Source organism: Symphodus melops, assembly GCF_947650265.1.
Source record: "Symphodus melops genome assembly, chromosome: 4".
NCBI classification, from domain to species: domain Eukaryota; kingdom Metazoa; phylum Chordata; class Actinopteri; order Labriformes; family Labridae; genus Symphodus; species Symphodus melops.
Window position 1 is genome coordinate 13,813,473 of NC_136694.1, and position 144,179 is coordinate 13,957,651.

The 144,179-nt window shown below is 40.2% G+C and overlaps 6 protein-coding genes across 7 annotated transcripts; 2 read left to right on the forward strand and 4 right to left on the reverse strand.

Moving 5' to 3' along the window:
• Positions 1-2,038: 2,038 nt before the first annotated feature.
• On the forward strand, positions 2,039-31,310 carry quob (quattro b). Of its 2 annotated transcripts, none has more exons than XM_079341227.1 (24): positions 2,039-2,325; positions 12,218-12,415; positions 13,889-15,419; positions 16,294-16,497; positions 16,838-16,961; positions 18,017-18,110; positions 18,452-18,538; positions 18,620-18,736; positions 19,818-19,916; positions 19,999-20,147; positions 23,952-24,090; positions 24,230-24,352; positions 24,467-24,664; positions 24,823-25,805; positions 26,031-26,280; positions 26,594-26,683; positions 26,925-27,149; positions 27,736-27,906; positions 28,569-28,746; positions 29,119-29,235; positions 29,368-29,622; positions 30,005-30,255; positions 30,465-30,523; positions 30,696-31,310. In XM_079341227.1, exons 1-23 carry the CDS (start codon positions 2,323-2,325, stop codon positions 30,501-30,503), a joined length of 5,625 nt encoding a protein of 1,874 aa, XP_079197353.1. In that variant the 5' UTR covers positions 2,039-2,322; the 3' UTR covers positions 30,504-30,523; positions 30,696-31,310. The 2 variants fall into 2 exon arrangements, with proteins under 2 accessions (XP_079197353.1, XP_079197354.1); XM_079341228.1 differs by having other exon boundaries at positions 30,005-30,243.
• Positions 31,311-33,239: 1,929 nt separating this feature from the next.
• On the forward strand, positions 33,240-49,212 carry tgm2b (transglutaminase 2b). The gene is made up of 13 exons (XM_079340647.1): positions 33,240-33,382; positions 36,409-36,588; positions 37,722-37,940; positions 39,029-39,147; positions 39,589-39,717; positions 39,836-40,013; positions 40,184-40,316; positions 40,974-41,077; positions 45,168-45,407; positions 47,395-47,673; positions 47,768-47,928; positions 48,117-48,253; positions 48,775-49,212. The coding sequence occupies exons 1-13, from the start codon at positions 33,373-33,375 to the stop codon at positions 48,923-48,925; spliced, it is 2,040 nt and encodes a 679-aa protein (XP_079196773.1). The 5' UTR covers positions 33,240-33,372; the 3' UTR covers positions 48,926-49,212.
• Positions 49,213-49,322: 110 nt separating this feature from the next.
• vstm2lb (V-set and transmembrane domain containing 2 like b) lies at positions 49,323-71,833 on the reverse strand. The gene is made up of 4 exons (XM_079340648.1): positions 71,571-71,833; positions 54,695-54,864; positions 51,602-51,646; positions 49,323-51,169 (listed from the first exon to the last, which is right to left on the reverse strand). Exons 1-4 carry the CDS (start codon positions 71,785-71,787, stop codon positions 50,915-50,917), a joined length of 687 nt encoding a protein of 228 aa, XP_079196774.1. The 5' UTR covers positions 71,788-71,833; the 3' UTR covers positions 49,323-50,914.
• A 32,830-nt stretch (positions 71,834-104,663) lies between these two features.
• On the reverse strand, positions 104,664-107,616 carry LOC306822349 (keratin, type II cytoskeletal 8-like). Its single transcript, XM_079341313.1, has 9 exons — positions 107,041-107,616; positions 106,453-106,661; positions 106,288-106,348; positions 106,017-106,112; positions 105,764-105,928; positions 105,526-105,651; positions 105,204-105,424; positions 105,056-105,108; positions 104,664-104,962 (listed from the first exon to the last, which is right to left on the reverse strand). Exons 1-9 carry the CDS (start codon positions 107,377-107,379, stop codon positions 104,859-104,861), a joined length of 1,374 nt encoding a protein of 457 aa, XP_079197439.1. The 5' UTR covers positions 107,380-107,616; the 3' UTR covers positions 104,664-104,858.
• Positions 107,617-113,319: 5,703 nt separating this feature from the next.
• On the reverse strand, positions 113,320-116,146 carry LOC306823133 (keratin, type II cytoskeletal 8-like). The gene is made up of 9 exons (XM_079342505.1): positions 115,571-116,146; positions 114,980-115,188; positions 114,815-114,875; positions 114,544-114,639; positions 114,291-114,455; positions 114,053-114,178; positions 113,731-113,951; positions 113,583-113,635; positions 113,320-113,489 (listed from the first exon to the last, which is right to left on the reverse strand). Exons 1-9 carry the CDS (start codon positions 115,907-115,909, stop codon positions 113,386-113,388), a joined length of 1,374 nt encoding a protein of 457 aa, XP_079198631.1. The 5' UTR covers positions 115,910-116,146; the 3' UTR covers positions 113,320-113,385.
• Positions 116,147-123,098: 6,952 nt separating this feature from the next.
• On the reverse strand, positions 123,099-127,319 carry LOC306822348 (keratin, type II cytoskeletal 8-like). The gene is made up of 9 exons (XM_079341312.1): positions 126,879-127,319; positions 125,257-125,465; positions 125,099-125,159; positions 124,905-125,000; positions 124,641-124,805; positions 124,408-124,533; positions 124,091-124,311; positions 123,932-123,996; positions 123,099-123,817 (listed from the first exon to the last, which is right to left on the reverse strand). The coding sequence occupies exons 1-9, from the start codon at positions 127,263-127,265 to the stop codon at positions 123,708-123,710; spliced, it is 1,440 nt and encodes a 479-aa protein (XP_079197438.1). The 5' UTR covers positions 127,266-127,319; the 3' UTR covers positions 123,099-123,707.
• Between the last annotated feature and the right edge of the window lie 16,860 nt (positions 127,320-144,179).

Sequence of the window (144,179 nt, forward strand, 5' to 3'; positions counted from 1 at the left end):
TCTCAGATCCAGCTTTTAATTCCCCCCAGAATTACACCAAATAAAAGTGTTTTGTGGCCTCCAGTTTAGTAACAAGCACCTTAATTTCACAGTCAGTAAAATCCCTCTTTTTTGATTCTGTTTACATCGTTACTTAGAAAACAGATTGCAGCATATAGCTTATTTATAGTTATTAATGGACATGGCGAGCCAAATGGCACGTGCAGCTGCATTTAGTTCCCCGTTGATATGAATGTATAAAGCAAAAGTGCGCTGAAACATGTGTGTGCACTGTTTTATACATGTGGAAATATAAGTCTGTATCTGTATCAATGTTGTGAGTATGCCATCTTTCAGTATAGAAGCTGAACAATCTTTATACATAAGGCCCCCAGTTATTAGGGTGGGCCAATTACACAAATGGATGGGCCCTTAACGCTGTGCCTACTCACAGGTGCTCAGCAAAACAGTAACTGAAGAGTCATACTTTGTTGTAAAAAGGGTTTGCAGGGAACAAAAACAGAGCATAAAAAATCATTGAATAATGCACGACTTGTCAGTGATCAGAAACTTCAGTATATAGTGATAATGTTCTGGGTGTTGATATTGTTCTAACTCTTAAGCTAACAAATATGTCAAGGGTCTATGAAATCCCACATACTGGGTACTATGTCAAGATTTTCTGGGGCAAAACAGAAGACACATGTTGCTTCATCAAACCTGAGTAAGAGTTAGTCAAAGACAGGATGATTGAGAAGGTGAGAATTGAACAGGGTGAGATAACTGGGAGTGCAATAGTTTTGCATTACAAGAATGTCACCCTCATGTTTTTGTGGTTTAGAGTGAAAGAGTGTAAATTAGCATGGCTTGCTTTCTGTGAAAGGAAAACATGCGAGGAATGCTCGAGAGACGGCCGTTTCTTCAGAGTAGGAAACCACAGAGTTAGAGAAAGAGACAGATTGAGGCTTATGTTTCATGTTTCCATCTGAAACTTCACCTGCCGACTGAAGACAAACATTAATTAAAGCAAATATACTCTGCCTTTTATTCTCATGATGAAAGTATCTACGTTCTCTCTTGTAATTTCTGCAATTTGATCAAATAAACAGAGTTTGAGGCCAGCTGTGAGTGGAATTTTAAACCTCTTCACTCAAGCTTCTTCTCCCGCCTTCAGCAGCCAGAAATAAACGATCGCCTGCCAATCATTTTGCTCAAAGAATGTCTCAGTTATGAACCTTACTTCTTTCAGCGGTAGGTTTTGGGTTTCCTAGTCTATATGTCTCCAAATTCCAGATGTAGCATTCAGTCCAGGGGTTGTAACCCTTCATTCCTTTAGACCTAATGTGGAGGTATAGCTGCACGTCTCACAAGCCTGCTATTTAGTTTGGACCTCTTGCAGGGAAGCCCCTCTACTGCCTCTCCCTTTGATATCAGTCAAAGACTGGGCAGTGTGCCGGAAGACAATTGCTGAAGAGAGGAAATGAGAAAGCCCAGAGCAGACAGTGGAGGTCTACGTAGGGACAGAAGAGAAGAGAAAAACAGACTTAGCCTTTAAAAGCCTCCAGTGATTAAAAATAGAAGAAAGGGGGCCACGAACGAGGGGCTGGATTTCTGCATTTCTCTGATGCTGGGCCAAAGGAGTGTGCATGCATCAGTGTGCATGTTTGAGTTTATGTGCATGAAAAAGTGGGATGTGGGATAGTTGGAAGTCTTACATTACCCTACAGTATCAAGTCCAGTTATTGTTTCTCTGCAGGCTGGCATGCTTTGTGCATCAGTATTGTGTCTGCAGGAGGCTATGTGATGAAGCTTGTGTGTGTTTGAGAGAGAGCAAAGAAAAGGCTGAAAAGCCTTGGGGGGATTTCCCCCAAAAAGGGAAAGCTTTTCTCCTCCCCCTCTCTCTCTCTCTCTCCTCCCTCCCTCTCTCTCTCTCTCTCTCCCCCTAACTCCCTCCCTCTCTCTCTCTCTCTCTCTCTCTCTCTCTCTCTCTCTCTCTCTCTCTCTCCTCCCCCCCCCCTCTCTCTAAGCACTCCAAGTAGCCAGAGACACAAAAAGAGAAGTGAAAGAGGAGCTTGTGGATCAACAGGCATTCTGACAATTTGTTGCTGTCTGCGCCTCACACTCAGAGTTGTGGAAGCTCTATGAAGAATGGAAGTGACTCCAGTTACTTTCCAATCAGGAAAACTCAATGTCATGTGGATGTACTTCCGTTGCCTTTTGTTGTTGATGCTCTAAACATGGCAAGTCTCTCAGCACTGAGCCCGGGGAAGCTGTCTGGGGAGGATTATCAGGACCAAAAAATGAAAAACCTTTACGTGTAAAAGAGGAGAAACTCCAGCAAAGATGGTAAAGTAAAAGTAAAGTGTTACTCTTGTGTTTCACTCTTTTCTGTTGGTTCTTTTTTGTGTCGAAGTTAAAGTGCTCTACTGACCCAGTAACTGAGAGTGTGAGCCTCCGGTTTGGACAAGTGACTTTGTTTTGTCCCTGTGGCTTTGCCAGCCATGTGTGACTGACGTTTTACAAGCTTTATAAGTTAAAAAGAGATCATTATTTTTGTTCTCTAGCAACATTATTTTCGTTGTGTGATACTTTGACGGACATTGTTTGTCCTCTTTTTTTATAAAACTTTGTCTCTCTGAAATAAAAAGTCAATGTTACTACACTCTCCAAACCTTTTTTATCCTTAGCACAGTTGGGGGGACTCTTTCACACCAACAGCACACAGCATCTCTGGCTTTGTAAGTGTCTGCACTGACAAAGGGGAGGGGGGGGGGGGGGGTTTGCACCGTTGTAAGTGCTTTCGTTCGGGCTTAATTGATGCAGATGGCACGAATACTTCAGTGAGTGGAGAGTATTTTCATGTATAAAGTATTTTAATAGTTTGCTTGTACACATAATGAAAATCTCAATTTCAAAGTTTGGCACTTTAAAATGTTCAAAACAGAAGTTGTTTTTTCAACTGGAGAGGACCAGACTAACCCTGGTGATGATTGAAATTAGTTAATAATGTCAGTGAGTGAGCCATATAACGGGAACAAGTTAGACTTTGACAATGGTTTTGTGCAAGGATGTGGCTTCTTTGATCTCTAACACTGGTCATAGCTCTTAGGGAAATAATCAAATCAAATCAAATGCAGATTAAGAGCAAAATACTGCAAACATGCTGCAAACATATCTTATTCTCTAAACCTTGCCAAAAGCACAGATTTCTTATTAACTCATATGCCTCCTCCATTTTCCGGTGTATCCAGCTTTCTGTTTATTCAGTGCATCTCTTTTCTTTATATGGACAGCAGTAAGACATTAAACATCTTCCCAGGCATGCCAGAATCATTTAGAGACAGCAGGGTAGATGTTTAAATACGTCCAGACATGGCCAACACTGTACTTTGTCCTCCCTCACAGCACTTGTTTGACCAGCTTTTACAGCCCCAGATGTTTGTTTAACTTATAAAAAGACTGATGTTGTTTTCCCTGACCACCCTCCGACTTCCAGTCAGGAGCCTGCAGAGTCTAAATTATTAGATTACTGCGCCGTGTGTGACCATGTGTGTATCTCTTGAGTAAACACTCAGCATTAAACAAAACCCAGAGTACTTGCTTGCTTGTGTGAATTGTGTTTGCCTTTAGTTACTGTGTGACAAGTACAACCAGGAGTTATTCATTCACCAGCAAGGTCAAGAGCTGATTCCTTAAGGCCTACTGCAGCTTGTATTTCTTTCTTTACAGTAAACATGACAATCTGGTGCAGAACATTTTTGTTTTCAATGTGTCTGTTGCAGTATTCAAAGTTTATTCAAAGTGAATGCAAAGCAAAGCTTGTATGAAAGTTGCTGCTGGTGTGTACTCTTGTCTTTTACTCCTCTTTGATTCAACCAAATAGAGAATTAGCCAAACAATATCAGCAAACATGTTGGGAAAAAACAAGTAAACCATTTTAGACAGTACAATTTTGTTACTTTTAATTTAGAGGTTTTTTGTTTTTTTTTCGTTCTCCACAAAGAAAACCCATCTTTTATAAAACTTAAATATTGGATTAGGAACTATAGGATGGTAGCACCACAAGGATTGATAAGAAACAAAGATTGTACGCTTCTGCTCACAGATCAATCACCCATAGAATTCGTATGATTTATTTATTTTAGTTTTGTGTCCAGCTGTTCAATGTAAGTCCCATATTAAACTGTTTTGCTCTCCTGCCTCCTCACCGCAAGCAGATATCTGCTAAAGGCTCCTCTACAATTCACCACTGAGTTGTTAACTCAGTCTGTCTATTGTTTCCTGCAAAGTAGATAGCCTTCCTCCCTAGCTGCATTAAGTAAAATGATACCAATGATAGGGCTGAGCCTGAACAGATGCATCAGATTTGCATGACGTAAAATCAAAACAAAAAGCAAGAAAGAATGTAGAATGCTAAAACAGTTTAAGAAAGATGCAGAGTCGGTTAGATTTTCTCTTTAGATACATCAAACAATCCAACACCTCCAAATATCAGTTCTAATATCTTTAAGGCTCTATAGTTGACTGTCTGACACAGCTTCAGACTCTTACAGAATAAGGACCTGCTCCATAGCAGCAGTCAGTTTGCAGTCACAGGGCATTTTTCAGTGCATGATTTTGGTTTGCGTGCATATACCTAAATCAATTAACTGTTGGGAAGTGTGTGGACATGCTATGTGAGAGCATCCACATTTCAATTGGCTGACAGTTTAGGTCCTGACCCAGCTGTAAAGGGTCACATCTGTGTGTCTCTCTCCCTCTCTCTCTCTTTAACAGCCATGGCACAGTCATCAGCAGCTCTTTCCTTTGCCTACAGCAAGTCAACATTTTTTACAATACCAGTGTCTGTGCTCCCTTGGCAAACAAATACTACTTCCCCTCACAGCTCCACTTGCTGTGACTTTGCCAAATGTGTAACCAGACCTAAAGAGAAAAACTACATAACAAGCCAGCATGATTAATAGAGAAGCATTATTACAGCCTTTTCGTCTTGTGGAGGTGTATTAACTAAATTACATCAATCTTTCTCCAGTCCAGCAAGTCCACGTTCTTAAAGCTGTCATTGAGCCTTGTGAGACATATATTTTCAGCATGTTTATTATCTCTGCTTCACAAAAGTGGGTCAAACTCAACAGACGCTCTGCAGTGTATTTTCAAATCAGAACCTTTGCCAAGCGTTCGAGGGGAAATGTCTGTGCAGTAGAGAGAGTGTCTGGGAGTCAGTTATCAGCAAGCATTGTTACTAGAAACATAGCTACTGAAACATGCTCATTTCCATCCCAGACTGTGTTTAAATCATACTGATCTCCAGACATGAGATAAGTTTGAGATTGTTTGTAGTGAAAACTAGCAATCCAACCTGTTTGACAGATCTTGATGACATCTATGATACACTCACTTCTTCAGTTTTCAATCTTTCAAATTTTTTTTCCAGTTTTCAGTTTGCAAAACAATGGGTTTAAATCTGGGAATAATTTTCCATCTTTCTGATGTCACACATTTCCAGAAGTGGAGGGTCATACTTATAGAAAACTCAAGAAAGAAGAACAGCACATGTTAGTGTTCAGTACACGCCCTATGAAAATATTCACTTCCGGATTAGCTTGAATTTGTAACTTGGTTTTAAAAAAAAATCTATGTACCAATAGGACCCTGACTTTTCTGAAATGTGTATATATTTCATTCTAACATTTTTTATCATTAAAATTTCAAAACACAAATGAGATATAAGTAAAACTACCTCGAACTACCATTAGCAGTCAAATTGACTGCATGCTTTTTACAGGGGGTGTAATTTGCTACATTTTCCTGCCCTTTTTCCTGCTCTGTTGTTGTGTTTGTTCTTTATGCTCTGTGAAGCTAAAACCTAGTTATAGTTTTACTCTAACCCCAAGAGAGACACAAATTACACGTAGAAAGAGAATGACAGCTATGGAGGCTTTAGCCTTGCTTCAGAGCCTTGATGAGGAAGATTCCGACGGAGGAGCAGGTTCAGAGAGTGATGTCTCTTGGTGTAAATAAATAAAATAAATAAATTTCATTTAATGTCCTGATGTATATATACCTATTCCACCAATTAATTCTTAGATCTTTTTATTGATAATCTAAATTATATACACATTTTGTTTGAGCAGTCAAAATGACTGCTATGGTAGTTCTAGTAGTTGCAGAATACTGGTAGACCGAGTGTTAATGAAGCCTCCCCCCAATGTAGGGATTTTCAGGAAAATCTAATGTACTGTATGTGTTAACTTTTCAATGGTGATATATGTTTCAAAGCCCTGAAATAATACTGCTACTCTTCCTGCTTTCCTACACTAGCAAGGGTTTGGCCACTTTAAAAAAAATTTTTTAAAAAAATGCTGACGTGCTAGGAAGAGAGACAACTTGTGTTTTTATTGAATGCAACAGTCCAGAGCCAATCCTGAGAACTGTATTGAAATGTAACATTTCACAACATGTTGTCTGTGCAGCTGTGAGTCACAGTTTTTGTTTTCAAAAGATGACAGTCGAGATATGTGTCTTTTTCAGACACATAGGTCGATTGTTCTTCAAGATAGTACAAGATATTGCATTTCAAGCTTTACTTTGATGATCAGGTCTTGATCATCAAAGTGCGCTTGTTTCAGGAACACAAGCACACAGACACACACACAGACACACACACATAAACACACACAAACACACACACATACACACAAACACACACACACACACACACACACACACACACACACACACACACACACACACAGAGATTATTGAGTCACTTTGGAATTCAAATCTCAGCACACAATGTTTCAGAATAGTTTGAAAGTTCAAATTGGTGGGTCCAGTCGGATATGATCACAATAGGCCGAGTCAGAAACTTAAAACATGTGCACTCTTTACCATTGACACCTTTGAGGTCTTACAAACTACAATAAAAGAATGAATAAAAGGATAAATGAATGCAAGAAACCATGCCAGATTAAAGTTCTGTTAAGGAACACAAGCACACACACACACACACACACACACACACACACACACACACCTACACACACACACACACACACACACACACACACACACACACACAGTGTTTACTGTTGAATGATGTAGCAGTTTGGTCTTGTTGAGGCCTTTTATTGGTTGAAAGGGTTTTAGATGGCTTAACTGAATGGAGAGCCCCTCTGCTGAGTTTAACAAGAGTGGATCAAACACAAAGGAAGCACTGTCACTCTGCCAAACAGGACATACTGAATGATAAAGGAAGAAAGCATGCAGAGGGATGAGCAGTAACTGTTGTCTTTTCAGAAATAATGATATTATACTCTAAGGGTGAACATCTTTTTAGGTGTGTCCCCATTAAACATGTATATGCTGCAAATACTTTGTGAGAATTTTCAAATCCCATAAAAAGTCAAAAACATTAAATGGGAAATCACTCACTTAACAAATACACTCTTCTGGGTATAACATTTTGTCATTAGTTGTCAAATTACCCTGATCCTGCCTTGACAGTGTTTAGACCGGCAAATAATGCTGAGTTGTAGGTGTGTCACATGAGACTCTTGCACATTTTTGCAGGTCCATACATGCAGAATTCAGGCTTCTACTACAGGATTTACTGGCAGCTCTTGACTAAAATGTCACTTCTGCTTATGTGTTGGTTTTGACCTGAAGGTGCGGAGACAGACTACTTTTTGTGAGACATCAACAAATCCATCCAGCATGTCCCATCAGGAGCTCTGTCCATTAAGTCAGAGTGGATCTCCTTTGTGATGACATCCTAGGTAGCTCTTATCTTTTGAGGCTTTTGTGGCGGATGACACAAACACACATTGTGCTTTACACACCTTGACAGCTTGCTTATACTGTGGCTAAAATCCGAATCCTGCTTTCTTTGGCCAGAGCCCAAGGCAATATGGAAAAAAACTGTAATTATCTGCTTAAAACCCAACACTCCAAAAACTCCCATGGGGCGAGACATGACACAGAGGGAGTCAACCTTTACAACAAATGCCTGTTGTCCAGCCTGGCATGCCAGTTCAGGTCAGCACAATGATCTTTGTTTGAGACTGAAGCTATTTCTAGGGTTAAACCACAGGCTGAGTAGGAAGGCAGAGGGAATCCCCTTGTGTTGAATGCGTAGAGGAGGCGGTGATGGAATGTGGTCTTTAACTGGACATTGACCAAAATGGACTGTCTCTGCAAGCGAAGATAACGAGTCAAGATTTCAGTTTTTTATTAAATGCTCCTTACTGGCTGGTTTTGGATGTGGAATACCTTAAAAGAGGCAGCAGCTCTTTCTGTCGAAAATAGGGAAATAGGAGTAAGATACAGTAGGCTACTCTACACTGATAAACTGTTAAAAGTATTATAATGATACATACAGTTAGACATCTAGGTTGTCTGGGTGGTGGTGAGTGTATTTCCACCAGCTGCAATAAATTGCATAGAAACTGACAACACAAGCAGCAACCCTCCACGCTCATCAAAGTCATTGTAGGCTAAATGATCTCAGTCCAGCCAAGCTATGTTTTGTTAGGTCTCAAGAGGTTCTAATATTATTGGGCAAACCACTTTGGGTGTGGAGTTTAAGTCAGGGCAGGGAAGAACATCTCATGCTGTTAACCCTTATATGAAAACTTTATCTCAGAATCATTTCAAAGAGTTTGTCATGTTAGCCCAAGTGCTAACGTAAAGAGGTTTACATTTCAAATGATTCTGATGCTGAAGTCAGTGAAGTCTTGGTTTAAAGCCTTGGTTTGAGCACAGACACTTAAATTACATACGTAAAAATGACACAATGGCAGGGAAATTAAATGTCTAAGGCCTGTACAGTAACAACATACAGAGCTGTGTTGTACATAACATGACTTCAGGTTTATCGTTAGCTTGGAGAGATACTGTTGAAGCCAGAGTTGAATGGCTGCAGTCAGTCTAAAACAGCTGTGATGCATTACCACACAAGAACCAATCTCCAAGGTATTCTGTTCCCCATTTCCTAATCTGTTGTGACAGATGTGCACAATCAGGGAAAGAAGGAATTCTTTTCCAGTGAAGACATTCAATGGCTACATGAGATATAAAGACTCTGAAAAAGTGTCCAAATATTGATGTTGTTTAACATCCAACATTCCACTGTAACTTTAACACGTTAGCTTATTGCTAAGACATTTCAAATCCATTTTTTGGACAAAACAATAAAATAGACAAAACCTGTTTTCATGTAATTCTGACAGCTAAAGAAAGAAAATTCCAATGAACTTTTCAATGATTCATAAATAAACTTTATAACCTTTGCTCCCAATCTTTCATGACTGTCCAAGATGCTAATGCAAGCATCTGTTAGCTAAACAGTCAGAGCAGTCCCAGCGCTAACCAGTGAGAGGTCTTTGAAGCTTCTGGACATGTGTTTATCCAAAGTCAGTCTCTGGTCTTGGTTAGGCCATCAAGCTAAATGAGGCCGTGGCTAAAAACAGACTCTTTTGTGGGGAGGGCAGCTCCACACAGCAGGCCACTGTGAACTGATTTCATGAAGAGCACACCTGCTGTGGTTAGCAGCTAAGACCTGTTCAGATCCAAATTAAGCTTTAAGTCCTTTTTTCTTTTAACTTTTTGGTATTTTTCCTTTTATTTCAAGAACAAAGATACATTTATTAGACAAAAGACCTACTTTGTGTGACTATAAGAACAGAAATGCTATAGATTTGCAATAGATTACCGCTGACTAAATCTAATTATAAACAAAAAAAGCTGTCCACCACCATCAACTGATACATTTATTCAAAACATTCAGAGAGCTTGATGTATTTACTATGAAGTATGTTGAGGCTTTTTTTATAAGCTACATTGGAAAAGTAGTATAGACTTTACCATACCAATGGCAGCATGGCTAACATTACAGTTTTTCTAAAAGGTATCTCAACAGCAGCTGCACAGTGGTGTGGTCTACTAACTGTAGAGGTGAGTGCTGTCTCCTCTCACCGGTTGTCAGGAGACTAACTATGTATGAACTATGTTCTCGCTGTGTATGTAGAGCTCCCCAGGTATATGCCTTTAGTCCATAGACAAGATTTTGAGGGTAATTGGTGAAACTAATTTGCCCATTTGTTTGAATGGTTGTTTGTCTTTATTTGCCTACCCTGGGATTAACTGGTGAATTGTCCAGAATGTAACCTTTCTCTCACCCTGTTCTGCACAACAAATAACATAAAGATAGATACAGTAGATGTTGTTGTTTAAACGGTAGGAATAATGGATGTATGGATGTCTCAACAACTACGTTTCCATTACATTTGAGCTGCCTCACAGAATACTATGCTTTGTTAATAAAGGACTGGAACCCTTTTAACTACTTACTTGTCCTTTTATGTTCATACATTAACGTATATTAATTGTTATTTTTTTTTTGTTTTCCTTTTGCTGTATTTACATTTATTTTGATTGATCAGTATTAAATAGTGATGATATTTATTTAACACTCAAATAAAAGGCAATGACAGAAAGTTGACTTACTTGCATTGTTGTAGTTAAAATCTACTGTATGGGCTTTTTTTTATAAGAAAAAGATCTGAGTTCAGGTAGACTGAAGCTTATCCAGAGCAGATATCTGTGCATGCACTAGTTCGAACTAAGTTTGTCTTTTGACAGAACGTTGTGTTTTTACACGGATACATCTTAATGGATGTCTGTGATGGGACTGTAAATATCTTTTTTGTGTTTTCTTTTTTCTTTTTTTTCATGTCACTTTGTGTAAGATCAGACTCAGAGACACTACAAATGCAAGACTATTAAAAAAAAACATTCCCTGGCCAGACATGAAACATATTTTGCACAATCATTCAGGACAGACTTAATCATCTCCAGATAAAGTTCAAAAACTTGAGAAGAACCACAACCACAATCCCCATCTTGATCCCCTAAACAGCAACATTTTGGATTTACCTCAAAGCCTTAGATTAAGTGTGCAGATTTGTTCACCATGTTACTGTTTTCTGCAATATTACTTTTTTTTCTGCAGGAGTTTTTTAGAGCTGATACTGCCTTTGATGACACATATAATGGATAACTTGGCTTGTAGTTTCTGAGTTTCAAACCTCTTTCATGAATTCCATGGAACTAAAGTCAAGAAAAATGGTTTATCATTCTGTATTTGCAGAGAATGTGTTACTCTGTTCAAGTAAACAACTGTGGGAACAAGTCAAGGCCCCCAACTGTGACCCCAAAAAGCCGTGTTTGATGAAACACATTGCATACTGTCTAAAATTGCTTGAATTAATGTGAGTATTGATCATCTACCAACAATTCTGATTACTATTATTAGTTCAGTACTAGAAATTATCATGAGGAAAAACAACATGCTAAGAGACCCAACCTGGTAGAGCAACTAAAGGTTCACATAACTTTATAAAATAACATTATGTTCATGCAGACACATAATTGCAAAAACACAGAAATACACAGTGGAGACATGCAATTTCTTTGAGGTTGGTGTGTATCTCTTTAAGGGTTATTGCTCATACATACGCTGCACTTTTGTACTGTACTTATTCAATGCTCGAACTGTGGCCATCTTTTTCCAGTCACATGAGATTGCTTGCAGGTTTTTTAACCTTGTCAAAGTATATTCATGTACTCGATAAAATGAAAATGAATGTTGCTGGAATTTACATAGGCCATTAAATAGCTATCCAATAAAGATTTGGACCGTATTCACAGCTATTAAACAACAGTATAAGCAGGGTTTCAGTTTGAGGGCAGCAGTATTGATAATATGAGACAGGATAGTTGGTAATGAAAGATTTGTTCTAACTAATGTAAGTGTTTCATTGTTCATGCACCTTTGATTAAGGGACATGGCAATGGTCTTTCAAAAGAACATGCAGATCACATCACTTCTTATGCAAATTAAATCATCATAACAACAGCTGAATTTTTTATGATTATAACTTGTTGAGTGTTTTTTCATTGGATCATTGCAGTTGTCATTTTATGGTTTGATTGAGCTCCTGTTGCTCTGATGTGTGAGCATTTGAAAAAGCTTTGCTCTAGTATCTACTGGATGAAAATATCACAAAAACTGTCAACAGTATAGCCTACCAATAAAGGTTCCTTCTTGTGATCTGATGTATTTTATGGTTTAGTTGTTGCTGGTTTACTTGTCAACTCTCTTCAGTATAAATTTCTAAAGATGTACTGTACAAACACAACCTCCTTCCGCTTACCACCATTTCCTTTCGCCCTTTAGAATCCAGAATCTCTGGACTCGTCCATCCAAAGTGCCCTCTCGGCCCTCTTCCCGCCTTTTGATGCCACTGCGCCCATTGTCCTTAGCCAGCTGTTTCGCACTATTGAGGAACGTTACCACGGTGATGCCTTACAGTGCCTGCTGGACTTCCTCATCCCCTCCAAACACCTGCTGGAGAGTGTGCAACAGGCAGCATGTGTGAGTACCAGTATATTTAAATGCACTCATGCACCTTGAAAGTGTTGCATATGCACACATTTTTCTGAGTATCAAGCATTTTAGTTTACACACTTTATGTTTGTCAAGTGTTGTTGTTTTATCAAAGGTACTTGTAAAGTGGTGACATGTACATGTATATATAAGACAATAAATACAATTCATGTTTAGCTCTCAAACAGTGTGGCACAACTTCCTCACTGCATCAGACTGGAGTCAGAAATCATACTTTCTGAGGATGAGATATCACAATCGATCAAGTCCCTGGTGATTTAATGTTCATCAGTACTGATGAGAAAATATCCACACCCTCTTATCATCTGCATTGGAGCTCTGGTCTGCAGTCTTCAAGTTCACAACCCAAATGTAAACCCCACCCAAATCCCCCCAGAGAGCTCTTCCTCACTAGAAAAACCCACTAGCACAGTCGATGCATATGCTCACTTACCCCTCTCAACTCAATCATACTGCAGAAAAAATTAAAGCTAAGATGGAAATTATCTGCGTTTTTTGCGAACCATCTTAAAGGAATACTTCACCCATTTGCAAAAGGCTTTGTATCATTAGAAACCTGGTAGTATTTTTGAGTGGTCTTGCATCCCACCCTCATTTTCCCCTGAGACAGGAAAGCTTCTTATTTTCTTTTCTAAAAAGGAGCCTCTGATGGGGCAAAAGTTGTCATTTAAATCATCGGAGGCTGTTTTGGTTTGCAGGGATGAAACTACATTGCTCATATTTTTGACCACTGAAGCTACACAACTATTACATAGACCTCACTCCCAGAATCCAAACTTAACACACGCCATCTTGCACGGAAGTTATGCTAACACGCTATATGGAGAAAGCTGAAAACCGAGAATGGCAAAAAAAGAGCATGTTTCAACTTTATACTGATGTGGATGAAGCAGATTTTGAAGGTCTTGTGCTCAAATCAGATGTTCGTGGCTATTTTTACAAGCCACAATATAGTGGTGAGGGGGCAGCAGTGAGGACTGGTGGTGTCAGTGTTCTCACTGTTTGCCTCTGGACACAGACTTAGAGTCCATTTTCTGCCACGAATTTCCAAGATGCCAATTACGAATCCCTTTAAGTTGCCTTCAGTGTAAACGTTTTCCAGTTGTCTATACTTAATTATTCTCAAATACTTTTGCAACTGTGCTTATACTTATTTATCTAAATTTAATGACATAAATGTATCACAATTTATATCAAATGTTGGGTAAAATCTTGAGTAGTAATACTCACAGTGTTTCTCTCTGACTTGATGGAAACATGCAACTTTGTATTACATTCTCAACAACTACACATACTTTTAAATTGAAGTAGATATCTGAAAATAATAGTATTACACATTTTTGTTCTTATGTTTTTATTTTGTGTGTACTGACACTCTCCTCTGTACTTTTAAATACAGTACAGAATGACACTGAAACTGTTCTCGTTTTATTTTCGTAGGCTGGATACTCTGATGTGGTTTTCCGCTGTGAAGGCTGGCCCCTTTGTCTTCATGACAAAACGGTCATCCAGTTGGCACCTGTGAACCCTTTGTTGTTGCGTCCTGGAGACTTTTATCTGCAGGTGGAACCTTTTGGGGAACAAGCAGCTCGCATCGTCCTCAAAAGTCTTTTTGAGGAGAGCGGTCGAGAAGTGGAGGAGACTCCCGTCCCTGAGACTTCCTATCCATGCATTTTCACTGAAGAATGGCTGCAGGACCTCAATGAAGGACGGCATGGGACTCCTCTGTCGCGCTGCTTACTTTGCACTGATCAAGGAGTGATTAAGTTACCCTGGGCTGAAATCGCCATCCCAGAGTTCTTAGACAAGCCTAAAATGATACATGCGTACCGGGAAGCTCCTCCTAAACCAAAACAGACTTCAGTTCCCTCGCATTTCAACTCCTCCACCCTCCCAGTGGAAGCCATTTTTCCTCCTTCGAAAGACAGAATGTCTGATTCTTTGAGGCCTGCAGGTTCTTCTTCCAAACTCATTAAGATGGACCAGGCAAGACGACTTCCAAAATCCTGCTCCAAACCTATAATCAAACCAGTGGGCTGGGTTTCTCCTAACACCTGGGACAGACCCAGCTATCGAGAGATTGAGGGGGATTATGTAGACCTGGTAGATGTCGCCAAAGAGAAGGACCAACCAATTCCACTAAATGCTGTTTCATTCAAACCAGTCAGACCTGCTCCACCTGTGCCACTTGGGAATCCCTCTGGACTCACGCTACAGTTTGCAGAGGGGCCATGTATACCGTGCAGCCAGAAACAGCTGGGGCATGAGCACACTGAGGAAGACTTGAAGTGTCGGTATAGGGACTCATATGTAGCAGCACTAAGAAACCCGGTGCCTTTTGAAAGAGGGAGTGTAGACCTCCTGGCTGCCCTGGAGGAGGTTGGCCTTGGTGAAGAGGTAGAATTAATAACTAAGGGTGAATTTGATCCACAAAAACATGAACTTGGAAACCTTTGTAATCCCTGTAACAAACCCATCATGAGTGAGGAAATCTGCCAAAACAGACACGAGTGTGAAATTAAACCTGAAATCACCGCACCCTATCTCAAAGACCCACTTCTTACAAGTTGTGAACCACAAAACCTAATGAAGGAACCACCCATGGCCTTAAAATCCACTCCTGGCTTGAGCTACAGTCAGAAACTTCATATGAAACTTATTTCCCACAAATCGGGACATAATCCTACTTCGCATCCAGTATCAGAAGAATGTTTGGTGAACTGTCATGACGACATTAAGCCAAATCAAAATGTAGAGGTTAAGAAGCCACCAGGGAAACACAAAGTAAAGGTCAGGTCTCTGTCCACAGTGTCAGAAACCTCTAAAGGGAGTCCACCTCTCTATAAGCTTAACAACAGGAGCAACAGTGATATCTGCCCTGAAACAATCAGCAGCATAATTCAATATAAGAGAGGGGAAATGTTGGATCAGGTGACTCAGAAGCTGGACAGAAGGAAGTCTCCCAAAAAAGGTGAGCAAAGCAGACAAGTTAAGGCGGATCTACTTGTTTGATATAATCTTTTTAACTCCCAGCCACACACAAAGTATTGTTTTTGCAGCACACACAGCCATTTATTATGATCTGATGTTCAATGCTTTGAAGGCCACTGAACATTTAAGTCAGACAGACTGCTTGGAACTGGACCGTGACCTTGGGTGCTTCAGGGAAGGCAGATCATAAAGGCTCTTTGGAAAGAGGGTTCAGAGTTCACAGAGCATGCTTGAGTATGATCTTCCTCAAGGGATACTCCCACTGCCGTCTTGGGTTCTCCAGCAACTTATCCCCTTTACTGAGGGAGTGACCGGAAATAGCATGCTGCAGCCCAAAGAAAAGAAGGGCCTGAACTCAAAGGGTGAAAAGTGAGAACAACATTCCTCTAATGAAGAGAGACAGGATAACATGCACGAAAGAAGTTCCCGCGTCTTCTGCACTCACTGGCATGTACTCTCATGCCCTCAGAGGGGCATGTGGAGATCTTGACTGGAGACATGCTTGTCATGGCCTATTAGGGAAGGGAAGAGGGAGAGTACAGGCGAGGCTTTGTTAGCTCTAAGAAGAGGCCAATTAGGATAGTAGTTGGGCCACTGCAGTGTTTTTTGTCTAGTGGAAGCCGTCATGTCCATGTTTAGCTGCAACCATGTTGATAGAGGAGTGAATAAATAATTACCAATAATGAACCAAAGAAGGTGGTTTAAGAAATCCATAACTTAGAGTGAGGAAAAGAAACAGTCTGATGGATTAAGATCACTAGAAAAAGAATAGATGCTAACATTGTCTTGCAATGCTTCACTTATACATGTTTTTTTTTTTTTTTAAACAACTGTTTGTGTTTACTGATTTTCAGACTCTCAATCATATAGGAGTGATACTCCCTCCACTACAGATGTACCGGACTCACAACTCCATAATTCAAAGAAAGAAGAGCCATCTTCTCCAGCAGTCCCAAATCCATCTGCAAGTTCTGACACGACACACTCCCTACAAACAGAGCAATCGAGTTTCAACCACATCAGTGGTCTGCTTGAACTGGGCATTGTCTGTTTACCAGGTACTTGATGAATGCTAAGCCCAGCACTGAACCCAATCATCTCTGCTACAGTAGTAGTCACACGACTTTCATGGTATTTTTCTTAAAAAATTATTTGATTTTGAGTCCATCAGGTGACATTAAAAACTCACCTTTGACCTCAGAAAAACTCAACACAAAATGATAACTCAGCAAGACCTTGACAAATACTTAGATTCCCCGTTATTGAGTGCCTTTGATTTGAGACAGAGCTCAGCAGAACTTTCATTTTGTCATTTGTCAAAGTGGGGATTTCAATTGAGTGTTCTGTTTGGAAAAAAAAAAATGTGATGAACTTTTGTTCTGTTCTGTAACTCATCAGGAAGCAGGGACAGGACAGGCAGAGCAGTGGTGGAGGTCCATTTGGGAAGAAAGGAGTGGAATTCCCCTCTTGTGACTGCCCAGAGTCTTTGTGAATTACTGCTCTACTTACACTCCATACCAAGGTACTGAAAACAATAGCAACAAGGTATCTCTATATCAAAACCTGTAATTGAGATATCTTTTTTTTTGGAGAAATCTAAGTCATGATAAGGTGTGAGTCATATTCATGTTGAGTATAGGGTGGATATTTCTTGAGTTTCTAAGCAGAAGAAGCTTTTGTTGTTAGCTTACTGGGAAGCTCCCATGCGTTTATATATAATGTAAGATCTGACCACAAGAGGGCAGCAGAGCACTATCTGAAACGTTTTCATGATCCAGATTCAAGAGTAAAGGGTTGGTGTTCAAGATAGGGTCCAAGGGCAATCTAGGATAGGGGGACCAGGGTCATCTCGGGGGCTGAAAGACGCTTTGCTCTGAGATTGTCAAAACTAGATTTGCAAATGTTAAGTTAAATCATGACATCACACTCACTTGGTCATTATAAATAAGTCTTTTGCTAAAAACAATTGTGTGTAGGCCTTTCGTATTTCAATGGAATGTTAATAGAAAAAGTGTCAAGCTCTTACGTGGAAAGAATACATTTATCAAAACACAATAATAACAAAATTCATGTTTGGAAGCTTGCAAAATATCCAATTTTAAGATCAGCTGGCAGCAGGGCTGACGAGTGCTGACCCTCTGACAGATTGTTGTCAACACTTGGCCCTGAGAGGTCAACTTACAAACACGCAGAAAGCACTGTTTGTTTATACTGGGAGTAATAGAGTCTTTGAAGTTCAAATAAAGTCATTTCACCAGATAGTTTGGCCTTGGCCTGTCCTCACTGAAGAGCCATACCAAAACACAGCGTAGCCAAGCAGGCTCCCAGCTGTCTGCTATGCAGAGTCTCGCTGGAATTAGCAGCCGTGTCTGATGAGGGCTCCTCCAAGAGTGAAGATAAAGGCCCTTAAGAGGAGGGCGTGAAAATGTGGAACAGGATGTGTGAAAGAAGAGAGTGTGGGTTTCAGAGAGAGAGAATAAAAGGGAAAAACAAGATTAGGGTTGGAAGAAGTTAGTAATTCTAGAAGTAATAAAGTGAACATGTTTAAATGCACAATAACAGTGATTGCTTTTGTAGGAAAGAAGTTCAAGAATTGGGAATGACGTTGGTCATCAATGCCAGGAAAAAGCCTCCCTCACTTCATTTCTACAAAGCTCTGCTGATGGCCCAGGTTACAAAAACAAACCTGCATGCACACGTCAGAATCAACATACTCACACACTCACCCACACCATGTCATCAGACTCACACAGGAAGAGAACAATAACAGGATTAGTCATGTGTTTCTGAAAATATAAAACATTGAACGGCGAGCTCAATTGAAGTTTGTGAAATATTTTGGTGTCAGACACATACTAAGGGCATTATTATTGTAGATCTTTTATTAATACAGGTGAAGATAAAGAGAGAGTTTGATTAAAGGGGACCAGCAATAGTGCAACATAAGTTAAATAATGAATATTTAAGTCGGTTCTGATTTTTTGTCTTTAATTTAATAAATCCCCTCTTCAGGAGCAAGCTCTCCATGCTGTCCACAGTATGGTGATGCTGGTAGATAAAGACACTTGTCCTCGACCTGAAAAACAGCCAGGAATACAGGTCAGAAATTATATTTCTTTACTGGAATTTTTTTTTACACATTTTCCCTGTTCTTAATTCGCCGTTGTGTCTCTCTGTAAGATGGACACAGTGTCATCCATGAAAGCCCTCAATAAGACAGTGGAAGCCTCACAGCTGACCTCTGACCTGGGAGGGACCTTCACTTACAGTCACACAGATTGGCTGCAGTTCCATCAGGTAAATGCACTGTCAGTCTGTGTTTAGAAACTTGCTGCAGCTGAGTTATCACAGCCCACCCTCGCTTTGCTTTACTGTGGAGTTTCCCCAGAACTGAAGTTTAACACACCCGTCTCAAACATTCATCTGTGAGTGAGTCAGGGGAGGATGTGGTCATAGTGAGAGAGTGCAAAATCCTACAAGAGCGATTTGTTAGTTTATTCACTGAATGCAAATATTACTGATCTTATAAAGGGGGTTTGTATTTAATCATTTTCATACCACCACCCTGATCTCTAACATTATAGGCTTAGATGCACTAAGGAGCAGGTCATGTACTGAGTAGATGATGTAAACAAATACAGGGTTAAAGAGTAATTTAACAGGAGCATCTTTATATCAGCCAGTTTACCACTTTGTATCCAGCATGTTGATTTAACCACACTGAACATAATAATAGTAATAACAACAACCGGCAACAGTAATAGTGTCATGAAAAATCCTTGGTATGTACAATAATGGCACAGTGTTCTTGTCCTCTGCACATTAGAGCACTGCCCTCCAGGTCAGCGTGAGACAGCAGAAGTGTGTTATGCAAAACCGGGGTTCTAATGCTGAGGTCAGCATCATAACTGGATGTAGAATAAATCTGAGGGCGGGGGGAGTACAAGAATGCAGACAAATGCAAAATGCTGTTGATTGACAGTTTTTAAAAATATGTGATGTGGGACAATTTTACTCTTTACGACCCCCCCCCCCCCCCCGAATGTAGAATACATTCAGAGATAAAGTAGGACAGAACATGCATCAAAGGAGAAACACTGGTGTATACAGTGGGCAGTCCTGTGGCCTGACTTCATGGTATCATGATATAGTTGTTAAGATGAGACGCTCCCTGCCATAGCTGGTAGCATACTGAGGTCTTGTCTTCTGTGCTTGTTGTCATCCCGAGGATAATAATCATAGTGACCTCTATATATGTGTAATAAGCATATCTCAATAGGTTTGCTCTTGGATATGTAGTGTTTCTTCACTTTAGAGTGCCAGGGTTTGTAACAAATATCACATTTGTTGTTAACTTCCACTTAATCATACATTTTAGAGGCTGCTGTCTTTCATGAATGACCTGCGGGGGGCAGACTGCTTGTTGCAGAAGGCCATCAAGAAGGTGGATGGCAGCAAAACAATGGACTCTGCACAGGTAAAATGAAATGAATGAGTGTTATGTTTATTCATTAGTGTGGGACGGGTCAGTCATGCTGATTTTTCTGTTTCTGCTACAGGAGGTGCAGCAATGCATCCATGAACAGAGGGCTTCAATGAAAGAGGTGCTGGAAGACACTCGACTGGTCACTCTGCAGAGGGAGGGAGGGGCTTCACTGGCCAGAATGAGAAAAGAGGAGTTCAGATTCCCACAGTCTGAGGACTACAGGTAACACATTATAAATAAGTCTAATTATCTTCCGAGTCTCTCCTTAGTCAGTGCGTTATGCAATATGAGGTTCAATAAGCAACCAGGAACATAATCATCAGTGTTGGTAAGTGGGCAGTAGTAGGTGGGCTTGAAGATTGTTCTTACATAGGAAATGATCACTTTATAATTGCTGATTGAACTACAGAAAAAGTCAGATAAAGGGAAGTTTTCATCCACCCTAACCTGCAATATTAACAAATCAGTTACATATTACAACACTGCCATGGATCCTTTATGAACATTGACATTGAGCTGAAGGCAGGAGCTGTCACACCACCCCACAAACTCCTGAAGAGCTGAGGTTTAGTTAAAAATGGTTTAGTTAAAAAAAATAGTAATGCCTCTCTCCATAGTAATAATAATAATAATACATTTTATTTAATGGCGCCTTTCAAGCCACCCAAGGTCGCCTTGGGTGGCTTACAGTGGATAAAAACAATACATTAGGTTAAAACCAAACATAAAAACAAACAAAAGACAGGTGTAGTGTGGAGTGAACAGTTACAGTGAGTATGCCAGTTTAAACAGGTGGGTTTTGAGTTGGGATTTAAAGGTGGAGATGGACTCTGACTGTCGTATGTGGGGGGGGAGGGAGTTCCAAAGTCTGGGTGCCGAGCAGCTGAAGGCTCGGGCACCCATGGTACTGAGGCGTGGTGTGGGGGTGACCAGCAGTCCAGCAGAGGTTGAGCGGAGGGTGCGTGAGGGGCTGTAGTGATGGAGGAGGTCGCAGAGGTAAGTGGGGGCTAGCTGGTGAAGAACTTTGTAAGTGAGGAGGAGGTTTTTGTAGTTGATGCGAAATTGTACAGGGAGCCAGTGAAGTTGAATGAGAATGGGGGTGATGTGATCAGATGATGTGGTGCGAGTAATGATCCGGGCGGCAGAGTTCTGGATGAGTTGCAGTCTGTTGATGAGTTTGGCGGGGAGTCCAGTGAGGAGGGCATTGCAATAGTCGATGCGGGAAGTGACAAATGAGTGAACTAGGATTTCGGTGCTGGACTGGGACAGTGATGGGCGGAGTCTAGAAATGTTACGGAGGTGGAAGAGGGCAGTCCGGGTGATGTTTCTAATGTGGGGAACAAATGAGAGGGTGCTGTCCAGAATGACGCCGAGGCTTTTGACTTGGGGGGAGAAGGGTACAGGGAAACCGTCGATGATGATGGGTGGTACTGGGGTGTGTTGTGAGTTGGTGAGGGTGGGTTTGGAACCGATGAGCAGGGCCTCGGTTTTGTTGCCGTTGAGTTTTAGGAAGTTCCTGCTCATCCAGTTCCGAATGTCTTCCATGCAGGTGATGAGGGAGGTGGGAGGGGTGGTGGCAGTGGGTTTGGAGGAGATGTAGACCTGTGTGTCGTCGGCGTAACAGTGAAAGTGGATCCCATGATGGCGGAGGATTGTGCCCAGAGGGAGGAGGTAGATGATGAAGAGTAATGGACCCAAGACTGACCCCTGGGGAACACCCAGTGAAACACCCGAACACCCAGACTTGTGGTCCCTTATTTGCACAAATTGTTGGCGGTCAGTGAGGTATGATGTGAACCAGCGGAGTGCAGCACCAGTGATCCCAATGCCAGCCAGGCGGTCCAGGAGTAATGTGTGGGAAATAGTGTCGAATGCTGCGCTGAGGTCGAGGAGGATGAGTATGGTCAGAAGTCCGGAGTCAGCTGCACAGAGGAGGTCATTGGTGATTTTGACTAGGGCTGTTTCAGTGCTGTGTTTTGGACGGAAACCGGATTGGAAGGGTTCATGGAGGTTGTTTGTGTTGAGGTGGGACTGTAGTTGAGCGGCAACCACCCTTTCAAGTGTTTTGGAGATGAAGGGGAGGTTGGAGATGGGCCGGTAGAGGTTGAGGTCAGTTGAGTCAGCGCCGGGTTTTTTCAGGATGGGAGTGATAGCAGCTAGTTTGAGAGTGGGGGGTACAATGCCAGTGGTGAGGGAGGAGTTAATTATATTGGTGATCATCGGAGAGATGGATGGCAGACAGGCTTTGACGAGGGAAGTGGGAAGAGGATCAAGCTGGCAGGTGGTGGTTTTAGCTTTGCGGATGAGTTCAGAGATGGTGTGATCCGATACTGGGGTGAAGTCAGAGAGGCAGCTGATGAGAGGTTGGCCAGCAGTGATCATCCAAGTTGGATCATTTGAGGAGGTGCAGGATGATGCCAGTTGTTGGTGAATGGTAGTGATTTTTGAGTTGAAGAAGTCCAGGAAAGCAGTGCACTGATCGGTGGATGTGTCTGGTGGGAGGATTTTAGGAGGCTGAATTAGGTGGCTGACCGTTGCAAAGAGGGTTCTGTTGCTGCCAGTACCAGTGTTGATGAGGTTGGAATAATATGAAGATTTGGCAGTAGTAAGCGCATTCTTATAGTGATGCAGGTGGTCCGAGTACATTTGGCTGTGAACGGTGAGTCCGGTTTTTTTGTACAGTCGCTCCAGTTGACGACCTGTGGCTTTGAGCTGGCGTAGGGCAGGGGTGAACCAGGGAGCAGTGTGATTGAAGGAGACTGAGCGTGTTTTCAGAGGAGCCATGGTCTGAAGGGCAGTGGAGAGACAGTTGTTATAGTGGGTCACCAAGTCAGAAGGGGAAGATGCTAGGGGAGGGCTGGGGTAGGAGATTTGTCGTGTTGATATGATTGATGTTTCTGAAGGAGATGGTCCGTTGTTCTTTGACTTTGTGAAGTTGGGTGTGAATGTCAAAAAGTACAGCTTTGTGGTCAGTAATGGGGAAGTCCATGATGTCAAGGTTGGTGGGGGTGATGTCAGTGCAGCAGATTAAGTCCAGTATGTGGCCTTTGTTATGAGTTGGGAGCTTTACATGTTGTGTGATTCCGAGACAGTCCAGGAGTGATGTGAAGTCGTTAGCTAAGGTGTTGGACGGATTGTCAATGTGTATGTTGAAATCGCCACATGGCACAAACAGATGTTAGTAGTGATGCAAATTCATTGAGGAACACGGTGGAGGGTTTTGGTGGCCTGTAGATGGTGACAATGATGGTGGGTTTTGGGCCTGTGATTTTTGCAGCTAAACATTCAAAGGAGGAATGGTGGGGGATAGTGACAGCAGTGACTTTGATGTTGTCGCGGTGAAGGAGAGCGAGACCTCCCCCCCTCCCTGTGGCACGGGGTTTACTGATAAAGGAGAAGCCCGGTGGAACAGCCTCATTTAGCTGGGAAAAGTCGTTTGGCTGTTGCCAAGTCTCAGTGAGGCATAAAATGTCCAGTTTACGGTCAGCAATAAAGTCAGCGATCAGCAGAGCCTTGTTACTAAGGAATCTAATGTTCAGCAGACAGAGTTTCAGACAGGTGAGTGGTGTGTATGTGGTTGCTTTGAGCAGAGAAGACAGTAGGTTGTGATTGACAGGACGGGTAGTGCGGCGGGGGGGGGGCGGGGCTCAGTAGACCAAAAGGAGCGGATGTTTGTGTTGCTGTTGTGTTGACTGTACTGAAAGTTCCGTTGAGAGCCTTTGTGGATGTGTCGTTTGAGAATGTAGTGGTGTTGTGCAGTCTGTGGCGGAGCGGCCCTGGAGAAGGTCCGTAGATGTAACATCTCTGTTACTGTCGATAGGGCAATGGAGGGTGGGTGGTGAACTGATTTGACCCTTTTTTCGGTTCTGACTGGGATGATATGTGGAATAAAGTCAGGAGCATGAAGTGAGACAGGGGCGTGGCTGTTCCGGCATACAGACAGATAGTGTACTTGACATTAAATGAAAATGAGTTATATTCATGTCTGGTGTTATATGTGTCAGACTTTACTGTTATTGGTTGCAGAGATGCTCTGGAGTCAGTGACCAGTCTGTATAACCAGGTGGAGGAGAAGCTCCACACGCTGGTGATGAGATCGAACGAGTCTCTGCAGCAGCTGGAGTTCCTCTTCAGACTCAGAGATATGGAGGCCAAAATAAGCACGGTACAACTACATTCAGCTACAGTACAGCACTGTATATGAAAATATGTGTTGAACAGCTGAGATCCATTGGCTTGGTTGATCTAAAAAAGCTCGCCAAGATATAATCCAACATTGCATAATTCTATTTTCTATCTTTCAGGCGGGGATGTGGTTTAATACAGAGGGTGAACAGAGACTTAAGGACTCTTATGAAACAGATGATACTCTGGTATTCACTGAAAAGGCCTTGCAGCAGTTTGATCTGTTTCTTAAAGAGTCTAAGGTACTAGAGCAATATTACAAAAAACATAAAAAAGAGAACATTTGCACCAATTTGGAAATATGTATTTCTAAACTTAACAATAAAATCTCTTGGATTTGTTTTCCTTGGTCACAGGAGAAGCAGCAGCAAGCCTTGACCCTAGTGACGGATGCAGAGGGAACAGTTGCCATGAGTGAATCCAGTCCTGCAGTCGATATTTTTCGGACCCTTATCAGCACTTTCAAATCCAACATGGATGATTTTATGTTGCGGGCAGAACAGAGATTCAAAGATCTGAACACACTGGTGCATGTACACCACTTCTGTGCACAGGTTTGTGCTCTGTATTTGCTTCACATGTTCTCAATAATCATACATTCCATGTTTACAACTGTTATTTCATTCTTATGCCCTTTGTCTACATATTTCTGACTGATTTTTGCAAACTTTTAATTCCAATTTGGTAAAAATCTTTCTTTCTCTCTCTTAAGGCTTCTGCTCTGGCCAAAGAATGCAGTGCTTTTCTGGAGAAGGTCGAGCCGGGGTGTTACCCCGCTCAGACACTGAGCACACTCCAGATGTATGAGGAGAGATTAGGTGATGAATTCTCCACCCCACACTTCCAGGCAGTGAAAGCTAAGGCCGCTGCCGTGGGATCGGGGGCCTCAGGGGGGATAAGAGTGTGGAATGCAGCCTGGGTCTTTTGCCAAGAAGTCAGACAGCGTCTTGAGGAGATGCAGAAGAATAAGAAAGGCATGGATAAGAACCAGATCCAACAGACCACAGCTGTAAATCCTCAAGGGAAAGATGAGGGGGCTGAGAAGATGGAGAAAAGGAGAGAGGTGGTGGAGGACGTATGCTCTGTGACCGAGCAGCTAACTTCTCAGACAGAGGCCGATATCTCAGATAGAGAAAGAATGACCACCACTGCTGAATCAATCGACCACTGTTCAAAACCTGACTTGAGAGGGAGTGGAGACGAAGAATCCCAAAAACAGAAATCACCCAAATCACCAGTCGAAAAGGATCAAATGTCTCCTATTTCTCCACAAACAAACTACTGGAGTGCAGACATCAAACAGAAGCCAAGGGAGCACCTCAGTGAGGCAGATCTGACGAGTGCAGACTCAGCTGAAGGGGGCAATGATTTTCCAGCACACCAACCTTTGGGTCGTTCCCGGAGCGAAGGCTCATGTGTGATCTCTCACTTGTCGATTCTTTCTGGCTTTTTACCGTTGAATGTAAGACACAAACACTGTCAGATCAGGACACCACCACTGGAACCAAATCTGCAGCTCATCCAAAATCTGCCCGCTTCCCAGAACGAGAGTTTACCGTCAGGGAACCTGAGCTGGGAGTCAAAAAGAGACAGCAGTGAGGAGGCGGGTGATGGATGTAAAGACCTGGGCTCGAAAGACTTAAAGTCCCAAGAGACATTACTCACGCCAACAGAGAATAATGGCGACAATGTTTTGTAAGTAATACACTCCCCTTTTTGTTGTAATCCAAAGTTCAGTTAGATGCTGTTCAGAACTACACATTACAAAGGTTTCACTCGTGAATGGCACAGTTGTTTCGTGGTTACACAATAACATTCCCACCCAACAAAGATATCATGTAAAACAGTATAAAATGGAGCTCATCTTCAACCAAATAACTTATTTTACATTTGTGCGTTTCCTACTTTCCTTTCCTTCAGGAAACTGCGGAGGATCATGGAGGAGCTTCTGTCCACAGAGAGGGAGTACGTGAAGGCTCTGGGTTACGTTCGAGAGCACTACTTTCCCGAGCTGGAGAGGGTGGACGTTCCTCAGGACCTCAGGGGCCAGAGGGGGAGCATCTTTGGTAACTTAGAAAAACTCCACGACTTCCACCGGCATCATTTTCTGAATGAGTTGGAGAGCAGTGTGATTGAGCCCTTCAGAGTGGGACGCTGCTTTCTGAGACATGTGGGTACAACGCTTGATATGGCCTTGGGTCTGCGAGTATGTGTTTTTCATAACCTGTGCAGCTGTTGTTTCCATGACAAAAGGTTTTGTCTGATGTCAGCATCTGTACTTTAGACTAACACAGATATGTTGTGGCCAACTCATGTTGTTAACAAAAGCTCTTCCAGATGTTTAATGACTGTGATTTCATCAGCATCCCAGGAATCCTTGAACAGATTCTGTTATCACACTGCCGTGTTGTCTGCACTTCATTATGACAATGCATGTTTGTGTTGTTGCGATAAACATGTTTTCTTCATCCCTTTCATTTCAGAGGGAGAGTTTTGCTTTGTATGCCCTTTACAGCAAGAACAAACCACAGTCTGACAGTCTTCTCATCAATCATGGACAGGCTTTCTTCAAGGTGAGAACCATTTCCAGCCTCCCTTTGCTCTCCTTTTAGTCCTCCTCTTAAAACCACATCACAAACTTTTTAAATCACTTTCTTTTTAACTTGTTTTTTTTTCTCCCAATAATGCATTTCTGCTCACCACTTATACTCTTAATGGATTACTGCACTGCACACCCTCGTAAAAGCAGTTTGTTTTCCAACTCAGCCTGGTGCAGGCTAAAACTGTGACCTGTCTCTTCTCCTCATCCATCAGCAAAAGCAGCAGAAGCTGGGGGACAAGATGGATCTGTGGTCATATCTGCTGAAGCCTGTGCAGCGGATCAGTAAGTACAGCCTGCTGCTGCATGACATGATGAGGGAGTGTGGACCCGGACAAACCAGAGAGCTAGCTGAGGTCAAGGCCGCTCTGGAGGTCATCAATTTCCAGCTTCGCCATGGCAACAACCTGCTAGCAATGGACGCCATCCAACAGTGTGATGTAAGTTTGTTTTGTTTAACCAAACCTTGAAATATAGGAGGATTGCTTGTTTTATATACAGCTCATATATACTGTGTACATTGCATGTAATGTAGAATGGTTAGAATGAATGATAAGTCTCACATCCAGCTGAGCAACACATCTAGAAACTCTCCGGTGATAAGAAAAGCTGAGTTGAGGAATGGGTACAAACAAGACATCCTTCATAAAAGGATGATGAGTCAAGTGAGGAGTAAAACTTCTATATGAATATTTGACATTGAATTTGTTTATTCATCATTATCCATCTGGGATAGGATTGAAGAGTAGAGCCAAAGAGTGTTTTATTTTATTTCAAATTTTTTTCATGATGTGGAGTGTTAGTGGGATGATTGTGGGCTAGAGTTCTTAGACTTACGATGATGATTATGGGAATAAAGCTGAAGTTGTGATGGCTGTTCAATAAACTTTAAGATGTTCCTTTCACTTGAAGAAGCCCATTTTGAAGATAAATTTTCCTTGTAAATTTTCTTCTTTTTTTTTTGATAACCATTCAGACTCAACATACTGTACCAGTTTCAGTGAAGTATTGTTTTGTGACCTGCAGGTGAACTTGAAGGAGCAGGGTCAAGTCATACGTCAGGACGAGTTCTTGGTAACGTTCAGGAAGAAGAAATGTTTCCGCCACATTTTCCTCTTTCAAGAACTCATCCTCTTTAGCAAGACCAGGAGGACGAATGTAGGAAATGACACATATATCTACAAACAGTCATTCAAGGTACACATATTACTACATACTTAGTCATATTTGGAGTTCTAAGTAACAAATGTGCATCAATGAATGTGAATGTGAATGCAGCAGAAAAGAAGCCCCAGTACTACAGCTACCACAGCCTATTACAACAAGTCAGTACACGATGACTTCCTACATACGTATGCATAATGATGCAACTGTCAATTACTCTGGTCTGCTGTCTTTACTCATCATGTACAAAAAAAAATTACTTTTCCATTCTTTGTCACAATTTGAAGTTTAAATCATTTAAAAAAACATGAGCCGAGAACTGGCTTCTTTGACCTTTGACCTCATTACAAACATTAGATTAACTTTTACAAAACTGAAATCAAAGGAAACCAAACATAGTACTTCTTTGACTACTGACTTCTCCACAAGAGACTGAGGGTATGGATGAGACAAACACATATAGGACATTTATAAAACAATAACACCATCAGCTTCATAAAGCACTTCCAGTCACAGAAAGCTAATAGCAACGTGGCCTTGGCTCCATTTGTAATATTTCACTGTACTCATGATGGCTGTTCTATCAATGATTATTTTTTTTTGTAATATTTATGGGCCTCCTGATTTATGGGCCTCCACTTGAGGGTCTCAATAACAAAAGTGACAATAGTGTGTTTGTCTTTGTTTATATTTAGACATCAGATGTAGGCATGACCCAAAACAGCGGGGACAGTGGCCTGTGCTTTGAGATCTGGTTCAGGAAGAGGAAAACACAGGACACATACACACTGCAGGCCTTGAGCCGAGAGGTGAAGGAGGCCTGGACCAAAGACCTGGAGCGGATCCTGTGGGAGCAGGCAGTACACAACAGAGGTACTGACAAATACACACTTAACACTTAAAAACGTACAGACTCTATGACTCCTGAATAAATATAATAAATAAATATAAATATAAATATCCACTAAATATAAATATAAATATGTACAATGTCTCTATCTGCAGACATGACTATGTTTAGCAACTCCTGCGAACAGATAATGGTAGAAGAAAGAAGTTTCGATTCATAAGTTTTGACTGGACCTGTTTGATAAATCTGGATAGAGACTACTTTGAAAGAAATACACATGTTTTTGTCTTTAAAAAGACAGCTACAGTTCCTCATTCATTTTTTCTTTAAATTCATGTCACATCTGAAATGTGATATATTTTCAAGCTCATGATTTTGTGCGTATTTATTTTTAGAGGTCCGTATGCAGGAGAGGGTCTTCATGGGGATTGGGAACAAGCCTTTCATGGATATCAAGCCCAGTGATGCAGCGATCCATGACAGAGCCGTCAACTATGTACAGATGGGAAGAGGTCAAACTTCTCTATTTAATTATTCTTTACTTGCATTGTACTGGCCTGTAGAGGTGATTGTATATCCCACGTTAGCTTTTTCCGTGTGTCTTACTTCCTCTCCTCAAACATATTCTCACCTGGTTTACGCAGAAAACAAGGTGCAGTCCCCTGCAGGATCATGTGCTTCACAGGAAAAGCTTCTTGGAGGACGCCCGATGTCTGTTGGTTCTGTGAGCACTTCATCTTCCTCTTCTTCCTCTGGGAGGGGTTCCATGTCCCCTGTGGGGTACCTGTGTGAGTCAAAAAGGAGGGCTGTTTCAGGGGGCCTGGGAGGATACGGATCACCTCCTGGAGTTTTAGAGGAGGACGACCTGGACCATGAGAGTGGGAGTCACAACCTACTGTGTAAGTTTAGTTATAATTAAATATTTTCTACTGTTGTATACGGCCAAAAGGTTATTACATTTTTTTTTTTCAAATAAACCAGAAGATAAGGTGCAATGCTAGAATCAATACACCAAACTTTCCATGATACTGTTCTGTGATATTAACAGCTCCATTACAACTTCATTGAAGTCACTGCATGTCATGTTCTAAGCCAAAACACACTTCCTCAGATTTGGTTCTCTGTGACAGGGTCCAAGATGATTGTTCAGAAGTCTGGGTCATGGATTATTCAATGGCGTCCAAAAACATTTAAAGAGTATTTTGGTCTCAATAGGGCCTGTTGATCATCCATCCCTCCTATCATTGTTCTTTGTTTAATTAAGCCTTATCTTTTTTTCAGTGGACAGCTCTGAGTCGTCAGGAGAGAGTGTAAGCAACTTCAGCAGCTCCAGTCACCACTCTGCTGTGGGAGGAGAAGTTGAGGACGCCTCCACAATCACTGTGAAGGAGGCAGCAGCTGCTGAAGCAGCTGAAGTCATCCACAAACCAAGAGCTCTGGCAGGATCCCAAGGAAAAAAACCACCACCAGTTGCACTCAAACCCAAACCACAGCACCAGACGGATGTGCCCTATGGCAAGGTGCAGCAAAAAGTCAGTTACCATTAAGTGAATGATTGTTTATATGGTAAAACAATAGAAAAGCAAAGTATTGCATCCTTAAAATAAATTACTCACAGATTCCATCATTACTGCCACATTAAACAGTGTCTGACATTTTTTGGATGAGTTTGTTCTTGGATGATGATTTTCTTCTGCTGCGCTTCAATATTAAATAAAACAAAATGCATGAATTTTCATAGGCTCAGAACACCAGTGTTGGAAAATCCACTGAAGTTTGACCTGTGAGATACGGTACAATGTAAGTAGCCTACAGTGCAATTATTGATTATACATCTTTTACACCTTTTTTATTTTATGTGTGTGTGTGTATGTATATATATATATATATATAGTATGTGGTTTTAAGTGTATATTAATAGCCACTATAAAAGTTAGCTGATAAATTGTTGTTGTTTTTTTTTTTCTTACAGATTTTTAGGGTCTTGAGTGCTATTTTCGTGTCACCATTGAAGATCTAACCAGCTGTTACTGTAATCCATTTCCACTATGTAAATATATGTTCTGTTTAATCTCACCACTTAAACAATAGGTCGGAAACATTTCTAAAAAAATGTACTGTACTTTGAACTTATACTTGTGTTGAGCTTTTCTGTGCCTACCTGACATGGCTTATTTTAGAGAATACTGAGTGCTCATGCAAAGGACTCTAGAGACATTAAAGACTGTAAGTCATAACTAATGCTAAATGCTGAAGTTGTTATAACATGGTGCTAAAGAAAACAAACAGACTGTAATGACTTTACCTGATCCCAAAGGAGTTTCATCAAGTCTGTGAAGCGTTAAGTCATAAACGATAAACATCATAATGCCATCTTTTATGTCTTACATATGTTTCCTTTTCTTCAGATTTGTAAAACATAATAACAATATATGTCTTACTTATGACCTCTACAATGAAATACATTCACTCTGTTTTTTCTTTTGATTAACCGCTGTGTACGGATGAATATGTTACTGGTATGCAGATACTGATCTATGTAACAGTTCTTTGGATTTGGATTTCAAATACAGAATATTTGAAGTGATGATGAATATGTTGTCTTTTATTTGCAACTTCACGTTTTTGTATCAGCAGTAAACTAAACCCACATATTAAAAATCACATCAGAACGATAAAAACTTTGATATTTTTGGCAGATTTCATTTGTATTTGAATCAACTATAGGTGCACTAAAAGTAATCTGAGCTTTACTGTCTAATAATAGCATCTAGTATGTAATCGTTTAGAAACTATTGTAAACAGACAGACAGATAGTATGAGCATGTTTCACTGACCTGCTCTGAACAGGTTCCTCCCTTCATGGCAAAGACTGTGATTTATGCAATAGAGAGAAAAAACAATTATACTTCCTTTAACTAGCTTAAAAAAACTTTTTCTGGAAAATACTTTGGCCAACTATATACTTGTGAATCATGGTGTTATTCAGTGAAAGAATGAATTCCTATTGTTCATCACATTAAGGATCTATTTCGTACATATTGTGTTGTAATTGTTTCCTGTATTTATCTTTATTAACCTTCATTAAGGTTCATTAAGAGTCACGACTGTTTATCACCCTTTTTCAGTCACTGTGATTCTAAAGCTGACATTTTGTCTCCAGGATCCACACATTCATTATTTACTCTGTCAGTGATGGATGTACCGCAGCTCAAGCCTGGCAAAGGCACTTGGTCATTTCCACTGTGTGGGTTTGGAGAGAGTTCTGTTAATCACTGAAATCACATTCCTGATGTAATGCCCTGTGCAAGAGCCAAGACTTATGATTGTGGTTAATACTAGCTGCCTGGAGTGATTTAAATCATATGACTGGCATTGTCGTCTACTTTGAATGACATTGTTGTAATTACAAATTCATTATTGACTTCAGCGTATTCTGGAGTTTAATTGGAACTTGATGTCATCGTTGAAACATGATATTGAGCTCAGGACAAATCTGTAGCAAACCTTTTAACAAGGAAAGGGAAAAAAAGTTTAGCTTTGACTCAAAGATTTTGAACAATTTGTCCTTCTTTGTGAGTTGAACTGAGCATGTCTTTACCTCACAATGCATCATTGCAGATTCTTTGTGATGCAGCAGGTTTGAAGCTGTCTAAAACAGTCCTTTAAGAATAATTTACACAATCACACTAGGATACATACGTCAGCAGATAGACCTTAAAGGTTGATGTTCTATATTTATACTGTTCTGTTGTCAAAAAATGCCCCCATAAAACCCCCAACAACCATCGTGTATATATACTTACACCTCACCACAGTTTTGTTCTTCCCTGAGCTTTCTGTGACCCTCATTTCTGAGCTCATTCCAGTTGCAAATGTTAATTTCTGTAAAATGAGTTGAGCAAATTGTTTTCTACAACATCTGGGTACTGACGTTGATTCAAAAGTAACTTAGCAATACCAACTACAACTCTGGTGTTAACCTTATTGAAGGAACATGTCAACCAGTGACAACAAAATAATGATCAAAAATTAAGTATCCTATATGACTTAAGTCAATAAAACCTTAGTTTAATCTATTTCTGCCCAACCCAGTTTTCTTAATTAATTATATCAAAGAAAAACGACTTGTTGCCCTATCTAATACACCGATGCTCATGTATTAACTACATGTTGTTGTTTTTTTGTTTAAACGTTTTCATTAATCATTAGAAGCCGCAATTTATAGTTAAATAAACTCTACAACACATTACACATACATAGACTATAGTCTGGCTCACTGTTAAAACACAGAGTCAACAGTTCAGATGAGGTAACTTTTTCTTTGGAAAACAACGCCATCGTAAACGCGTCACATCTCTGACGTACAGTGTGTAATAATGCTCACTTGAAGACGTCCAGTCAGTTACAGTAAGATAGGCGCGCTCACACACACACACACATACACACACACACACACACACACACACACACACACACACACACACGCACACACGGTTAGGGGGAGGGTCGCGTCACGCCCAGCATCAGACCGACTGGCACGAGGCAGACTACAAATAAGACCGAGATAATTCCGACGAGGGATACATCAATCCACTCTGGCCACGAGATCTGAAAACACAGTTTAGACGAAGAACAAAGCAGCAGTCATGGCTCAAGGTAAGCTTTATTGTCACTCTATTCTTAAATGTAACCCCTGTGAAGCTGCTTAAAGTAATTCATCAACAAGTGGAAACAATTTAAGAGCACATCTGGATAAAGATGCCGGCAGAGTGTTTTGAGTTGATGTTTTCTTCCAAACATTTTATTTATATGGGCTTTGTATTGATGTCACTTTAAATGTAGTTCACTTGATGTGCTTTTTGGCTTTTACTTTTTGCAGTTAAAGATGACCAAAGGCAAACTTTTACATAGTCACGGAGTAGAATGAACCAAACTTTGTGATTTATCGCAGCATGCACGGCCTGTGTTTTCTGGTTTCAGTGCTGCAGGAGTTTGTAAGGCTTTCATCAGAGACCTGAAGGCTGATTTATCTCAAAAAATGTTTCACCCTGGTGTCTGAGAACATGATTGTTGCTCTGGCCCCCTGTGACACCTATAATAGAAGCTGAGAGCAGCTGGAGGCTCCACTTATAAACTACTGCTGCATTTATAGGCACAGGAGGCACCTTTCAAACAGTCCTTGTAAAGTCATTCCAGTCGGCCCAAAGCAGTCAAAAAGTCGAAGATTGCATTGTATCACCACTGAAGGATTGAAATTGTTGTTAACCTGTGTGCACAAGAAAAATGTGCAGCTTAAAAAAAACGGAGACAGGTTGTTGAAAATGAGATTCTTTGGTATGAAAGGCCCACAGCTTCAACTTGTAGAGTGTATTTAATGAATGATGGATTATTCTGAAGTTATTAAAGAAATACATTTGCCTGTTTAGTAACTAATAAATGTTAGTAAGATTTGCGTTGCAGCTGCTACACACTAAACGCACAGAATTGTTTTAAAAAAAAAAAAAAATACATATGATGTGTTTGCTGTACACAGAGCATTCAGTTGAAAAAGTGAGCATCGTATGTGAAGTCAGCATGGGCGTTACCTACATGACTGAACTCTTTTCATGTCTGAATAGAGTTTGTGTATTTATTTTTTTCCAAAGGATTAAAATTTGTGTTTACTGTACTGGCTACTCACCACATAAAAAAACAGCGCGATGTTATTTAGATTTCCTTAAAAGGCTATTTCTTGCCTGGTGCTGTTTACTGAGACAATCCTCTGCAGTGTGGGTCATGGTAAAAAGGCGTGCACAGTATGCAAGGGTTAGAGAAGAAGTCAGGGTTAAGGCCAAGGAATCTCTGCCCATTAATTTTCTTTGAGGGAGTTGGGCTACTACAAATAATGTGACTGTGCCTAATAAACCGCCCACTGAAGGTGCAATGCATTATGTCTGGCTATAGAGCACACATGTTCAACATCTGCCAGAACGTTAAAAAAAAACAAACCCTACATGGTGTTGCACCAGGGTTTGGGAAAGAAATCAAAATACTTAATTTTTTGACACTTTTGATTCCACAAAAAGGTCCCAAATTGCAGCTGACATGATTATGTTAGTTTCCCACAGCACCATTACTGGGTTTTTTGCTGGGTTTTTTTTGGGGGGGGCACAGGGACACACATTGTTCTTCCCTATAATTGGTTTCATATTCTATAGGTTCAGGATGAGGATACACTTTATTGGACTTTTTCACCTTGCATCGATAGTTCTCTAAAATATTTTTCTTTTAAACAGGAAAAGTTAAAGAACATTTTTCTTCTCGGACCCTAGCCTTACATTACATCATAATATTCTTGCCAATACTTTAAAGGCAGCTGTGTTTGAAAGAATGGCTGATATTTTATTAGGTCTTTTTACTTCTAACAACCAACCCACCACACAGCAAACCCCTTGTAATCCTCTGACTACTATCTGCAGCTGTCCTAGAATAGGGAGCAGGATCTTTTTTAAGGCATTTGACCCAATTGGTAACACTCACTTGTGTTAAATTGGAAACAGGACGGGGGTCAAGATCAGTAAAAAAAGATCAGAGGAGTGGTCTCTCATGGACTTCATGTAAAACAGCAGGAAGTATTTATTTGCTCAAGTCAAGTTAAGCCGTCAGATCAGCACCTCAAGCTCTTGTCTCCAGCTTTTTCTTAACACTGAGGACTAATCATTTGGGAGAGGTCAACATGTCATAGAGCGGCAGAATGAGGACCATGTATGCATTGTGTAAGAGGGACCCTCATTTTCCCTACTAACAGGAAATCCAAGGGTGGGATTCATTAGTCACAACTCGCCCCGGAGAGAAGGTGTGGTTTTGTGTTTGCACACTTCACAGGGAGTGACTTTCTGTATGTGTTTACATCCTGTTCAATCCACACAAAGTGTCAAGAAACAACATTATCTTACAACTCATGGGTGTGCAAACTGGCAGTTTTCTACCACAGAATTTGTAATAGCTTCCGAGACCTAATACAATGTATGTAAACAGACCTTAAAATAATCCTGGAACATCAAGTCAATATAAAAGTGTGCTTTTTCCAACAAGGTAGGAAAGTGGTTCACTTCTGCAAATATAATAAACACATTTAAAGACACAACATAAAGAAAACAAGACTCTTGTTAGCTGTTTAAATGACAACCAGGCTGCTATAAAAAACAGCTAATTGTAATTGTGGGACCATGTACATTCTTTTATATATCCTGTGTGTTATACAGAGCTTTATGTTTACAATGCACACAGCAACAAGACAATATAGTGGCATTTGAAGTTCCCCACAAACATATACTTTATCAAACGGTTAAATTTAATCCAGAACCAAGAATACTTTTGGAGAGTTTAAAAATAAATGTATGTTTCCAAGGTTTTAATGAGGGTAGGCCTCATGTTTTGTTGTATGGCTAATTTGCAATGGTATGTAGCATTTTATGCATCTGTTGTTTAAAACCTCAGATATAGAAAACTCCTCTGTTAAAAAAGCTGGACTATAATGACTTGTAATCCACAAAAATGTGGTCATGTTAAGACAGAAGTAAATTATTTGTCTCTGTCCATGACATTATTACTATTACTTTTTTTTTCTAAAGTCAGGTGCCATTGGCTCCTCTTTTATGAAGTGATGTTTAAAGTTGATTCTTTTTTTCCTCTCTGTGAAGCTCTGGACATCGATCGCTGGAACCTGGAGTGTGAGTTCAACAACATGGACCACCGCACTGATCTCAACGGAATAGATCGTCTCATTGTGAGGAGAGGCCAACCGTTCACCATCAGCCTGTACCTTCGCTCTGGAGACTACCAACCAGAAGTCAGCTCTCTTGACTTTGTTGCAGAAACAGGTATTTTATCTTCTTTACATTTCCCCCCCGAAACAACATTTATATTGACTTTGAAGAACTACATAGCTTAATTTATAAACTCTATTTTCTAAACGGGAAAGTCTTACATTTGACTGATATAATAACAGACATCCAAACTGCAAGCAGTCGGGGAAAGTGAATGAACTCAACATTCCTGATGTGATAAACGTATATGATCCCATAAAGAACAAGAGTCACTAAGAAAAATATTGTGGTTGTTTCCTCTCAATCAGGATGTTGGGGTCATCCTGCTGGAGCGACTTTGTTTTTGTGATGACTTAATTTTTCTTTGCTACCTATTATTATTTCAAAGATGAGAAAGGAGCGGAAATGGTGCTGGAAAGAAAACAAAATTGCCCTTTCCATTGTGGTCTGTGATGCCGCTGCTGGATTTTACAATGAGCACACTTACAGAAGCTGTGTACAAAGGTTGAGTGGGCTCAGTTGTTGTAGTTGTTTTTTATGCTGGTGTTAATGGAAGTTTGGCTCCACGGGTTCTTTTTGAACACATTTGCCTTCAGAAAACTCTTGAAAACACTTGTATCTTTTTTCAGTTACTATTTGTATAAACTTCTTCAGTTGATTACAATACAACAGCTGTTATTCACACTAATATCCAAATATTTAAACAGGAAATACTGCTTGCCAACAGGAAAGCCTGTGTATGATCGGATCATAGATGACATTAAAAACCCTTAGAGTCAAGTGTTTTTTAATGGATTAAAGGAGGAACTTCGGTCCCACTCAGTAAGATTGAAGTGATATAACCCACTGCTCTTGGTTTAGTTTGGCTGTGCACAGTGGAAGATTCAAAGGAAGTTAGTTTGTGCACTGAGGTGAATAGTTTAGGAGGCTTACCAGAAAAAAGAGAAGATCTGTACTTTGTTACTCAGAGGAGCTTGACTCCAAATCAGTTTGATCATAATTAGGCACCATTAAACAGTCGATGCATGAGAAGAGATTCCTGAGATGCCTGAACTAAATTTAGGCTCAATCTGGAACAGAATTAAAATGTACCCTGTGACTTTCCATTCCCCAGATGCAAATGTCTCACAAAAGTCTTTTCCCACACAAAGTGCTGAGACTCTAACTGTACTGACTGTTTCATTCAGGTCCTCAACCTTCTGAGAAGTACGGCACCAGGGCCTCCTTCGGTCTCTCTTTCCACATTGACACTTCCTGCTGGAGCGCTGCGATCACAAGCCCCCCCGGCGACATGGTGGCGCTGTCTGTCTGCTCAGCCCCAGATGCACCCATAGGCCGCTACACCCTGACCCTGGGCCGATCTGGGCGTATTGAGTTTATCCTGCTCTTTAACCCCTGGTGCCAAGGTGTGTAAACAGAGCATACATCAAGCTGTCATGTCATGGACTCTTTGGGATTCTGAGTAGCTATCTTAAGCGTTGATGATCATGTTTCCTTCAGGAGTGTGTTCATCACAGGAGCTATTCAGTCTGAAATCTTTATCGAAAACAAAGGCAGTATTTAAGTTGTAAAATCCTCTTCTAGCCCCTCAAAAGGTTGATGACAGTATGCTTTTTGATTAATCACTCCAAAAGGATAAACATGACATATTGAGCTGGTAGTTGTGATTATTTGACTTTATTTTTGACAAAGAGTAACTACTTCCAAAAGTCTTGTTGCCTGTTTAACATTACATATCATACCTTAAAAGTGTCAGATAAATCAAAATACAAAGAATGAACTCCAGATTTACTAAAGGTTTGTGTATCTTAAAACATGTGCAAACTTGATACCACCAGCAAAAAATGTGCTTTTTGATCTACTAACAGCGTGCAGTGACGATTGCGTCTTTCATATGAGCAAAATAACACGTATTGTCCAAATAGTACGTTTGCCTTAATGAATATGCAAAGTGAGGTGTTTCTGCCCCAGCGTGCAAAATACTGAGAGGAGAAAATGCGATTTACCAAGCCAGGCAAAAATTGCAGCAATTTCGATGGAGCCTGAATTTAACAAATTTGAAAGGAACGTGCTAATCCAGGAGCCCAGAGTTATGCTCAACAGGCTGCAGTTAGGAGGAGACATAGGCTCAATAAAAGAAGGCTTAAAGATCATGTTTGTTCCCCCCACACATGTTAACATGGTTTAATGACAGAAAAATAAATGATATACATTTATCTTTGATTTTGCTTCAATAATAGTGAACCAAGAGAAACACCATGATAAATTAATGTAAATGAACGTTCACAGCCATGTCATCCTAATGAATTGCCACATTGACACTTGTGCCTAAATTGCGAGTGAATGTGCAATTTACTACTCTTTGGGATCTCAGTAAATCAGGCCTTAAGTGTTTTTTTTAGTTTCTGAGAAATAAGAACACAGACAATATTTATCCATCTTATTCCCGTAAGAGGAGATTTATCATATTGTTTGTGATGTCTCTTGGCAACAGGAGATGCAGTGTACATGGACGATGAGCAGAGTTTGGCAGAATATGTGTTATCTCAGGATGGAATCATCTTTCGAGGCAACTACAAACATCCCATACCAACTCCATGGAACTTTGGCCAGGTACCAACACCAACACTATCAGCACGGCCTTATCTATTACACATAATGTAATCTACCAGAGGAGCCAACATTGTCCAGGGTGAAAGAGTTTGATTCACACTTATTCTGATAAGACAAACATGATTTATGGTGTTTTAACCCAGACACACTGTAAATTCTGAACATTAGACACTGAAATTAACTGGGATATTTATATCTGACAGCGGACAGATAAAGTGAATGGAGCCCTTCCTGTGAAATGTGATACGGTTTGATTAGCCTGGCTTTAGCGGTGCATAACTCATGCAGCTGTTGAGCATTACAGTGTGGTCTTTGCACCTGTTTCTTCTGGAATATCTTCACTAGACAATTAACATTGGCGTTAACATACAATTTATTTTCTACCTCTATCACGATAACTGACAACCAATCACCAACAATACCGGTCTTTTTTGCATCCAGTTTGAAAGTGGAATCCTGGATGTGTGTCTGAGGGTTCTCGATATGAATCCTAAATGTCTGAAGAATCCTGGAAAAGACTGCTCAGGGAGGAGAAATCCCATTTATGTCTCCAGAGTGCTCAGTGCCATGGTAAGTCAGGCTAATTTTAGGCCACTCCATCCCCTTTTTTGTAAGAAAGAGAAGTTTAAAAAGAGTGTTGTTTTTTTTTGACTCTCCTACCCTGCACTCCTCCCCTTTGCCTGTGTAGGTGAACTGTAATGATGACAAAGGTGTCGTGCTGGGAAAATGGTCAGATGGCTACGAAGGTGGTGTCAGTCCCATGTTTTGGAAGGGCAGTGTGGAGATTCTACGCAACTGGGACACACAAGCGTGTCAGCCGGTTCGCTACGGACAATGCTGGGTGTTTGCTGCAGTCGCCTGTACAAGTGAGATAGCAGGCAGTGGAGCTTTGTGGCCTATCACTGGAAAACACACTTGATGTGCCTCAAACAGACAAAACATAACATCCTATATGTAAACAACAAATGTGATACACATTCTGCCCTGCCTCTGAGTGTCACAGTGCTCCTGTCACTTATTTGTATACTCTTTTTAGTTTCCAGGGCACTCGGCATCCCCTGCAGAGTCATCACCAACTACCTGTCAGCCCACGACACCAACAACAACCTGGTGATTGAACGCTACATCAATGAAAATGGAGACCTTGTTCAATCCAGAGAGATGATCTGGTATACTCTTTTTATGAAACGCTACTGTAGCAGTCAGGTTTGTGTAGGATAGAAATATCAGTTATCATCAATTATCATAAAGAAAAACTAGCTTTAATAATTTAAAAAGGTTGATATTTGTGTGGCATTACTAGCGTCTCAGGGCTACTTTGAATGTTTTAAAAGTTAGAATAAGACTCACATTCCCATGTTTCCTCAATGTAGACGTTTTACCTCTGACTCAAATGTCTCAGTGTTCTGAGGAGTGTACGAATACATATTAACATACAGAAATAGTCTCAATGACACCTCCCATTGGTTTCTGAAGTGCAGTTTTACAGCCCAATCTGCAGTCACCATATTGAAAAAGCTCAACTATTCAAACAAGCTTTCAGTCAACCTAGAAGAAGTGGAGCTGAGTGGGGTGGGTGGGTCTTTCATATAGTTTAAAGCAGTTCAGTTAAAAAAAAAACCCATCTGTCCAGTGTGCGCTGAGAAAACATGAACTATTCATCTAAAATGTTTTTTTGTACCAGGCTGTCAAAACAGAAATTTTGTGTGTTTGACTTCAGACACTAGAAACAGCAGCTTTTTTCACTCCTGCATTAGCTTCATTTTTCAACACCAGAGTTTGCCACTTGGTAGAAATAGGGCTGATGATGTGTTTTGTGTCTGTAGGAATTATCACTGCTGGGTGGAGAGCTGGATGACCAGGCCTGACCTCAAATCTGATTTTAACGGCTGGCAGGCCAGTGACCCGACACCTCAGGAGAAAAGTCAAGGTAAAGAATATGCTGAGCCTACGGCTATACTAAACTATACTATTCCTCTTATATAGGCAAACATAAAAGAGGGGTGGCCATATTAATATCGAGTAAACTGACCTTTGAGCAGACTTATGAACACAAAGATAAAGAAGGCCGTTTTATATTGGTCAAAGGCACTGTTAATGGAAATATGTACACGTTTTTCAATGTATATGCCCCACCAGGAAGCGATGCTTCCTTCTTTACTAGTATCATGGACTTGATTGTTAATCGCTCTGGGGGAACCCTAATCTGTGGCGGAGACTTTAACCTCCACCTAAATCCTAACCTAGATACCTCAAATCAGAAAAGTAGTAACAAAACAACTAATACTAAATTCTGCAAATTAATAAAAAATATAGGGCTAATAGACGTCTTTAGGGAAAAGTATCCAAGTGCAAGGCAATATACCCACTTTTCAAATCCTCACTTGGTGTACACCAGGATCGACTATTTTTTCACCTTCAGTAGGGATAGATCCAAAATTGTCGAAGTTGATATAGGCACAATAGATATAAGTGACCATGCACCTATATATATGACCATAGATCTAGGTGAAAGGCAAAGAAATACGCCCTGGAGATTTAATGCTAGCCTCCTTAATGATCCTCAACTTAAAAAAAAAATGTCAGAAGATGTTTTGAGATATATCGAAGAAAATGACAATGGGGAAGTTTCCCCGCCTATCCTCTGGGATGCAGCCAAGGCAGTCCTAAGGGGTAAAATAATTGCTGTAGCATCAGCTAAAAAGAGGCAAAGGCAGAAAAAGCTTCAGGAACTACAGAACCGTCTAAAACAATTAGAAAAAAGACATGCTCACAATAAAAATTTACAAATACTACAAGAAATTAGGAGAATAAGAAAAGAAATTAATGAACTGACTTCACAAGAAATAATGAAAAAAATGCTCTTTACAAAACAAAGATATTACGAGAGTGGTGCCAAATTTTCCAAATTATTAGCCTGGAAACTCAGAAAGCAACAAGCAGATAGAGCAATTTTCAAAATTCGAGACAGTCAAAATAATAGAACAGTAACTAAGCAAGATAGAATACAATCAACATTTGAATCTTTTTACAAGAAATTATTCTCTAAAATGGCAGAAGATAAAGAAAATGAAATCAACTCTTTCCTAGACACACTGGACCTTCCTGTAATGACTGAAGAGCAAAATAACCAACTAGGAGCTGAAATTACCATGGTCGAAATCCAAAATGCAATTAAGAGGCTAAAAAACAACAAGTCCCCGGGCAGCGACGGATTCACCTCAGAGTGGTATAAAGCTCTCAGGGAGGTGCTCGCCCCCCTACTTCGAACAACCTTTAACTGGGCACTCAAAAAAGCCGAGACCCCCCCAAGTTGGAAGGCAGCAATTATATCATTAATACCTAAAGAAAATAAGGATAGACTTGAATGCGGATCATACAGACCTATCTCAATCCTTAATGTTGACTATCGTATCTACACCTCAATAATGTCCAAAAGAATGGAAAATATTCTTCCAAATATTATAAATAACGACCAAACAGGATTTATTAACAGACGACAAACTCAAGACAACATTAAACGTACCCTGCATATAATGAGTCATATACAAAAATATAAAGAGAAGGCAATGATTATTAGTTTAGACGCCGAAAAGGCATTTGATTCAGTTAGCTGGTTCTATCTGTTCAAAGTACTGAAAAAATTTCAATTCAGTGATTTAATAATAAATAGCATCAAGGCCCTTTATAGCAACCCAACATCAAGAATAAGAATAAACGGCTATCTGACAGACCCTTTGACACTAGAGAGAGGAGTACGGCAGGGCTGTGCTTGGTCCCCGCTCCTCTTTGCCCTGTATTTGGAGCCATTAACCCAACATATCAGACAAGCAAAAATGATTAGTGGTATCACAATTAACAAAGTGGAACATAAAATTGCTTGCTACGCGGATGATATAATTTTATTTTTAACCAGACCTGAAAAATCTATACCAGAACTTATGCATTTTTTAGATAAAATTGGCCCATTGTCTGGTTATAAATTAAATATTGAAAAAACTGAAATTCTCTCCTATTGGCACCCACCTGAAAATTTCAAAAAGAAGTATCCATTCAAATGGCAAACAGAATCCCTTAAATATTTAGGTGTAACCCTGCACAAGGACCTATCGAAGATTTTAGAGAAAAATTATAACCCCCTTTACTCAAATGTGAAGAAGGATCTTGAAAAGTGGAATCTCATCCCATATCTTAGCCTAACAGCAAGGATTGAGACCATAAAAATGAACGTTCTACCCAGGTATTTATACCTATTCCAAACTCTCCCAGTTTCTATCCCAAACCGTTTATTTGCTGAATGGGACAAAGCAATTTCAAGATTTATATGGCAAGGACAGAAACCTCGTATTCGTTTCAAAACATTACAATTATCAAAAGAGAGGGGAGGCTGGGGCCTTCCCTGCCTCAAAAACTACTTCATTTCTGCTCAAGTTCGCACATTACTCTATTGGTGTGACCCGGAATATGTAGCCAAATGGAAGGATATAGAATGCAGTGTGGTTACAGAAGTCCCCCTACAAGCGATACTGGCAGATGACAAACGACTTGAATCAATAGATAACTTGGAAAACACATGGATAAAATCCGTATTTACAATTTGGAAAGGACTGATAAAAACATATAAATTGAATAAAGAAATTAAAGTACTGAGCTGGTTAGCATACGACCGAAATTTCATACCTAACAGTATTGATTCCAGATTTAGGATTTGGATTACAAAAGGTATAAGGGCCTTTTTCCAGATTGTAAAGGATAACCAACTTGAAAGTTTTGACACACTACAGAATAAATTTAATTTGGAGAAGGAAGATTTTTATAGGTATTTACAAACAAGGAATTATTATAATCAGGCTATTAGGCAAAACACAGATCAATACAATCCACTAATTGAACTTTTTGTAAAAGCATACAAATCAGAACTTACAAGAGGAATAATATCAAAGCTATACAAGAGTATTACTAACCTTAACAGGTATTCATCAAAATATATTAAAGACACATGGGAAAAGGAAGCAGGACTTGTTATAACGGATGAGGAATGGGAACAAATATGTACATCTCAGTGGAGAAGCACAAAATCACATGTTTGGAAAGAATTTTGTTGGAAAAGTGTCTCACGTTACTTTATAACACCATGTCAAAGTGCACATTTCTCACAGGGAAACAGTCAATGTTGGAGAAATTGTGGTTGCCAGAGAGCACATCATTACCATGTATTTTGGGAATGTCAGATTCTTCAAAAATATTGGTGTGATATTAACAATGCCTTAAAGCATATTTTCCAAGTTTATATACCAATGGATTTTAAAACTATGTTTTTTGGTAACAAAACTCAAGCAATGCAAACAATAGATGGATATCTCTGGAATATACTTTTGGCAGCAGGCAAAAAAGCTATCACAAAGAAGTGGAAGGTGCAAAGAGAACCAACTCTCCAGGACTGGGCCCAAATAATGGCGGACATTTACACAATGGAAAAGATTACCTTCACAGTGAATCTAAAGATGGACCTTTTCGATAAACATTGGAACAAGTGGGAAAAATATGTTAAACGGTATATGCCTGACATTGTATAGAACATATTTTTCAGGTTTCAACTGACAGAGCTACCTAACCTTGATATAAATGTTTAGTTTTGGTATTTTCTATCCATCCTCTTTCTTTATATAGATATTTCAAATATTCACCTGAACTACTCCCAATTTTTTATGACATACAATGCTACACTTGTTCTGTTCAATCTCTGGATGTTTGTTTATAGTTTTTATTTCTTTATACAAAAAATGGGAAAGAGACACAAAAGGAAATGGAACATTTTCACATTTGTCATCCTCTGAGAATTATTATTATTAACTCAGTATTCACTGTAAATGGCAACTAAGATTTGTTAATGTCTCTTATCTTTCAATAAAAACATAATTAAAAAAAAAAAAGAATATGCTGAGCCCATTAACCCATGAGCTAAATTCACAACACAGTGGATTGATAATATCTGATTTTAAAATGTTCCTTTCCTTTAGGAGTGTACTGCTGCGGCCCCATCCCCGTCAGAGCCATAAAGGAGGGCGAGCTCATGTTCAAGTATGACGCCCCGTTTGTTTTTGCTGAGGTCAACGCTGACGTCATCACCACGATGAAGAAAAAAGACGGCAGCACATCCAAAGTCACAACTTCCACAGTGGTGGGCCAGAAGATCAGCACAAAGAGTGTGAACAACGATGCCAGAGAGGACATCACTCATCTGTACAAGCACCCTGAAGGTAGAAAACAAAGCAGGCGAGACATCACCAGAGCAGATACTTAACTGTTCACAGTGCATGTTATAACAACACACCATCAAGAAAGGCTTTGACTACAATACAATATATACCAACATCGACAAACTGCTCACGCTAACATTATTTCATTGTTGGATTCTCACATTTTCTGTTTTAATTGAACTCTTAGGGCCTGATTTACTTTGATATATCAAACTTGATATCATCAGCAAAAAAAGTGCTATCTGATCTACTAACAGCGTGCAGTGACGACTGCGTCTTTCATGTGAGCAAAACAACATGCGCTGTCCATTTAGTACGTTTGCCTTAATGAATATGCAAAGTGAGGAGTTTCTGCCCCAGCGTGCAAAATACTGGGAGGAGAAAATGTAAAGAAGTTAAATCAGTACACGCATTGTGATTTACCAAGCCAGGCAATAAATTGCAGTGATTGTGACGGCGTCTGAATTTAACACCTTTGAAAGGAACGTGCTAATCCACGCACAACAGGCTGCACATGTGTTTCAAATGACGGAAATCGTATTGTGGATATACAGAGGACACAGCTCGCACCTCCTGCACAATGAATGACAACTCCTATAAAAGATTAAAGGAAGAAAAGAGAGGCCATGTTTAATTCAGAGGGTTTTTTTTATAAGCCAGATTTTCTTTTTGTTATATTCTAATTATTTTCAGACTTGCCTCTCCCACTAATACCTGTTTTGCGTTTGCAATCGTCCTGCTTTCCGTGCAAACTGTCTGTGACGTAAACCAGTAGAACATGCAAAAGCCTAAATTAATAGTGGAATTTTCTTTCTGATCAGTGGAAAGTTTCTGTGTCACATCTCTTATAAATACTGCAGCACACTCACCATTAACAGCAGAAAAACATTTTATTTAAGCCCACAGTGTGTGGCTGTTAGCACCAATGTTCGCTGTTTTGCATATAATGATGACATTTTTCTCTTAACGACTGCACAACGGCTTATCCTCTCTGCGCGCCGCTACATGCACACAGATGTCCAAAGAGGCTTGTTACTCTGTGGTGCACAAGGAGCTGTGTTAAACCATTCGTGTATGTTTGGTGAATCAAACACCGTCTCTTTGATTCATTAGCGGTCACAAACGTCACGCTGTCCTTATGTGAAACAGGCTTGTCAGATTTTACAAAGCATCGCACTACATCTGTAGCGGAGCCGACAGACTCACCACATTTAAACACTTTCATGCAGTACATGTGGCTATATAGAAAGAATATTTAAACCTGATGCTTTTGTGATTGTCCCTACAGAGGAGTTTTATCTGTGGTGTGTTGTTTAATATGTGCAGGAGCTTTATTAAAGGAGAGATATTTTTTGATCTTTGACAAAGCAGTATGGGTTTCGTCTCATCACATACACTCCAGCTTTCCTCTCACCTCATTTGTTAATTCCATCATTGTAAACACTAGTTATCTGTGATCCCCCCTTTTTGACCCTTCCCTAATGCTTCCATTGCAACCCTCAAGCGTGCGCCACTCTCGATTTCTAGAGAACATGAATAGTCCAGATAATCAAGACTGATGATGAGAAACTGATGATTACATTCAGACCTAAAATGTAACAGATAACAAGGTGTTCACTTATAATGTAGTGGAGTTAAAGAATCATTTTGCAAGATGCAAATAGCGAAGTGAAGTAGAAGATGCAACAGCAGCAACAAATTCAAGTAAAGTACAGATTTCCTGGAAATGTATTGTTACTTCATGACACTGCATGTCATCCGCGTCACTTTCCAAATGAGAAACTGTCTTTTATGTGACTTCTGAGTGTTGTTCAAAGAACAATAGCACACTAAGTCAGTTCTGACTGCATTCGTTCAAGAAGGTGAGGTGTCTGCTCCTTCACTTCCACAGGTATTTGTTGTTGTATATTGAGAAGTTGTGGTTAAGCCCTCCAGATGTATCCACATGTGGACAGCGTGCATGACGTTATCTCTTTGACTTTGTCAGGCTCAGATGAAGAGCGAGAGGCGTTTAAGAAGGCCAACCACCAAAACAAGCTGCTCCAGCAGCAGCAGCAGCATGAAGGTCTCCATGTCACTATCAAGGTCACACCAGACATGAGGAAGGGCTGCGACTTTGACGTGTTTGCTGTTGTTACCAACAACACACAAAGTGAAAAGAAGTGTCGCATGGTGTTCGGCTCTTGTGCCGTGTCTTACAATGGCCTCCTGGGAGAGAACTGTGGTTTTAAAGATCTGCTCAATGTTGAACTCTCACCTGGAGCAGGTAAGCTTCCCTTTGTTGTTTTTAGATGGTAATCCTTTTTTTTTTTTTTTGTACTTCACTGTAAGTATCACGTTGATTCTATGTGTTCTTCTAGAGAGGCGGGTTCCACTAAGGCTGAACTACTCCAAGTACGGCAGTCTGCTCACTGAAGACAACCTAATCCGACTGGCAGCTCTTCTGTTGGATTACAGCACCAGCGAGCATGTACTGGCAGTGAGAAACATAGTGCTGGAGAACCCTGAAATCAAAGTCAGAGTGAGTACAAAGACCTGCAACAAATGCAGGACTTGGATATGTGTAAGGAGAAGTTGTGAAATGTGAATGTTTAGTCTCTTAAGCTTTGAGAAGGGTCTATAGTATGTGTAAACATAGCTCAGCTCAAGTTTAAGTCTTCAAAACTTTCGTCAACACCCGTAACACCCAGATGTTTCTGTGCTCTGCAGATTCTGGGTGAACCAAAGGAGAATCGAAAGCTGGCTGCAGAAATCACCCTTCAAAACCCTCTACCAGAGCCGCTGGAAGACTGCTGCTTCAGCATCGAGGGGTCCAACCTCACCGGGGGGCGCGTCATCACTGAGAGGTTGTATAAATCCCTCCCTTATCAGTTATAAATAATATCACTCTTTACATACACAGAGCACCAACACAGCAGGGATGAATTGGAAACCATAACACAACATAAACTGCCTCCTTTTTTCAAAACTTGTTCAAAATGTGAAAAAATAAACTTTTCTACCAGTACACTATCTGAGCTTTTCTGTGGCCATTTATAAAGACACTGATTTTGTGTCATAGTTACTATTATTCCAAGTTTCACTTCCAAACTCTTACATATGTGTTATGCTGGTTTATGATGCTGCTCTGGTTGTTATTCAGCCTCCACATGTCGGGTTGGATGTGCTGTTGTTTAGTTAGGACAGAAGCCAGCTGCTCAGTGGTATTGGCAACACAACTGTTGTGGAAGCATGGTTTGTCTGTCAAATATTAAAGCTTCGTGTTCATCATGTCCTTAAAAAGACAAACTGTCATGGTTCTTGTAAACAGTTAAAAAGTCCTCATAGTGTGTGTCAAAAACAACATCTTTAAATATTTACTTTGCAGGATGGGCTCGTCAGTGGGACCAGGACAGGATGCCAAGGTGAAAATCTACTTCACTCCCACCCACTCTGGTCTGAGGAAGCTGGTGGTCGACTTCGACAGCAACAAGCTGTGTCACGTCAAGGGCTACAGAAACGTCATCATTGGAAAATAAAAAAAAAGGGAAGATTCATGTTGGATTTTGAAGTAGCTCAATGTATATTCCTTATGGCTACATGTATATCAGTTATTTTAATCAGGATCACATATATGTGACCTTAAAGCACTTTGTATTCATTATGCCTAATCCTTTCAGAGCATGCAAAACTTCTTAATAGAGAAAGCACCGTGTCCTTTCACAAATATAAACTAGGATGTGTATTTTTAGTACTGTGTACTATTTTTATACTTTTTTAGTGCTGCAATTAAAGAGTTGTGTCTTCACACAATCTTTAACCTTCACTGAGAATGCAATAGATGCTATGTTTAGATTTTTTTTATTTGCAAGCGATGCAGAAATCTTTCTTGGGCAGACTCAACCTCACAAATCTCCCAGATGTCCTTTGGTGTTGATAGTTCAGTTATATAAGGAATTCGTCATTGGCTGATCAGGACATACTCCTGCTAGTTTATGCGCTAAACCAATCAGCCACATTCCTACATGAATATCGATGTCGTATTGACATAAAGTGTTCATTTCAGTCAGCATACCACCTTAAAGTCACCATCTTATTACAACTGGGACACATAATATTTGAAAAGCCTGTTCTTGTGGTCAGATAATAATGTAAAATGCTTGTTTTGCATTGCCTTTAAAGCTTTTACTGACAAATTATTTGACTATTTTTTGGTAAAAACATGTTTTCCCTAAAACCAACATTTATCTGGGAGAAAACCATTGTGATTCTTTTTCTTCCAATAGAGTAAATGCTGCTCTCTTCAGGCCACAAACAGTAATTGCGGTTATTAAAAAGAAGGCTAGACACCTTTGAGTCGCACAGTACCTGGCAACAACACACACTGGTTCTAATGTGCTTGTGACATGAGGACAAAACACATAAACTATTAAAGGGATTTACAGAGGAACTCTAAACTTAATCATCTTTCCTTCCTGCCTTAGTGATGATGATAAATCATCTCTTGTCCGACCCTGCACATCTATAAGGTTTAGCAGCTTTAAATTAAATGTCTCTGCACAGTTCAAATTAAGGACAAAGGGATTAAACAATAATCACTTTCAGTTTGTGCTGCCAATCCACAACATTTCTTTACAAGGAACATGGCTTACCCACAGTCTGTCTAGCAGATCTTTCTTTGGTTCCAGTACATGACAGGTAATTTTATAGGAAATAGATTTTTGTCCAAAATGAGTCAAAACATGTTAAATTCAGCTTTCTTCACTCTTCTTAAGTACAAATGAAAAAAAGAAAAGAAAAAGGGTTTGTACTGTGGTTGAATCAATCCCTGCTCCAAGTGTTGCTCCAAGTGTTTACCATAGTGAGTAAAAACAAAACTAAAACACACTTGTGTTTTCAAATGAATGTATTTAACAAAGCAGATATCAAACAGCAGTACTTAAACAGTTCAAGGATTCAAATGGCAAATGACATGAAAGTTAAGGGAAAAAAAAGTTAGACTGGTGAAGAAAATGGCAACGAAAGTTTGAAGAGATTAACATTGCTATGTCTCTGGAGTAATTTGGTTACGTAGCATAGAGTTAAATTTACTTAAATGATAAAAGTCGATGTAAGAATATACAGACTATTTAAACTTGATGTGACGAAGGTAAACATTTTTATTTCACAAACATTCCAGTTTGTTTTATAGAAAGTTAAATACATCGTTTCAACATAGATTACACAGATGAAATCAATGTGCTTTGAAAAGTTTAGGTGTATGAAAAAAAGCTGAATTCATTCTTTATTCCTTTAAAAAGCATTTACACGGAGACACTGCAGCTTTTGGCTTCTGTTTGTGTAAGAACTGGCACATTGCAAAGGAAACTGTCTTTTCTCTGTTCAAACAATTTCAACTTCGCTCTGATATCAAACAAAAAGTTTCCAGTTTTGTCTGACGCTTCGTCTCTGTGGTGAAGTGTGTGTTGATGACAGTCCCTCATTAGAGAGGAGTCTTGAACATGCAGACAGTAGGCAGGCCCTCCTCTTTAAATCAAGCAGCTGTCGTTACAGTCAGTGGTGCTGCCGGCTGATCTCCTCTTCAAGCCCCTGCCCTCTGTTTGGTGCTGGTGGTTCCCATGTCTCCTCTCAGGCTCCACCTGGAGGTAAGCGTGAACACGGTGTTCTTGTCCTTTAGTGCTACTGAAGTCAATGACTCGACACTCGTATGTGCCCTCATCTGATGGCTTGACACCGGAGAGGCGGAGCTTGTGGGAGATGTTGCTGCCAGCAACTTTTACAACCTTACAATCATCAAAGATAAAAGTATTATTAGTCAAAGCCAGAGTCAAGAGTACTGGGATGTCAGAAATCTTTCACTACCTCCCTTTATAGGGACTATATTCAAATAAAGGACTATATAGTGATCTCATCAGTAAAATGAAAGCAAACTTTAGGCCACTACATTTTTTTGTGCTGCTAAGATCATTGCTCTGTTTTAGTTATAGAAAAATGCAGGATGAACTATTGCCATAAAGGGAATAATTGTCATTAACGGTCGATTTCTAACAAGCAAAACAAATGGCAAAACAAACTAAATAAAGGACTATATAGTGAGCAGTTGTGACTTCCAACACAGTCTCTCATTTTCAAATTGCAAAAGAACATTCTCATAGTTCTGCTTGATATTGTCTTTGCGTTGTGCTCGTTGACATTTGTTGCAGGATCAGACTCACGCTAATTTTGGTGGCATCTTTTGATGTTTCCTCCAGGGGTACAACCTGCACAGAAACGATGAATAAGCAACAGAAGGCTTACCAAGACTACACTTTTCTTAAAACATCTTTTGGTGAAAAATAACTCAGTTAACTGTGTGACTAAAGCAAAACATTACAGTAAGAAACATGTTTGATATCTTAACAAAACAAAGCTTCTAAAGACTAAAGAACCCGTCATTGTAGCTTCTTTAGTGTCAGGTGCTTGAACTGAAATGTATGTTGCTGTGAGTGTGTGTGTGTGTGTGTGTGTGTGTGTGTGTGTGTGTGTGTTTCATCAATGTGCATGTTTGATTGTGTGTGTAGAGCACCGAAATCTAAAGAACCAAGCACATAAGCCTCTGAAAAGCCTGGTGTGTGTGCAGAAGTGTATGCAGAGGCACCGAGGTATTCCATTGGGCATAGGTCTGAATTATGCATGCAGTAGACCGAGATTTTGAAAATCTTTTTCTTTCTCAGTGCCAATTATAGAGTCTAGAGTCACAGCAGGGGAGCAGAGTTCCCTCGTGATGGGAGAGAATCAACCTGTTCCTCCAGTGCAAATCAGCAATTATCCCTTCGCTGCTGTGCCAGGGGGTTTCTGCCATGGCTAATATTGCCTTTTCCCCTGCCTGATATAAAGCGATCTAAAGGTTGAGCTCAAGCATTGTGGTCCTGCATAAATGAAAGCGAAGCTAAAAATGAGCTTTGAGGGATGATAAAAGGTTTAACCTGGATGACATTGACACTGTTTGCAGAGTAAGATAAAAACAGACATCATGTATGAGAAAATAACTGAAGTTTAAAGTTCAGAAAGAAATATCTATTATATCTACTATTATGTACTGCTGTCCTTTGACCTCAATAGAGATTTCTAAAAATGCTGTTTAGTTAGATATAGACAGAATGAAATCAAATGCTCTTAAAAGACGATATATGATATTGGATATAACATTTTATCAGCTATTCAGAGAAAGTTTTAGTTTCTTCTAATATTGTCCTGTTCTACAGAATCAAATACATCTTTATTGTTCTCCAGAGGTGGGATTTTGCCTCGCTAAGGTTCTCCAGATAAAACAGTTAAAAAAAAAACATCCAGTCGGTCAGGAACAGACAAACAGAGCAGCTACATTTACACATTAAAAACAGTTCATAACATGGGTCACATCTCCTCAGTCATTTTGTAAGATTATTGATTAATTAACCTGCAATTTACAGGATTTAATTATATAATAATGATGTACTTAAATAGTTTAAAATATGTCTTATATAATAATAATACTAGTTAAACTACTACTATTAAACTACTTTGAGATATTATGTATTTCATTTGGTTAATCTTAACATCAATGATTGTCACTTGTATTTAAACAAGTGACATTGATTATTGATTACTTCAAGCTTTTTCAACTCTTCATTTGTAGCAACAGGCTAACTGTTCAACGTTTTTTTCATTACCTCTTTCACCTCGTACTTCAACTTATTCAGTTTATTGTCTCAATTACAAATAGCAAGTTTAATTATTTTTCCTAATTACTGTTCACTGTACAGTATATAGTTGCTTTTAAAAATAACTATCAGATCATCCAGCACAAATGTACCTATAACGTATGGTTGACTAAAGGATTGATTGATTGGTTGACAACTTATTTGTTTTGCTACTTTTGTAGTTTATGAAATAGTTCAACTTGACTATTTCAACAATGAGGCCACTTCGTGTCTACTAAGTGTTTACAATCAGAAACAGTTGTTAAGTTACATTTAGCTCACTAAATTGGCAGTTTCTTTATCAGAGGTAATTATTCGTTTCAACACTTTACACACTACTTGTAGCTAACGTCTTCGAAAGGTTTCCATCTCAACTGTTGCCTTTTACGAAAAGCCTCGTCTTTCAGCTGTTACTATCTGCTTTACCTGACAGTTACCACTGTTTTTGTATCATGTTTACCTTTCTTATTCAGTATTTGTTGTCACATGGGGTTAACTATTTCAACTAATACCAATTTTAGCCTACTTTTAAACAGTATACACACTTAAATTACTTTTGTCTCATCTGCTTGCTTGCTATAGCTTTCATGCAATGTTGATTCGACATATGGTTTACATTTAGGTCCAGACCAGACCCCGTGAGGACCCCTGGCACATGTTTTTTGTGTCTGAATCTACAGCCATAAGTTAAAAATGAGCTGAGTCATATTTTGTTCAGGTTGTTTTCCAGCTCATTTTGTGGTTGAAGAGAAAACATCTGCTATCACTGGCAATTTGTCAAATCACAAAAAACATTTGGAAACGTTATCAGTGGATTAAATGACTGAAATGTCTGAGAAAGTTTAGCCCTTCTCACCCTCAGAGTCTGATATAAAAGACTTGAACTGGAAACAATTGACTGACTGTGTCCACCTCATATAAACTCCAAAGACATTGGTCCCATGCTTAATATTGCCACGTGTAAGACGTGCCTCTTCATTATAAATGACAACCTGAAACATTTCTATTTGTAACTTCTTCTTCTCCCAATTGTCAAACCTGGCTCCATGCTATATCCTTTGTGTCTCCTCGACTTAAGCTAATACTTGTAGGACTGTCACACTGGTGACATTTAAGGCCACCCTTCTAAAAGCTTCAAATTGGTCTTGTTGTCTTGTCACAATAAAGAGGAGAAAAGTTGGGTTGCTGGTTTCTCGTTACGCTAGTTGCCTGCTGTTAGCGGGGAACCAGTCAAGTATGTTACCACCTACAAGGAGTTCAACTTGGCACAAAGTCTGGCTTCCTTTTTCGCTGACTGCCACTTGGATGTGACTTTTTTTTCCTTACAGTGACCTGGTTGACTGAGCATTTTACAATTACTGGAAAGGAACTTCCTCAGATTTGTGTCAGGAAAAGTGTATGAATTGACTGCAACATGCTGGAAAAATCGATTTAAATCTGGCTTTTTAGTTGATGACACCATATTTTCAAGTGTAAAAGTAATTTTAAGTCACTAAAAAAAGATCTACATCACGTCAACTTCAAGTCCTTTTTGTTGTTAAACTAAGCTTTCCATGAACCTGCTGGTAACTTAACATCACATCTTACATTATTGGTGATCTGGGACGTCTTCTCTTGTCGTCCGTTGTGGTCCTTGATGTACCACCACTGGATCTCCAGAGAGTAGGAGGGCGAGCCTGCCCCACGGAAGGAACAAGCCATTTCTACATCCTCACCGCTCTGTGTCGTGATGTCATGCGGTACTTCTGTAAAGAGCGCTGAAAGAAAGAAAAATAAAGACAATTAAAAACAGTACTCTACCAACCTGCTGTTACTGCTGTAAAACAGTTGCGAATGTTACCTGGTTTCTATTGTTGGTAATAACCAGCTTCTATAATTATTAAACTATATAATAAATTTACAGATTTGCTACTTAGGCCGAGAACTTCACATTATCTAGATTGGATGCCAGTGAGGGTTGATAAATTCACCACAGATCATTTTCTGATTTTCTGACAATATCCTGCAGATTGTTTATAAGGGAGGCTTCAAGCAAAGCATGCTAAAGCAAAAATGGATACATCAACTGACCCTAAAGTCATGAATCACAATGTTTATAGATAAACTATTATAAAATTAACAAACAATTGGGACTTATTTTTTTTGGAAACCTCAGAATTAAGTAAGTTGATAAGTTGTCCACTTTGAGATGCTACTACATTTATCTTGAAAACTACAGAGAAGGATTTGAAGAGCTTATATTGGTTTGTATTTACTATAATTTACTTTTAATATGAAAAAGGGATGATATATTCACTTTAATTATGCTGTTAGAAGTGGGGTTGGGGTTAACATGGCAGTAAAACATTACATCAAATTAAACCTACAGCAAGGATGGGTTATTTCGTACTGCTCATTTCTGTATGACTGCACATTAAAGGAACGTAAGACTTTCTCATTGTCATCATCTCATTATTGCAGTTTATTCAATTATACTAATTCTAATAAAGATAATACACTGTGTAGAAAACTGTGATCATTTGCATTGATTAAATGTAAGTTTACAGGTTTAAGGATTATTTTTAGTTCCTCCTCCTATCTCTTGTTCTTCTACAGCTTCCCTCTCAGGCTAAACAAAACCATTGATCATGTTTGAGCAGATTTCAGAAATATGACAGGAATATTTGTTTCATCTAATTGACTTGGCCCTCAAGAGTTATGCCCTCAATGCACTGCTGCTCGCAAGTGACTCATTCGTTAGGAGAAAACATACTGCAGGGATAGAGCTGTACAAGAGGCCAGGAAGGAAGAGAAAGGAAGACGAAAGGAGAGAAAGGGTACAACTTTGGTGTCGAGCATGTCGAGAAAGGAAGAGTTGAGAAGGTCAAGTGATAGGAAATACATAATCAAGCTGTAAATCAGTGATCCGCAAATACACACACTTAAAGAAGGAAATAGATGTGTAAATAGCTATGTCACGTTATAATTTACACAGACCTCCAATAACAGGGATTACTGTCCATCCCTGACAAACTAGTCATGTACTGAAAGTCACAACTGCAGTCAGTGATAAATAGACAAACTAACATATGACCCTGAACAAATACAAAGGAAAGTCAGCATATTGAGCATTTGAGACCTTGAAAATGTCTCCTCACTTCAAAGATATGTTATATTGATGTGTTGTATTGCTGAACATGAGTATTCATGGAAACATGGAGCTACTTCATAAGCAGTCCAAACAGTCTTTCACTTCACTCTTCAGTTCAGCTCTTATGTATTCTAGAACATTCTCCTGAGATTGAAGGCAAAAAGTGAAATAAGGCTGTAACAATGTCATGCTATGGTTGTGTTAGTAGCCTAGTGGTTAGTGCACACAATGCACGTACAGAGGCAGTCGTCCACTGTCCTATCTCACCCCCCCCCAAAAAAAAACCAAAAACAAAAAAACTCCAAGTAGTCTTTGAGAAATCTATTAAAGACGTATTTTGTGTGACTGTTCAATCTTCACTGGCAAAACAGCAAATAAAAATAAATCATGAGACAACTAACTATATATATATATATATATATATATATATATATATATATATATATATATATATATATATATATACACTAATGTAGCATTCAGGATCTATTTACAACACAGGTGTCAAACTCCAGTCCTCGAGGGCCAGCTTCCTCAGACTTCTAGATGTCTCCCTGCTCTAACACACCTGCTTTAAACCAATGTGTTGTCATCAAGCTCTGCAGAAGCCTGATAACGAGTCACTCATTGGATTCAGCTGCGTCCAAGCAGGGAGACATCTAACAGTCTGAGGAAGCCGGCCTTCCAGGACTGGAGTTTGACACCCCTGATTTACAAGCTTCGTATAGAGCTGTAATCTCATCAGTGAGGTCTTTGTGAAGTGCACTAGCATATCCTAAAATGATAAGGCGGAACATTGGCGGATCATGGCTTCTTTAATAACTTGAACGGTCACAACTTCTGCAGCCTAGTCCTGTCTGAACATGCGCACTGCCTTGCAGGTGGCATTCAGGAACATCACGTTACATCTCCCCCTTTAAGTTTGGGGCAACACAAACATACAATCTCTTTACATGTTCTAGCCTGCTGTCATAAACAAAATCACCTTTTATCCCAAAATAAATTTCTCTCTCTTTTCTCAAAGATATTGTAATCTATTAACATACATGCAATTATTGAACTCAAGTCTACAGGGTAGTGGGTAGACTGCCACACCCTGAGGGAATGGGAAGGGGTTTATTGTGCCCCGTGGATGATCCACATTCCTCCTATATGTCAAGCCTATCTACTGGTTTCACTACACGCCCACTGCGTGTGATGTTGGCTCTCTTAGGTGATGTCTCAGCAGTAGTCGTATCGGAGACAGGCCAAGCTGGACTAGATGGACTCAGAGTCTGGTCACCACCGTTCTCAGCTGAAGCGGCGGTCTCTGGTGGACGTGATGGAGTCCATTCCCGGTTCACGATCTGCAGATGTCGTCGGTTCCTCCTGGTGACATCTCCTTGTGGTGTCCTTACGACGTATGACCGTGGAGTAGAGCATGACGCCTCGATGACCCCTGTTCCTGTCCATGTCTTTTCAGCGTCGGTTTTCAGCCTTACTCTATCACCAACCTCCAAAACCGGGAGAGGCTTTGCTGAGTACCTCCTGTTGTAGGCGTGCTCATATGCATGCTTGGCCTTAGCATCTTTCTGTCTGACAACGACAAGGTCAGGCCACGCTGGTCTTAGTTGGTTGTTGAGCTTTGGAACTGTTGTGCGTAACCTTCTTCCTTGTAGGAGCCTGGCTGGGCTTTCATTGGTTGGTTCTGTTGCGGTGTCCCGATAACATAAAAGAGCCAATCCGGGGTCAGGCTGTCCCATGATGCTCTTGGCTGTGCGAACAGCCCGTTCAGCCATCCCGTTCGCTTGGGGATAGTACGGACTTGACGTGCAGTGTTTGATGTCGTGCTTTTCTGTAAAAGACTTGAACTGTTCTGAGCTAAATTGGGGGCCATTATCCGTAACCAACTCTTCTGGAATGCCAAAACGTGTGAATATGCTCATCAGTTTAGTTATCACGGCCTGACTGGTAGTCGTGTTGAGACTCAGTATCTCAAGCCATCGTGAGTAATAGTCTATGACAACAAGAAAGTTCTTTCCATTATACTCACATAAATCCGCTGCAAGCTTTTGCCACGGAAGCTCAGGCATCGGCGTTGTGATCAGAGGTTCGCGATGCTGTCCTGGCTTATGCTCATTGCAGTGTGGACATGAGGTGACTTTTTCCTTGATTGACTTACTCATCTTTGGCCACCAGATGGCATCCTTGCATCTTTCTCTACTTTTGTTCAAACCCTGGTGTCCATGGTGAATTCGCTCTAACATCTCAGCTCTCATTGTCTGAGGAATCACGATGCAGTTTCCCTTCTTCACCAGTCCGTGTTTCTCGCTCAGACTGCCTCTCTCTCTGAAAAAGTCCTGAGCTGATCTGGCAACATCTCTCTCATGTCGAGGCCAGCCGGTTCTCACGTACTGTCTGACTAACCTTAAGGACGTGTCATCTGCAGTCTCAGCCCGTATGCGTTCCAGCACTGTTTGAGGCTTCTCGTGTTCCTCCTCGAGGGCATCGACATATGCTTGGACTTCCTCACTCAATCCTGAGTTGTCAGTAGCCGACTCCGGGTGCCTTGACAGTACGTCGGGAACTATCAAATTTTTGCCAGGGATGTACTCAGCTACTGGGTTAAATTTCATTAAGCGAATTAGAAGTCGCTGGCATCTCAAGGGGGTTTTGTCTAGGTCCCTGTGGTTAATTAGAGTCACTAGCGGTTTATGGTCGGTCAGCAGCTTGTAGCTCTCCAGACCGCACAGATAGAGATAGAACTTCTCTGAGGCCCATACGCTAGCGAGACATTCTTTTTCGATTTGCGCATACTTCTTTTCGGCTTCGTTTAGTGTACGCGAGCAGTATGCTACAGGTTTGAGTGTGCCCCCATGGTCTTGAAGCAACACCCCACCCAATCCATAACTGGACGCATCGGCTCCCACTACAGTCGGTAGTTTAGGGTCAAAATACTGTAGCACTGGGGCTGTTGAAATCAGCGCTTTAACTTTGCTGAAGGCATCGTCTTGCTGTGGACCCCACACCCATGCTACATCACTTCTCAGCAGTTGGTTAAGTGGATAGAGGGTTTGCGACAGGCTAGGGATGTATCGACCTACATAGTTAAACATGCCTAACACCCTCCTCAACTCACTCACGTTTGTGGGTTTCTCCAAAGACGTGATAGCGGACACCCTTTCAGGGCTTGGAGATGTTCCATTTTGACTGACGACCTGGCCAAGAAAGTGAATGGATGTCTGCCTGAACTTACATTTCTCGCGGTTTAGTTTTAGGCCTGCCGCACGGATCGTGTCCATGACCCTTTTCAGGTTGCTGTCGTGTTCTTGCATATTTGACCCGTACACCAGAATATCATCCATGTATACAAGAGCTCCTTCATGGTCGCGCAGTAACTCCTGCATTTTTCTCTGGAATATTTCTGGTGCTGAACTGATGCCAAAAGGCAACCTTTTGAAGCAATATCTTCCACTCGGCGTTATGAAAGTGGTTAGCTTTGAGCTCTGCTCGTCTAAAGCGATTTGCCAGAACCCACTGGCTGCGTCGAGGGTTGTATACACTTTGCTACCAGCCAATTTGTGCAGTATGCTATCTGTGGTTGGCAGGATAAACTTTTCCCTTTTCACATTTTCATTTAACTTTGTTAGACCTACACATATTCTAACTTTTCCGTTGGGCTTGACCACAGGCACCATGGGTGCTACCCATTCTGTAGGCTCTGTTACGCGCTCTATTATGCCCATAATCTCCATCCGTTTCAACTCCTCCTCTACCTTGGGTATAAGAGGAATGGGAATGCGGCGAGGTGCTGGTATGCTGTAAGGTTGCGCGCCATCTTTAAGGATTATTTTGACGGGTTCTCCTTTAAGTAGTCCTAACTCCCCAAAAACGCTCACATCCTCAATGTGTTGTATTAGGCCTAGGCGAGCACCAACTGTCCTGCTTAGTAGGTTTTCACATGTAGACTTCACTACTATTACCCTAAAGCAACAGTCTGTGGGTTTGCTCCCCAGCTGGACTCGTGTTTTTGCGAGAAACTGTCCCATCTGCCCTACGTTCCCACCTGGACTCGCCAATTTAGTTTTAACTGGGCTGAGTTTTGGCCTAACACGAAGGCGATTAAATGTAGCTTCGTTCATTACAGTAGTGTCAGCACCTGAATCTATCTTAAAGCTGACAGCTGTATTACCTATCACGAGCGTGGTGCGCCATGGTGGCTCAGTGTCTGAAATGACTTCATCTAAGCCTTCTTCCGCTGCCATATTATCACGCGTTTTCTCTTCTAGTGACCCAAAGAATAGTGTGTTTACTTCCTCAGTCAGTTCTTGAACCATTTTGGTTTTGCACTTAGCTGCGAAATGACCTATTTTCCGACATTTATTGCATGCTCTGTCTTTGGCTGGACATTTGTCTCTCTCGTGCCTGCGCCCGCATCTACCACAGTTTTGTCTCTCCTCTTCGCGACCGCCATTTGCCTCGGCCTGTTTCATCTTCCACGTGCCCTGCGGGTACCTGTTTACTTCGTCCACGTGTCCTGTAGCTGCGTCCTCGCTATTCTGTAGCTTTACTAGCTCGGAGTGTCTTGCCATTTCGGCCGCTGATCTTAGAGTGAGGTCTTTTGTCATCTGGAGCTTGAGTGAGATTTCTTTATCTTTAACTCCTATCACAAGTCTATCCCTTATTTCCTCCTCTTTGTCTCTGAAGTCACAGTGGGCGGCTAGCTCATACAAGTGACGAATGTACTGTTCGACAGACTCACCCGCCTCCTGAGTGCGTGAGTGAAAACGAGCTCTCTCGAATATCACGTTTCTTTTTGGGACAAAATGGTCGTCAAATTTGCCCAACACGGTCTCAAAGTCTTCATCATCCTCACCAATTTCGAAGTGGAACGAGTTGAACACTTGTTCAGCATCTGGACCCATTGAATATATCAATGCGGAGACTTGGACTGCTTGCTCCTCGATGTTCAGCTTCGTTGCAACTCGGTACCTGGAGAAACGTTTCTTCCAGTCGGGCCAGTTCTCCGGTTTCGCGAAGTTAAACTGCTCCGGCGCCGAAAACTTTGCCATATTGTTCTAGTTAACTTTAACTTCTGACACCATGTGAAGTGCACTAGCATATCCTAAAATGATAAGGCGGAACATTGGCGGATCATGGCTTCTTTAATAACTTGAACGGTCACAACTTCTGCAGCCTAGTCCTGTCTGAACATGCGCACTGCCTTGCAGGTGGCATTCAGGAACATCACGTTACAGTCTTCAATAACCAAGTTGGTCAGCTTTAGAAAATACTAAAGAAGGAGTTGAATGTTTATTGTCCTCTTGTGATACATGTGTTTTCTTGCAAATTATTAGCTTTTTCTTCTTTTGTGGTTTCTAATCATTGTTTTCCAAGATCCACTTCCTGGTTAAGGACGGTGCTCTGATAAACACGCGCACTTGAAAGCCTCTTGCTCCACCAGGTGTTGGCAATGTGGATTGTACCAAGTGAGACTCTCAGTGAGAGAGGGACATTGATACATCTCTTTGTGAAATGTGTTTAGAATAAGCTGTTTAATGAACATTAGCTTGAAGACTATACCTTACCCTTGCATAGATTTTAATGCTTGAAGGAAAAGACTGATGTTAACAATAAACTTAACAACGTTAAGAGTTAGTTGAACGTTATACTTCCACATAGCAAAATGGTTTAGTCAGGAAGTATTTATGCTTCAGTTTGACACCTGTGGGATCTTGTCTGTTGACTGTTATCCTCCTTGAATGTGAGTCTTCTCCATTTTGACACGTTTCATGTTTAGTGTAAGTATAACAAAGCTCCAATTAAAAATCCTGTACTTTTGTATTAACTTACATCCTGATCAACAGGGTTTTAAATCTTTTTTCAAGAAAATCTTTTGGGCTCTTTATTTGAAAGGGACAACCGAATATACTGTAGGTAGAAAACGTGGGAAAAGGGAGTGGGGATGACATCCACCATGGGGTGCTGCTCTTCCAACTGAGCTAAAGCAGCACCCCACAGTTAGAAATCTTTCCTCTGACACTATTATGTAACTTGTCCAACATCTTGTTCAGTGCACAGTGTGATACATTTTCTGGGACAGTTTCCTGTGGCGCTACAGTAGGTCTACATGTTTCAGAGTTGCACTATTGACTGTAATCACAGCTGGTAAAATCATTCACCTTCATCTGATCATGCATGTCCTTTCTAATGACAGGAAATGTAGGATACAAAATGAAATGACAAGAAAATTTTGAATTATTCAGTTTAACTTACACTGCCAAATGAATGAAATGTATTTATAAGAGGGAGAGGAACATGCCTCCAACTACTGATTGTTTTACAAAATACATTTTAAGAAGCTCTTATAGTGCCTTTTCAACGTGCCCAAAAACGATTGCTCCCTCTTCTGCTGCATGGTCTGCGTTCACATTTGTAACATTGTCACTTATCTGAGGACACTTGCATAATGTCTGATACAGCAGGTGGCTAATACACCTATATGTTATTATTCAGGTCTGCCAACTTTATCCCGAATGCCTGACAATGGAAACAAGAAGGTAAGTCTAAATTTATCACAGTGTCTTGTAATAATGTGGTTTAAACATATGGTGCCAACGCTGAAGCCTAGAAAAGCAGAAAACTTCACTGTGCATGAAAAATACATTGGCCAAACAACAAGGGAAAGCCTTTCAATCATCTGCGTTTTCTTAGTTTTTGATGCAGCAACTGTCAGTTTTTTTTTTCTGTTGTCCTTGAGATACAGTATGAACATGCAGTGACAGAATAAACAGACTAAAAGACAAAGAAAGGAGCGACAAGTGAGAACAAAAAAGGCTGCAATGAAGATCCAATTAGAAAAAAAACTGAGCTGCATCTCAGAATAAAAGAGAGAAAGCAGGGGTGGATGTGGCTTTATGGTGGAGTTGGTTGTCTCACAACTCAACTCCGGCACACACATGGCGAAGTGTTCTTGCACTGAACCCTCGAATTGTTCCACCTGAAAACCTGGTGTGTATGATTGGATGGACACTTTCTGTCAATGTGACATATTGTGTAAACTTGCTTGGTGTAGACGGTTGCTGGTGACTTAATGAGGCTTTCATAGTCTTCCCAGTCATTTAAGGGATACTTCACCCATTTACATGAAGCTGTGTATCATTAGAAACATGGTAGTAGTGTTGAATGATCGTGAATCCAACCCTCATTTTGCCCTGAGACGAGAAAAATTTAATTGAAAGTTTTTAATCACATGATGCAAAAAGCGTCATATTGCATCACATGAAGAAAACTTCCAGGCAAAGAAAAACATATTTTTCTCGTCTCAGGGCAAAATGAGGGTTGGATTCATGACCATTCAACACTACTACCATGTTTCTAATGATACAAAGCTTCATGTAAATGGGTGAAGTATCCATTTAAAGTTGTAGCATATGAAGTCAAGGAGAGAAGTGTGCGTGGAGTCCTGACATATACCCAGGAGTATAGAGCTTCAGTAGGACAGGCTTACAGCTGCAAGGTAACGCCTGCACTTTCACATTATCCCAGCCAATAAGACCTAGTTTTGCAGTTATCTGCTCCTTTTTTCTGTTTAAACCCTTTCACTGCACCTCAAAAACATTTTGAGTCTTGTTAAAAACAAATTACTTTTCTCTCTCCCTTTTGTTTCCCTCTTTAATCCAAAATTTCTACCCATTAGAGGCTCCATCTATCTCATTTTTTTCTGTAATATCACATAGCTTTCTGTTTTAATTCACTTTCTCTCCTCATTTCTCCTCTCTCCCCTCTCCCCTAAGCTTGCGGTCTGTGTCTGTTGCCTCGCTGCTGTGTGGCATAAAGAGATGCTTCCAGCCTATACATTTCCTGGAGTTGTCTCTGGCACGCGCTGAGCATCCTGAGAGAGCGTTAGTGTTTTTGTCTCTTCACAGCGCATGGTGCCCTATGGCTTGTCATAATACAGTGTATGTGTGGAGTTGTACATTAAAATTATTAAAATGAAGCCATGAGACGTTTCAGTTTTCATATGAGCAAGGACCCTCGGTGCATTTACAAGAGAGGTGTGTGGACAGTAGACCTTCCATGGGAGAGACTGAATGGTTTATTAAATATAGTATGTTGTTTTTACAAAGTTAAGCATGTTTATGCCTTTCCTGTTGAATCTTATAACACTTAGCGTTCATCCACTTCCCAGCTAATGGCACTATTACCAAAAGAGGACTTAATGCTAACTTATTAGCTTCAATTGTCTAGTTAGTAGCTCTACTGTATAATCCTTAAACTGAGACATTTACAGTGTCACAGCAGCAAAGCAGGATAGTCAGCAGAAGAAAGAGCACACAGTGCAAAATTAAATTAAATACAAATATACATCGCTATAAATAGTCAGTAACAGGGCTACAGTTATAAGTTTGAGATGTAAGTCAGTATAAACAAAACACTATTATGCACACAGTGCATTCAAGGATGAACATATTATATGGTATATGGTTGTGTTTTTGGTTGCAGATCAAAACACAAGCAACAAAGTGATTAAGATTTGTGTTATTCCTAAACATTTTCCAACCTGGAAAAAAAACTGTAAAGAATTAGCATACTTATGCCTGATAGTTAGAACCTCTTCAATGATCATTTTGTAACATCACATCATTGTAACACACACTAGCATTTTCTTATTAGAGCATCCCTTAATATGTCATTAAAAGTAAAATAGTTTTAAAAGTTCTAATTTATATGTTCTGATTGTTTTATAAGACACTCTCTACAAGATCTCAGAGTACATCTCAAACCAAATCATGCTTGCCTAAAGTAACTTCCCACCTTCCTGCCTCTCTGGTCTTGGTCCTCCTCCTCCTCAGGGCTTTATCGATCTCACAGTTGTCAGATTGCCTCTCAGTTTGAAATGCAGGGTCCCTCCTCAACCTGTCTGCTAAACACAACTTGTTGACAAACAGACTGCCTTCCTGTGAGCGCTATGTCAATGTCTGGACCTGACAAGCCTGCTTAGCAGATATCTAACAGTTTCCTTAATCACAGCAGCTTCACCAGAAATCAATCCAGTAACCTTGGTGGAATGCTAAATCAACACAAACGCTGACTCCACTGATACGTTTTCAGCCCTGGACTGAGGGAGACAGTGAAAATGTGTTTTTGGTGAGGAAATGAACTTCCAGAGAAAACACACTGAATCTTACATATTTTATTTTATCGCCGACACATGATTGGTTTGTCTTTTAACAGAGGCAGGATACCCTCATTTGAAGGTGCAACTACAGTAATTCTACTTTTAAAATTCCTCCTCTGCTTTTTCAACTACATTGCTCAGAAAACACTGATATAAGAACACAGTGGCTGCTTGTGTTATTCACTGAAGACTCTTTAATAATAGATGGGCAGGAGAAAACAATGGAAGTAGGCGGATGCAGTGAAGAAAACTATGTAGAATACAAATGCTCCTGGACTTCTCAAACCCAAACCTCGTCTTCATATGTTGTTCAGATCCCAGGCAGAATGAGAAATAAATGAAGCCTGAGAGCCAGTGGGAGGTCATGCATACACCCCACCTCCCTGCTGAAGAGAAAGCTTGAACTGTTTGAAACTAAATTACAAATGGCTTATTAGCAAGGACAAGAAGCAAGGGTGACACCCGTATTTTTGCTTGTCCATGTGAGTGAGAGATTGTCTGTGAGCGAGATGAAGGAAAGCTCGTCGCCAACCTTCTGTACAAGCATCTGTTTTTTAGTCGGGCCATTAAAGGAGAAGACATTTCTATGTTTTCTTGCACATCACTTGGAAAAGAAAAAACAACAAACTGTTACAGTGCGTGTTTTAGTTCCATTCTTTAAGAAAAGCTCAACAGCCATTAATGGTGACATTTAATTTTGGGGGACAACTTTAAGTTGATTAATACACTTTTTTAGAACTTACTGTAGTTTATTAACTAGCACCAGAATTGTGCGAGGTGAATTGATATAAACTGTAATTCTGGTTAATTAAATTGGCCATGGTATGCCTCACTGATCTTTAACACTTTCTGGATAACAGGGGAGCTCAATGGCACAGTGTTTTCACGACTTATTTGAAATTCAAATCTCCAATAGAAACGGGAATAAATAGATATTCATAAACCTATGAAAAACACAGTCTCTGATTATGTTCACAAAATGCAGCTGCCTGTGGTATAGAAATTTCACTCAAGGCAGTGGAGTATAGTGGTTGACGAGTGCACACATCCTGCAACAGTCCAAATGATTTCCATTAAAGATCCACTGATTACCTTTCCAAGGTTTGATATTATCACGCTGTGTCGTTCTGATTCTGTCCAATTCCCAGATTTCTTTGAATTTGTACATTTCTTAAATGTTGTAACTTGATTTATTTATTAAAATGTTTGAGCAGTTGCAGCTGTTATTGTGCACCACTGAAGAAAAAATAAAACAAATATCATGAAATATGGAGTGGCAAAAATCAAGTCATGCAAGATAAGAAGCAAAGAGAATATACGAAACAAAGAGGGCAAAGAATGGAAGAGAGAGAGAGAGCATTTCTACTACTAGAGGCATTTCTTATCAAGCACGTGTAGTCTAAATAATTGTAAAAAATCTTCTCCAGGTTTAGAACAAACATCTTTCACCTGAGAAGTTTCCACATTGAGAGACTGCTCGTAAAGTCAGTCATTAACTCAGCACCTTCATTTGAGCCAGAGCAATGATTCATTGAATCTGACACAGTGAATACATAACCATAAATGTCCTGCTTGAAGTTGTAACTTCGTCCTGTAATGAATGTAAATCACCTGTAAACAGAATCCCTGAGAGAAAAGGTATTTCTCTAACTTGATGAATGGGTTTAATAATGAGGGAAGCCCCAGAGGGGGTTAAAGAGGACCTCCTGTTGTAAACAAACCTCCTGCAGATATCCATCCTGATCTAAAAAGCTTTAATCTGCAGTGCATGCACATAGCAAACAAGAGAAATAACACTTTCAATGTGTTAAAAACCTTCAGGGCATGAATAAATGTTTGATGGTTAGGGGTTTTCTTTTTATCCAATACAAACAAAAAGACATTGCGTGTTTTGGTAGATCATCTGCTGTGAAACAATTCGTAAAATATAAAAAAACATGATTACTGCTGTCAACCTTCTTACTGTGCTACAGGCCTTAAACAACACATTTAAGCAACAACCTATAACCAATTGTGGAAAAATCCCATTCACACAGATAAACCTAATAAAAATAAAAGATGCTGTGTTTATTTCAGAACCAGCGTTGAGGCAAACAGACAGCAGCTTCCTTAGGGAAATATTTGCATGCTGGGAGACCTTCAGCCTCATTTCAAGGTGGAAGGTAAAATAATGAATTAAGAACAGAGCAGGTAATCAAGCTGGCAGCTGTCTGCCTGTGACTAGCGATACTCCCGGCCTCCAGAGTGAATTTTTCATAGCCCATGGGAGCAAAGACTCAGAAGCTATTTCTGTGGCTACTCCCTGTATAAGGCAACATATAGTAGTATAGTGTTGTTGACAACACACACCAAGTCTCAGAGCAATTTTGGAGAAAGCAAGGTGTACTCCATCTGGAGTCCTTTGGGATGAAAGACAACATTATGTTCTGTTACAGTATGTTGCCCTTGAGAACCTTTAAGTGACGGTGTGTATGGTTTTATGAGGAAGGACAGCCGAGTGCGTCAGAGACCGAGCAGCTACATGGTGTGTCCAGTCTGCTGCAAAGCAAAGAAATAATCTGGTAGCTCTGTTTTACCTTAGATGACGGATTCTAATGTGAAGGTGAAATAATAACCCATTTTAGTTCAAGTGAATCACAACAAACCTCCCTGAACTGTACCAAGATGTGGAACATTTCTTCAAATCCAGGATCTGTTTGTTAGAATCACATTGAAATAAACGTTTGATTTTTAAATCTGGATTCAGAATTTAGATGTAGTGATTTTTAATCACATTTTAGATGCACAAACTTTAAGCTCATGCTCACATAAATTCTAAACAAAAAGTTCTCATGGCTATGGTTAAATGTTTGCACAGCTTCATGTAAACTGGACAATTTCCAGAATATTCCTTTTCTGTTATCATGTAGGTAGATGATTGGGAATTTTCTGAAGTTGTTAAAAAGCATTGGGTAAAGAATGCTGTTTGTCTTTCTGTATAATGTTCTTTTCTTTTGGACACACATAGACAACATAGAAGGAAATGGAGAGCAAAAATATTCAGATTTGAAACCTTACCCCTAATTACTACGATTGAACTTAAAATGTTTCAATAAACTCCTGCTTTAGAATCAAGTTATGATATCACTATTATTCTGTATTTACCATCAATGTCTACTGTATGAAACTACAGGTGTTTATGTCCAACACAAAAGGTCTAAGACTTGGTGCTTAGAGTGAATCGGTGAACTCTTTCCTATGTAACTTTATTTGATTAAATTACTTGACAGTACTGTAACTAACAATTATCCTCTGACTGCAACGACTATCTCAATAGCCAGAAAATGTAACGAACGGAGAACAAATCAAATGAAAAGGCCAAAATCAACTCCCAGTTTTTGATTGCTGGTCAGACAAAAAGCTCTGGTTACACTGTTTCCCTGAGGTTAACACTGGGATAAATCTCACCTTGAGATCTAAAAAAGATGAACATTCTAAAACAATAAGCCTAATCTAAATATTAATCTAAAATGCTTTAATTTGTAAAAGTGAAAACATGCTGGTTGCAGCCATTGATTTAATTCTACTTTACTGGATAAACCTTAGACAGAAAACGATGCTTAATGACAGGATTTATAACCTTTTTGTACATTCATACTGATTTCATAGCATATAACAGGGAAATATTTAAGCACATGACAAGTGTGTCACTAGATGACAACATCACTATAACAGTCAGCTGTCCCTTCAGGTTTTGACAGGTTGAAATGTACTTCTTAATTTACTCTTTTCCAGTATCCTCGATACACCTTGTTTAACTGTCCTCCTCTCTCCTACTGAGCCTCTGCCAGCAACCTGCACCGTGACAGCATGACTGTACAATCTGTTTCCTGCCTCACCCACACAGACACACGCAGTCAGAGCCTCCATTAAATTGAAAGCCTATGCAAACTGTTGGGGCTGGACGTCCTCATTAAGAGGACACCAAGCAGCGGCCTGGCAGAGGATCCCAGACACTTTGGAGGCCTAATGAATCAGTACACGCCCCCTCACAGAGAGAGTGCTACTACGCTGGCTTTGGATAACAGGAAAAAGGGCTGCTAAAGTGAGCAATAACATTCCCATGTCCTCCACCTAAGTTATTGGGTCAGGAAATGACTCTGAAACCAAGTGGGGCTCCTGATCACTTTATTGTCTTCAACAACAAAACCTCACAATAGGACACACATGCACAAACAGCAACCTCCCACAATGCGTTGAAAGTATTGATCAATATAACCTGGTTGTTTTTCTTCACACATAAGAGCTATAATTTAGCGTCAGACATGACTCAATCTTCACTTCAGCTGAAGTGGGATCAGGGGATAGATACACTCATTTTGAAAAAATGATCCAGGGTTGGATCTAACAATCTTTCTTGCACAACAGTGCAACCAGCCTTTTTACTCTGTATGAAGGCTGAGCTCCCCTCTGCTTGGGCAATTTAGAAGAGAAAAAGAAAAAAAGATCCTGAGCATTTCTTAACCACAATAATTACATAAAGAGAAAATTGGTTACTTTAGTTTTGTTTTCTCCGTCACATTTTTAAAACCTTAGCAGTTCTTTTCCTGAGGAGTTTTCACTCTTGTTAGGACTGCACACCCAGAGGCATTTCTTCTTCTTCATGGCCAGTCTGAGACTCGACGATTATAGCCGATTCTAATTAACTCCCTCTGGGAGGAATGCTGCTAATTGATTTTCCAACCTGCCCAAGACAGTCAATCTATTTGGAACTGCTGCGCACATGCCGCATTCATTTATAGTGATTGAGCTAGAACTAACTCGCGAAGCAGAAAAGCGTCAAGGGACAACTGGTGAGACAGTGATGAAGTGGTTATCACATGTTTTAATTAGATAACAGGAAATCTATGAGTGGGGCTGCTGCAGGAAGTGCTTTAAAAAGGCAGATCAAGCTCATCATACAAATGCATCAGCAATGTAGAGAAGGATGAGAATGGCTAAAGTTTGTCCAGGTTGACAAAAGTATGAATTTATTTGTAAAACGCGGTACTCTGTATCTAAAGTATTTAGGAAACGGTTACAATGTTGCCTGGGTAGCTATCTTAATCCTTACCATTAAAAGTGCATTTGAGAAAGCCATCACATCAGGTAAAAATATATTAGTCTGACCTGCCCTGTATACAAACTAACAGCCAGTGTTAGGACATTCTTAAGTAATGTGAGTCTTTACTTACCCATCATTTTTCATCATATTAACTTTGTATTAGTCCTTCATGAGCTGTGATTTTTCTCAAGCTTTCTTTTTTCACATTGTTTTTTTTAATTGACTTTCACTTACACAATTCCATATCATGTCAGAACATCCATTGTGCTTCTCACCATAAATCACTCTGCTTAAAACATTAAATGAAGGCCTATTCCACAAAAACTAGATTTTTGTTTACTGCACAGGTAAACCCAACAGGTTCTCCAACTTCATCCTGAAACCACTGTAACAATCCCAATGCCTTCAAAAAAGATCAGCACAATTTGTACATTTTTTACATTGCATAGCCTTGGCCCATCTTAACTCTGGTAAATTACCAGGGTGACAAAAGAACTGGTCATTTGTGGCAGTGTACTATAACCATATAGAAACCAAAAGCCTTTTTTTTGTTTTTGCTTAAGTGTCGGCCATACCTGAGTTAAAGCAGTGTTTTTACACAAAACATAGCCTAGAAGAACTATAATCATTTTAAGACATTCCGATCAGCAGTTAATCTTGTCCTTTTATAAACCATGCTGTTCTTGTTTTTGTTAAACGAAGGTTGTGTTCAAACTAACTTTAAATCTTTGAATTTGTGGAAAATAAATTTCGCTGGATAAACTTCGCAAGTTGATAAAAAGTGATATCTGTAACACATTTAATCAACTACTTTTAATGGGAATAGTGCTGAAGTTTAAGTAATCCCCTAGACGTCATGGATTTTTGTTTTTTTTTACGGACAACATCGACACTTAGAACTGTCATCTAAATAACAGCAAGAATGAACTCTAGGCTTATGAAAGAAAATAACCACCAGGTGAACAACAATCATTGTTCACTCAACCCCACCCAGTCACTCCCTCTCATGAGTGATAATATAATTATACAGATATGAGAAGCCTAATCCTCCAGTCATACTTCCACCGACAGCAGGAGACAAACAGCTCACCATTTCCAGAGACGTGATTATCCACATCGCCGTGTCCGACGATGAGCGCTGCGTTAAGTTGAACGTAAAGTCCCGCGTACTGCAAAATCCTTAATATCAATCCATAGGCTCCCATTTTTCCGCCGGGTTCACAAGAAGTCGTATGATATACTAAAATATGGTGGACAGCATCAACAAGATATCCCCACCTGCGTCTCCGAACAGCCGTCACATTCATAAAGCTGAGCGGAGGCTGGAGGAGAGACGCTGCTGCTCCGCGCGGCTCTGCGGGAGGAGATGATGATGATGATGATGAAGATGATGATGAAGATGATGATGCGACCGACGGAGGCGGAGGGAGACGCAGGTGCAGCGCCGAACACTGACGGTCAATTAGGCGGAGGCATCTCACGATATATTAACTTTCATTGTTGCATATTGTCATTTGGAATCCTGTTACCTCACTTCCGTAGCTCCTCAGTGATGTCTGTTTTAGTAGGCTATTGGAAATAGTCTATGACAATCTACGTGTTAGCGATAGGCTACTGAATTAGTTTACAGTGGAATATTATATTTATATTTTGATATCTTAGTCAATGATTTTGGTAAAGGTTCAATTATGATGAGTTGCATAAATTGAAATAGGCTACAACTTGACAACAAGAACTAACTTACATTTCTTGCAAAGTTTGGCTGTTACTCCAAAACAGCCTATTGAAAACTCAACTCAAGCGCTAACTAAACAGTGTAAAACCCCTGTTTGTATGGCCACATTTAGCCGTATTAAAACACAAGACTATCTGGTCCCACTACTCCTTCCTCGTCTCCAGTGATTTTGTCAAACCTGGAGTCTGAAGCAGTAAACCCCACTACACCCAGTACTGTACAGAACACATTAATCAGCATTTCCAGAGTCAAAAGAAAGGAATGCTACCACAATAACTCATCCATACCGTCCTATGTTTTTGCTACTCTGCTATGTGTAGGGTGTGAAGCGTATATATCTGTGGCGAGATAAACTGCAGTACGAAAAAGAATCACTTTCCGTGTGACAGTACAACATGGACAAACAAAATGCAGCGCGTTTAAATATCTAATGGATTTTGAGATTAATTTCAATTCTGTTTTTGTTTTCCTTCTCTATCCAATGTCCTCTCAATTGAAGGTAGAAGCCCCAAAATAAATATGAGAAAAGGTTACTAATCCAGAAACAGCTGTTGTATAAAAAGAAGTAATGCACACATCAGAGCCAATAAACTTCTGCTTCCTGACATAATAAAACCACGTGTGACCTTGATGTGACTGTTATGGGGCCAAAACGCCTGCACTGTTATTAGCATGCAGAGGGTTTGCAACCTCTTCATGGCCATATGGAAATGAGTCATTTGCTTTAAAGGGTAGATGCTGTGAAGACCTAAATAGAATGTTTAGGGAGCCTTAACAAGTACACCTGTGAGTGGTGAAGCAGAACCAAAGTAGATATTAAGGTCTGTGTTGAGCAGCTGATAGGGAAAACGCAGCTTGAGCTTAGCTGAAAGGAGTGGCTTCTAGCAAGTGTTTCTTTCTGCCAGTTTGACAGCCAAAAGATCCACAATTAGCTGAAATTGATTTTTTTGTCTCATAGTTGCAATAACTAAAAATGTCGGTCCATGTCATGTATGGTATTTTACTTCATTTCACAATATTTATCACTGTCAAATACAGGTTGTAGAGACTCAGTTTTTTTTTCCATTTAAGTATCTTGCAATATCAAAGATCCCACAGGACGACTGTCATAAAACAAAGAATTCGGCCATAGCATTTTTAATGACATTTATCTTCTGGGGAAAACCATTCATTAGAATTACAGTTTGAACATTAAGTCGTTAAATATGTTATTTTTATTTTAGATCAACCTCGTTTATATGATCCCACATGAGGCCATAAAACAAATTTGTGTGCTTCAATTTTAATGAGGTGTTTAATGTCAAGGCAACTGCTGTCATTTGTTCATGCAAGCAACACTGGAAGATGGTTTGCTTTGAATTTTAAGACGTGAAAAGCCTGCTCCATCATTGGAGTTAACTGAAATCAATTTACTGCCTCAAAATATATAGTTAACCTGAGGTCGTAGGAACTTCTACATGTTTTAGCTGTGTGCCTGGTCCAAAAGAGGCAGGTTATTTTCCCGATTGACTGGCGCTGCTGTCTGCTTCCTTCTTATGGGTGTCAACCAGGCAACATAGCCTTAAAAACTTTGATGAATTTGAAGGTGATGTATGCAGACTTGAGCCCTGAAGATGGACACAACACCTGTCTGCTACAGTAGCTCTGAGCTCAGCACCTTCACAGAGCTAACAAGCTCAGACAGCCTAAGCCAGAGATACTGTGTGTGCGTGTGTGCGTGTTGGAGATCATGGTAATAGAGCACAGGGCCTGTTACAAAGTAAAATGAACGAAGTGAACTGGGAGAATGACTCAACCAGGGAGTGGATTTCAAAGCCGGCAGCTTCCATAGCTGCTTCTTGACATCCATTATTTATTGAGTTCTCTTTGACACATTCAGCTGCTTCTTTAGCACAGAGGGAGTATGCTCTTTTTTGAGTCAATCAAGGCAATCAGAAGAAATGTTTTGCGAAATAATTCATTTTAACCTGTAACACTGAATAATTATTGCGTCATTCTTAGACATTTTATTTCTCAGTGCATTACAACATTATTTTTAAATACAGGTTAATCATTACCCATTCACTTCCTGAAATTTGTTTCAGGTAAATGGCTCCATCAACTAATATGTTCACCACATCAAAAGACCAAAAAAAAAAAAGTTTCCCAGAGTTCTAACTTTTATTTCAAAATAATAATAAAAAAGAAAAGTTAAATAAACCTCAATGTCCCTTGTATATCTCAATGACAGCAGTGTGATAATGTCCATCCATCCATTTTTAGCGGCTTATCTAGGGCTGGGTCGAGGGGGTAGCAGTCGAAGCAGAGACGCCCAGACTTCCCTCACCCCAGACACTTCCTCCATCTTGGGACCCCGAGGCGTTCCCAAGCCAGCCGAGACATCCAGTGGACTCTCCAGCGTGTCCTGGGTCTACAATGAGTCCTCCTCCCCCCAGCAAACACGTACAGTTGGGGCCCATATGGGCCTCACTTGGGCTGGTTGGGCTTTGGGTGGGCATGGGCTTAGAGTGGGCTTCATTGTTGGGCCCCAAATGGGCAGTAGGTGGGCAGTAGACCCTGTCAACACACCCATGCGGGGCCCATGTGGGTCAGATATGGGCTGGTGAATGGGCCCCATCTGGGCGGCCCAGCTCGGTCCTGGTTAATTTTGTCCGGGCCCTGTCAAAACACCCATGCGGGGAACCATGTGGGTCAGATATGGGCTGGTGAATGGGCCCCATCTGGGCAGCCCAGCCGGGTCCCGGTTAATTTTGTCCGGGGGTTCCATGGTGGCCCCATGTGGGCAAGCCCAGATGGGCTCAAGGTGGGCATTACATGGGCCCTAGCTTAGAGCCACATGGGCCACCCAGGTTTCTCCTATCTGGGGCCCAAACCGGGACTGTCACTAGGATTTACATTTATCATTTACATGACACCGGGAACAGGTCAGACTTACTGTCAGCAATGCGAACCAGATTCTTGCTCCAGTCATTCCCAGGGAGGCTGATGAGTAGTCCGATAGTTGGAACGCACCCTCCGATCCCTCGGTCTTCAGCTTGACGGCCTCCCTTACTTCAGGTGTCCACCACCGGGTTCAGGGATTGCCGCCACAACAGGCACCAGAGACCCTGCAACCACAGCTCAGAGCAGCTGCTTTGATAATGGAGGTGGAGAACATGGTCCACTCAGACTCAATGTCTCCATCCTTCCCTGGGATCTGTCTCTTCCCGAGACGGCCCAAAGGCGTAGTGACCCTCTCGTTTACCGGGGTCAACTCCAACACCTGGCGGCTGAGCTGTGGGGCTATGAGCAAGCCCACACCAGCTCGCCGCCTCTCACCGTGGGCAACTCCAGAGAAGTGAAGCTTCCAGCCCCTCTCGAGGAACTGGGTTCCAGAGCCCAAGCAGTGTGTGGAGGTGAGCTCAACTATGTCTAGCTGGAACCTCACGACCTCCCTCACAAGCTCAGGCTCCTCCCCCCCTCAGCGAGGTGACATTCCATGTCCCAAAAGCCAGAAGCTCCAGCTGTTGAACCCACCAGATCTGCAACTGTCAGACCCATCTTTTTTTAACACAAACTGATTTAACGTTGTTAGCCTACACCAGACCCTCATGAACATTACACCATGGCAGTTGTTTTCAACAGAGGGAAAGTATTTTCACACCCCAAAGAATTCATCACTTTCCAGTCAGGCAGAACATTGACCAGCCCTAACCTCTTTCTTCCCCTGTCAACACACTGACGTTCAGGAAAATTTATTTGACGTCAAAATCCTTGTCACTATTTCCTGGTTCACTGGTTATGGTTCTGCGGTCGGGTAAATCTTTCCTGATCCTTTGCGGTTCACTTTTAGGAGGCTGCTGTATAGAAGCAGAGATGTCGTAGCATCCTGGCAGCAGCAGGTGTGGCACATTAACCATCTTTGTGTTTATGGCTTTCCTCCTGATACTAATATAGGAACAGGAACATGCAAGGAAAAAATAGCTTGCAGTGGAGGGGTGATACTTGTGTTGTGCATCACATGAAATTGTGTGAAATATTCAGAGACAACTCCCTGTGAAAGTAAGACACCTAGGCAAAAATATTTGATGAAGACTTCAAGTATATAACATGATATTTTTTGTGATAGTAAGCCATTTGATAGTAATTAAAACAAGGATCTATTATTTTGATTTGACACACTTGACTAGTTTTTATATTTTATTCAGTTCCATTGCGAAAAACATTACTTTCGATTCAATTATCTTTTTCTATCAAATTGAATTAAATAACACCCAGTCATATTTCAACAAATTGTCCCTGAAACTGATCCTAACCTAAGAGTACACATTTTCTTAAAAACAAGAGATTGAAACTCCCTCAGCCTGTGTTCATCAGCATTCTTAAAGAGAGTGTGCCATTCACGGCAAATTATGCAGAGCCAATCACTTTTGCATTTGGTTGTGTGTGAAGCTATCCTTAAATCCATTACTTTACTCTGTTGTCATGACAACTCTATCATACATTACTGTTGCCTTCAAAAAGGAAATGAGGGGTTGAACATCAATCTGTCACTGTAGTTATAATGCACTGGTGCACAGATTTATAATGTTTGAGAACAATGTTGATGTTAGTCTTCTCTTTAGCAAGTACTTCATGTTTCTTTATTTTCAGTACCAGGACTACTTAAATGTATAACCTTTTTTATTTACCTATATTACAAGAATTACTAACTAGATTTTTTTTTTAAATCTCACAGCTAAAGAGAACACATTATCAACCTTATTGTCCTTTAGCTTACATACGCATATCTTTACTCACATAAACACTGCAGCGGACAGCTTCAGTAATCGAACTGGCTCCGTCTTCTTATCTAACAGATGGGTTTTTATTATAGTTTCGTGTGCAGCGGTGTCAAGCTTGCACCATAAACTGGCTCCATATGCCCCTCTCGTGGATTCAAGTGAACGACACGGGTTCAGCGGCAGTGCGCCAGGTTCAGCTTAACAGCAGGCAAGAGAAACAATGCTTCCAACTTTAAAGTGATTATAAAATGAAGAACAGGTATAGGGGGTGTTGTCAGCCAAGCAGTTTTGAAGATTGATAGTTTTTACATCAAACTTGTGGTAAATAAAAATGTATTTGATGTTTGTAGATATTTTGCCTAGATACAGTTCTGAGGTCTGATTTATAAAAAAGTGTGTAGAATCCATACTAAAAATGTATGTGCACCAAAACCCAGAAATGGTGTGCATACAATATTAAGATTTATAAAACCGTTCATAGGCACACTTTCAGCAATGTTCCCTTTATAAATCACGATCCACCTGGAAAGTGCACAAATAGATTAAACCCATGTTCCGCCCTCTAAACGCCCACATTTAACCATAAACATTCAATGCAAAGCAGCTCATGAATGAAAATGCAGCTTTTAGGTTTCCACTGGATTGCGCAGAAAACCAGAAGTTAAAATCATGAAACGTGGGACGTGAAAGAAAACTGTCCATTGTGCCAATGGGTGGTATACACATGAGGTTTGTCTTGATGTTGAGAGTGGCGTGAGAGCTGTATCTCAGACATAGGAAATATATAAATCTGGGGACACATCATCAGTGGTGTACCTTTGAATCAGGGGGTGTTTTGACCTTTCAACACCAAAAAAAGGGGAGAGGGATCTCATCCAAGCAAACATTGAGTCAAGTCAAATCCAGTTTATATAGCACATTTACAAACAGCTTCAGCAGACCAAAATGCTTTACAGGTACACAAACAGATACTTACTTGGGCTAAAAATAGTCAGTGACTCAGATTATAAAAACAAAAAGAAACAATCAGTCTAATAAATACAAATGATCGACAGGGTAACAAACAACAATTCTTATAAGTAAAGTAAGTCATTGGACTTGGACCCATAGGATAAGAGTCAGGGATTCCTAAGAATCATGAAACACAGGACACATCATCAGTAGTGTTTCGGCCTTTTAACACTAGACACCCTCATCAAAGGTGGCGAGCTACAGGGTGATCAAGCCTAAGCTTGTGTCCCATGCCCATTCATGAGAATTGCCCAGTTGTTTAAATGGTGCAGCTCATAGGACTATGACTATGACTCAGGCAAAGAAAATAAACTTTCTGAACCAGAAAAGGAGGAACTTGTGAATAAGGTGAAGGTTAGAATAGATGGATGGATAGATGGAAAGAGAGAAAGATAGAAAATTATAATAAATAAAAACGTGCAAAAAAGTAGGCATAAGGAATGGTGATTGGTTAAATGAAGGATTGTCTGTACAGGTGAGATTTTAGATACTTCTTAAAAATGAGATTCAGCAGATCTGGGGTTTGTGGGAGTTGATTCCAGAGAGTGGAGGCTCCAACAGCAACAGCACGATCACCTTTTGTTTTAAAATTAGAGCAGATGGAAAGAAGGCCAAGATTAGATGATGAGTGGACCGGGTGTGGGATATGGAGTGAGGAGGTCAGAAATGTAGCTGGGAGTGAGGTTGTGCAGTGCTTTGTACGTAAGTAACAGGATTTTGTAGTGAAATTTGAATTTTACTGGAAGCCAATGGAGGGAGGCAAGAACAGGGGAGATGTGAGAACGATGGTTGTTTCGTGTTAATAATCTTGCGGCTGCATTTTGGACTTTCTGTAGACAGTTTAGTGATGATTGGCTGAGGTATGTGTAGAGGGAGTTACAATAGTCTAAACAGGAGAAAATGAAAGTCTGTACTAATATTTCAAGATCTGACTGGGAGAGCATTGTTCTGATTTTTGAAAATGTTCTTACCTGTAGGAAACAGGACTGTACAAGCTTAGTGGTGTTGGTCAAACAAGATTCCGAGGTTCGTGGCGCATATGGCATCTCTGTAAAGCATAGGAGCTGAGGAGGACACCTTGTTAACCCCGGCTGTTACCCTGTGACCTTTAAGCATATTCTACTGTACAGTTTTTTAAATAATTAAAGGTATGTTCTGCTCAATTTGCATTGGGAGGTTTGATATTTTAGTCACATTCAGTCATTTATTTTGAAAAATCTGTGACGGATGACAAAGATCTTTCAATGGATTCTTGTTCCCCATGTCCCTGACTGTGACCGTGAGACTTTTCAGCAGATTTTACTGAATAGTTTTTGAGAAAGAAATGTTTGTATTTGTAAAATGCTGTACTGCATTTCAGTGGTCATATAGGCACGAGGCAGCAGGCCAAGCGCCCTTATACACACCTAACTGCAGCTGTGCTGATGTAAAATAACAAATCACACTCTAGGTTGTGATGGTGCATTGATGGTGCAGTTTTAAAAGAACATAAAGTACTAAAAATTAATAATCAACAATATTGTATTTTTTGCTCCAGCAATTCACTGTTGTTGTCTCCAAGATACCCCAAATATTGTCGTTCACTATTGCTACTTTGTTTCTGCAGATTAACACAGACAAGCTACATTGTGTTTTACGTTTATTTACTTTCCTAATTTATCAGTGAATAAGAATCTCTGAGCTGAGCAAACTTGAAAGAAGACTTGATTTGGATCAGACAACATTAAGGATTCTTTTTCATGTGTTTGTGTGATTTCTACATGTTTAAAAATCCCAACTCAAAATCCTTAACTTTTAGCTGGCAGAAAATGAGTGCATATGGAGCACTTTGTATAAGTCTGCTCATCATTTCTGAGAGGACGAGAGTCTGCATTGCTGAGGCCTTGTAACTGCTACTTGAGAGATTCATTTGGATTTGGTTTCGCTCCCCAGGATGAAAGCAGAAGGCTGCTGAGTGCATTTATGCAAAAGCTTCTGCGTCATTCATACTGAGCGAGGAGTCACACACATGCAGGATTACATACACGCCTTGGGCAGATATGAATTATTCAGTGAGAGATGCAATATTTGTTGGACATTCGGCTTATTTCATGCATACATTGATGATAAAAGACCGAATATATAAACTTTGAACTTTCTACTCTTCAGCAAAGCAACAATTTTTAAAGGCCTAAACACTCTTGGATGTTTTTTCTGTTGCTAAGGAGTGCAGACTAAAATGTTTTACTATAACTTCATTGTGAAATAAAATGTCACTTTTAAACTCTCATAATAGATAATTTCATAAAAGAAAATGCAATAGGTTGAAATTGAAGTAAAAAGAAACATTTTCTGTATGCTGAGGGCTCAAACAAAGAAAGCACAGAGATGATGAGATGCTGGTTTTGGGCTGTATTCACAGTGTTGGAGTATTACGAGAAAAATGGTGCAATATCTGTAAGTGGAACCTCTGGGACTTAGCTGAAAGAAACCGTGAGCAGTAAAACTTCATCAAAATATAAACAGAAAATGCTCTGTTAAGATTGAAGACGGGATCTCAAACTCTGAATCAAAGAGTCAAACACAAGAACATTTACAGGTATATAATTTGTAAACCTAGAGTGAACCTAATGGCAGTTAATGTATAGACAAGTGTAAACCAATTACTTCACTTTGAAAATGATTACATCTAGATGTGGAGTGGAAAAAATTCCAGTGGAGCTTATTATGCAAATGCTGAAAGCTTAGCTTTCACCAAGACACAGTTTCAACCTTTTCTAATTAACTTATCATAAAACAATACTGAAGTTGGGAGAGGTATAAAGTTAGGTTGTGGATCAAGCAAAAATCTATTCATTTAGAGCTGGGCATTATACATTGGAATCCATATGTGTTTTAAAGCTGATTAGCCTTTATTAGCACGTTTAATAGTTATCTAAAAATATTTAAAACTCAAGAAATACTCAATAAGAGCATTATATAAACATGCTGTCATCTATAAAAAAAATATCTAAGAGATCAAAGAACAACTATTTGAATAGATACTGTTTCTGAATTTTAGCGCTTCTTGATTGGTTGCATTCCTTCAGTAAGCCTCAATGACTCTGATGTGTAGCTTAAACAGGTCATGTGAAAAGCTCAACCTCAGCAGACAGAAACTAAACAACATATGAATGAAGACAGGCAATGTCATATGTGCCTTAATTATTTAAAGAATAACACAAAAACAATTGTTTCTGCATTATGACATTAAGAATTTGCTACTTGTTCAAACTTGAGATGGCCTAACTCTAACCCTTAGCTGTCAGATTTACGTTAGTTCTGATTATTTTGACTCCGAATGCAGTGAGAATGCAGGGTATACCAACGAGGATCAGGGCCAAACACTAGTTCATGCTAAATGTACAAGTTCTGACCCAAAGCAACTGCAGGCATCCCTGTAGGATGTGCACATGGGTTGCCATGTCGGGGACACAGAAGCTTCAGTGCTAAAACCTTTCTGCGATGTAACTTATCTCTATTTTTCAAAGCTATCTCTAATATCTATCCTATACCACCATGTTTAGTTGTGGAGTTTATTAGAAAAATGTAGAGGCATTTTAGGTCAGGTAGAATAAGTTATATCTAAACTAGTTCATTTGCCCACCGGTTCTGTCATTGCAACACTTGTTGGTATTTAATTCAGATATCAATTGCTCCTTCAAGAGTGACAGGATGCAATGGCAGTGTCAACGGAAATACATATTAATGGAAGAGGAAAGGCTTAAGTGAAAATGAACGTTTTGTTTGGTGCCTGTTGTGTATACCAACAAACATAAATTGTTAGCTAATCTGGCCAACATAATCCGTCATGGAGTTTAAATTTTGCGTCTTTGATCTCATTAAAACTATTCTGAGAATAATTGTGTTTGTGGCCTTATTAAAAGTTTTGGGCAACTCAGGCTTAACACGACTGTCTGTTTAGATATATGAAAATTTGCGTAAACAAAACTGAACTCATTTTCACAATAACATGTTCATAAAATGCTGTAGGGACAGATATATAAAGATTTTCTTAGAGACAACAGCTAAACGGTAATGCCAGGAAGCATTCAATTCCATCCATCCATCCATTTTCTGCCGCTTATCCGGGGCCGGGTCGCGGGGGCAGCAGTCTAAGCAGAGACACCCAGACTTCCCTCACCCCAGACACCTCCTCCAGCTCTTCCGGTGGGACCCCAAGGCGTTCCCAAGCCAGACATAGTCTCTCCAGCGTGTCCTGGGTCTACCCCGAGGCCTCCTCCCGGAGGGACATGCCCGGAACACCTCCCTAGGGAGGCGTCCAGGGGGCATCCGGACCAGATGCCCGAACCACCTCAACTGACTCCTCTCGATGTGGAGGAGTAACGGCTCTACTCCGAGCTCCTCCCTGGTGACCGAGCTCCTCACCCTATCTCTAAGGGTGCGCCCAGCCACCCTACGGAGGAAGCCCATTTCGGCCGCTTGTATCCGAGATCTCGTTCTTTCGGTCATGACCCAAAGCTCATGACCATATGTGATACGGGGGAGAGAGGCTATGGAGAAACTAATGAAAAAGTGTATTGAAATTTAACCAGAGAGTTATTGCTAAGTAGTGTGGGATGACCAGGTGAGAGCACACTGTTGACAAGGAGGAGCCACGAGATAGCACGGCTAATTAAAATTTATTAGAAATGATGATAATAAAACAAGATAAAAAATACCCACAAATAAAAATGCTAACTGCTAAAAGTCCATAAAAACACGTGGGCTAAAAATGCTAAAAACAATGGCGCCGTCCTCCTTCCTCCTCCAGGCAGTAACTCTCCTCCTAGCCACACGCACCGGGTCACCTGTAAATGCAAAGCATACGCCAGCACGGGGATACGAGACTATTAGGGCCTTAGGCTACAGGTGGAGTGTCGCTACAATACTTACACTTGAGGCAGAGTTTCCTCTGCCCCTGCGTGTGTTCGGCTTCACAACACTCCTTCACTCAGTCTCGATCTCTCCCGGCTGGCTTCCGTCCTCTGCACGCTGAGACACCTGCGCGGAACAACAAGCGGCAGTCAACGTCCTAACACAGCGGCTCCCTGTCTCACTTCTCTCCGACAAGTGCCACTATACGGTCCCAAAGGGTACTTACACGGAAGGCAGAGTCCTCCTCTGCCCCTGCGTGTGTATCGCCTTGCAGCACTTGCGGTCTCAGCGTGCGTGGTCCCCGATGCGTGTGCCGTCCTCCACCTTCACTGCCTGAGCGGTGGTACGCTGTCTTCCTGCGGTCTTCCTACTTTTTTGGTTCCGGTCCTGTTCCCGTCCCGTTCCATTCCCGTCCCCGTCCCGTTCCGCTTCCGTTCACGTCCTCGTCCCGTCCCGTTCGACTCCGTTCCCGTTTCTCTTCCTCTGTTTGTTGCTTCCGTCCTTTTTATGTGCGTTCCCGCCGCACCAACACAGGTGCGCTGATTTCAAGGTCTCCAGGATTGGGGCAAAGTCATGTGATCAATTAAGTCGTGCAGCATGTGACTATGGCAGTTCTTATGTTATAAATGAAAAGTCAAAATGCACTGCAAACAATAACACAAAACACTGCAAACAATAAAAATAAAATGCCATAACACTTATGCTGGATCACACATAGGTGAGGGTAGGAACGAAGATCGACCGGTGAATCGAGAGCTTCGCCTTTCGGCTTAGCTCCTTCTTCACCACGACGGACCGATACAGCGACCGCATGACTGCAGACGCCGCACCGATCCGTCTGTCGATCTCGCGCTCCATCTTCCCCTCACTCGTGAACAAGACCCCGAGATACTTAAACTCCTCCACCTGGGGCAAGGACTCCCCACCGACCCGAAGAGGGCAAACCACCTTTTTCCGGTCGAGAACCATGGCCTCAGATTTAGAGGTGCTGATCCTCATCCCAGCCGCCTCACACTCGGTAGCGAACCGCCCCAGTGCACGCTGGAGGTCCGGGTTCGATGGAGCCAACAAGACCACATCATCTGCAAAAAGCAGAGACGAGATCCTGTGGTCCCCGAACCGGACCCCCTCCGGCCCCTGGCTGCGCCTAGAAATTCTGTCCATAAAAGTAATGAACAGAACCGGTGACAAAGGGCAGCCCTGCCGGAGGCCAACGCGCACCGGGAACAGGTCCGACTTACTGCCGGCAATGCGAACCATACTCCTGCTCCGGTTGTACAAGGACCGGACCGCCCTTAGCAAAGGGCCCCGAACCCCATACTCCCAGAGCACCCCCCACAGGGCGCCGCGAGGGACACGGTCGAATGCCTTCTCCAGATCCACAAAGCACATGTGGACTGGTTGGGCAAACTCCCATGAACCCTCGAGCACCCGCTGGAGAGTGTAGAGCTGGTCCAGTGTTCCACGGCCAGGACGAAAACCGCATTGTTCCTCTTGAATCCGAGGTTCGACGATCAGCCGGATCCTCCTCTCCAGAACCCTGGAATAGACTTTCCCAGGGAGGCTGAGGAGTGTGATTCCCCGGTAGTTGGAACACACCCTCCGGTCCCCCTTCTTGAAAAGAGGGACCACCACCCCTGTCTGCCAGTCCAGAGGTACTGTCCCCGACCTCCACGCGATGTTACAGAGACGTGTCAACCATGACAGCCCCTGCACATCCAGAGACTTAAGATACTCAGGGCGAATCTCATCCACCCCCGGAGCCTTGCCGCCAAGGAGCTTGCCAACTACCTCGGTGACTTCGACTTGGGTGATGGACGAGTCTACCTCTGAGAACTCAGCCTCTGCTCCCTCGGTGGGAGACGTGACGGTGGGATTGAGGAGATCCTCGAAGTATTCCTTCCACCGTCCGACGACATCCCCAGTTGAGGTCAGCAGCTCCCCACCTCCACTGTAAACAGTGTTGGTGAAGCACTGCTTCCCCCTCCTGAGGCGACGGACGGTTTGCCAGAATTTCCTCGAGGCCGACCGAAAGTCCTCCTCCATGGCCTCCCCGAACTCCTCCCAGGCCCGAGCTTTTGCCTCCACGACCGCCCGGGCTGCGGAACGCCTGGCCTGCCGGTACCCGTCAGCTGCCTCAGGAGTCCTATGCGCTAGCAACGCCCGATAGGACTCGTTCTTCAGCTTGACGGCCTCCCTTACTTCCGGTGTCCACCACCGGGTTCGGCGATTGCCGCCACGACAGGCACCAGAGACCCTGCGACCACAGCTCAGAGCAGCTGCTTTGACAATGGAGGTGGAGAACATGGTCCACTCGGACTCAATGCACCCAGCCTCCCCCTCCTCCCGCTCGTCCGGAGGTGGGAGTTGAAGACCTCACTAACAGAGGGTTCAGCCAGGCGTTCCCAGCAGACCCTCACTAGACGTTTGGGCCTGCCGAGTCTGACCGGCTTCCTCCCCTGCCAGCGTTTCCAACTCACCACCAGGTGGTGATCAGTTGACAGCTCAGCCCCTCTCTTCACCCGAGTGTCCGAGACACACGGCCGAAGGTCAGATGACACGACCACAAAGTCTATCATCGACCTCCGGCCTAGGGAGTCCTGGTGCCACGTGCACTTATGGACATCCCTGTGCTCGAACATGGTGTTCGTTATGGACAAACTGTGACTAGCACAGAAGTCCAATAACAGAACACCACTCTGGTTCAGATCAGGGAGGCCGTTCATCCCAATCACCCCACTCCAGATCTCACTGTCGCTGCCCACGTGAGCGTTGAAGTCCCCCAGTAGAACAATGGAGTCCCCAGTCGGAGCACTGTCCAGCACCCCTCCCAGGGACTCCAAGGAGACGACAATGAGAGACCTGTCCCCTACCCGAAGGCGCAGGGACACGACCCTCTCGTTCACCGGGGTGAACTCCAACACCTGGCGGCTGAGCTGGGGGGCTATGAGCAAGCCCACACCAGCCCGCCGCCTCTCACCGCGGGCAACTCCAGAGAAGTAGAGAGTCCAGCCCCTCTCGAGGAGCTGGGTTCCAGAGCCCAAGCAGTGCGTGGAGGTGAGCCCGACTATATCTAGCCGGTACCTCTCAACCTCCTGCACAAGCTCAGGCTCCTTCCCCCCCAGTGAGGTGACGTTCCATGTACCAAACGCCAGAAGCTGCGTCCGGGTATCGGGTCGCCGAGGCCCCCGCCGTCGACTGCCGCCCGATCCACATTGCACCCGACCCCTACGGCTTCCTCTGTGGGTGGTGGGTCCACAGGAGGACGGGCCCGCGTCATCCTTTCGGGCTGAGCCCGGCCGGGCCCCACGGGCAAAAGCCACCAACCAGGCGCTCTCCTGCGGGCCCCAACCCCAGGCCTGGCTCCAGGGTGGGGCCCCGGCTCCACCATGCCGGGCGACGTCACGGTCCTTGTTGGTATTCCTCTCATAGGGGTGTTGTGAACTGCTTTTGGTCTGACCCGTCACCTAGGACCTGTTTGCCTTGGGTGACCCTGCTGGGGGCTCAAAGCCCCCGACAACATAGCTCCTAGGGTTATTCGGGTGCTCAAACTCCCCCACCACGATAAGGTAGCAGTTCAGGGGGGAGCGTTCAATTCGGTTCATTTTAATCCCATCATATTACTGCGTTGCTCAGCACTACACCTTTGCTGCAGGACCTAAATCCTTCTTTGCTTGAAAAACTTGCCACTGCTCTGTTTGTACCTTGGTGTTTAATTTATGCCCTTTTTATGCAAGAATAACACAACTCCTGAATTATTGACACCTTCTTGCAGTGTTTGCATTGGAAATGTGTTATAAGTGGCCATAAAAATGCCAATGCTGTGACACCATCATTAGAACGGATGAGGGTTGAAGAAAAAACAGAGGCAATCATTTCAGAGGGCCTGCTGCTCAGCTGACATGCTGATTAGGCTCTGCTTCCAGGTGTGTAATGACCTGCCACTGCTTCTAATACATGGCTAAGCAGAGGCATGGCTCTTCCATGACCCCAACAAAAGCTCTGTTAACGTTTACTATTGGATAATGACCCCGACCCCTGGGTTAATTTAACATTCCTTTTTCTATATGTAGGAATTTGGTTAAGTGTACTTTGGCACCTACTGAAAGCCCCTTTTGCAACTGGACTGTTGGTATTTAGTGAAATAAAATGTGGAAGAGACATCAGTGCATTTTGCAGGCTTCAATTTAATTCAATGGTGTCACCAATTTCCCGTGCCTCCAAAATGTACGTTCGCATAGATACGTATATACGGTCAGAGTTTACTGAAATGTGCGTAAAAACTTAAAAAACGTAAAATCCCACCTGTGGCTCCTCTCTCTCTGTCTTTCTGACTCTATCGCCTCTCTTTTCTCTGAAAGACCTTTCTCCTTCCCATAAAGACTAAAAATATCTCTAGAATATATCTTGAAAAAAATAAACAGACTATGACCAAACGTGCATATCCACAAATGAAATGCAACTAACCAGTGCACCATGAGTACATATTGCATTTTCATTGAAATTGACAAGTGTCCATTTGGCCTGAAGGGTGTAAAGTGTCTGTTGGAAGCACAGACTTGGAAGAGTCTGTCAGGTGGAAGTTGAATAAAACCTCACTTGAAGTAATTGAAGTGAACACCAGAGTGCTGAGATGAAGGCAGCAAGGGAAAGCAATGTAGCTGATTTGAAATAGTGCTGTAGAATAAAGATTGATGATGCACTGGAGAAGACAGAGGAAGGTTGAGGAAAGCAGCTTCAAAGACAATGGTAAATAAATAACAAAAGGGAAGAGAGAGGAAATTGATCCAACCGTAATACTGATTGAATGATGCATCCTGGCTTAGGAAATGGTATTGTTTTGAAGTGAGTAAGCTGCAGAGTGAATGTCAATGTAGCCTGACCATACCAGAAAGCAGAAAGGTTTGTAGACTGCTGAGTTGGCTAAACATGGACGCTTCAGTGTTCGAGAAATTGTGACCTCCGTGAGCAACAGCTCTTGGAGACGACATAGGGAGATGGCTCTCTGAAATGTTTTGAATTTGAAAGCAGTAAATGCTATGTGTCAGAGTTACATATTGCTCCTTTAATGTCACAATCAAGTCTCAAAAAGCTTATGTGGTGAGTTAACAGGTTTATTTAATCTAAAATAGAGAAGACAAGTAAACAGCTTTTAAGTTCAGACTGCAGACGCTCTGCTGAGGGGCTTCTCACATCCACTCACAGCAGACATGTTAGCTCTATAGTGTTTCTTCCTGTGTGCATGTCTAGCTGGTGTGTGTCTGTCCTGCTGAAGTTCTAAACTTCTCTGGATGCACATCTGTTACGGGTTGTGATATCTGCGTTGTGTTCTGTTGTTGTGTTGATGGAAGAAGGAGGACTCAGATCACAGTTTGCTGGTGGTTTCTTATTTAATAAGAACTGAGCTGGCTGTTGCATCTGTATAAATCCAAAAGAAATCTCTGTAACATGTGGTTTCTTTTTCACACAGGTCTCCAGTCCCCTTCCCTCAGTGAGCGAAGTGCGGACTGACTTCTTGATTTACACATACAAATAATTACAAATACAAATAAAAAGTGTTTTTTAACAGCATAACTGTTTAAATACAATTTAACAGTAAATAAAATGTACTCATTTAAATGAATTTGCCAGCATAAAAATTACAACCAGCATAACAAACAGTGAACATGTAAAGTACACATAAAATACCCATACCTGTACAAATCAAAAAGAAATCTCTGTAACCTGCGTTTCTTTTTTTCACACAGGTCTCCTGTCCCCTGTTAACAGAAGACACGGGAAACCCTGTAGCACTTGCAAACACGTGTCGGCTAATAAACTTCTAAAAATTCACTTACGAAATGTATATTCGAAACACAACTTGCTCTGCATGCTCACAAATCCAAAGAGCGAACCACAACTGCAACTACTGCATTTTACATTGTTGTAAAAAGAAACAGTGCTAAACTATGAACAGGGCAAACTAGCCTTACCTGCCCTCAGTGAGCATAGCGCGGACTGAGAGAAGAACAACATACATCATTCATCTCACACGCACACACAGTGATCTCTTAAAGGGACAGTACAGGTGTTAACAGTTTAGGTACAGTGAACCACAAAATACATATAAAACATGTTAAAATGAAAATGTCTTAAATGTTTTTCAGGATTTGGTGAAGTTTCAAATATAAAATAAATATATAATTTTAACCTGGTTACACATGGAATGAAACATGTTGCTTGCTTGTTGATCCCTAATCCTGAGAGAAACCGGACATTGGGCGATTAATACAATCATATAACCTTTAGATATATAATCTTTGATATCCTGTAACAGGAAAGAAAACAGGTGTAACTAGTCATAACTGTGGGAAAATCACCATGATGCAATTCACACAGATCCCTTCACTAACACGAAACCTGTTATCAATCCATTGTTGTATGAGCAAAATGAACCACAACCCGCTGTACAGTCTGTATGGCACATTACAGATCCGCCCTGGGCCTCAGAACACAGTAGAAAGTTTATTAATCCCCAGAGGGGGGCAGTACTGCAGTGAAGTCGGACAGGATTGGGCTTCACCAGCCTTCAGCCTTTCCTACACTTTTCAGGTTTGCTCATAATGTGTGGCTCCATCCCTGTTGTATCACAAGACTATTGTGCCTTTCCTGCCATAGCCTTATAATGACATCTTATAGATGTCAAAATAAAGCTTGTGCAAATAGAGTAAACATTTAGTGATTGTGGTAACCTTTCAGCATAGAGATAATTTTAGAAAGTGTTTGCTTCCACAGTACAGTGTGAGTTATAATCTTTTGCTGTTCTGCTGAAATGTAAGTTCTCACTGAATGTATTAGGAAAGGATGTGCAGAATATTGCAATGTAATAAATTATTTAATAAATCATTTTATTTTTATAGCACTTGGAAAAAAATTCTTTACAAATGAAAATAAAATAGTAATGTGGATTAGTCTTTGCTCTATTGGTTCATCAGTTGACTTTGGTCAGTAAATGTTTAAGCTTGGGGAAGGAATTATCACATAGGACTAAAAATCTCCTGGCTTGCTGAAGCTGGTGAAAAATCAATCGAAATACATAATCAATTCAAAGACAGAAACATTATGGACCTTACATGATTAGAATTGTTAAAAGAGTAATATATATGGATACATTTCATTCCTTGAAGGTGTCATCATTTCCCGTTGGCTGCTTTTGTTACAGGTCAAACTCTGTCAAGCTGCTTCAATAACTGCAGGCAACCTTTGTGTGAGAAAATTTACAGAGGGCCAGTGCACAGAATTAGCTTTTCAGTATGCAGACAGACAGCCTTTATTTCAATCGAGGTATCATACTGTGATGTGCAGCCTCTAATCCGTGTTGTTCGTGATCACGTCAGTGCAGGAATGTGATCCTCATAGCAACCAAGTGATTAAGCTTTCTTCAGACATCTCACAATTGTATTGTGTGTCATGGACAGACAAACTCTCCATTTTAATTACACTCTGACTCATTTCTTTTGTCCCGATTGTCAAAGTTGGACGTGTTATTTCTGCATTGTCACTGATACAGTAGTTTCACTGTTTCCATTTTATTCACTGCTGATCTTTTTCATTTCTCTCTAAGTTTGTTTTGTAGGCGGTTTCTCCTTTGACAACAGATAGGCAACACTGCATAACTGTTTTGTAAAGGGATCACAAACAAATGTCCTCATTGTCCTCCTTGGGGACTATGAGTATCTCCCTGTAAACCTTGTATCTCTCTGTAAACCTTATAATTATTCTATGAAAACTGATGTTCATTCTTGTGTACCATTGAAAACAACAAGAAGTGAACTATGAATAGGGACCACTGTGTGCTGTGTAAATGGTGTGCATTTGTTATCAATGTAAAACCTCTTAAACAATACATAATTAGAAATTGCAATTTCAGCATGTACAATACAGACTTATTGATTGATATTATGTAACATCAACATTTGAATCAGTCCCTGAACAATTAAACAATCCACAAATCACATTCTGGATTCTTTAAAAAAACCTCATAACCTTTCAAACCCAACCCAGGCCAATATCAAAATGAATACTGTGATTAAGATTCAAAGCTCATCTAGCATGATATACTATTAGTCAGATTTATAAAAAAAAAAAATCAGGGACATTATGATTGCCACCTCCTCCTATTTATGAATGTTTTTTTTTGTTAATTATTTATTTATCAAAAGTGAAGTTAGAATATTGTGATTTCTGGATTTTAAGAATGCTCAGGCTCTCTCCAGCGTCACAGAGCCAGTGTAGCCTTGGACTCCCTTTCTTGCTTTATCCATTGTTGTTACAGTCTAACACAACTTAATGAAATGTGTTGATTGCATTGAAAGATGCAAAGGCCACTTGTTCAGTTGGTATAGTAATTATAGATGTTTGCAGGTCAAATGATGTTGTTATGAAGTGATGAAATTGAACCCTCAAATCTATCAGTTCTTTTTGTCTAAAACACAGCAAATTTATTCTTTGTTTTCAGAAACTTTGTTTCTGCTTCAAGCTGAAGTGGGAACACACAAATCTCATTCAGTTGCACTCTTGTAAAGTTCCATTTCAATCAGCAAATGAAGATGCTTCAATTAGATGTGATGAAACTCATACATTTGCAAGCTGCAGTCGTTCTCGTCGACTCAGCTGTTTTCAGCCCAACGCCTGTCCAGCGCCATCAAAGGGGAGCTGCCAGTCACCGCAGGGTTAATCGGTGTCACTAATAGAGGCTGAGCTGCTTGGAGACATGGCCATTACCAGTGGGAGAGGGGATCTGGGGGTATAAGATTGTAAAGTCAGTAGGATTTCAAATCTGTAGCCTATCTCTCATGCTTGAAGAAGTGGGGACACAATGGGAATGTCATGCAAAATCTGAAGTGGCTGATCTAAGAGAGAGTACTTTTGAATAGACCTATTATAAGAATTTATACTGACTATGAAGCGGCCTCAATTTGATGTTAATGTCTCAATATGACCTACAAAAGCTATTTCATAAAAGCTTTTTTTAACGTCTTACGGCTGTCACTGGGTCTGATCTTCATGTATCTACAGCACGCAGACTAAAAAGCCAAGGCTAACATTCTCCCCATCAAAGATTGCAGCAAGGCAATCACTGAACAACTGAATGGAAGAAAGATTCGATTTACAGCCCTATGCATGCACACAAGACAGGATCAGCAAGAGTTTAAAAAAACTGATAATCAAAAAATAGCAATAGAATAAAATTGGACAATCAAAATACAGTTTAAGTGGGCAGTGATATAGGGCCACAAGATTGTCAACATTAGTTGAAAAAAATAATTAAACCCCACATAGTGCCAGGATGTAGATTCAACTCACTAAGCGTCCTAAGAGATACTTCTTGGTTGATTTGCAGTTATAATTTTCCATACTGTGGTTATATATTGACGATATAGAGACGAAACAATAGTCATCACAGGGTTCAATAAATCTTGGTTTATTGGTCACAGTTTTTTGGTTTGGTTCTGATGGCATGGGCAGTTGGAGTTTTAGGCAAATTTTACAGAAAGAGCAAGAGGTTAGAAAAAATACAAAACTATTTGTTTCGTTCACTTTTTAGTTTCCATTTTCAAGTTTGATTTAAGCTCAAGAGAAAAATGTTTTACAGCATTACAGGGGCAAATGAAAGAAAAAGAAATGTGCGATCATACAGCACATTTGTTCTTATAACACAGAAGCAGGTTCATTTCTCCCTGCTAATAATTGGATACATAGGCTGCTGTACAATCAGTTGCTATCTTTGAGTGGAAGTTAATATAGCTGCTGTTCATACAGTTGTTAAAATTATTTTTGACACGTAGGCTATTATGTGTATTTTAGATTTTAATTATTTTCGGCATAAAAATAGGTTCACAGAAGTTACGTTGTAAACATCAGGCAGGCTAGTGTTCGAAAAAGGTTTCCTGCTCACTCCTTCATTAATTCTTCATTCATTCATTCTTAGCATAGCAGAAGCAGCTCATTGAATTTAATGACAGAAACAGCAAACAAGAGGAAATATGGCACAAACGCATTTCAGATTTTTTTGGAACACCACTACCAGTAAAGAAAAACAATATAGCAACAACCACGACAACTGAGAGCAGCTGGAGTGAGGAGACTTTCTGCCCGTCTGTGCCTGCAGTTGCACCGGCAGGCCCAGCTCCAGCACCCGCAACCCAACCGAGCGTGATTGGACTAGACAAGCCAACCTCTAGTTTCAAGTTCCCTGCACGGCATTGTGGTAATGGAACGCTCACGTTCTGTGGCACTGGCTTGGTTTGCTAGATGGCAGTGGCTGCATTATGTGGAAGAGACTGATCATATTTTGTGTTTTGTTTTCCTGAAAGCAGTTGGAAAAAAAGTCATAAATAGAGACACATTTAAGAAAGACAACCCCTTCGTGAATGCCGGCTTTTCAAATTGGCGCAAAGCCGCTGAAAAATGTAATGAGCATGAGAGGTTAGAGTTGCACAGCGAGTCAATACAAAAGTTGGCTGCTTTGGATGACATCCCCATAGATGCTCGCTTATCCAGCGCTCATGCCAGAAAGCAGGCTACTGCTCGACACTGTTTGGAGCTTCTCTTCAGGACCATCCCATTCCTTGGCAGCAAGGGAATTGCCTTCAGGGGTGACACAGCACGCGAAGGAATACTGTATGAATTGATGCTGGAGCGCACCTCTGATCTCCCTGAAGAAAGGCAATGGCTAGAAGGAAGGGACAACTGGATGTCGGACAGTATACAAAATAAAATAATTGAAAAGTTTACTCATGCTATCCAGAGGGAAACTTTGGCCCGTTCATCACACGGCCGATTTTATGGCCTCACAGCTGAGGGTAGAACTGAAATTAGCACCACTAGCAGTTCTCATGCAGTCTGAAATATGTTGACAGCAGCTTGGAACCTCACACTGTGTTTTGGGGATTTTATTGTGCCTGGGACAGCACTGGACAAACTCTCTTTACTTGCATCAAGGTTGTTCTTTTAAGACTAAACATCCCCATTGAACGCATCGCAGGATTCTGTTTTGATGGAGCTGCAAATATGTCAGGGTGTTTTTTAGGCATGCAAGATCGGCTGAAAGACTTAAACACCGCACTCACTGTATGTGCATTGCAGCAACCACTGACTGGATATGATTCTCTAAGAAGCAGCGCGTGAATTGAGTCTTGCGGCCGATACTTTAAACTTTGTTCAGGGTGTCTCATCTGTGATAAGAGAGTCATCAAAGCGAACACAGCTCTACCAATCGTTCTTTGGCTGTGATGAGGTTGCTGTCAACATCTTAGGCCTTTGCCCGACAAGGTGCTGTATCCGTGACCATGTCCATCAAATGCGTCACTGTAGCTTACCCCACTCTCCTGACTACACTGCACAAGCTTAAACATGAGAAGAGTATCAGGGGGGACAGCAGAGCAAAGATCGGGGGACTCTACAAACAGGCTTTAAAGGGGAGAATATATTTTGGTCTTTTAGGCTGTCACGCCCTGTTTGAGCCCTGTGAAGCAGTTGCCACAAGCCTGCAGAGTGCCACAGCAGGTGCGCAAGGTGCACTGGAATGCACGGGTGTGTGCTGAGAAAACAAATTGCCACACTCCGAAATGATGCAGTTGTGGACGAGCTGATCCGCAAGGTTGAAACCTGCGCACCAAAAACCTCCCTAAAAATGCCAGACTTCATCTCCCCTAGAGTGAGCACAACCCCAGCTTGCCTTCGCCAAACTACAGAGCCAGTGGCAGTGGCACAGGGCGCGCAAACAGCAGATTGGCGACATAGGTTTTTTTGAGGTTATTGATTTGATATCGGCGGAGCTGGACAGAAGATTTGATCAAGCCAGTATGAAACTTGCCGTAAAGCGAGAGAGGGCTGTTATCCCGGAGGACTTCGACACAGACCGCCTTGAACTCCAACTCAAAATGCTTGGGCCAGGCATCGCCAAGCAGCTTGTTGATGTCACAAAAGATAGAGGGTCTACGTGTGTCACAGTCCAAGATATAGCATCATCAGAAACAGAAACACTGATTGAGCTATGTCTGTGCCTACCCATCTCTGTGGCCTCATCCGAGCGCACATTTTCAGTCTTGCGTCTTTTGAAGACATGGACACACAACACCATGACGCAGAAACAACTCACACACCATTCACTGACGCATGCCCACAGAGACATCATTAACTCCCTGGAAATTCGTCCCCTCGTGAGAGACTTTATCTCAACCACGCCAGAGTGCACCTCGACATTTGGTCACCTGTAACCAGGGCACCCTGCCTGCAGCTCAAAGTAAGTCATCATGGTGCCGCTGTGCACTTTCATATCTATGCAGTTTAACGTTACACATAGTATTTTTGCAAGGTGGTGGGGATTGAGAGTGTTATTTTGTACGTGCCTTTGCGTAATGGATGTGGAGAGCTATTCAAGATCTGATCTTGTCTGCGTGTTACAGACCCTGGCTGTCTGCACTGAAGTTTATCAGACAAAAAAGTTGTTAATTTCAATATATTTATTTTTAAATGTAAATAACTATATCTTATAAATGTATTTTAAATAAGCTAATAGGTTTTTTGTAAAAAAAAAAAAAAAACGTTTTCACAGCACCCCCTGTTCAAAATCACTTCCAGCAGCCCTGCATGAGCGCAGCTCACTTGCAGATGTACATAAGGGAGACTAGTACAGGCTGAAACTGTAACTTCTTTTGATGTTGAAATGTATAAATAAGACAATAACAATCAGGAGCTACTTCAAATAAATAAAAGACGCAACAATTGTCTGCACCATCTTAGCCCACGCGCGATAAAACTTGTTCACAAACATAAATAAACACGTAACGTTAACTACCTTTACAAATGTAGCATGTTTCCTTTGCTTTTATCTATATTTATATGCACTTAAAGATGTCTTTTAACAGTACCAACCTGTATAAACAGAAGAAAAGAACGAGACATGACACAGTGCTTCTTTTACGTTCAGCTTCACTCGGATCAATGAAGAAAAGACGACAATCCCAAAACAAAGACAGTCCGCGTATGGGAGACGCCCAGTGCCACACTGCCTCCTGCTGGCTACACTAAATGTAGTGTTATTTGGCTATTCTAGCAAATTGTATTAGGGATTAACCTTCCTGGTATTATTAATTCCAAAATAAAAACATAGACACATAAAATATGACGACACATTTTGAGTGCGTCACACCTGCAGGCTGGAGAACTCCTGGTGGACTGGGACTGTCTGTATGACCAATGCTCTGGGGTCAAATGGATTTTCTATATTTGTTGCTACTTAGAAACCACCTTTCATTCCCTCTAGACCCTGGAGTTCTCTGTTTTTCTACACAATCTGCTCAGATCCACTGAGTTACAATGTGCTGACAGAAAGGCTGTTCATCAAAATTACCTTCAAACAAGTGATGTTTTCTTTTCTTGTATAACTATTTAGCTTGCAATGAGCGCCAAACTGTTTACACCACAGGTACGTGGAAGAGAATGGGTCAGTTTCACAGGAAATGCTTGAATTTGATTTAGCAGCTGTATCCATCCAGTCATATTTTGTGGATATAATAGTGATGTGTCGGTCGCGAACGTAACGGCTCTAAGACTCTGCTCTTTGAAGTGAACGACAGGAGCCGGCTCGTCATTGGGAGCCAGATGGGAGCCGATTAGTTTTTTTCTTGTCTTTTTTCTGTTAAAGCCGGATATCATTAGTGAAGATGTGCGGTTGCGTCTGTGTCCTCACTGAGCAGGCGGAGGGGTTACACACAGCAGACGGACAGGAGAGAGAGACAGAGGTTGACATTTAAAAATTTAACAGAGGATGAGACAGGAGGAGAGGAGAGAGAAAGAGCAGGAGAAGAAACCAGTGAGATGAATGTGGAGTCAGGTCCAGGAAGCCCATTATCAGCCCAGGACCCAGATACATACAAAGACCAGGACCCAGTTACATACAAAGACCAGAGTCTCTCTATATCACTCAGTCAATCACCATATCCTATACCAAACACTTCATATACAGTTAGAGATCACCTTAGTTGTTATTTATTGTGAGCGGCAACACCAGACATACAAATACTTAAGTTATAGTTTTATATATTTTATGATTGCAGCAACACACTCATACAAAGACACACTAAACAGTTTGCCTAAAATAAATAAATATATAAATATAGGTATTTCAAAAATCCTTGGCTTGGTTTTTTCCTCTCTCTCTCTCTCTCTCTCTCTCTCTCTCTCTCTCTCTCTCTCTCTCTCTTCTGTTTCCTCTTTAAGCTGCAACTCTGCAGTGTATAAATAAGTGTGTTTATATCAAAAACATTTGATATTATGCATATTTTTACAAGAAATCTTAAGAGCCATTTGGGAGACGAAAGAGCCGGCTCTTTTTGGTGAGCCGAGCCGGTTCGCTAAAAAAAGCCGAAATTCCCATCACTAGGATATAACACAAAATTAACATCTGTCCATAGAGCAATAAATTCCCTGCAGTTATGATTTTAATGCAGCAGCTATGTAACATTATTAGAAACTGATGTCGGGCGAAATGATAACAGAAAGCTGTTGTTTTGGGGCCATATCTTAACAATTACACAATTTCATTCCGAATGATATGCATTTCATGTTTAAATGGCTCTGATTGACTATCATTAAGTGCAATTATATACGGTTTTTCATTTTGAAAAACACAGTTGTTGTAGCAAGTCTGTACTTACTGCACAGTTTTCTTTTTTGACTTCGTATGGAACCTGGTAATCTTCAGGCATGGTTGTTCCACACCTGTCCACCAGGTGGCCTCTGTAAATGCCAAAACTCTACGTCACCTGACTGGCCTTGTGATCCTCCAATTGCTGCTCAAAAGGTTCTTTGCACATTATTTCTTTAAAAAAAAAAAAAAAGGAAAGGAAAGAAGAATGGTTTGATCTCGTGTTATGACATGTTGTCTTTGAACCTTTACTATACACTACCTGCAGATGTATTAACCCTGTGTCTTTCCTGCAGATTTAGTTTCTGCTTTTTACTGATCATGGTCATTCCAAACTGTTAGCAGCACACATCCTTTTGTGTGTGTGAGTTGTTTTTGCTCAAAGCATTCCACACCTTTGTAACACATCCATTATGTGTATCAAAAGAACATTTGCTGGAGTTAATTTTAGACTTTGAAAGTGTGATTACACTTCATCATAAAAATTGGATCTGCATGATTAGTCAACTTTCAAGCTGCGTGTTTTAATCTCTCCTCCTCTCTGCACTCTTCTGTTCTCCCCCCATCGAGGCAATCATTTCTCCCTGATGGGTGCCAACACGTGTTGTTGTCTCTTTACGGTCCCCTCCACTGCTGGCACATCCACCCCTGTGACCCAGCAGTTTTCAATTTAGATTGCAAAAAGCAGCATGTTCTTTATAGGCACCGGGGGAGTAAATCTTAAAAACTGCTGAAAGCACAGTGACAGTGTCTCCTGTAAAGCTTTCAGGTTCGACCCCAGGTCATGAGTCAGGCTGATCTGATAGGAGTCGACATCCCATTAGCCTCGGATAACCTCCCAAACAGGACACAGTATGAGCGGATTTTCTTTTGTTACATTTATCCTATGTAATAGAATAAAAAAAATTTTAAAGAACAATTTGCACTTCATCAAACAGTGTAAAGTCACAGGCTTTGTCTGCTCTGAGGTTGTCAAAATTGCACTTGCACATATTAACTTATTTCAGGATAATACACTTACTGGACATTGTCCAGTATCAAGTACCAGAAGTGCACTATCACTGCAGGATGTAAACCAAGCCCAAGGCTAACCCTCATTTTGGAACAAGGATCATCCACTCAGCTTCAACTTAATGATTTCTCTTTTTTTCCCTGCGTCCGCAATATTTAGTTAGTTTGAATCACTTCAACCACTAAATTGTGTAAAACTCACGTATGCTGACATTGGCTGGGGGAAACACAACAATGAAATGAGAATCCAGGCAGAGGACAAGGTCTCTGATAGACACAGTCACTACCACACAAACATTTAGGCCCATAAGTGATGAATGATCAGCATTACTTTTGTATGAGGGTGTATTTTATTTTTGAGGAAAACACTTACCTGTAAGAATTTCGATGAAATTACCAGACACCCCCCCGCCGCCGCTGCCATAAAAAGGTAGACAGCAAAGAGGGTAAAATGAAAACCTAGAACAATTACCAATTCTTCCACTATGGGACATCTTATATCTGATGTGGTCTGTGCTCATTCATCTCTTTAAAAACGTGTCAGCTGTTGGTGAGCAGGGAGTTTTTGCTGTCAGGATCAGATACACAAAGGAGCTGGACAGAGAGTGATCACCTGGGTGCTGGAATGAATAGAGGGACTGTTTCATCAGTGTATGCCAGGAGAAATCCTCCATCACCCCAACACACTGGACTATCCTGGGGAGTCATTGTGAAACGGTTTTATTCAGTCCAGCTAGCAAAGCACATGTAGACAATTCTGTTGTTCAGTGTCGTTTGTTTAACCTAAGGCAAGAATTAATTTAGTCCAAGGCTCTGATGTTTATCTTTACTGACAGATGTGTATCAAATACAAAATACCTTTGGCACAATGCAACTGCAGATTATGTCTGTATTAACGAGACAGTGATGGTCGTATTTAAGCAAAGTCCTGGTTTTAGCCTTCATTGATAGCTTGAAGTAATAAACGGTTTAGTATTTGACTTTACAAATATAACAATAAAGGAATCTGACTCTACTCTCACTCTTCTCTTTATTTGTAAACCATGTAAGTCATATATTGAAAGATAGAATAGTTCAATGATCTATAGACTAGGATTTTAACACAGTGTAAAGTTGTTGGGGTTTTTTTTACCATTGTATAATTGCATTTGATAAAAACTTGAATGACAATAGTGCTTTGTTGTTATTTTTTTAATACACTGATACAGTCATTTTGTGTTATTAATAGTTGTCAAAATTCCCAGTCTTCGCGGTCTTAGCATGATTAACGTAAAAAAGTTGTCATTTATGTAGTAAAAAAAACAAAAATTGTGTGTCATCTAATGGGGGCGCCGGAGAGCCATTTTGCAACTTTTTCTACAAAAACAGAACAGACCTGATGACCTTAAAAAATTTTGGTGAGTTTTTGTTCACGGTCTGGCACTCAAAAATGGCAGCATAATAGCGGAAGAAGAAAAACACTCCTTCAGGAAACATGTCCTTTGCTCTGTCAGTGCTTCAGGCCCGAAAAAGCAACAACAAAAACAAACAACCCTCAACAAAAAACACATCAGACAACAACATATACAAACGACAATATTAACAAACAGCCAACAGCCAGTGGCTTCTTTCACCTAATGGCAGATTTATGCTTTTAAAAATGTGCATACTGTTTACAAATGAGATGGAAGTCAGTGGGGAAAAGGGTCCTTGCAGGCTAAAAGACCAGATTATCAAGACTTTATTCAATATTCCTAATATTTAACCCTTAAATATTTATATATATATGTGTGTGTGTATATATGTATATATATATGTATATATATGTATGTATATATGTATGTATATATGTGTGTATATATGTATGTATATATGTGTGTATATATGTATGTATATATGTATATATATGTATGTATATATGTATGTATATATATGTATGTATATATGTGTATATATATGTATGTATGTATATATGTATGTATATATGTATGTATATATATGTATGTATGTATATGTGTATATATATATATATGTATGTATGTATGTATATATGTAGATATGAACCTGCTATTATTTTTAACTACCTGTCAAAATACAATCTCGATATATTTATGTCAACATTCACACAAGTGTTTGTCGTTTTCAAAAGAAAGATCAATGTCAACTTTAGGGTACTACACATTAAGGATCAAAGTAAAAAAAGATTCATCCTCTAGGCACCATGGATATCTTTACCTTTGTTCTTTGCTATATAATCTAACAGTTGTTAACATACAACATGAACCAAAGAAATGGACTGACCAACCCCAAATGCATTGTGATATTTCCAAAAGAAGTATTAGTATTGAAGTTAAAGCTTTTCACTCAGTATGGCCAGTCATTAACACTCTACTATTATAGACATCAACTTTGTGAAGAAGTTGAAAAGGCACGAATTGTGTGAAGACAAAGGTGAGTGCAGACCCTCCAGGTGTGTTACCACTCACTGGTAAGAGGAATGTAGTTCACAGAGTTTAAATTTAGCCTGAGCATCTATCATTTTCCACCAGCTGAATAGGTTGGTGTCGCAGTCCTGGCACAGGTGATCTGTCTCCACAGGTCTGACTATAGCACCATCGCTCAAACATGCCACCATATCACTAAGGACAGAGCCAGCACCCAAGGAGCAAAACAATATTTTTATTTTGCTGTTAGAATGGAATGGAATAACACACCTGAGGTCAAAATTTGTAAACAAAACAAAGAAAGAATATTATATTTTTGTCAATATGATTTTGATATAAAAGAGCCTTTTTTAGTTTGATTGTTTGAAAATACATTATAACATCTTAAGCTGTTCTTTTGTGCACTTTAAGGTGAAGCCAAGTAATCTCGTTGTACAATTGTATAATGACAATAAAGGCATTCTATTCTATTCTATTCTATTTTGGCTTAAAAACACAATGGCTTTGCATTTCAATATGTTCAGGCTTGTGAAAGTGCTCAAAGCAGTGGTACTTAGCCTGAAGGTCAAAGTAGTGGTACTTAATGCTGTATTAAGATTATATTTACAAATAATATAAAAAAGATTATTTAGACAAAGGCTGCAGAATGATAAAATCCATTCCTGGCAACCTTTCTATCTTTTATATTTGCTGAGCTGTTCAATAGGCTATGTTTCTACATGCAGCTTAATAATGTTTTAAGAAAAGATCCCAAATGATGTGAAGTAAATTATTTGGGGTCAAAGGTTAGTGCTCCTCCCTTAAGAATGTGTAGGATAATAACTAGGTATTTTTTTTGGGTCCAAAACATGAGTGGACAGATGTTGCCCCTTAGGGTGAACAGGAAGAGCTAAAACTAAGGGAGTTACCCCCACATTTAAATGTATGCCTTATTTTCTCTGTGCTGTGCCCAGAGAAAATACAAGAGGAGCAGGATTTGAGGGAAGGTTTTGACCTGAGTGCAATATATTGACCTAAGGACATAGATGGTCTTATGTTGCTTTGACCAATGCTGTATAAATACTAGTCTTCGTCTGAGCTTGAGAGGGTTCACTATTCGGCTTGTGACTCTCCCAGGTGTATGGTAAGCCTGGTTGATGATGATCTTTCTTTGTAAATAAACTTCTTATTATACAAACAAGTCATTTTAGCTGAGATTTCTTCATTATCTACACATCAAAGACGGAGAAACTACAAATGCATATTGATTTATTTGCCACAATGTAACGTATAATTGAAGCAGTGTTGCACAAAATGAAGCTACATTTTTAAGGGACACATACATTTTTCTCTGGTAAGTATTTTAATGGATAAAATTTTAATTTGCAGCAGAATACATGTAACAGATAAAGCACATGATTTTCTCATTATAAAAGTATCAAGGGTTAGATGTAATGTAATTGCACCATGATGCCTTTTAAATATGTCTTCATCTGTACACCTCATTACCACCCTAGAAAGGCACTAAATGATTTGACCCTTGCCCGCTCAGCATACAGCGCTGTGCTCATCAGTGTTTCCTCTAGTGGCTGCTGATATTCACCAGTATTGATCGGAGTGTCAGGGTTTGTGGAAGGTCTAATGTTTATTGATCGCAGTCCTGGGCTTGGGTTAAGGGTAAGGTCAAACTTTTCAATCGCTCCTGAGGATTTCTTCCTGTCCTGTGGAGGAGCCCCTCTCAATCAATAGCTCATTATAATGCTTCTTCACTCAGCAGTGGGGGCAAAGAAAACAAAGGCTATTTTCTGTAGAAGGATCATTTTTACTCTACTTTTCAGTGACTGAGGTACTTGTGCATAGAGTTGTTTCCTCACAAAAAAAAGACTCATCATGTGTTGTGTATTGTGTCTGAATGTTATAGTGTCTTTATTATTGTTACTCATGTTGTGTTTTGTTGTTTTTGAGGTTGTTTATTTAATATGAATATGCAGCCTACAGTTCACATGGTTTGGATGGACTAAATGAAATGAAAAGGTTTTGACATTAAACAAATGCTTTGTTCACGCTACAATAAGTGGACTATAACCTAAAAAATATATTTATTTGATCATTTCAGTATTACAGAGAATAACTCAAAGACTTTGTTGCATGTGCATCATTTTAACAGACTACTTTAAATCTATATGGAAAAAAAGTATTTGTGTGTGCAGTTGGATGGATTATAGGTACACTTGAAATAGTGTTGTTTTTCTGATTGAAGAAAACCATCATCAACAGGTATAGCTGTGCACAGAGGTAGAGGTTGCTGTCCTCCAATTGCAGATCAGAGGCTTCATCTCTAATGCCTGCAGTGTAGTGTATTTGGGCAACACACAGAACTGAAGGCATAGCCGATGGCTTGTACATGTGATAGGTTCCTGATTAGCAGCCTGGCATTTTGCATAGCAGCCTTGGCTAGTGAAAGAGTAATTGTGTCATGTAGTGTGAAGCCGAGCAGCAAAAAACTCTGTCCATATTGCTTGTCCCAGTTGGGGTTGTAGCAGATGCAGGAGAAGGGGTAAACCCTGGACTGATTGCCAATCACAGGGCTGACAGAGAGAGAGAGCAAGTTCCAAACTTATACTCATGGGCAATTTAGACTCAACAAATAACTTAATGAGCATGCCTTTGGACTTGGGAAGAAACTGAAGTACCCAAATGGAACACAGACATGCACAGGAAGAACATGCTAACTCTGCACAGAAGACTAACGTTTTTTTTGGGTTTTTTTAACATGACAATGAGTTCACTGTACTCAGATGGCCTTGAAGTTACCAGATCTGAATCCAATAAAGCATGTTTTGGATAAGGTGGAACAGAATTCTGCAGCTACTGTCCAATGCTATCATGCCAATATGGACCGAAATCATAGAGTAATGTTTTTGGCAACTTGTTGAATCTATGCAACAAAGAATTACGGCATTTCTGACAGCAAAAGGGCCAACAGGGTAGCAAGGTCTACCTAATAAAGTGTCTGATGAGTGTCATGGTGATGAACGCCAGTTGGAGAGCCCCCAAATTAAAAAATAACTTGTCCCCCAAAAGACTCTAAATTCACCAAAGACACTGCCTCATGTCATATCTCACTTGAAAAAAGTGATGTGGATGGTAAAGCAAAACCCTCGCCAGGAAGGGTTTTACTTTTTCTTTAATTTATCCTAACTATAAGGAAACTGAGGCATCAATTTCAGTTCTCAGGTATATTTTATTCTTTTTTTTTTAACTATTTGCTGTCAAAACGATAGTAAGCAACAACAGTAAATGAAAAAAGTACACCTGGTTTCATATGGCTTATTTGGAAGACAAGAAAAGGTCAAACAAAACAGGGAAACCAGACTGTGATAAAAACAAGCAACAAGCCAGTCAGTTTAAACTGCTAAACATGCATGATCATGCAAAACAAGGAAACACGAAATGGGACAGTAAAAAGAGGTCGAACTAATCATATTAAAGTTAAGCTGTTAAACATGCAAAGTCACATGAATGTTACCTGTTTCACTTACTAATATAAAATTCAGATATTCTGGACACATTAACTAAAAATTATTTCATATCTCAGGGAAATGATTTTATTTAAGACCATTATCATAGAAATAAGGAAAACAGGAAATAAAGTTTCCATGTTAACAGGTTGGATTTTCAAATGTTGTCCTTATTTAGAAAAATCATTATTTAAACCTTATCTTTCATGTTTTCCAATTTTCTTGAGTATTTTAGGTTTTGTTTAACGTTTAAATGACCTCTTACTCCCTACTATAATTATGTGGTTCAGGTTGGTGTGGATTCATGGTAGTGGTATAGAAGGCACAGAGAAGAGCCACTCTCTTTTTTAATAGACTCTCCTGGAACTGGTTGTTGACACTGAGGACTTGGTGACAGTACCACCATAACCACCAAAGCCAAATCCACCACTGGAGCTGGAGCTTGAGAATCCTGGGGAAGAACAAAAACATACAAATGTTATCATTTGTCTCTTAATTCAGTATCACTTATGATGATCATAATGTGTAAACTCTGAATCCCCACCTCCAGAAGTCGGTTGGACATGGATGGTTGCATTGGATCCTCCGCTGGCCAGCCTGACAATGGATTGATAAAGAGTGAGTCCTTCATTCAGAGATAATTATCATAACTGTAACCATCAAACTGCATGGAATAGCCAGCTTTATCGTACCTGCTCTCCTCTCCTTCCAGCAGTTTCCTGTAGGTGGCGATTTCGATGTCCAGGGCCAGCTTGATGTTCATCAGTTCCTGGTATTCTCGCACCTGGCGGGCCATGTCCTGCTTGGCTCTCTGAAGAGCATCCTCCAGGTCCTTGATGCGAAGCTTGGCATCTCTCACTGCAAGCTCACCACGTCCCTCAGCCTCTGAGATCTGGACCTCAAGGTTGGCTCTCTATGAAAGTTAATATCAATGTTTGGTTATTAACTACACATCAGCACACAGTCATGTTTTTTTCACGATGAGGCATCATTCTTTAGGAGATCTTGACATACCTGTCCCTTGATGGCCTCAATCTCATTCTGAAGGCGGGCGATCATGCGATTCATCTCAGCAATCTCAGTCTTGGTTGTGCGAAGGTCATCACTGTACTGTCCAGCAGAGCTCTGCATCTCCTCGTACTGTTTAAATTTAACAATGCATGCAGAAGTATTAACCTGAGGGTTGGTAGAGGTGGCTCAAGTGCATTCAGTGAATACATGGGATGGATTTCTACTCTGCTTATTCACAAACCTTCTGTTTGTACCAGGACTCTGCCTCAGCCTTGCTTTTGTTGGCGATGTCTTCATACTGTGCGCGCACTTCAGCTACAATAGAGTCCATGTCCAGGTTACGGCTGTTGTCCATCTCCACAATGACAGAGGTGTCCTTGATCTGGCCCTGCAGCTCACGGAGTTCCTAGAACCAGGTATTTGCACCAATTAACTGTTGGATGTAATTAGTCTCACTATAGTGTTAGGAAGAAAGTCAAACTTTAGATACGTACAGTCTCATAGACGGCCCTGAGGAAGTTGATCTCATCCTGAAGAGCATCAGCTCTGGCTTCAAGCTCCACCTTGTTCATGTAGGCGGCATCAACGTCCTTAAGAATTTATAGCAAAACACAGTGTTACAAATGATCATATTATGAAACGAAAACATGTTGGTACTGAAGAGGAGAGCAATAACAGTGTTTGGACTTGACAAGAAGACCTAGGTCACTAAAAATACGTTTAATAGCTTTAAAAAGAAGAGACGAAAAAAGAAAATCTTAAAACCTTCTTCAGGAGAACAAACTCATTCTCAGCGGATGCACGATTGTTGATTTCATTTTCATACCTGCAAAAATACAGAAAGGAAATTAATCAGTGCATCAGATCACTTTGAAACCTCTACACCAGGAGTAACACTTGGTGGTATAGTAAGATGTCATAGACACTCACTTCCTCTTGAAGTCCTCAACCAGGGATTGCATGTTCCTCTGCTCTCCCTCCAGCTTGACCTTCTCATTGCCAAGTCCATCGAGCTGTCTGCGCAGGTTGGCGATGTAAGCCTCGAACATACCATCAATGTTGGATCGGGTGGTGGTCTGGTCCTGCAGGAGGCTCCATTTGGTCTCCAGCATCTTGTTCTGCTGCTCCAGGAAACGGACCTATGGAGGCACCAAAACAGGCAAAATTTCCAGATGTCTTTATAGGCATATAGTGTGTATATATGGTTTACACCAATTACAACCTACAGACAATATGAGACATTTGTGAATTACAGGTGTTAGACTTTGTGGGCATTATGCTGATTAACTCTTGTTTTACAGTCTCCCAGGTAGGGGTTAGATGGGCAACTAAATCCTCACTTGCAAGAGCAGGAAGGGCACCACAAGTTCAGATAGAGATAATCTTTCCTTTATCTCTACACAATAATCTAAAGTTTAAACTATAAAGGAAAGCGTTCAGGCTATTTTGTACTACTGCAATGAGGTCTACCATAAAGTTCACCTTTATAAATGGAAAATAATCTCAAAGGAAACAAACCTTGTCGATGAAGGACGCAAAGCGGTTGTTAAGCGTCTTGATCTGGTCCTTCTCATGGGTACGGACACCCTGGATGAGGGGATCAATCTGCAGGTTGAGAGGGGCAAGCAGGCTCTTGTTTACCTGAACAGCTGTAATTGTTGGGGCAATGTAACAGCCTGCTGTTTGGCTGGAAGAGAACCCATAACCTGCAGAGCTACCACCAATAGAGGATACGCCAGAACAAACGCTGGGACCTATCCCATAGCTGGATCTTTTCATTGAATAGCTGCTTCCTGATCCTGCAAAAGATTTTCTGGCGCTTCCATTGGAGCTGGTCACTGAGTATGCCTTTCTCATCGTGTTGCAGCGGTGGAGGTCGTTTACTCTGAGAAGAGAACTAAAGATGTGAAGTCTTCAAATGAAGAGTCAAGTCCTTGTCAGTGTCTGACTGTGGACGCTGCCTGCTTTTATGGCTGAAACAGGGTGGGGTCAGGGGCCACCTTAACCTGTACTGTCACTTTCTGCTGTCCAGCATTTTTCCACCTGAGCCCCCATTCCTCCGTCTCTGAATGACAGGAGTGATCAGTCCTGTAAAACTGGAAGGGAGGTATTTTCAGAAGATAAGCCATGACACACCCTGCACCAGCACATTTAAATAAGCATTTGAAGTGTCCCTTACTTTGTCAAAAGAAATGTCCCTTCAAGCTATTGCAGGAACTGTGTTCAAGCAGTCTTATGCTGTATGTTCAAAATATAACATCCCAACAGGAATTAACTAATGAAAGTCTACTAAGCTTGTGTAACATAGATGAATATGATTATTTTGACTTCTCTATCTGTGCAATAGCTGTTGTGCCTTGATTGCATATACATCTATCAAGATAAAGCACATACATACCTAAGATGAGCAAGCAAGGAGATCCTTATCTCTGTAACAATGTCTTGTGGACAGACATTCTTTTTAAACAACAAAGTGTTGACACGCTGCACACCTGTCAGAGTTTCCTGTTGGATGTGTTTACTTGTAGATTCCAGGAGATCAAGTGTAGTTTGTTGGTGCTGGGATTTTCTGACCCAGTCTTTTTGTTTTTTTAAAACCCAGGCCTAATGGCCTTTGTGTCTCAGCTGTTTCTGTGATCTCCCCTTTAATCTAGTTTCTAGTCAGCTCCTGTGAAGCGTGGGATTAGTTTCTAGTCTTGTTTTTATTAAGAGAAAAGAACTTTGTTATTTGGCTTCTAACTTTTTGTTTTAATGTCCCTTCCTATTAATTGCTTGCAATTTAAGTGGTTTCAGTCAAAATAGCTTGCATTTGGGCGTGTCATATCTACCTTAAGCCAGTGATCAGACCTGTTTTGGTTTTTGCACCAGGCTGGTTTTTTCGGCTATTATGTTTATGTGACTTATGGGATTCCTGGAGCCAACCTCAAGTGGACACTCGATGAACTACAGGATTTAGATTTTCTGCTTGGCTTCATTTTTCAAGACTGGAGATTACCGCTTGGTTACATGTAGGCAGAGAATGCGACAGGTTCTGGTGTTCAGTTTTTTACATATACTTGTGTTTGTGATGTGTTTTTCTTAATTGAATCCAATAATTGTTTTGTTCTACCCTCAATTGGCAACAATTAATCAGAGGGTAGCTGATAGCCAGCTCCAGTTTGTCTGGATTTATTAAAATGGTGTGATTATATGGCAATTATATCCAGGCCTACATACAATGGTTTAATGTATGAATACTGACTAAAAAAAATCCATCTCTGTTTAATTAAATAATGTATCCTATTTATCCTGATATATACAGTATATGTGTGTTTATTGCAAATGCTAAAAGCAAGATAAGGAAGAAATGATGGTGCAGTGATTGTTTAATTGGCGCACGCTTTCTGTCTCTGTCCCTTTTCTGAGCAGGCAAGGTGTGTGTCATCTACGAGGACAACACATATTTGCATGAAAGATTGGAGTCTACAACCCAACACCTATTACCACACACCCACCCCTTACACAACTGATAGTTAAATATTGTTCATATTGACATTTACTGCAAGTTTTGATTGTTGTGAACACTAATACATTGCTGTATTAACTGGCACACCCTTGTGTCTCCCATCTTTGCCACTGTCCAAGAGGCAACAGGTGGCAACAGTGCTTTACAGACATAGCAAGAGAAAAACATTAAAACAAAGCTTAAGGAAAAATTGCAATAGAGATTTAAAAAATAAAAGAGAAAAAACAGAGAAAAAGAAAGATTGTGCATCATTAAAAGACAGAGAAGAATGTAAACGTACCCGACAAGGGAACAACTATGAAAAAACTATTAAGAAAGGAAAAATGTGGAGTAAGGCAGAAAGTGTATTTCTAATGGAAAGCCAGAGTGAATAATATACCGTAAATTTCGGACTATAAGCCGCTACTTTTTGTCGCGGTTTTTAACACTGCGGCTTTTAAAACGATGCGGCTTATTTATGGATCTTTTTTGCGGGACAATGAGCTTGTGCCGCAAAAACATTTGACTTTGTCACATCGGATCTTAATATCAGTCATTTTGCGCTTTATGCACGCACCCTCATCATGGAAAACACACGGAGAAATACATATGATGCAGCTTTCAAGTTAAAGGCGATCGAACTGGCTGTCAAAGAAGGAAATAGAGCTGCTGCACGTAAAGTTGACACTGACAGCGACAACGAAAAAGAGACTGAGGAAGTGAGTAATGAAGTCATTCTGAGGCAGTGAATGGATGGACTTTTTCCTGTGAAATATATTACGGTAATCTTTTTCATCAGCCGCGTTACAGACACTGTTTGATAAAGGATTTACAGTAGGCTTAATATTTGCGGATGTTACCAGTAGTACGTATTTCATTAAAAGTTAAAAAAATGTCTTTGTGTCACGTCTTTCTGTGTAAATAGCTCTTGTTATAACGTGGACATCTGCGGCTTATAATCAAGTGCGGCTTGTATATGTACAAATACATTTTTTTACCTATTTTTAGCCGGTGCGGCTTATATCCAGGTGCGCTCAATAGTCCGGAATTTACGGTAGTTTTAAGGCCTGATTTAAAGGAGCTGAGTGTGGCAGCAGTCCTCAGGTGTTAAGGGAGTTTGTTCCAAAGGTGAGGAGCTTAGTAACTAAAAGCTGCTTCACCTTGTTTGCTTCTGACTCTGGAAACACTGAGTAAACCTCTTCCTGTGGACCTGAGCGGTCTGGATGTTTTATATTCTACAAGTAGATCTGACATGTTTTTCGGTCCAACACCATTCAATGCTTTATAGACCAGCAGTAAGTCGATCCTCTGAGACACAGGCAGCCAGTGCGGTGATTGAAACACAGGTGTAATGTGCTCCACCCTCTTTGTGTTGGTGAGGACTCTGGCTGCTGCGTTCTGGATCAGCTGCAGCTGTCAGACTGATTTTTTTACAGAGGCCTGTCAACACACTGTTACAATAATCCAGCCTGCTGAAAATAAAAGCATAAACAAGTTTCTCTGAATCCTGTTTGGTCAGAAAAGCTTTGAATCTTGCAATATTTTTCAGATTGTAGAAAGCTGATTTTGTTACCGTCTTAATGTGGTTGTTGAATTTCAGGTCTGAGTCCATAATCACACCAAGATTTCTGGCTTGATTTGTTGTTCTTAAGGACATGGAGTCAAGACGAGCGCTGAGCTCTGAACTTTCCTCTTTGGGGCCAAAAAAGAATCACCTCGATCTTTTCCGGGTTCAGTTGTAAAAAGTTCTGACACATCCACTCAGTGATTTCGGTGATACACTTGCTCAGTGAATACAAGGGACTGTGGTCATTCATTGACACTGATATATAGAGTTGTGTGTCATCTGCATAATTATGATAGGAGACTTTGTAATGTTCCATAATCTGAACAAGAGGGAGCATGTAAATGTTAAATAAAAGTGGCCTAAGGATGGAACCTTGAGGAACTGGTGATCTTCTCAGATTCCTAATTACCAACAGACGCAGCAGTGTAGTCACTGTCCCTGCAAGTAAGATTTGAACCAATTTAAGGTAGCTCCTTAAACACCAAGCCAGTTTTCAAGTCTGTCCAGCTGTATGGTCCACTGTATTAAATGCAGCACTAAGCACTAAAACGGAGACTTTAGATGCATCATTGTACACATAGATCATTTAGCACTTTGATAAGAGCAGTCTCAGTGCTGTGCTTTGACCTGAATCCAGACTGGAAAACACTGAAGTACTTATTTTGTACCAGAAAAGTGTTAAATTGCACAAAGACCGTCTTTTCGATTATCTTGCCTAAGAAAAGCAGGTTTGATATGGGTCTGTAGTTATTAATTGATGAGGCATCCAAATAACTCTTTTTCAGGAGGGCTTTGATCACTGCTGTCTTGAGCGACTTAGGAAAAGTGACTGTCTGTAGAGAGCTGTTAACTATCTGCAGAATATCTGGTGCAACACAGTTAAAAATATTTTTTTAAAAGCTTGTGGACAGAATGTCGACGCTGCATGTAGTGGACCTGAGATGTTGAACTATGTCTGCTAATGCTGCAGGATCGAGAAGGTGAAAATGTATCAGGTTAGCTAAAGTGTTTTCAATAGGAGGTACAGGAGTTACAGTTAGACTGCCTGTAGGAGACTGAGTGAATTGGGACACAAAAGCATTGCAAGCCTTTACAGATAACAATTCAGCAGGAACTGATGCTGAGGAGTTGGTCAGTCTGTACACGACTAAGTCTGTGCATTGTTGCTGTGCTTGTAGATTATTTCAGAGAAGAAGGACTGTGTGGCCCTTTTTAGTTCTAAGTTAGACAAGCGAAGTTTACTTTTTCGCCAACTATGCTTAGCCTGTCTACAATCTGTGATAAAATCCCTACAAAAGGATAGAGAGCTTATCCTTTTTAATTTCAGGAATTCTCCCCTCATTTTCTTTTCTTTTTTTTTTTATTTTAAATTTTTGTGAAAAAGAGTGAAATATAACCTCTTCCTTGTGCTGCTAATAAAGAAAACATGTAATGTTAAAACTGTAAGAATAAATTATATGCACAGGACTAAATGGTTTGTGACAAAAAATAAACAGAAACAGTGTTAATGTTACAACAATATTCATTCATTTTGTATTTTAGAGACCTTGACTGACGTCAGTGATTAAAATATAGCCAGAACAGCACTAAACAAATGTCACTGTTATTTAAATCTAGAAAAAATATGTCATGTACTGTACTATGTTTCTGACATGTAGCATGTTTTGTTGATTTGCAAAGTGAAAGACTGCTCCTATCACTCCTCACAAATAAGGAAGTGTTATTCACTGTGTGCAACAATTTTCACACAAAAAACCCATATATTTTTATTTGGTCTTTTCGCTTTTCCATGGAATTGCTGGTACTTCGCATCGACACTTTCCTTTCTTTCCCACTTTGGCTTTCAGATGATCCTTTGAATCACAGAGTACTGGTTAATGTCCAGATACAACACATTGGACGATGCATTTAAGCTAAAATGAACCAAATGTGCATTAGGCATGCATGCCTGTTTTCCTCAGCCCTTTTGTAATCTAACATCTGGTACAGTGTGTCAACATGATGAGCAAGGCTTCAGTTTGAAACTTCTTTAAATGAGTATTTTGTTTATTTTGCTTATTTGACATGAAAATGTAAGGTTTATGCTCAGTAGCCTATGTGCCAATCTAGTCCATTATGAAAAGCAAGCAAGGAGTGAGCAGTTGAAAAGGGGGACAGCACTGGACCCATGTGATATCTCACTTAAAAAAAGTGATCTGTCTGGTAAAGCAAAACACTCTGAATATGAAGTATCCAGGAAGAGTTTTACATTTTCTTTCATTTATCCCAACATAAAGAGACAATTTCAATTTCAGTATTCGGATATTTTATTTTATATCATTTGCTGTCAAAGTGATTTTCAACATCAGTAAATGACGTACACTTAGTTTCATACAGTATGGCTTAAGTGGAAGGCAAGAAACGGCATACAAAACAAGGAAACACAAAACAGGACAGTAATAAAAACAAGCAACGAGGAAATCAGATTAAAGTTAAACTGCTAAACATGCAAAGTCACATGAATGTTACCTGTTCCTCTTACTAATATAAAAGTCAGATGTACTGGACACATTAACTAAAAATTACTTCATATCTCAGGGAAATTATTTTATTTCAGACCAGTTTATTACTACCAGACAGGAAATAAAGTTTCCATGTTAACAATAGTAGATTTTCAAATGTTGTCCTCATTTAGTATAATCATTGTTTAAACCTTATTTTTCCTTTTTTGGGTGTTTCAGGCTCTTACCCCTTCTACGCTAATTATGTGGTTCATGTTGGTGTGGATTCATGGCAGTGGTATAGAGGGCACAGAGAAGAGCCGCTCTCTTTTTTAATAGACTCTCCTGGAACTGGTTGTTGACACTGAGGACTTGGTGACAGTACCACCATAACCACCAAAGCCAAATCCACCACTGGAGCTGGAGCTTGAGAATCCTGGGGAAGAACAAAAACATACAAATGTTATCATTTGTCTCTTAATTCAGTATCACTTATGATGATCATAATGTGTAAACTCTGAATCCCCACCTCCAGAAGTCGGTTGGACATGGATGGTTGCATTGGATCCTCCGCTGGCCAGCCTGACAATGGATTGATAAAGAGTGAGTCCTTCATTCAGAGATAATTATCATAACTGTAGCCATCAAACTACATGGAATAGCCAGCTTTATCGTACCTGCTCTCCTCTCCTTCCAGCAGTTTCCTGTAGGTGGCGATTTCGATGTCCAGGGCCAGCTTGATGTTCATCAGTTCCTGGTATTCTCGCACCTGGCGGGCCATGTCCTGCTTGGCTCTCTGAAGAGCATCCTCCAGGTCCTTGATGCGAAGCTTGGCATCTCTCACTGCAAGCTCACCACGTCCCTCAGCCTCTGAGATCTGGACCTCAAGGTTGGCTCTCTATGAAAGTTAATATCAATGTTTGGTTATTAACTACACATCAGCACACAGTCATGTTTTTTTCACGATAAGGCATCATTCTTTAGGAGATCTTGACATACCTGTCCCTTGATGGCCTCAATCTCATTCTGAAGGCGGGCGATCATGCGATTCATCTCAGCAATCTCAGTCTTGGTTGTGCGAAGGTCATCACTGTACTGTCCAGCAGAGCTCTGCATCTCCTCGTACTGTTTAAATTTAACAATGCATGCAGAAGTATTAACCTGAGGGTTGGTAGAGGTGGCTCAAGTGCATTCAGTGAATACATGGGATGGATTTCTACTCTGCTTATTCACAAACCTTCTGTTTGTACCAGGACTCTGCCTCAGCCTTGCTTTTGTTGGCGATGTCTTCATACTGTGCGCGCACTTCAGCTACAATAGAGTCCATGTCCAGGTTACGGCTGTTGTCCATCTCCACAATGACAGAGGTGTCCTTGATCTGGCCCTGCAGCTCACGGAGTTCCTAGAACCAGGTATTTGCACCAATTAACTGTTGGATGTAATTAGTCTCACTATAGTGTTAGGAAGAAAGTCAAACTTTAGATACGTACAGTCTCATAGACGGCCCTGAGGAAGTTGATCTCATCCTGAAGAGCATCAGCTCTGGCTTCAAGCTCCACCTTGTTCATGTAGGCGGCATCAACGTCCTTAAGAATTTATAGCAAAACACAGTGTTACAAATGATCATATTATGAAACGAAAACATGTTGGTACTGAAGAGGAGAGCAATAACAGTGTTTGGACTTGACAAGAAAACCTAGGTCACTAAAAATACGTTTAATAGCTTTAAAAAGAAGAGACGAAAAAAGAAAATCTTAAAACCTTCTTCAGGAGAACAAACTCATTCTCAGCGGATGCACGATTGTTGATTTCATTTTCATACCTGCAAAAATACAGAAAGGAAATTAATCGGTGAATCAGATCACTTTGAAACCTCTACACCAGGAGTAACACTTGGTGGTATAGTAAGATGTCATAGACACTCACTTCCTCTTGAAGTCCTCAACCAGGGATTGCATGTTCCTCTGCTCTCCCTCCAGCTTGACCTTCTCATTGCCAAGTCCATCGAGCTGTCTGCGCAGGTTGGCGATGTAAGCCTCGAACATACCATCAATGTTGGATCGGGTGGTGGTCTGGTCCTGCAGGAGGCTCCATTTGGTCTCCAGCATCTTGTTCTGCTGCTCCAGGAAACGGACCTATGGAGGCACCAAAACAGGCAAGATTTTCAGATGTCTTTATAGGCATATAGTGTGTATATATGGTTTACACCAATTACAACCTACAGACAATATGAGACATTTGTGAATTACAGGTGTTAGACTTTGTGGGCATTATGCTGATTAACTCTTGTTTTACAGTCTCCCAGGTAGGGGTTAGATGGGCAACTAAATCCTCACTTGCAAGAGCAGGAAGGGCACCACAAGTTCAGATAGAGATAATCTTTCCTTTATCTCTACACAATAATCTAAAGTTTAAACTATATAGAAAGGAAAGCATTTGGGCTATTTTTACTGCTGCAATGAGGTCTACCATAAAGATCCCCTTTAGAAATGGAAAATAATCTCAAAGGAAACAAACCTTGTCGATGAAGGACGCAAAGCGGTTGTTAAGCGTCTTGATCTGGTCCTTCTCATGGGTACGGACACCCTGGATGAGGGGATCAATCTGCAGGTTGAGAGGGGCAAGCAGGCTCTTGTTTACCTGAACAGCTGTAATTGTTGGGGCAATGTAACAGCCTGCTGTTTGGCTGGAAGAGAACCCATAACCTGCAGAGCTACCACCAATAGAGGATACGCCAGAACAAACGCTGGCACCTATCCCATAGCTGGATCTTTTCATTGAATAGCTGCTTCCTGATCCTGCAAAAGATTTTCTGGCGCTTCCATTGGAGCTGGTCACTGAGTATGCCTTTCTCATCGTGTTGCAGCGGTGGAGGTCGTTTACTCTGAGAAGAGAACTAAAGATGTGAAGTCTTCAAATGAAGAGTCAAGTCCCTGTGAGTGTCTGACTGTGGACGCTGCCTGCTTTAATGGCTGAAACAGGGTGGGGTCAGGGGCCACCTTAACCTGTACTGTCACTTTCTGCTGTCCAGCATTTTTCCACCTGAGCCCCCATTCCTCCTTCTCTGAATGACAGGAGTGATCAGTCCTGTAAAACTGGAAGGGAGGTATTTTCAGAAGATAAGCCATGACACACCCTGCACCAGCACATTTAAATAAGCATTTGAAGTGTCCCTTACTTTGTCAAAAGAAGAGCTATTGCAGGAACTGTGTCTTATGCTGTATGTTCAAAATATAACATCCCAACAGTAATTAACCAATAAAATGCACTAAACATGAAGAGAGAAAAAAATGTATGGATCCCAGGCCTCTAATAAGCTTGTGTAATTCAAATTTATATACTTTAAAGATAAGGCGCACACATAGTACTGTGAGCAAGCAAGGAGATAATGTTTTTTTCAGCAATTACAACTATACTATGATCTCCCTCATCAGTATCAGCGGAGAAGCCGTGGAAGTGGTGGACACGTTTAGCCTGGGACTCACAATAGACAATAAACTCACCTTTGAATCACACATCCATGGCATCCATAAACGCAGCCAGCAATGACTCTGTGCCCTCTGAGTTGCCCCCCACCTCCTACTGTCACTATACAAGAGCATACTTAAACCCATCCTGCTCTACTGCTCCCCCTGCTTTTCAACATGCCGTCATCCCCCAACACAAAAAGACTGACACAAATCACACATAGAGCTGCCAAAATCATCGGCCTCCCCACCACCATCCTCTCTGACCACAACACCATAGCCATTACACGCAGGGCACTCACCATCACCCGGGACCCCAGTCACCCCCTAAACCCATACTTTGTGCTACTTCCATCTGGCCCCGGTACAGGTCCCTGACCTGGAAGAGGGTCAAGTTCAGTAGGAGCTTTGTCCCCTCTGCCATAACAGAACTGAATAGACTGTGTTGTTAAATGTGTGTTTCTGATTTCTGTGTCAAATGTGTATGGTGGAGGATGTATTGTATGTCTTTATCTATCTTGAGGTCTGTCTGTTTATGTGTCTCTCGTACGAGGGTGAAAGCAAATTTCCTGAAAAGGACAAATATATCTGAATCTTTAGAATAGTAAAACAAAACAACAACCTAAAAATATGTGTTTGCAAGCATTAGGAAAGCAAACAGTAAAAATAAATAAAAGCCAAAATAACAACAAAGAGACTGGAGTTCAGATTTAGACAGTGATTTTACTGAAGAAGAGTGGGATGTGTTCTGGCATAGAGCCCATAAAGTCTCAAAGAATGTTTCACTGAAGTGTACACAATCTAAAAGTATGCATTGGTATCACTGGACCCCTAGCAAGCTGCCCAAATTTGGACACAGACCAACAGGCACATATTGGGAATATTCAACTGAGGCAGGGACCGAGCACATGGTTTTGGGTTTATGTCACAATTTAGAGTTTCTTGAGATCTGTCAAATGGTTTGTAAAAAAACAAGTAAAAACATGGATACAGACCCTACATTTTGCCTGCTTGGTGTTTCCTCCAGATTTGATTATCAACATATTAGCAAGTGGCTGAATACAGCCTTCGCAGTTGCAAAAAAAAGCTATAATATTTTTTTTTTTAGCAAAAAAAAAAAAAAAAAAGCTATACTGAAATGAGTCGTACAATATTAAAATAAATAATGAAACATACTAAAAAATTGTGGACCATTGACAATATATCATGAATTAATGAGGAACACTTCACTCTGTCTGTATTTTACAGACCTTCAATGATAAGCAGTTGTGCTGGCTTTCACAGTTCTCATTTGGAAGTGGTTTTGTCCATGAAACGCTGATGTTAACGCTGAAAAAACCAGTAACACATTTACAAATATTGAAAGGTGATAATAGTTTGAGGAAATGAAGCTTATTGGGACACTACAACACTATTTCTGATAAAAGGAGCTCACCTACTGTGAAGTTGTTTAATACAGAAAAAGGCAACCTTGTTCTTAAAGCAAAACAGCTACTTTTTGCCCGGTTACTACCCATCACGTGGTTCTTGGGGATGGGCTGAAGGTAAGGAAGGGGATTATTTCTGTTAGATAATTTCAATATCTATCTTGATATCTCTAGATTTTCTGGGGGGTTCAGCACATTTTCCAACCAAAGTTTTAATTATCATGTTAAGGCTCCATGCTTAATGACTGTGAGTCTTTAAAGATTTACAATGGCATTACATTTTGTGAAACATAATAGTGAAGATTATATCTATTTCTGTCAGACAACATTTATTTTGTTTTGCCAACTGATCTATGATAACACACATCTCAGACATGTTGGTGGTTTGTTGCTCTTTTTCTTACATCACAAAACATTTCCTTGTAAAAACTTAGTTTTTAGATTATGTAGTTAAACGGTTTAGAGTACCGGTATCTAATAATTTCAAATGAATAAATAACCTTTGCTGTCTGCATTATTCAGTTGCCATATCAATAAAGGCTTTTTATTAACCTCTTAATCAACTGATCAACTAGTCCTTCTCTGCTTACAACTGAAACTGTGAGATTGGGTTAAATTGTACAATTCTGAGTTGACCATGTTGACCAACTCAGAAATTGCATATATGAATAAATAGATCAAAACATTCACCAGCCAACTTTTTTTACAGTCTGATATGATACATTTCTTCTTTTTGGTTACCAAAAACATTTTCCATACATTTAATTGAGTTAATAAGGCATTGTTTGTCATTAGATATGATACAGAAATTACTGTTTGGATCATTTTATCAATTTATGAAAAAAAAAGATAATTATTAAAAATGATAATAAAAAAAAGCTGCCTTCATATTTTAAGAAGGTATTAGTGCACAGGCCACCCCTACCATCTGGAACAGCCCCATTTACAACGACCACATTACAACATTATTAAATCAAAACAATAATCCACCTGTGAATGATTAATTCGCTTTAATCCACATACTTTAGAAAATGTTTTTTTTTTTTTAAGTTTAACATTACATACTGTAAGCAAACTCTTCATTAAGCAGATACAGTATGTGTGTGTCAGTGGTGTGTATTGTTGGTGAAAAGTGGAGTGTGCATTTAGTCTGCGCATCCCCATCCAGAGTGGTGTGATTGAACACAGATCACTTGCATTTAAAGCTTCAGGCACAGAAACAGAAACAACCTGGGCTTTATAGGAATGCTAAAATTCAGGATCAGAGTCGACTTTTAGCAAGAAACTTCCCAAACATGTTTTGTGGCGATCTGAAACTTATTTCAACTTGTTAAAAAGGAGTATAATATGTGAGTAAAATTGATACAGTTGATGCTTTAGGCAGATCTGTAAAGTTGTCTGTTACAATAATGAAGCCAACTAAAGAGAAATGCATGGACAAGTTTTTCCAGGTCCAACTTTTAAATTAAAATTTAGATGAGACCATCACCACACCAACATTTCTTGCCTGGTCTGTACTTTTCAGTCTTACTGACTGAAGCTGCATGCTGACTCTTAATCCCTAACTCCAAAAAGAACAACTTAATTTACTGGAGAGTTGACAGGACAAACCATCCGTTGCATTAGTAGTGCTTCACAGGGGATTCTCGTCATGTCCTTTCGAAACAAATTCCAATCATTGCTCATATTATTTAATTTGTTAACATTTGTTGTTCACCTTATTCACTTTGATCTTGGCCATTGCTAATCTTATTGGTTCAGTACTGAGTGAAGCTAGAATTCCCTTAGTTTCCAGTCATCACAGACTTAACCCACTTTGTCCACGTTAATGTTCACTAATGTCCTCATTATATAGCTAAGCTAACAGAATAAGCAAGTTATAGCTAATTTGCTTATTCTGTTTATGATAATTAATTAATGTATTCATTTAGTTTTAGACTTTAAAGCCTGGCTCCAAGTTACAGAACTGAACAACTGACTGTTTTTCTTTTATTCTTGTAATTGTTTTTAATATTATAATTTTAATCTTTTTACTCATTGTACTTTACTTGCTTTGACAGCTTTTTATTTTGCTTGTACCATCTCTTTATCAATGTGGTCTGTTACTGGGTTTTTTTTTCCTTTAATTGCTCGACTGGGTCGTATTATTTAGACGCTCACTTGTATTGGTTCTTTTTCTGTGAGGTTGTGGGTTTGAGATAATTGTCTGAAATTGTCCTGAAAAAAAGTGTCAATCTTGAGACTTTGTTCTAAATTAGTGGTTCCCAACCTTTTTTGACTTGTTTAACCCTTTAGCTGGTTGCCATGTTGAAAGTACCCCTTTGCTTATGTGTAATTATTTGCCTTAATTTGTACATATATTTAACCCTTTGTCTTTATATCTAATCCATCATTAAATTAAAACCATATACAATATAGAATAAGGGGGTACAAGCAGGGGTGAGGTCTCCCAATCCAACAGCGTAGCAGCCCATGGCTGTATCAGGAGGAGACAAGCACGATAGGGAGAGAAGCACACCGGAGTGGACGAGGTCGGGGAGAGACATGCAACCCGAGAAAAAGGAAATGCTCAGTTTAAAATGTAATGTTGCATATGTACGTAACGTGCAATGTAGAAATTCTTTAGAATGCAGAGGCTGTAAATGTTCAGTAATATTAGTTTAATCATGGTGTTTCTCTTTGTGGACTATTACTGAATTGGGAGAGAGATTAGTGTATCCCTTTCAAAGGTGTAAATTCAGAACCATCATAATCACAGCAATTTTTGCCAGGCTTACTAAATCGTGGTGCGTTTACTCACTTAACTTCTTTACATTTTCCCCTCCCAGTATTTTGCACGCTAGGGAAGAAACATCCCATATCCCATATTGCATCTTTATGAAGGCAAATGTACTAAAAACGTGTTGTTTTCTCATATAAAAGACGCACTGCCTGCCGTTAGTAAATGAGATAGCACATTTTTTGCGGGTGGTATCAACTTTGCACACGTTTTAAGACACACAAACCTTTAGTAAATCAGGCCCACATGACACAACAACAAAAACAGAAATTACATTTTATAGTTTAGTTTGTATTTTTGTTGTTGTTTTGAATGAAAACAACATTTTGTTTTAACAGTATTATTGCATGTGGCCTGACCAACCTTAATAAATGGCTCTTCAAGTAATTGAAAAAAGTCTTTGTGGCCCTTTAAGATTTGTATTTGAGTACCTGTGCTGTAGGCTTATTTCTCATCTTTCTGCATAGCCCCTGCAATACCCTTAAGTACCCATAGGTGTCTGCGTACCTACGGTTGGGGATCACTGTTCTAAATTAATGCCCCTTTATTGGAGAGAAAAAGCAAAGTATCTTTAGGATATTGTGTTGTTGTTATGATGCTTTTTCTGCATGTCAAAGCACTTTGTAAACCCACGTTTTTAAAGGTGCTATATAAATGAAGTTATTGTAATTATATTATTACTATTGTAAATGAATCTATTCATTGTCATTGGCCTTCTTCATTCACATGATCTTCATGGTTGTCATTATTGATTCAATTAACTGGGATAACAGGTCCTTACTTCTTCTTCTTGTTTCATAGCTATTTCTGAACATGTGCATTCAGCTCATGTGCATTCAGCTTCAATCTATTTAATTACATTTTTGACCTCTTTCCCCTACAGTTTCTACTATTTATGCTAAGGGTCTTTTTTGATCTTATTCATTTAAATTTTCATGTATATTTGTTTCCCATTCTTAGCTGCTTGTACATTTAGTTCTGTGCTTTTTCAGCCTTTTTATTCAGTTTATGTACATTGCTAACCTTATTTGAAGGGCCGCGAGCGTAGGGCCGCAAGCGCCACCTGCAGGGCCGCGAGGGAATAATATGTTTGCATCTGTGGGCCGTAAGGGCCGTGATCGTTGGACTGCAATATACTCTCCGACCACCAGAGGCAGTAAACCGCCAGTTAGAAGTAGGCCTACATGGCGAGAAGGAGAAGAATATTTAGCTTAATGTCTACGGAGAAGTCTCAACTCTGCTAGGTGACTACCATGAGGCCATGAAGCTGTGACAGAAACGCATCGAAACGACCCCACTCCGGATTGGAAGTACAGAGCGTCTACACGGTAGGTCTTGCCTGAGTGAAAACGATGTAGTTCTCACGCCCGGCCAGTAGTGGGCAGTGAAACTTTACAGCAAGAGACAATACAACGCAAATAGCTGCTGAAGCACATAGCCGCCGCCATTGTTGTTTATGTTTGTTCTCGACTACTGTGCATGTCCAAATATATGGGGGGAGGTGTGGTGAGGTCATCGCAGCCAGAGAGTCCGCTCCGTTTCGTTCACATGGCTGCGATACGCCCCCGTATCAGTTTCACTCCACCCTGGAGGTCGAATTCAAAAGCTTGCGTTTTCACAGCATCTCCGTGTAAACGGGGCCTGAATCTGAATGGAAACGTAATGGAGAGGTTCTTAAAACGAAAAAATAATGACAGCAACGGGTGCAGCGCTACACAAAACAGAATGCTCTTTTTAATTTCAACAAATCTACTTAACTTCATTGAGCATCTAATTTTATTGCTTTTATTGCAAAGTTTTTATTGTGTTACTTATTTGAAAAACATGCACTTAAACATGGTTTTATATGAGCAAAATTAATTAAATGATCGTGTTAACTTGTGCAAGGTTTTATGCATAATTAGCCTATGTATAGGTGATATATTGATTAAAAAACATACAAATGAAGAACAGTATGCATTATTACTACATAGTGACACAAATAGCTATTAAATAAAAATGACCGCAAAAGTTAAATCAGAACCATTTACTCGATTGGGCCCCAGACTACCTTGCTCTGAAAATGTTGGGCCCCAAGGTCAAAAAGGTTAAGAAACCCTGGTGTAGAAGACTAGTGTCCAATACACTTGAGTAGTGGATGTATTTTTGAAATATTGGATTAGTTTTATCAAACAACTAGAAATACACTCCAGTTAAAGCACGTTGTGAGTAAGGCTTTGAGGATTTACACCTTTATGAAACAGGATATTGATGTTAGGGCATTCAGTGTATTTATGCCCAGCACCACCAACATGTGGCTATCAAAGTTGAGCACTGTAAACAGATGTTGCCACACAGTAAGTGAAATAAATAATGAGATTAAGAAACAAACATTTCAGTTCTCAGATTTATTTTATTCAAATGTATTTAATGTCATTTGTTGCAACATTCATGACATGTTGCTAATAATGATTTTACTAAATAAATCTGGTTTCAGCTTACTTAAACCGTTTAGTTCTGGAAAGGCAAAGCTAAACAGAGAAACATTTCAAAACAACAAAATAGAAAAAAACGTTTCTGATATCAGAACTGTAGGATGAAGACATAAAGCACCATGATGAGCACTATAATGCTACCTGTACAGCAGGATAGTCCTCTGATGTTCAAAAAAGTGGACTGGAGTGCTGATTTTCAAATGTTTTCTTTGCTTAGTTTTAACAACCTTATCAGAATCAGTTTTTTTTTTTGCCTTTTCCTTGTTCCTTGGAGTCGGTGTAGAATGAAAACTGATGTTGTCCTGCTAACTTATTGAGCCTTGGTTTTTTTTGGCAATGATTACCTTCAGAGACTTGTTGATAATTATTACATGATTTCAGGAATCTTTAGAATCTTCCCTATCTTGTAGTACTTGCTTAACAGCAATGCATAGCACCATGAACGCGTACAGATTTAGATTAAATCTAAAGGCTTCTGAAGGGGAAGAGGGACGGCTCTCCTTTTTATTAGTATCTTCTGGAGCTGGTGCTTGACACTGTGGACTTCATAACTGTGCCACCTGTACCACCATAACCACCATAGCCAAATCCACCACTGGAGCTGGAGCCTGAGTATCCTAGTAGAAAACAAAAACAGGTAAGTGTTGTCAGGTATCTATCTGTCTGTGATGTTTATTGATTTAATATCACTCATGGTAATAGTGACTATAATGTTTAAGGTTGCATCTTACCTCCACCTCCACCACCAGAGGACTGCTGGACATGGATGGTTGCGCTGGCTCCTCCACTGGCCAGTCTAACAGTGAATTAATAAAGATTTAGTCCTTCATTCAGAGATTGTGGTAATTCTGCAACCACGAATCTGCATTCAATATGTAATTATATCCCACCTGCTCTCCTCTCCTTCCAGCAGTTTCCTGTAGGTGGCGATTTCGATGTCCAGGGCCAGTTTGACGTTCATCAGTTCCTGGTATTCTCGTACCTGGCGGGCCATGTCCTGCTTGGCTCTCTGCAGAGCATCCTCCAGGTCCTTGATGCGAAGCTTGGCGTCTTTTACTGCAAGCTCACCACGCTCCTCAGCCTCTGAGATCTGAGCCTCAAGGTTGGCTCTCTGTCAAAATTATTATCACAGTTTGGTTAATAACTTTACCTCAGGTACACCGTTTCTTTATCATGAGGCATCATTCTTTAGGAGATCTTGACATACCTGTCCCTTGATTGCCTCAATCTCATTCTGAAGGCGGGCGATCATGCGGTTCAGCTCAGCAATCTCAGTCTTGGTTGAGCGAAGGTCATCACTGTACTGTCCAGCAGAGCTCTGCATCTCCTCGTACTGATTAAATTAAATAACATGTTGGTTACATGATCCCGTGGGTTATTAAAGGGGCTTTAAGTATATGCAGATGACAGAGCAGATGGGTCAATTTGTTTTTTACTAACCTTCTGTTTGTACCAGGACTCTGCCTCAGCCTTGCTTTTGTTGGCGATGTCTTCATACTGTGCGCGCACTTCAGCAACAATAGAGTCCATGTCCAGGTTACGGCTGTTGTCCATCTCCACAATGACAGAGGTGTCCTTGATCTGGCCCTGCAGCTCACGGAGTTCCTACAGAAACAGTAGATGTTGCACCAGTTAACTCCTGTTGCTAATCAGCTTAGCTACAGTGTTTAGCAGTAGATCAAAGGTGACAAAATAAATACATACAGTCTCATAGACGGCCCTGAGGAAGTTGATCTCATCCTGAAGAGCATCAGCTCTGGCTTCAAGCTCCACCTTGTTCATGTAGGCGGCATCAACATCCTGGGAAAGAAATTAATTTCAAAAAGGAAATGTTATGCACGCACAACTTTGATTTAACATTGGAATAAAAAAAAATGGAAGGGCGTTTTTTTCCACACCTTCTTCAGAAGCACAAACTCGTTCTCTGCAGCTGCACGTTTGTTGATTTCATCTTCATATCTGCAGAAAGAAGGAAGTATTTGAGTGCATTTGCTCCTGAAGTCTGCTTACTACAACTTGTTTGAACAATTAGTTATCATGTAATGCAAACACTTACTTATTCTTGAAGTCCTCAACCAGACCTTGCATGTTCCTCAGCTCTCCCTCCAGCTTGACCTTCTCATTGCCAAGTCCATCGAGCTGTCTGCGCAGGTTGGCGATGTAAGCCTCGAACATACCATCAATGTTGGATCGGGTGGTGGTCTGGTCCTGCAGGAGGCTCCATTTGGTCTCCAGCATCTTGTTCTGCTGCTCCAGGAAACGGACCTATGGAGGCACCAAAACAGGCAAGATTTGAATGTCTTAAAATGTATGTTCATTATGCATTGTAGTATTATAGGGGCTTGGCTGGTCCTTTAATTTTCATTAAGTCTTGAATGCTTCAACTGACTTTATAATGAACACATAATAAATTTTAAAAAAATGGTATCCCTTCTTAAGGGAGGGATAAGTGCTTTAAAGATTAAAAGGTGTGTTTTATTGAATCTGGTTTAAAAATGTCTGACCTTACCTGCATTACTGATTACATATCTCTATATCTGACTAGCCACACCCATGTCATTACATTTGTAACTCGAGGCTGAATTCTGTAGCTGGCTTTTCAGTCATTTTAATATTTCAAGATGCAAAAATAAGCCTTCATCACTTATTGAATACATGGGATATTTTCCCCCTTTTGAATATAATGAATTTAGTATGTTTCATCTAGAGTTTACGGCTTTAAGGATTTCACCTTTTGTTTTACTGGCTGTGACTCATCCTGTGTGCTCAGTTGAGCTATGAAGGCCACACAGTCAGTCTAGTGATAAAAAAAACTAGGTGTGGCAGATAAACCGCAGACAACAAAGCGTTGCAGTGACATGGGATAAGGACTTTGTTGTGAGTTTCTGACCTGGTGCCAATTTATAGAGTTTCAAAAGTTTCATTCTACGTGAAGGGAACACTATATGACTTGCAAGCAAGTTTCAACCTCGGATATTTATCATAAAAACAAGAGAAAGTTGAATACTTGACTACCTTGTACTAAGTTTTTTCTGTTGCCCATAACAACCAGGTGATAGGTGCAATGTGCAAATGACAGACTTTGGACTCTGTGGGTAGAGATACTGTAGATCCCTCCTTTGTTCTGCCAGTACTGCAAAAGTGTATGTGCTAGTCATTGCAAAATAATCTCCACCCATGTTTATATAGTGGGCAAGGAGACCACAGATGGCTCAGAGAGGGCTACAGGCCAACTATTGCCTAAGGTTGAATTAGGATGGGACTACCAGTGTCAGTTAGGGTCCTGATCACAGACAGACTTGTACATTTCTGTAAGTTTCCCTTAACCTTAGAGGTTGTAATTCATTGATGAATATAACACAACAAAGATAAGATTCACTGCTTCCTCGTCAGCTTTGACTGTAAAAAATAAACTTTTTGCAACTAGTAAGTAGTACTCAGCAGTTTCAATGACGCCTTAAAGGACATTGCTATTACTATACAATGTACTACAGTGGTCTCTTTTTAGTCCATTCTTTTGATTGCAAGTTGAAAGAGCAAAGGAAATTGATTAACTTTTGACAGCTGTTAAATGTAAAGGTAAACCAGGGAGTGTCTGTATTATCAATACTGCTATAAAGAGGTCTGTAGATTGTTAACTAGAAAAGAGAAATTCATTCAGAGCTCACAGGGACTAACCTTGTCGATGAAGGAGGCAAAGCGGTTGTTTAGGGACTTGATCTGGTCCTTCTCCTGAGTGCGGACAACCTGGATGGTGGGATCAATCGCCAAGTTGAGAGGGGCTAACAGACTCTGGTTCACTTGGACGGCTGTGATCGGTGGAGCGATGAAATTGCCTCCTGCTCCTGCCTGGCTGTAAGAACCACCAGACATTGATGATGAACCGAAACCGCCACCAAAAGCAGAACCAGCACCAAAACCAGCACCAGCACCAAAACCACCAGCATTAAGGCCATAACTGGTGGTTCTTTTTACAGAGTAACTGCTTGCTGGAGCTCCCCCATAGGATGACCTGGTGCTGGCCCGAGTGCCTGCAACTGAGAATGCTCTTCTATTCTGATTCATGTTTGCAGTGGTAGATGATGTTAGTCTGAGCAGAGAACAGAAGATGTGAATGCTTCAAAAGGAGAGCCAAGTCCCTCTGAGTGTCTGACTGCAGACTCTGTCTGCTTTTATAACAGAGTAAAGGGGAGGGTCCTCTTTTGCCACTTCAACCTGTACTCTCACTTTTGCTGTCCAGCCTACAAGCCTTTGGCTCTGAATGACAGGAGTGGCTGATCCTGTAAAACAGGTGGGGAAGGATTGTCAGGAGATAAGCAGTGACACACCCTGCACTAGAACAGGCCGAAGGGGGACAGAGTGAGAGTTAAAGAAGCAGAGTGAAAATGTGATCATGAGAAAAACAAACTGAGTATGTTCAGGAAGTACGAGACCTGATCTCAGTTCGGAATGTTTTCTGGTTTAGTCCTTCATCCCAAAATGATGAAATGGAAAGAGGAATGCTTTCATCATGATTATAAACAACTCTCTAATTCTTACACAACACTGTTCATCTGAAACCCCTTCAATTTTTATATTTCTGTTCACATCCTCTTCCTATGCACAAATAGAATGGTAAACAGCATGGCAGCAAAGATGAATTTTCCACCAGCACTAAATTAGCATATAAAGAATAATGTTACATTTAAAATCATTTAGTGTGAATATTGACGTTTTTTCAAACAACTTATAATTGAGTCCTTTCATTTCATTTCTGTAAAAATGAACAGGTATAGTTCACACATGTTTGATAAGTAAATTATTGAACATGTTACATCTTTACCAGCAGCAACATTTAAGAGATATTTTTAATGATTTTCCACGGCTGTGATGAATACTCAATTCTGGTCAATTGCTATGCTGCTATAGCAGAGTGTTGCCATGCAGAACAGTCCTCTCCTATAGATGATGCTCTTATCAAAGAAAGAGAGAAACTGATTTAGGTGTAGATAGCACATTAAGTTAACACTAAACATGGATGTTACGACTGTCTGTCAGTCACAAGGCACAAAATAGCAACCCGTTTTGAGAATACAGTTATTCAACATAAACAATGAGAGACTGAATGCATTTTTATGTAATGAACAAAAACACACTGCTAAATAAGAATGCAACTGCCCAAACAAGTAAGCAACAAACAAAACTAATTAAAATACTGAACCTAACTGCATTTCCAATACAACTTGACAGTCTTGTAGGAACAACAATAAATGTGATTTCTGAGATCTAGAGTAGGTAGTTTGGTACTTCTCAGTTGCATCTCATGTCTCTTAAATGATGTGTCCTCAGTCATCAGTTGAAACAAACAATCCACTGATTGCATGCAATCTTCTGTAATGCAACCCAGGAACTCGTGGAGGGTTACCTGATGACATGCATGCAAGTGCAGCTAAGTATCCATGCTTGGCTCTATTTTCTTTGATGTTCATCTTGTTACTATAAATGCCTAAAAAAGTTTAAAAGTATTGGTTGTTAGAAGATAATAGATGCATCCCGGTTTTTTGCTGATGCCAAAAAGAAGCAACAACAATGCAAAAAAATAAAATGAATGAGTAAAACTATACTGGGCCAGAACAAACCAACACTTCAGATTTGCAGTTATTTTTCACATGTCCACTTATCACACCAGTAAGTGCTAACTGTCAAATATATGGTTGCCTATTGAACAGAAATCTGGGTTACTGGAGATTTATGAATGAGTCGTATTTCTTTTATCATAAGCCAAGAAGTGATTAATACAAAAGGCTTACGATTATTGTATGATTAAAGTGTATTCAAACATGCCTTAGGCACATGTCTCGTTACCGTCTTGTCATAACAGAGAGCAATAGAAGTGTTTTAAATGCTGCCAAAAGTTGCTGCACAAACTGGCATGCTTCAGGATTACGACTAAATGTGTTCCGCTTAGTTTTCTGGGAGTGTCCTTATCCTGGTATAATCAAGCTATCAGATTAATCAGGGGGTGCAATATGGTTCTAATCATTGTTTTCACTGGCTTTATTGATAAAGGTTGTTTGTACTCACCACAGTATTTCTTTCTTTCCTCTACCTGCATTCTTTTTCGTTCTTCCCTAACTTTTCACAAGCACATGCCTTTAATTTCTACCCTGGTGTGGAACTTTACTCTACAGCTCAAATCTTTTCTGTCCAGCAACTATTTGAAGAATATTTATGTGCAAGCTATCCCTCTTTCTATAATTTTACAGATACACAAAACTAACTAAATAGGAATAACTGAAAATGATCTAACGATTCACTTATCAATACACACCCACACACACGTGCAGACACCTATCTGTTTTGCAGCTTTCTCATGGTGTGGCAGATTTAACACCAGTACTCCATTCACATAATATGCCAGTAAATCAGAAACACACAATAGTGTCGGCCGACAAGGGTGAGGCCTCTCAGCTGGCCTGAGAAGTCTTATGATTGAGAAGTTTGTTTAAAATCTGATTTGGACGGTTTACTGGAGTTGCAAAGACAGTATTCTATGGAAAGTCTTGATGCAACTTGACATAGGTACATACAACATATATATAAGTTTATTTATATAGCACTTTTAAAGAGCAGCTTCACAATAAAACAAAATCAGAGATAATACAAACAGTTACATAAATCAAATCAGATCAAACAAAGACAAGTGTGAAACAGATGGGTCTTCTGCTGCTTTTTAAAAGAAAGTCAACGGATCACCATTGCCATGAGCTCTGTTTTGTCTCAGCTAAAGTGTCATCAGTCTTGGCTGTCATAAATCAATGAATTAAGCTTTGTCTAGATTTTCTGAAAACGCTCAACATGAAAAAAAAACCAAAAAAACGTTTTCACCACATTAAAGTTCATGTTACCATATGTGTGAGAGGCAGGGGTTGTGTTTCTGCACAGGTTCATGCATCCTAAGTAATAATTTAAAATTTGGACATGTATGTCAGGAGGTGGGGCATGGTGAGGGTTATAACTTCAAGAGACAATTCTGAGTCCATGTGTTAATGTGTTGGCATTATTTCTTATGGGAATGCGAATTGTCTAAAACCTTTTCACCTCATTGTTCTTTTATTTGTTGCAGCTAATATATTCACAAACATGAATGTGCATTAACTTAGTAGTACTGAGAATAAATAAAGGAAGCTAATTTGCGTGTTATAAAAAGCGCAAATAGTAATTTTCAATGTACTGGCTTGATTCAGTGTGGATTGCTTTTAATTTCCACATCTGTATATGGCTCCTGTGAGGAACTTAAGGATGTCAATTTTGGTGACCTCTGTGGACATTTAAGGTTTACTTATCTCTTTGCTGATCTTGTACATGCTCCATGCAAAAAAAGAAATGTCCGAGGTGTAACTCACAATAATTCTTATGTGTGGAAAATATGAGAAGGTTGTTTAGTTGCCTTGTTTCCCACCTACCCTGCGGCAGGGGATAGGCATTACTAAGTTACTTCATTTAAAAAGTTCCTCTTGATCCCACTGGTCAGTTTGCTTTTGTTTGTTATTAAGAGGCATCTGTATTCATTTCAGTCACTTTCAGAACCATATGAAAAAGCCTTTCATAGGAGCTTTAAAATGACACCTAGCCTTTTTTCTAATTGTTTCTTCTCATCTTTTCTTTATTTTTCTTATTCACTGATACTATTTAAGATTAAAGCAATTATAGTCTTGATTACATTTCCTGTCTTTACTCTCACAGTTCTCACTTGTTCAGGCTTCAGCTGTCACAAACTTGTTTTGCTGCTCTGTGAAGCAACAACATTGTGTTAGAACTGGTTTCATGATAGATCAAGGGATAGAGCGCAGATTATTGTTAGTTTTTAGCAAGCAATGAAACAGACTGGAAATAATACTGATGCCTCTTTATTACCAACATAAATAATTATGGTCATCTGAATAAAGATTAAAGAGTTATTTTTTTTTATATTTCTTTCATCCCTGTTGCAGGGTATGTGTCACACAAGAGTATCAACAACATGCTGCAAAAGCAACCTTCTTAACATTTTCATTACCAAAAATTAGTTTCTCATTACACATATGAAATAAAGGAGCAGGAGATTGTTTTTGAGTGGGAAACACTAATAACACATGTACAGGACAAGACACTTAAATAAATAAATGATCTGGTCTTGTCCACAAAAGTCACAACATGAAAATTCCCCTTGACTGAAGGGATTTCATGTCTTATCTCTACTTAACAAATGAAACTATGTAACCTTCTTATTAGCCCTCTCCTTTGTACCTCTGCTCTGTAAACAAACTGGGTGTGGTTGTCTCTAAGGTGTAGTTTGGCGGGTCATACTTTTCTATATGAATGAGACACTCCAGAAAACTGACATGCAACAGTTTGTCGTGTGAATAAAGGTCGCGTTGAGTCTTTCAATTAATCAGGAATGTCTGCACCGCAACTCTGCAATGAGTATTTGTCATTAAGGCGATACCTAGAAAATAGTATTTACTCTTTATTTTACAGTACAGGAACACGTTGAAAGAGTATTCCCTGATTAAGGAGTTTAGTCTTTGTCGGGCGAGGTCAAAGGCTAGCATTTGTTAGTCATATTATTGTGACAAAGGCTGCAAATGTATGCTGCAGCAGTCAACTGAGTGTTCACAGAAAATCACATTTTTTTATGTTCAGATGAAATGAGTGAGGCTTTTGTTATTCGCACAATACCTTGATTTTTCTGTGTGTTACAATAAAAAAGGCAGAACACACACACACGACAAAGACTTTTTTTTTGTATGGCTTGCTTTTTTAACATTTCTTTTAACACACGTTCAGGCCAGAGACAGACATTCCTCTTACAAAATGAATCATTCCACATGTCAGGTGTTGTGTTTCTGTTTCTGCCTTTGGTGCTTTTATTGTTTATCCTGGGGGGGTTGCTGCTCTGCCTCTACAGACCCGTTAAACAGCTCAAGCATGTTTGTTTAAAGGTAGTTGTTTAGTCAACATGCTTTGTTCAACATTATAGAAAACATGCTTTATGGGTTTACACTGGATTCACCTTTGTGCAAGGCAATTTGTGTTTTAAAACCAATACCGCCACTATTGCTTGCAGTACTGCATATTTAAAAAACATTTATACAGAACCAATCTGTGGAATTTTTTAAAAATCCCTGATAACATACATAGCTTTTACAAATCCTCTTCATGGAGCACATTCTTGTTTTTAATAAGCAGCTTGTGAAAGTCTGACAGTCGGTCGTATTTGCAAACATCATGAATCATTGAGTTCCAGTCATAAAAGAACATTTGAGAAGTGCTTTAAAATGGTAAAAATCCAGGACAATATCCTGTGTTAGCTCACATCATGAACAACAACAACAACAACAACAACTTACAACAAACAATCAAATGTCAATGGTGCATAAATGTTCTTTGACCTACTTCTTTCATATCTGTATAATTGCCCCTCTTGGCATGGTCTCCTTTCCAAAATGTCATATCAAAGAGTGTTTGCTCACCCAAAAAGGATTTAATTTAATTGAAATGCATAAAATTAAAAGCATCAAATGTATTTAGTAGATGCTGTCACACACATTTTGAAAAAGAAGCAAAAATAGGTTTATTGCAGGGTAGGTTTAAGGACTCTGTCTTTAGTTGTTTTTTTGGTGCAAAAAAGAAAAAAAAAGAGGAACAGATTAAAGCAAATGTATCAGCCAATTTGACCAGTGTTAATGAGGGTATTCTGAGAGGACATTCATTGGCCAAAGAAGAAGTTTACAGTTGGATTTTAGTAGAAGAACACAGCAGGCTAATGTCAGTCAGCGGTGAAAAGAAGTGATGGGCTCTCCACTTTCAACCCCAAAGCTTCAATGAAAAACTATGCAGCTCTTTATGTAGTGACAAGAAACAAGGAGGAGGATGCACTCCAGTCTGCATGGGAGAGTTGCACTCACCTGCCACAGAGTCCTACATTACATGGAAATCACTTCCTATTTTATGCACAACATATATAGGTTGTACTTGGCCTCATGTCATCTGATATTAATTTAACATGGCATAATTTGCTTTCAATATGGATTATGGGGGCCATGTATTGTGCACAATACTTACCAAGGCACTGAAAAACCTAAAAAAAATAAAAATAATAATAATAATGCAGAAACAATTCAAAGTAATTTTTCTGACATATTTCACATACATGAATCATCTGCACTTATTGTTTTTACAGGAAAGCTTTAATCTTGAAATGTGTAAAAAAAGAATTTAAAAAAAAACAGCAAATGGTACTGGACTGGTATCTGTGGTGCTTTGCTAGTGAGAAGATCCCATTGATAAATGTTCTATTAACAGCAAGTATAATATAATGTCTTTTTTGCACAGCATTAAAAGCATAATGTGTTAATGGGAGGCTGCATTTTTCCACTCACTCCCACATATACACACATTTGCATGGTAGTGAGATACTAAAGGATTTTAAATTATCAGGTTCACTATCTTTATTTCAGAACATTTCAGGAAATTTGGATTTCCTGAAGATACCTTCAGATCTGAAGAATAATGTATATGTAGAATAATTAACAAATACCAAATACAACCTAAAGCTTTAGGACACATAAACCCACCCCTACTGTACATGTTTGCTTTAGCATCCACATAAAGTTTTAGATGCGTTCATCATGAGGGAGTGCTGTCGAATTTTCTTTATGAAAACACCTGTGAAAGGTACACACCCTAACAACACAGTAACTGCAGGTCATGCATGGGATTGCCTTGTATGGCCAAGAGAGCAGAATGAGGTGTTGAATAAAAGGTTTAGTTAGCACAACAATGAACAAGTTATGGATGTCTCTCTGAGAATGTTTCACTGTAACAAGCTTGGCTGCATTGCAGAGTTACCAGTTTTGGTGTTTACACTGGGTTGCATGCTAACACATTTCAGAAAAAGTCACCACAAGATGTGACTTTAGAATAGTGGACTTTAACACCTGGTTTATAGCACCAACCCTCTACCCTGTCATCAAACACCCACACCTACACAAACCCACATACATACACATTGCCTAACTATGATGAGAGAAGATGCTGGAACGATAACTCTGGCACAAGCTGCAGTCTCACTGGATTACTATGACTCTCTCCGTCAGACGGAAGGGATTATGTCAGTTGTCTTGCCAAACAACAACCTAGCAACATAATCAAACATTTTCTTTTGTGAGCTGGCATTCGACAACTTCTGATTTTGGATGAAGTCATACACTGTGGTTGCACACAGTCTCTGGCATGCAAACTGCTTCATTGATCAACGTTGTCAGTTTCACAGTTCAGCTAAATAATTATAGAAAACACATTTCTTATAGCTGACGTGTTTATTTAATTTTTATTCTTTAGCCATGCTAACAGTGTGGCTCCTAGCATAAAAAATGTGTGTTTGTCTGTTTACCACTTTTGTCTCAACTGAAATATCTCAGAAAGAAGGCTTGCTCTGGTCTTTGAGCTGACGTTAAAGGTCCCTGTAGAGTATTAAAATATATTTGATAAGCCCCTGATCTTTGATCCAGCACTGTTATTAGCAGAGGACCAATCTTATTTCCTAATTGGTGATCTTCGATCCCAGGTTGTGTCATTTCTCATTTGTTATTTTTGTTGAATGGCTTGTGCAATGGCTTGGGACTATGTTGGAAAGAAGTATTTTACCTTATTATTATTTTTTTATTATTTTGTTCTGCAATAATAAATAAATAAATCATGTGTCATATGACACTACTTCAGTTTATGACCAAATTCCTGAAAAGACATGCCAGTCTCAATAGCCTCAGATGCACTTTGTGTTTTCTGATGATTAGCCCATGCTAGCAAGCTGCTCATTCATGTAATCGCATTTAGCACTGAGCACTTACAGTAAATGCTTATGTCATGTGGCATTACACCCTTTGGCCACCAGAAATAAAAAGCACAATTCAAAGCTTGATCCAAAGGCAACTAGACTTAGTTGAAGATCTTGAATATGTTCACCCTGTCTTCAAGATCTTCCATCATGTCCAGTTGCCTTTGGGTCAAGCTTGGAATAAATCATGACCTGGATGAGTAAGAACCTACATAAAGGAAAGCGCAATCCATTTTTAACATTATACTTATAGCTTCAAAGAGACAATGTGGTCATGAGACAAAGCAACTAAACATGATTTTTTTGTTTTTGTTTTTACATAAAAGCTGAACATGACATAATTTGACAAGATGTTGATATTCAGAGTATCAACTGTTCATCTCGATTATGTTTGTTGCTGGACTGTAAAGAGAGCAACTCTTAAAAATGAAGCTCTGGCTGGAAGTCCTTTATTTCCGTCTGGGGGCCACACCAGAAGCCCCTTAAGTAAGCCATGGCCTCCAAAAGACTTTGTCTTTGTCAGTGCCCATAGGTTCCAAAACTGACCTCATAATTATGCTGTAAAAAGTTGTTTGTGGGTGTTAGTCATTCTGGACGGGTGTCTTAGTTACAAATCCTTAAATGTCAGGTTAATTGAACTTGCTTGTTAATCAACATTCTTATATTGGGTTTTAATAGATGTTAAAAGAAACTCTTTATGAGCACAACACTCTTCTTTACATTCATTATAATCTCCATTCCTTGAGTTAATCGTGCACTAGAGATTTTTGTTAGAGAAATGTTTAAGTTAGACAAGTATACAGATTTTGTGGTATATATTCATAACTCGCATAAACCATCTGTCCACAGAGGAGAAATTGGTACTTGGAACAGTTTGAAAATAAAATGCTACACGAGAAGTTATGGTGGTGGGCTTGCAACAGTCACACCGTAATTCTCCTGGTAGCTTTTGAGCTCCAAACAGTGTTCCAGGGACCCATTTTTTCCTTTGAATAAATTTTGTGCATTTAGTTCAGAAAATAGAGCATAGAAATGTTTCAGTTTTCCAACTTTCTAGTTCCACTACCAAATCAGCGCACCTTTCCCCTAGACATGGCCTACATATAACATTCAAACATCACAGCGGACTGTTGGGCAGTCCCTATCCCACAGACAACTTGTCAGAGCAGGTCTGTTCCGCCTGCAGTGAACACATTCCTTAAACACCACCCACCCTGTAAGTCAGGAGTTCAGCACTTTTGCTGGCTTCACAGTGACATAAAAGATACGGCTGGACTGTACATGTAAAGCAATTCACCTTCATTAGGGATAAACAGAATGTACTGCTATATGGTTTATTCTTTCCATACGATGAAACCTATAGAATTGGTCTACAAATCTAAAGACAAATGGGTGTGGCTACTTAGTCAGCACATACTGTACAGTCATGGGTTGAGGCCCCTTTAGGGCGTAAGACCTGTCTGCAGGTGTAACTCCCATTCAGAGAGTCAGAGACATGTAAAGATGACTTCTTGGACAATTATGTCAGAATCACATTGAGATGAGATTTTGACAATAAATCTGTTCATATTTACATTTTATTTACGCAGGGAGAGAGGAGCCGCCGCAATCCTTCGCGCCGCCATCTTGCCAGCTCTGTCGATTGTCTGTCGTTCGTTATTTGTTGTCCAAATGTCTTTAGTTAAGTTATCTGTTTTATAGTATTGTTTTTTTTATTGCTAGTTTTTAGTGCTCTTCTTTTGCACTGCAGGTTTGCACTGGGGTTGGGAGGGATTGCAATTTCATCTGTGCTGTATGTTTAACATGGAGCATATTTGACAATAAACAACCTTGAACCTTGAACCTTGATTTTATAATATCATTTAGTGTATTACCTTACTTTCTTAAAGTGTATGTTAAAATGTAGGAAAGTAAGAAAAAGAAAACAAAGTCAAGTGCAACTATTTGTATATCCTAAAGAACTGGAGTTCATAGAGATTATAACTCATCATTCAGTTTACTGTTATCAGACAACATTGTCTTCCCACGCTGCACAGGATAGAAGTGTAGCTCCCTCCTGTTATTGTTGCTGCAGTGCTTAGCAACCATATCTAGTCATTACTTATGTAGGTGTGTGTGTGTGTGTGTGTGTGTGTTTGTGTGTGTGTGTGTGTGCGCGCGCATGTGTGTGTGTGTCTCATTTGAGATTAAGTGTAGTTTATGGTCGGTTTATAGAGTTTTAAGTGAAGTGTAAAAAACAATAGGCATATGCAGCATAGACTTGTTGGCACATACCTGAATACTAGCATGTTTAAACAGATGAAAGGAAACTGAGAATGTTTCATCAGACCACCACACCCTTTCAGTTTTACACCTTCAGAATGCTACACATGATAGTAACAAATTATTAACTTGTGCCCATAAACCACACTTGGCAGCAAATAAGATGCGTGTGTGGTAAGATGCCAGGACTTTTCTGCTGGGGAGTTTTATCAGCACTGAAAGTGCAATTTGGCGAAACTTGTTGAACACAAGTCTGACAACCGAAAAACATTTTCTGAATATAAAAAGATTTCAGATATCATTATGATTTATTATTATTCATATCTTTCGATCAAACAAAGATACTTCTATGTAGACATGGACAGAGGTAATAATGAAAATATTTTGAATGGATTCGTCTAACTAATGACAAAATTATATTTTTAAAAAATCATTTAGCTTCCATGACTTTGCACCTTGATCATGTATGTCAAAAACAATGTCCTTTTGTATTGTATTGAAATTCTTACTGGCTAACAACCAAAAACACTATTCAATTTATGAAGCCTTATCTTCCTCGGGTTCACCCAGCTTAATTATATGACGCTAATCATGGGATAATTTTTTTATTGTTTTATTTTCTAATAAAATGTCTCAAACCAACGAGCACCTATGTTTGTAGGTTCGCTGTGCATGGGGAATCTTTTGTTCTAATCGAAGCTTGATTCAAAGGTAAAAATAAATAACTTTGGTTCCAACAACAGTGTTGAGCCATTTGAGCTGAACCATGAAATAAGTCTGACACACCCATGCATTCCTTTTAGGGGAAGTTATGTGTCAGAAATGCCGATAAACGGAGAGTGCGATTGTGCACACCCACAAGCTCTTCTATCAGAGTCGGACATCAGTGATTTAGTAAAACAGAACAACGCTTACACCTCAAGAGTGTTTTATGACTGATCACAAAATGAAACGAACCTGGGGTGGTTCCTCACACACCTTTAAACAGAATGCTCAGCCTGCCCGTTCCCATTCCAAAGTTGTAACACAATAAGGGCCTAAAGAGCCTCACAGACTTAAAAATGTACTATGTACCCGCAATGCAAGAGCTTTCAACTGACACCAATGTGTAGCAACGTTAGACCCTCACAGCAGCTGCATAAAGTGACAAAGTAGATAACCAGAGAGAGAGTCAGCTTTGTGTGACTACAGGGGGCAATGAATTGTGGGAATATCCCATTCAGCAGGTTACCTGGACTTGGATGTCATGTGTAAGAAAAGGTCAGGCTGACGTATTATATTGACCGATTGTTAGTCTGGATGTTGTTAACAAGCCGTTTCAAAAAGAGGGTTCCGAGGTTCACTGATCCAAGTTGTGTGGATACAAAAACATGTCTTTACATGAGGCACATTGCTGCCAGCAATGGTGTTCAAAATATTAGAACTATCGCACCTCTGTCAGTCTTTAAGCTTAGAGTGAAAATAGCTCTCCAAAACGTGCCTGTATTTATGTATTCGATAAGGGGCAATGAACATTTATCAGTATTCTTAAAAATGTACTTTGTACTTTTTATTTTTCAGTGGGATTGTGCCGTCCCCCCTCGCTGTACCTCTGATCGATCTGCTGGTGGCACATTTGAAGTTGATTAAGTTGGACAGAGGAGAGGGAGCGAACAAATGAAGAATCCCATATATTAATTGACATTTTTTTAGACAGTACTTCTTTGCATCAAACTAGTTGCTGGTTTAAAACTAAATAAAATAAAAACATCACATCCTCCCTTATATCAAAGTCAGACATATAAAGTCATGACAACCAATCGGTTGAACAATCAACCTGTATGAGCAGGAGTGACAGAGTGCCAGTATTTGATAGTACAGTAGGTTCAGCAAGTATACTCAGTATGACTGTGAGTTACCCTTTGATGATGAATGACATGCGTCTCCCAACATTTCTTCATGGTGTCAACTATTGTCATTCCAACACACAGCTTTTGATGGAGTGTTTTCTGTTGACATAAACTTACAAAATCTGAGACACATATTTTAGGCAGCAAGGACAAGTCTGCATGAAAATTTTCCACAACCTCGTAAAAAAGTACAGTATAATAAAGAAGAAGCAATTGCGCAAGGAATTAAAAATGAGTACATACAGTCCATTTACTGTATGTGAACAAAAGCATTATCCAAACAGAACAGACGTGGTTGTGCAGCTTTGCCTCGAGGTTTGGTCAAATAAAGTGTAGAATGACTATTTGCGTAACATTTTGTGTTCTTTGGCATAGTGCTAGGTTGTGATTTTAAGTAACTCTGCGAAACATTTCCTGAGGTTTATGACAATCCATCACTCAAAGCTACACACCTACATGTCACACTTGGGATGGTCAGATCATAGCTGAGATGAAAAGTTCAGACCAAATTAGTCCAGCTGACAGCTGTCTGAGAAGTCTGCAGCAATTGACTTTAAGTACCTTTACGTTGCATTCTTTAGGAGATGCCCTGCAGAGATTGACTGGCTTGTCAGTGAGTTTCAGTGGAAATTGACAGACAAGCCTTTCTTTGAGGCCCGTTTCACTAAGTAGTCCTAAAACCCAAACCCAAAATGTCAAGGATGTTTCAGAGGGGTGCAACCGCAAAGGTTGAATACCATACTGTGAAGGTGTGTCACATTCATCCCTTAAGTCGTTCAGGTAACTCTCACTTTTCTACCTCCTGTGGGTGAAATATATAGACTTCAAGAGAGCATTGATTTACTGATGTGAAATCCAACCCCCACCTCCAGCATCGTGTTACCTGCACATTCCCTTTCAAATGAATGCACAGGACTGACAGCTCATTGCAGTGTCACCAAAGCAGCCCTTCTACATGGTTGAATACATGATTCCTGGTTCTCTGTTTGTCCATCCGTTTGAGGCAATTTGATTTTAAACAAATTATTTGAGGTTGGAAACCTCAGACAGACAGCTCAAGTTACACTCACATGTGACATTCCCTTTTTTAAATGCATCTTTACAAGGCAAGGACCATTCAAGCTCTAAAGCTTTTTTCCAGTGCTGCTTTTGCTTCATCGTTTTGCAGGCTGCTCCACAACCATTTAAACACATTTAAACTCTCACTCTATCCAACCAATTGCTAAACTATTTTCCTTTTTTTGTAAGTGTTTTAACTCTGTGCTATATAAGTATGCACCAATGCTTTTGGCTGATGATTTGTTCCAGGATTGGAACTCTCTGCTTGTTTTCCTCTGTACTCTGAAACACTGTTTCAATAATGCTGCTAAAACATGGTGGATGTTACTACTCATTTCAACAAAGACAACTTGCACTTGCACACTGCAGGACAAGATTTAATCAAGATTACTTAAACATTGATATGACGTAGAGGGCCACAGAAAACAAGTGAACAATAAATAACATGCCATAACCTCAGAATTTCCAATAGTAGTTAGTTGTGAAACTGTTTATTCATTTCACTTAATTGCTTGTTTCATTCATTATTCAGTGCTTTGGTGGGTTCCTCTATGGTGCTCCAAGATGTTATGACAATTTGGACGAGATTCCATAGACTTCTGTATCTGTTTGAACAAACAGGTTGGGATCATCATTAAAGGTAAGAGTTGAGTTTTAGGACATTTTGGATTTAATCCTGTAAATATACTGTGGGAGTTTGAAAGACAACATTTTCTTACACATATAAATAAAAACACTGAAAAGTTTTCACTACATTAGAACCTAATATTGTTTTAGAATTATTGAATTGAATTTCTCTTTCATTTTTAAGCTTGAAGTTAAGTTGATTTTGTAAAGAGTTGAAAATGTTGTATAAATGTGATCTTGCATTTAAAAGCTGAATGGGCAATGTTTTTATTATAAATATTGCAGAAATTCAGTATGTCCTCTGAAAATATCTCACGACTGTCTACAATGATTAAAGCACTCAAGTCCCAGTCTGTTGTCTGAGTCGTGTCTAGACTGTGTTTACATCATGTTTACATGGACGGGACGGCCTGCTGGCTCAGCCCCTTCTGTATAAAAGCTCACTGCAAAGTTGTAAATTTACATGCAGTGTGAAGCTATGAGCAGACTAAAATGTGCTAGCATTAGCCTGCTAGCACAACAATGCAGCTCGAGTTGTTATGGTTTCATGTGGCTTTTTTACTATTTATTTTTATTTTATTCATTTTTAATGTACATATTTTCTTAAAGCTCAAGCATCTTTTTTTCTGTTTTGAGTACAATGAAGTTTTAAAACTGAATCCAGAGAAGCATGTGAGACAAGGGAGCTCAAGCTCTGCAGGGATATATATAGTAGGCATAAGTCAAATGTTAGATGAAGATTCAAAGTTTGGTGACAAAGTTGTATTCAATAACTCAAGAGTTGCAAAGTAAAACGTTATGAATGATTGAGAGAGAGAGAGGGAAAGACAGGAGCTCAGTGTGCCAGGTCCACGGGCACACTGCCAATAGTAAAATAACTAGGAGCTCATCGAAGCCTGAGCCAGCCCTAACTATAGGTTCTGTTTGTCGTTGTTGTTGTTGTTTGGCTAGTGCATACTTCTGTTTTATCACAAGGGGCACACCTCAACCAGGTATCCAGATAATTTTCACTTGCATTACAGAGATTCGATCCTCGATCTTTTTGTCAGTAATCTCCGCCCTGCACCTGTGGAGGAAATCAAACCTGCTACTCGAACTGAGAGCGCAGCTTTTCTTTGAGGTTTGTCAGAATGTTTTTTTTATATCAGGACCTGTACAGACAAATCCTGGATCAGACAAATTGGCAGGGTGATTGCTTGTATTACCGCTGGTGAACTTCTGGCATACTTAGACAATTAAATCTGACAGTATACACAAGAAATCATTAATCCCTGGTGAGACATCAAACACTAATAACTTGTAAAACATGTAAGTGTTCATGTTGCATTTAACTGCTATTATTTTAAGTGAATCAGCAACATGTTTTGCTTTGTTAGTGTTCTGTATAACCAGTAGCTAATGCTGCCTTGAAGCCATGAAAAGTTGATTTAATTTTGTCCTACAAGACAAAAGTCTGTCTTTGATGAGCTCATCGAATGACTCAATGTTGACTTCATACACCCCAATTGTTCTGTCTGTAATCGTACACTGTGTGTGTGTGTGTGTGTGTGTGTGTGTGTGTGTGTGTGTGTGTGTGTGTGTGTGTGTGTGTGTGTGTGTGTGTGTGTGTGTGTGTGTGTGTGTGTGTGTGTGTGTGTGTGTGTGTGTGTGTGTGTGTGTGTGTGTGTGTGTCTCTGTCTGTCTGTCTGTCTGTCATTGGCTGTGTTCTATAATACAGATGAAAGATAAGCTGGCATGCAAGCCAGGCAAACCTCATATAAAAAAACAAGCTGTCTAATGCCCTGCTACCAAAAAAACTTTGATCATACATTCAGTGTAAGATCTCTATTCTTTATCTGCAGTTGATGAAAATAGTTATACTACGAAGACATTTTAAACCATGGACAGCACTGCTCACTGTTATACCGGTGGTTCAACACTTGCCGGCAGGCAGTTTTAGAGAGGAAAGAAGTCAAATCATTCTCTTTTCTCATTCATGTGTCAACTTGTATATTTTTTTTGACAAACTATAGGAGACAGGCACATATTGTATGGATTGCATAACATGAAGGTAGAACTGGTACCTGTGACAACATGCCGTGCTGTTACCCGCTAGCGTAGGGGTGTGGGCTGCACATCAATCACTCCCAGAAATGAAGCCAAGTTTCTATCAATGTTCTTGTTTCAGTCATGTCTTCCTAGCTTCACCCCATAACTCACTTACATATTCAGAAAATGTATTGTATTTTTGTTTCAAGGTTTAATTGTCATGGATTATTCCTTCTGTTTTTTGGATTCATCTCTGACAAAACTTTTATTGACAGGTGTAATTTCTGAAGGGCGGCAACATGACAGCATGGTCAATAGTACAAGCTAGTACAACAACCAAGGACTTAAGTTAAGCAGAATTGTAGAATGGAGGCTTAATGATCGTGGTTAAGTGTGTCATATTTGCAAAGTAGTGCATCGCTGTCAGAAATTACACCTGTCAATAAAAGTTTTGCCAGAGCTGAATCCAAGCTGTCCATGGTTTAAAAAGTTTTTGCAACTGCTATTGCGTTTAAAAAGTTATATTTTCCTGCATTGCTTAAATTAAAGAAATAATATGAGTTAATCGTTCCAGCAAGATCTTTACATGCACTGTAACCTGCAGCAGTACATACATACATTGCTCTTTATACAGTATACTGGTCAGTACAGCATGCATGTGTGCATCAGAGCTGCTTCCTCTGCAGGGTGAACACTCCGATTGCCTCCCAAAACACTCAAAGGTTGAAGCCTCCATGTTTATTTTGACAGAGTAATAATTATTCATTATTCATTTTAACATATTCCAACAAGAAATGTGTTTTACATTTTACTTTTTAACACAAACTCCTTCAAAGCAATGCATTTTAAAGGTCACATTTTATGCAAAACACACTTTGCCATGTTTTTTTAGTACTAATTTATGTCCCTGTCCCCATTTACAAACCCCACATTATGAGAAAAGTCCATCATTTGCCTCTTTTGCCTGCTCCATTTGTCTAATAAAGGTGTGCTCAAACTGAGTCCACCTGAGCCACCCCAGGCCTTTTAGAGGGGTGTGGTCGAACACAGCTCACTTGCATTTAAAGCTTTAGAAACAAAAACTGCCAGTCTGAGCAACACTAAGTTTATATAGACATCCTAAAATACAGGATCAGAGTGGATTTTTAACAATATACTTCACAGACATGCTTTGCGGAGCTTATTCAAAGTTGTTGAAAAGAAGTACAATATGTGACTTTTAAAAACCTAGGGTTGCATTAAAACTGGTGGGTT

Excerpts from the sequence above, each read along its gene's own strand:
- LOC306823133 (XM_079342505.1), bottom strand. The coding sequence starts at position 115,909 with ATGAGAAAGGCATACTCAGTGACCAGCTCCAATGGAAGCGCCAGAAAA. Across the intron at positions 113,952-114,052 it reads TTGAGGCCATCAAGGGACAG|AGAGCCAACCTTGAGGTCCA; the intron begins GTATGTCAAGAT and ends TAACTTTCATAG. Across the intron at positions 113,490-113,582 it reads TGTCCAACCGACTTCTGGAG|GATTCTCAAGCTCCAGCTCC; the intron begins GTGGGGATTCAG and ends GTTCTTCCCCAG.
- quob (XM_079341227.1), top strand. Across the intron at positions 24,353-24,466 it reads TGTTTCTTAAAGAGTCTAAG|GAGAAGCAGCAGCAAGCCTT; the intron begins GTACTAGAGCAA and ends CCTTGGTCACAG. Across the intron at positions 24,665-24,822 it reads TACACCACTTCTGTGCACAG|GCTTCTGCTCTGGCCAAAGA; the intron begins GTTTGTGCTCTG and ends CTCTCTCTTAAG.
- vstm2lb (XM_079340648.1), bottom strand. The coding sequence starts at position 71,787 with ATGAATGTGACGGCTGTTCGGAGACGCAGGTGGGGATATCTTGTTGAT. Across the intron at positions 54,865-71,570 it reads TAATCACGTCTCTGGAAATG|CGCTCTTTACAGAAGTACCG; the intron begins GTGAGCTGTTTG and ends TCTTTCTTTCAG. Across the intron at positions 51,647-54,694 it reads CGTCCCAGATCACCAATAAT|GTTGTACCCCTGGAGGAAAC; the intron begins GTAAGATGTGAT and ends GTTTCTGTGCAG.
- LOC306822348 (XM_079341312.1), bottom strand. The coding sequence starts at position 127,265 with ATGAATCAGAATAGAAGAGCATTCTCAGTTGCAGGCACTCGGGCCAGC. Across the intron at positions 124,534-124,640 it reads AGTCCTGGTACAAACAGAAG|TACGAGGAGATGCAGAGCTC; the intron begins GTTAGTAAAAAA and ends TAATTTAATCAG. Across the intron at positions 123,818-123,931 it reads CTCTGGTGGTGGAGGTGGAG|GATACTCAGGCTCCAGCTCC; the intron begins GTAAGATGCAAC and ends GTTTTCTACTAG.
- tgm2b (XM_079340647.1), top strand. Across the intron at positions 37,941-39,028 it reads CTTTAACCCCTGGTGCCAAG|GAGATGCAGTGTACATGGAC; the intron begins GTGTGTAAACAG and ends TCTTGGCAACAG. Across the intron at positions 39,148-39,588 it reads CTCCATGGAACTTTGGCCAG|TTTGAAAGTGGAATCCTGGA; the intron begins GTACCAACACCA and ends TTTTGCATCCAG.
- LOC306822349 (XM_079341313.1), bottom strand. The coding sequence starts at position 107,379 with ATGAGAAAGGCATACTCAGTGACCAGCTCCAATGGAAGCGCCAGAAAA. Across the intron at positions 105,425-105,525 it reads TTGAGGCCATCAAGGGACAG|AGAGCCAACCTTGAGGTCCA; the intron begins GTATGTCAAGAT and ends TAACTTTCATAG. Across the intron at positions 104,963-105,055 it reads TGTCCAACCGACTTCTGGAG|GATTCTCAAGCTCCAGCTCC; the intron begins GTGGGGATTCAG and ends GTTCTTCCCCAG.